The following is a 144,179-nucleotide window of genomic DNA, read 5'->3' as shown; positions in this document are numbered from 1 at the left end:
TGCTTCATAACGCATAACAATACCACAGTTTAGGACAGGAAGTGGAGGATATAATTTAAACTGTGGGTACTATTTGGGTATGCAGACTGTAATTATCCGTATCTGAATTTGGCCAAGGCATTGGAGTTAACATTTTTGTTCTAACAAAGAGTGTCATGAACTCCTTAACTGCCACAGGACCTTGGTACTGTCTCTTTGAACAAGAGCACTTTCAGAAGTATAGTGCCTCAACAAAAATAGCATTGATCAACACATCACTGTCATCTTATTCATGTAGAGCTTTTTCTTTCCTTTTTTTTTTAAAGGTAATTGTCATATGTGAGTATGAACCAACCTAGTAAAAGTTTACAACCCCTACTGTATTGTTGCTTTACCTTTAATCATAATTTGATATTTACAAGCAAGGTAAATCAATAAACTTGCAAGGAAGTGAATACAAATTAACCATGAGTCTTAGCTGAAACAGATAGGAACGTTGTGCAGAATTTAGAAACATGCAGTAAAGACAATAGGTACTCTCATGAACATACTGACATGTATTCCATTAGAATTTGAGGGATTCTCCGAAACTGCTGTTGTACAGATTATCAAATCCAGAGATAGGCAACCTATGGCACGCATGCCAAAGGCAGAACGCGAGCTCATTTTCAGTGGCACTCACACTGCCTGGGTCCTGGCCACCAGTCCGGGGGGCTCTGCATTTTAATTTAATTTTAAATGAAGCTTCTTAAACATTTTAAAAACCTTATTTACTTTACATACACCCAGGGGTGAGCTGCAGCCGGTTCGCACGGGTTCGCGCGAACCCGTTGTTAAATTTAGCAGCCATTTTAGAACCGGTTGTTAAGGGCTGCTAAATTTAGCAAAAGTTCCGGCCCAAACTCACTTCCCGCTCCTCTCCTGCTCCGCCCCCTTCTCCTCCCCCTCCCCTGCTTCCCGCGAATCAGATGTTCGCGGGAAGCCTGAACAAGCAGCATGGAGGCAGGTAAGCTGGGGCGCGGAGGGGGAGGGGAGGTGCGGCTGGCTCAGCAGCTCCCGGTCCCAGACCACGGCTCCCTCCAGCCCAGCACCGGCCCGGGGAGTCGGGCCCCGCGGCTGCCGCCGAGCGGCTCAGCCCCGGTGCCGGCCCGGGGAGTCGGGCCCCGCGGCTGCCGCCGAGCGGCTCGGCCCCGGTGCCGGCCCAGGGAGTCGGGCCCCGCGGCTGCCGCCGAGCGGCTGGGCCCCGGTGCCGGCCCGGGGAGTCGGGCCGAGCGGCTGCCGCCGAGCGGCTGGGCTCCGGTGCCGGCCCGGGGAGTCGGGCCGAGTGGCTGCCGCCGAGCGGCTGGGCCCCGGTGCCGGCCCGGGGAGTCGGGCCCCATGGCTGCCGCCGAGCGGCTGGGCCCCGGTGCCGGCCCGGGGAGTCGGGCCGAGCGGCTGCCGCTGAGCGGCGGCTGGGCCCGGTGCCGGCCCGCGGAGTCGGGCCGAGCGGCTGCCGCCGAGCGGCTGGGCCCCGGTGCCGGCCCGGGGAGTCGGGCCCCACGGCTGCCGCCGAGCGGCTCGGCCCCGGTGCCGGCCCGGGGAGTCGGGCCCCACGGCTGCCGCCGAGCGGCTCGGCCCCGGTGCCGGCCCGGGGAGTCGGGCCGAGCGGCTGTCGCCGAGCGGCTGGGCCCCGGTGCCGGCCCGGGGAGTCGGGCCGAGAGGCTGCCGCCGAGCGGCTCGGCCCCGGTGCCGGCCCGGGGAGTCGGGCCGAGAGGCTGCCGCCGAGCGGCTCGGCCCCGGTGCCGGCCCGGAGAGTCGGGCCGAGCGGCTGCCGCCGAGCGGTGCCTGCTCTGGTCCAGCCGGGCTCGGGGAGTTGGGCCCCGCGGCGCCGGTCGTGGTCCTGGCAGAGTGGACCCGGTCCCCAGGCAGTGTGGTAAGGGGGCAAGGAGGGGGTGGGTTGTGGGGGGGTGGATAGGGGTCAGGGCAGTCAGAGGGCAGGGAACAGGGGGATTGAATGGGGGCAAGGGTCCCGGGGAGCAGTCAGGAAAGAGCAGGGTTGGATGAGGTGGTGGGGGCACTCAGGGACAGAGAGAAGGGGTAGTTGTATGGGGTAGGGGTTCTGGGGGCCCATTGAGAATGAGAGGAGGGGTTGGGTGGCGGCAAGGGGCAGTCAGGGGACAGGGAAGGGGGGGATGGGTCAGGGGTCTCGGAGTGTGTGTGTCAAGGAACATGAGGGGTTGGATGGGGCACGACCCCCCCCGGAGGGGGGGGAAGGAGGGAACCCGTTGTTAAAATTTTGGAGGGAGGAGGGAACCGGTTGTTAAAAATTTGGCAGCTCATCACTGCATACACCAATAGTTTAGTTACATATTATAGACTTATAGAAAAAGACCTTCTAAAAACGTTAAAATGTATTAAATCAGAGTGAATAAATAAAGACTCGGCACACCACTTCTGAAAGGTTGCCAACCCTGATCAAATCAGTAGCCATAAGAAAATTCCCATATTTTAGCAGAATTACAGCTGACATTCAGGAACTCTGAAAACAATATATGACTATATGTGGTTTTGAATAAGCTGCAGTTAGAAATGTCATAAAGTATCATGGATTTAAAGAGCTAATTCAGAAGAGAGGTTTTTTTTATTTCTAAATACAAAGCCTGATAGCTTTTAATAGTGGAGAAAGTACTGACATTTACTGCCACCTGTTGGGAAATGTATAAAATTTCTCTCTCTCATAAATATGCAGCGGTGATATCCATACATACTGATCCCAGCATGCATCCAGTATATCTCTCTGTGTTATCACTTATTAGTGTGTAGGAGGATTGAAACATCCAGTTTGTCTATACAAACAGTCTTCTTACTTCCATTTGAAGGCAAATGAACAAAATGAAACCCCACGACTTAGCTTATAAATCAATAGCTAAGTCCGGAGCAGAATTAGTTTTTTGAAATACTTCAAAACCAGGAATCTTTGCATGTAATGTATCTGTTTGCAGGGACCTTTTTGACATTAAAGTATATGACTTTAAGTATAGTATAAAGTATATTTCAGAGGATCTTTGAGATTTCCCTTTGGAAAGCTACTATTATCACCCCAATTCAATAAATCATCAAATAATTTATTCCTATGATTTTCAAAAAAGAAAACCTATAGGTAGCAAATATTAATACTAGAAACATCATAGATGTGCTTTAATAATATAATGAACAGGAAATTATAATGTTTCTAAGTGGTGTGGCAGTTAATGATTCCATGGCACTTTTTATAAGGATAGGGGCATTACCCCAGGACAAATTGCTACATGAGTAATTACAATCCGCCCACTTTAAATTCCCTAATATCAATTGTGTGCTGTGGTGTTCTCTTCCGGTCCTGAATTGTTTTGTAGCTGTATGTTGCAAACAGCTGCCACAGTCCATATTGCAGTAGTGCGTTAATTGATTCCTATGCACATAGAGCCAAATCTTTCCTAAGCAAGCATGGAGTGGGCAGCAGTTCTTATACTCTCAAAGCTGCAGATAAATTCAGTGAATGAGACATTGTGCCATCACGGAGGAGGGATATCAGAATCAGGGCAGGGCTAGCTATTTGCTAGGCAAAACTGTATATTTGGTAGCCAGATTTTCCCTCCAACCATGCCTCTTTTACACTGGTCCATGCCCTCTGCTATGCGTAGTCTGGGTCTCGTTCATTGGCAGCACGGACCTGTTAATGCACCATGGCAGAGTCTCATCTTCACTCCCACACCTGCTGCAATGCAGCTTGCATGCGTACTTGGATCAAATGAGTCTAAATGAAGCCAAGGGCTCAGTAGTGGAACCCTAATATAGGTGAGCACTTACCAGCATAGTCTCATGGGCTTGAGTGGAGCTACTGTTATAAGCTCTTGGCAACATGAACGAGGGTTCCACAGCTGGGCCTTAATTGAGACTAACTGGGCCACATGCTAAGGTGAAAGTTAGATTCCCTTAGACCTTCTTACACCCCCTCTACCATGTGTAAGACAGGTATAATTTAATGTTTTTTGCACCTTCTTCCAGCTGATTCTTCTCTCACTTACCCTGGTTTTATACTAGTGGAACTCACTGATGTACTCTTGATTTGCACCAGCATAACCAAGAGGTGAATCAGTCCTATTTAAATTCACTTAGAAATATCTCCTTTCAAACATTGCATTCATACTCTCTCTCCGTCTAAATTGGGCCCACTTAACCCAAGGGAGTCAATGATGGTGTAACTCACATGTTGAAGGCCCAGAAGAAAACAAAGTAGCAGGACAGGAAAGTGTAAGAAGCTGCAAGTTAAATCATGTGAGATTTACTCTAACCTACATGTTCTTACATCTTCCTTCAGATCCTCATAGTGACGGCTACCCCAATCTAGCATCCCTTACACATGACTGAGCATAAGTTGGTTTAAGGGATTTTATATACAATTAGGGAACAGGATAATCTGAATTCAGCCTCTTGTCTTCGCTGTATGCCAGTGCATGTACAGTCAGAAATTAGCTTTAAAGTACTTTGAGATCCTTTGGAATGAATAGGTTTCAGAGAGGTAGCCGTGTTAGTCTGTGTCAGCAAAAACAATGAGGAGTCCTTGTGGCACCTTAGAGACTAACAAGTGTGTTAGTCTCTAAGGTGCCACAAGGACTCCTCATTGTTTTTGGAATGAATATAAATGCATAAATAAAAATATAAATTCATATAAGCAGCTTTTTAAACTAAATGTCCAGATTTTAATGATTGTATGCTGTGTTGCTGGGAACAGCAAACGGCGACCACTGAGGGGCTCTGTGCCTGCAAGTAAACGCTCCAAGTAAACAAAACATCCCAACCCGCCAGCAGCTTACCCTGACGGGCCGGGAGCCAAAATTTTCCGACCCCTGCTATATTTTAAACGTTGGCATCACAAGAAACACTCAAAAGTTTTGCTAGAATTATTTTAATGTAATCTAACAAAAAACCTGTTGTTATAACAATAATTGAACAAATATGTATTCACCTTCAAAATTACAGTCAATATTTAAAATCAGTAACTGGATATTTAAAACAAGTACCTTAGAACAACATGAGACTTTAAAAGTCTTAAAATCCTTCAAAGACTGAATCAGTCTCTGATTCACCAAACAGTTCATTAAACTCAGCTTCGGTCACAGCTGCATGTGCATTGTCATTGTAGATGTCGGCAGTGTCGTCTTCAGACTCAGATTCCTTCTAGTCATCAGCCTCTTTTGTGTCATTATCAAATATGGCATCATCTTCTGATCCATCGAGTGCATTGCTGATACAGCATTTCCAAAATGATTTTTCTATCATTTCCGAGGGAATGGACACCCACGCATCCTTGACCCACTGGGCGACCAAATTGATGTTGGGCTTCAGAAGATTCCCGCCTTTTGTCAACTTTGCCATGCTTGAGCACGTCCATTCAGACCACATTTTGTGTAGCCTGCCTTTAAAGGGTTTGTTCAGGCAGACATCAAGCGGCTATAGAACTGAAGTTAAGCCTCCAGGTATTACAGCCAAAGTAGTTTTTATATTTTTGGCCACAATTTTTCACCTCATCCATCTTGTGTGCCCTGAACGTGTCCCAAACGAGTATAGAGGTTTCTTGAAAAGTGATCCTGGTCTCTTATTCCACATTTTTTCCAGCCATTCAATAGTCCCACTTTCATCCATCCATCCCTTTTCGTGTGCATATACGATGACACCAGCAGGAAATCTCATGTTTTTAGGCAAGGTTTTTCTTTTAAAAATAACAACAGGAGGGAGCTTTGGTCCATTTGCCAAACACAATAAACCACCATAAAATGGATTTTGTCATGGCCAGTGGTTTTAATTAAAACTGTTTTTTCACCAACACCGGTTACCGTACTGTTGCTCAGGAGATCGAATGTCATCGGTATTTCGTCCATATTTCCTATTTGTGACAGTTCGTTTGATATTTTATAATGAACCTTTGGAAACATTTGATTTTTTTTCTTCCAGATCTCTTGGCAGCTTTTGCTCTATCTTTGTTCGCTGATGAAGACAGAGACCATGACGGTTCATGAAGCGAGTACACCAACCCACTGATGCGACAAACATTGATGGCTTTACTGACTTGTATTTGTCGTCTTTTGACATTTGCAGAGCACGCAGATGAATTCCACTTCTAGTGACAATGTACCCATTTTGTCGACATTCAACAACCCAATTATTGAGATCTTTCTCCAGCTCAGGAAATGAAGGGCACCTCGTTGGACATTTTTTCTTGCTTCTTGGCATGTCTTTTAGCGTTGTTTTATTTTTTCGCCATTCTCTTACTTGCATCTCATTGATACAGAATTCACAAGCAGCAGCGCAATTATTGTTTGCTTCTGCATATTCAATAACTTTAAGTTTGAACGCTGCATGATAAGGAGACCATTTTCTTTTGATTTCTCTGTTCATTTTAAATACTAGTAAGAAAATAGATTATTATTATTATTATTATAGTTATAGATTTTGTAGGACTTTATATAGGAATGTCACCTGCTTTATCACCGTCAAATTAGTATTGTTCTTTGTTTATTTCAAAGCAGCCCTGTAGACTGGCATGTCTGTGGCGATAACAGGCTATTTAAATTTTATTAGCAATTCCATCAACTCTGCACGTTATATTTTCATATGGGGTCAAGACTTACTAGATCCATTGGTAGAAATGCATGAAGAGATCAAATTACACAGTAGCAGACTGACACCAGTATATAGTTCATTGTATTTTTCTGATTGGCTTGTAAGGTGTAGCATTTTGTGAAATGCATGGGTCAAATGTCATGCAGCTCTGCAGCATTGGTCTTTTAGTATTCCTTTCAAGCCAATCTAGTCCACTAAACAAAGCCTTTGCAACTTTAAAAGGCTGCAGTATTGACATCAATAAATGGGGCAGCAAACTTTGGCTCCCAGCCCATCAGGGTAAGTAGCTGGCGGGTCGGGACGTTTTGTTTACCTGGAACGTCTGCAGGCATGGAGCCTCTCAGCTCCCTGTGGCTGCGGTTCGCTGTTCTCAGCCAATGGGAGCTGCGGGAAGTGGCGGCCTGGTGCTCCAGGTAAACAAAATGACAATGTATTAGATATTCAATTCAATAATCCCATAGAGTTTAAAATCATCAGATTCTGGTGTAGACCCATTTATAAGCCGACCCCCGCTCTTTGATGCTTCACTTTTTTACCAAAAATATTCGGCTTATGAACAAGTATATACGGTAATTCATCCCAACCAATCAACACTGCAGGACACCAGGGGAAAAATGAAGAGAGATTCAACAAGGAGGGATCAAGAATTGAAGCATTCTTCTTAGCATAGGGCCTTCTCTCCATCAGTTTTCTAACAGGGTGCCACATTGTGTGAAGAGGGTTCTGTGCAGACATGAGCCCAAGGCCTGAGGTTTGGATTGCAATATGAATTTAACATTTCCTCACAGTTGAGGGTGTTTAGTTTCAGTGTTCTGGTTTGGTCAAATACACAGCAACGGGACCAAGCTGTGAAGTACAGGTCTGGATCTGTATCCTGACATCCCCAAAGTCTGTGTGGGGTCACATCCAAACTTCTAGTTAGGGCCCATCTCTAGGTCTGCACTATGCTCCGTTCAGTTAGCTGCTCTCCAAATGACCTGGAAGTAAACTAGGAAACCCTAAACTTGATCCTGAAATCTAGTTTTTGCTTGCCAGTTTCACAGACAATTTCAAATTCTTGGGGACCATAACTAGAAAAAAAATAAAGGAACTTAAAATAAAGCTTAAAATATATATATAAATTATGGGCCAAATCCTCAGCCATGAAATGCCCCATTTGCAAAACCATTGAGCCATCCTAAACTGACAGGATTCCCATCCAGTCGGAGTCAGTCCTACACCACTTTCTTCTGACCCCACTGTCCTGTCAGGGGGGATGGGCTGGCTCTCTGGCAGTCCCATTACAAATTAACAGCATCAAGCAGCCTAAAACAAACCAGTTTAACTAAAGCATCCTTGAGGCTAGGGATCAAACTGTACTCCAGCTGGGAACATGGGAAGCACAGAAGTGGTTTAATGCCACACCCACCATAACCCATAACCTGCACCAATGCAGCCTGGCTGAACTTGAGGCTTGGGGACCACATATACATCGATATAGACACAGAGAGAGATTAGTGTATAAGTATAATTATATACTGAGGGATGGTGGTTTAAGTTTTATTTGCACTTGTTTGGGATGGCCACGTTACCCAGGAGTGTCAATGTCATGAGTCTATGCAACACATTTTACAGAAAAGCTCCTTTTGAAATGTTTGACAATTTAAATTCTCATTTCCTTCTGCTTATAAAACTAGATAGGCCCCACTTAATATCAAGAGTCCAGGTGCCTATGTGAAGGGAGAGAAAAAAATAGCCAACCATTTTTAAAGCCTCTAAAAATACTATAAATTTTATATTCTATAAATCAGGTTGTAAGTTGTAAAGTCCGATATTTCACAACTAACCAGGGCTAGCAATGGATGCTGCATAACAGGATCAATCCTGTAAATGGGAATTTTGTCAAAATATGGATTGCAGAACTCGGGTTATTACTGTGAACCTGTAATCTGTTTTCCAGGCAAAATAAAGCCAGTATTTCTAGCCATGACACGTCGTCAGACATTAGATGTGATGCAAGTTGAGAAATGGATACAGTATGTCCCAGACTTCAAGTCAGTGATCTCCTACCACATTTGGGACATATACAACATCTTATGAACAATGAGTTATATGAACCATTTTTATGCCATATAGTAATTTTTTTGGCCACTGAATGTAACTTCAATCCTTCACCCAACGTCCAAGCGGAAAGGCGTTTCTCTCAAACAAAATAAAATCAGGCACACTGCATACATCTGTTACTATTCATCCCTACTATAATTTGGGGATGTTACTTTTTTTTTTTATGAACACGATCCCCAATTAGTTTATTAAACAGGGGTTCTATTTTAATAAAATCTTTTTGTAGCAGTTTTTCTTATTGGAAATGGTGGCTGTTTGAAAGATCCAGAGATTTTCAGTGTTAGAAGCAGTCTGGGTGGAGGTGGATTAGTGGGTTACAGCAGAGATGAGAAGGTCCTAGGGGTATAGTAGATACAGTTAATTCCATGGTTCTGCCATGGCTAGAAGAATAAAGTCCTTTGCTCCATGGCCACCAGAACATATGCAGTGTCTCTTCGTGTGCTTATGCACATGTCCGTGTGTGTTTGTGTGACGTTGCACTCTACATTTTTATGGAAAGATGCTTATAAGTGTAAATATAACATAACTGGAATATGCTTTATGCTAGATATGTCATGTGACATATATCTGCAAAGGTTATGATCTACTGAATATATTCATCCTATTTGTATGCATGTATCATTTTTATATCTGAAGTTATAAGCGTTGGCTCTATGCTTGTATTTGAAGTGTTTGCTGTAGGAAACACATAAGGGAGGTTTGGCCAACATATTGTGACGTGTCTAGTCAAGTAATTGGCAGTACTTAACCACAGTGGATTTTGGGAGACACTAATCCACATCTGAGCTTTCCTGGGAACGTTCAAACTAACCTGTAAACAATGGCATCAACCTGCAAAAAGCTGAATCATTCATGGACATGTGACTTGCCCAGGAGGCTACAAACTCCATCTTGTTGCTGTAATTTTGCACAGAAGAACAAAATGGTTTCTGCTCACAAGAGAGAATATAAAAGGCCCTGGCAGCCTCTCCATTTTGTCTTCAGCTGGCTCAAGAGATGGCCTCTTCACCCCAAAGAGATGCCTGAAAGAAACTGGAACAAAGGACAGTAACTGTGGAGGTATGAGTGATTGCTGGACCCAGGCCATAAACTACAACATAGGTCTGAAAAGGATTGTACCTGAGATAACATCTAGGGTGAGAAGTTAGTATTTGTAACTAGATCCTTGGTGAATTAAGTTAGCCTTGCATATTTGGATTTATTTTACTTAGTAACTTACCTTATTCTGTCTGTTATTATTTGAAACCACTTAAATCCTACTTTTTATACTTAATAAAATCACTTTTGTTTATTAATTAACCCAGAGTAAGTGATTAATACCTGGGGGAGTAAACAGCTGTGCATATCTCTCTATCAGTGTTATAGAGGGCGGACAATTTATGAGTTTACCCTATATAAGCTTTATACAGAGTAAAATGGATTTATTTGGGGTTTGGATCCCATTGGAAGCTGTGTGTCTGGGTGCTGGAGACAGGAACACTTCTTAAGCTGTTTTCAGTTAAGTCTGCAGTTTTTGTGGGTGCGGTTCAGACCCCGGGTCTGTGTTGCAACAGGCTAGCATGTCTGGCTCAACAAGGCAGGGTTCTGGAGGCCCAAACTGGCAGAGAAAATAGGCTCAGAGGTAGTCTCAGCACATCAGGTGACAGCCCCAAGGGGGGTCTCTGTGACTCAACCCATATAGTATGTTATATATACTTTGGTGGGAGCAGAGTTATGCCAACACCAAGTGCTTTATAAAATCACATACAACCTTTGTAAGAAATGGCTGCCTAACTTTGGGCTTTGAAATTCATATTTAGGTGCCTAAATAAGTAATTCGATTTTCAAAACTGACAATAACCCAGAAGTTCCCATTGACTTCTTTAGGAGCTGCTGCTGGATGCTCAGTGTAGTTGAAAGTCATATTTAAGTGCCTAGATATGGACTTTGGGTACCTAAGGCACCCATGCTTGAGATTTTTGGCCTAAGATTATATGGTATCCTTAAGCCTCTGGGTTTTCAGTTTAAACCGATTTCTACTGAAAAAAATACTTTTTGTGAAAAACTAAGATTATTCGTTTTTTTTCCAATTTTCACCCTACTTTTGTATCATTCAAATATATGAAAAATAACTTGTTTTATTAGGAAAATACAATACATTGCATGAGATATATATATTATGATAATACATTAGCCTGTGTGTATATGCAAAACTGCCTGTTGAAGTACAGCTATGTATTAGGGCTAGTCTACACTTACCGTCCGGGTCGACGCGGTGAGTTCGACTTCTCTGAGTTCGAACTATCGCGTCTGATCTAGACGCGCTAGTTCGAACTCCGGAAGCGCCGTGGTCGACTCCGGTACTCCACCACTGCAAAAGGCGGTGGCGGAGTCGACCTTGGAGCCGCAGACTTCGATCCCGCGGTGTCTGGACGGGTAAGTAGTTCGAACTAGGGTACTTCGAGTTCAGCTACGCTATTCACGTAGCTGAACTTGCGTACCCTAGTTCGACCCCCGCCCTTAGTGTAGACCTGCCCTTAGTCTAGAAGATACATGCCTGTTTCTTTATTGTATGTATGCAAGCTCTGAAGCGCGTATGCATCTAAACATACTGGTGAATCTCACACCCACCATGTACACATTTCAAGCTGTTAGCAGAGAATGATTTAAAGATCTGACACACTAAAATGGGAAAACCTGGCTCAGAATACATTTCAGAACACAAGGAAGAATTCTAAGATTTAAAAAAAACAAAAACAGGAGAAAAGGATGAAGTGAGTGTATGCGCTGCAAGTGGTGTGGCCCAATTATTAGATGTAAATATTTATAGGCTAATAGTTCTAAGTCTACAACAGTAAACTGTTGATTCAAATGAAAAGTTTTATTTGGGGATTGGAGATGTATTGTTTTCTTAAACTCAGAGGTGGCATTGTGTTTTGAGTTCTGTTTTAGTTCTGCAGCAAACCACATTAATGAACAGAATTCAAAGCATGAATCTACTGAATACTTTTTTCCTCTGTCCTTCTGTCCACTAAAATAACCCCTAGTATTTACCTAGGAAAAATTATTAATAGTTTTTTGCACCGATTTTTACCTGTTTTTGTTGTTGGAGTAATAAACACTGATAAACTCCCAGGAAAAATTAAATACAATAAAAACTGAAAACAAAGGGCCCTAGATATCTTCTCTTTGAAATTGTTACTCAAGGTTGAACTGAAACCTGGTGTCTCATGGGCTGTTGTGTCATCAGCAGTTAGTTTTAAGGAACATGCTTTATATTTCATAGGACCTAATTCTGTCCCATTGAATTCAGTGGGAGTTTTGCTATTGACATCAGTGAGAGCAGAGTCAGGGCCATAGTCCATGTCTTTCATTTATGTGCTTCATCTGTTCCATCTGTCTCCCAAATATGAAGACTGAACACAAATTAAGTGGTCTAAAACACTGGTGCTGTGTCAATAACAAATAAAGATAATAAACACATTTGGGTGGATTTTATAATCCAATATATTTAATCATATATGCCAAACATTTCAACTACTGTCTATGTATAAATGAATAGAGTTGTATGAATAAATTATTAAATTAAAATCAAGTGAAGCAAAATATATGTGTGTAACAATGTGGCCAATTCTAGGATCCTGCATGGGGATGAAAAGCTTTTCAATGGACTCACCCTGATGTTAGCTGCTTGATCCCTGCAGACTGATGCAGAGGTAGTTTTGCTGACCTACTCTGAGGTTAAAATCAGACATGTCCAATTAACTCCAATCTAGGAGTATAAAAAAGACTGGCACGTCTCAGAGATGGTGAAACTAAGGGCTGAGATAGAGGTCCTGAAGGAAACCCTAGGAACATTCAAGCTTAGGGAGAAAGCTGAGGCTGCAGTTTATGTTGTACTATTGTTAATTGAGTCAATAAAGCCAAAACCCAGGAAGGGATAACTTGAACTATAGACTACATTTACAACAGGGTGAGAACTCTGCTGGTATACAGTCTATTAAAGAAACACTCTGTGTATATATAAAATTATAAAGAACCTGAGATGATTTTACTAATAAGCTCACAGGACTGGATAAACACCTTGATACAGCTGTATTATTGAATGTAATGAAAAATCTAGTGAGCTGTTCCATTTTCACTGGTTTTTATTTGTCAGTTGAAATATATATTCACATATAAATATATAATACTACTGTTTCTTTTTAACATATCTATACTAGTGCTTCTCTGCCTGTGTCTTTCTTATATGATAAAGTACTTTCTTTTGCTACCTGCATCATCCCACTTTCTTGTCTCTGGGTCATTCATTAAAATGTTTTGTAATGCCATAAAGAGAGTTTTAATGGGGAGCTTTAATGAGTGATGGAAATGATATGGGGAGGGCTATTCTGGCTTTGATTGGTTTGGACATTGATTGTTTAGCACTTATTCTTTGTGGCACCAGAAGTCTCACTATGGTTACATTCTTATTATGGGTAAGTCTAAAACAAAAATCCAGATCTGAAACCCACAAACTCTGGAAGTTAAGTATTTAAAATTCAAACCCAGACCCGTATGCTAATTTTGCAAATATCCCCATTGCAAGAATAGCCTAAAACCAAAACACTTGATCTTTTGGGGGGGGGGGGGGCTCAAAATATAGATCCAAATTTAACAGCTTCAGACCATCTCTAGACTGTAAAAGTAAGTTTTAAAGCAATACTTATGTACTGGGCCAGCTCCCTTCATAAAGAATAAACGTACTAAGAGATACAGAGCCTGATCCCACTCTCATTGAAGTCAATGGGAAAACAGCCATTGACTTCAGTGGGAACCAGATTAGACTGGTAAGTAGATACTATGTGACTTGGTCCCACAAGGTGCCGAGCACTTTGGCTCTGACCCAAGAATTACATAGGCACATGCTTAACTTTAGAGGTAGGACCAGTCCCCTGTAACTTAATGGACGCTGAAAGTGAAGCACATGTCCATCAGGACCATGATTAGAGTGCTCAGCACCTTGCAGGACCAAACCCATAGAAATTAAGTGCTATACTAGTTACTACGGTGATAGGTATTTTAGGAATATGTCATAATGTGAATGACTCTTTGAACTATGACAGTACAGCTGTGAATGTCAGGACCAGGCTTTCCTCCCTGCATTACTTGTTGGCTGTTTCCAATTTGAGACAGCAGCCTGAAAGCTTGGTAATGCTATCCATGTCAGGGGACTCTGAAAGGAAGACTCAGCAATCAAGATACCAGCCAATGTATTCAGCATTAAGAAAACCAGCAGTGGCTGCTATTAAAGGAACATTGATCAGCCTACGCAGCGTTTGATATTATTATTTCAAGGGACATTTCATTCTACATTTTCATTTTAATTAGGTTTGTTGCTAGCAAAGAAACTTATCATAACAGATTTTTCCAGACAGTAGATTGCCACAAAGACAAAAGTCTGAAAAAAGCGACTGATGAAGAAACTGAAGAAAGAAACCAATCACTATTAAAAGGGGGGAGGCAAGGAAAGCTCCCTCCCCTGTGAACCCTGGCTGTACATAGTCAATATCCTCTGGGGAATGGAATGCATATTTGCCCTCCTCTATATATATTTTTGGTGATTTGTGTTATTATTTGCTAAATAAATGGTGATGTTTTTTGACTCCTCCTCAACTTTGAGACTTTTGTGCAAATTCCCCCATTTAGGGATAAATTGTTAAATAACTCACAAATACTTTAATTTTAAATACAGGTATGGCACACACACCTCTGAAAGTTTGTTTATCTGAACATCAATGCCACCCTAGATACCTATCTCAGGAGCAGAATGTCAGATTAACCTGTCTCAGTACCATTTTGCTTTCTCACACTAGCCTCTATTTCTCGCTATCTTTTCCCCATTTAGGAACACATACCTGAGAGACTGGGTCTCACTCTGTATACTGCTATACAGTGGAGGTCATCTGTAGCCTTCCAGCTAACAGACCCCAGTGTTAAATGTTAAGGATTGTTGGACAGCCATTCATAGAGAAAGTCCCATGCTTCCAGAATTCACTTTCCCTGCTGGTCCAAAGAGCCTGAGTTTGTTGACCTTTAGACTATAGTAGAAGGCTTAGCTCTATCCTCAGATATACACCTGATAGGGGCAGGGGCTGGTAGGTTTTTTTGTTTGATTGGGGTTTTGTTGTCATGTTGGAAACAGGTGGTTTGAGAAAAAACCTCTTTGATAAAAGCAGCAGAGACTGAAGTTATGCTTATATCTGAAGGATCCTAACACATGTTGGTGCATTTTTATATCAAATACACCAAATAAATAGAGATGACTCATGAAGTCACTGATGCTCCATGCCCCAGATTTTCTTAATCTATGTTCATTCCTGTAGGAGTTTGAAGACAATGCTTAAACTTCTTCCTTCCTTTCCTGTCCTGCCCCCATTATGTGCTCCAACACGGAAAGAGAAAAAGTGTGTTTATTGAAACCCTTTTCTCTCTCTTTTATCTGGCTGTACAATCAATTTATTTTAAAAGCACTACTGTGTTTGCTTATATTTTAAAAATGTTTACTTCATCTCAGATTGAAAAATCTACCCACCAGCCTGTGTCTTTGCTTATAGTTGTTATTGGTTGTGTTATCTTTCCTGTATAAACACTGTCACAGTAGCTAATACATTAGTCTACGAGTCTGTGAAATAAACATATACCTAGTAAATACTTCATAGTTTAAAATAAAAACAGGCATCTGGCTGCATGGTGCACAGAGAAGAGTCAAAGCTGGGGCATGATAACGCAATGGTAAGATGTGGCCAATTACAGTCACTTGGACATACCCTGTTTTCCCAGCTGAAACCTGCCCCCTTGCCGCTCCGTTTATCTATTGATAACCTCCAATTGGTCATTTCATTGTCAAGGGGAAATGCTAAAGTGCTGTGCAGTTTACTGGAACAGTTATGTGCATATATATGATCTATAAATTCCCTCCAGAGGCAGCATGGTACCCAAGACTAAGCTATTATTTCTTATAGAGAAGAAAGTTTCTGTTGCTCCACTATGCCAGAGTTCTGCTGTGAATACACGTGGAATTAATTTTTTTCTGGAGGAATTAGAATGTCTAGGGAAAAAACAGCGCCTGTAATTTCTACACAACTTCCACAAGTCAGCTGGCCTAACGCCCATCTGCCTGGAAGAAGACAGTTCTTTGCCCAGGTAGTGTGACACTGAGGTGCCAACGCTTTACAGCAATGTGCCCCCTTGCTCCAGGTTACTGAAATCAGCTCATCAAGTCTTTCATCCCAGGAGACACAAACCCAGTATATAAACAGAGCCTCCTTTTGCACTCTGTCCTCGGAAGGTCCTGTCTAGAGCAGATCATGCTGATCCAACCTGACAACGTCCAGGGATAAAGAGGGAGGCTCACGCCAGACGCATTATAATGATATTGCTAGACAATATCACAGGAGGGCAACCAGCGATCAAAGAAACCTTTTGCGAGCAGATCTTCCTTTGAAAAACACACACACACACCCCAGAGAAGCCAGTAAGTGGCTGGTGCTCGCAGACATTTCGCAAGAGCTGCAGAGGGATTGTCCTATCATGAACACATTGTTTTTACTATGCCATAAATAATGCCTCTTGTGTAACATGCAGTACGCTCCAGCATTTCTTATCCCCTCTTACCGCATTTCACTGTAACTGGCACAGACCTTAAGGAGTTTTGCAATATAAAAATGGTTTTGGTTAGTTCCTCTGTTCCCTCCCTTTGTTAGTTAAAGCTGCATAATAGAGACTATACATATACACAGAGATCCATGTATGGTTCATTTTGACCATTGATCTGGGCACCTCTCCAGCTTTGAGGCAGGTGGTTTGATCACATTTGCCTTTGCATCTGCGGACGGCAGGCAAATGAATCCTTCCCAGCGGCTCATTTTTGAAATTCCGTTCTCTCTCCGCCCTGCCTTTGACTGTTTTCCGTCTCGCGCCCTGGTGGTTTCGTTTAGGGGGAGAGGCGTGAAGGATACAAGGAAACAGATGCAATGAAACTGTCACCCACAGCACAGCACAGCACTACACACACACACACACACACACACACACGCTCTTCCTCCCATCCCACCCTCCAAAACTGACAGTCCCCCTCACCCTTCTGGCGATGCCATGGTCCTGAAAGCCCCCCTGTCTTCTCAAGAATCCAAGGGAGGTGGGATGCAAAGGAAGCTCCGTCTTTTGGATGGGACCCCCCTTTAGCGTCTAAGTAGTAGCACAAAAATGCCTTGTATAATCCTCCAGGCTCCAAAAGGCAAGACTCCAGAAGCTCTGCTCTTCAGATTCCTCCACCCCCCTCCACTACCACCACCTCCTGTTGGATTGATATTCTCCACGTCTTTTAGGCTTTCATGTCTTGGAGGGGAAAGCACTGCCACCCCTAGTGGGAAAGGAGCAGCGGACGGCAGGGTTAGGCTATGGAGGACACCTTGGGCTTTGATCCCTTGCTTTCTCCTCCTGGAGTGGTGAGGAGGGGGGAGTGCATGTGAGTGAGTGAGTGTGTGTGTGTGTGTGAGGAAGAGGTGGTGGGTGACTTCACATTGACATGGTGTTGGCTGAGGCTGGATTGGAAGGCTTTAGCCTGCTAGCTGTGGATTTGCAGTCTATCCTTCTCTATTTTAGGCAAGGGCTGACATCACTAGCTGCTGTTACCCCTATAAATCCCCCCAGCCTCTTATTTAAAGAAGAAGAAAAATCCCACCGAGGGAATGCCTGGATCCAGAGGAATGACAGTGATTTCCGCTGCTGGGTTAGTGCAGGGATTCAGCCTTGCTCGGTTTTCATTACCTGCCCTGCCCCCCCTCTTTGCCAGGGGATTTTAAATCTACGGCGGTGAGGTTAAACCCAGGAGATTAAATTAGAACCATAAAGGACGCGTCCGAACAGTCGCAGAGACACACGCTCGTTTCCCTTTGCATTGTTCGTGCCGCTTTGCGAGCTCAGCGGCTGTAAATCTCAGTCGGTCCCTAAGGAGGACCCTTCCCAGTCTCGTCTTTAGCTTCTTCTCTTTGTTTCCGTGGCGTTGCCTTTGGGGGGTTGTTGATTGGATTTCCCGGTTAGGAACTGGCGGGGGGGGGGCAGCTCTTGAAGCATAACTGGAAGGCGATTCGAGCTCAGTAGAGCAAATTTTAGCCTTTTGGCAAACGGGGCGAGTGTAAGACACATTTCTGCAGCAGGTAAATCCCACCGAATTACAGTATAAGGAGAAAACAAGGGGGAGGGGAGAAAGAGATCGCACTGGGGAAAGGGATGAAGGCAAAGAGTTAATTTCCCCCGGTAGATAGACTACTGTCACGTTCATGTCCTTTAAACCTGATTAGCAATCGGATTGGGACTCCAAGGGAGGGGCGGGGAAGGGTCACGCTACGGTATAAATAGGGGGAGGGAGAGAGAAAGGAAAAACACACAACAGAGAAATTGGAAGCAAGTCAGCAGTTAGAGTTAATGCCAGAGAAGCCTTTTCCTGCATTTCTTCTTTTGATGCCAGAATAAATTACCTGGCTTTAAAAATTAATTTGCATTATTATTAATATAGAGCCTTACAGAGTGTAAATCAGAAGGCTGGGGGGGAATTCCTCATACGGGAGATCTACATGTGTCTCTCTCTGGGCCCCCAATAATAACGTGTCAGGTTTCTTCTACCTCTCTTCAACTGGAATGGCGTCCTTGACTTTTTAAGCAGCAAAGAGTCCTGTGGCACCTTATAGACTAACAGAAGTTTTGGAGCATGAGCTTTCGTGGGTGAATACCCACTTCGTCGGATGCATTCACCCACGAAAGCTCATGCTCCAAAACATCTGTTAGTCTATAAGGTGCCATAGGACTCTCTGTTGCTTTTTACAGATCCAGACTAACACGGCTACCCCTCTGATACTTGACTTTTTACTTAGTCAGGGCCTATTCTGCAGCCCTTCCTCCCTCCCCACCCCCCCCCACCCCCACCCCCGGACTCCTTATGCACAGGACTAGACCCTGTGGAAGTTAAGGGAAATATTCACTTGAGTAACCGATAGCAGAATCTACATTTCTTTCATTCCTGATTTGCCTCGCAAGCTGCCAGAACAAGAGGAAAGTGGCGCAGGTCAGGTCAATAGATAGATTAGATAAGCAGGGATCAGATCATATGCCTTCAACATATGAAGACTCACAAGAACCTGCTTAGCTTTTTAGAAACCAGTGATGAGAGGCGAATGTGTGCTTTGGTGATGGCTTTTGTATGTGGTGTGCTTTCAGATGCATACGAAGGGAATCTTTGCACTAATAAAGTATGAATACAGTGAATAGATCTCTCCAATGGGGCTCTGCTGACCTCTGTTGGAGATGTGGGTAAATCAGTACTTCTGGAAGGAGATAGTGAAGCTAGCAGAAAGGTAAATTGTCCCATGGTTAGTCAATTTTAAGTGGTTAGTTTCATTTAGTTAAATTAAAAAGAAATAGCTAAATATGCAGAATCCTAATGGAGCCTAATCCTGGGTTCGAGCTCCTAGAAACAAATGGGGAGAAGCAGCAAGAACACAGATTGCAACACCACAGCGACTAATTCTGCCAGTGACTATAGAGCCTCTGACTCTGCCCTCCTGCTGGAATTATAAAAATAAATAAACCTCTAATCATGATAAGTGTTCATAAAACCATAAGAATGGCCATACTGGGTTAGACCAATGGTCTGGTCCATCTAGCCCAGTAGCCTGTCTTCCAACAGTGGCAGGTGCCAGATACTTCAGAGGAAGTGAACAGAATAGGGCAAATCATATTTAATTAGTTCTCTATGAGGAAGAAAGAAAGCTGCCCACATACATGCACCAGTGCCATTGAATCAGAAAGCTGGTGTTTTTTGTTACCACAATACAACATAACGGGTCATTTTAAATGGTAGTAATGGTAGGTTGTTATCCTATGTGAGGACTAGGCACTTGAGGGGGTTGAGGCATACACTGTGTTAGTGTGTTTTGCCAATATTTGCTGTCAGCAAAGGATTGTAAAGATTCAAGACTCCTACATTCAATTCCAGGTTCTGGAGGGGAGTGTGCTATAGTTGTTATAGACACTTCTGTCTAGTCCGCCTCACTTATGTTCCCCCCTTTTTTCTCCTGTCTGTCCCCCATCCAGCTCCTGTGCTCCTCCCTTCTCTTTCAGTCCACCTCCTCTGCTTATATTGTACCCCAGCCTCCTGGCTCCAGTCCCCTGTCCTTCTATCCACTCACTAGTTCCTTCCTCCCTGCTCCTATCCACCACATCACCCCCAGTTCCTGCACCCCTCCCTCTCTGCTTCCATCTACCCCATCATGTCCCAACTCCTTTCCCTCTCCTCTTCTATCCATCCTCAACCCATGGCTTCTGCCCCAGGGCCCAGTCCAATCTCATCCATCCCCCCCAAAGCTCTTGCTCCCCTCCCTTTCTGCTCCTGTCCACCATTCCAACCTAGCTCCTCTCCCCTTCCTCCTCTGCTCCAATCCAACTCCTCCAACCTCTTTCTCCTGCCTGCCTCACCATTCTCCATGTCAGTCAGACATCCTATTCCTTCTCCTCCGTGTTGTGTGGGCATCACCAGGAGGACCACTGGAAATACAGGAGAGACAGTCCACCTATTCTTGGTTCCTGTGCCTGGCATCGCAGCAGCAGAGAGCAACTGCAAGAAAACTCCTGCTCAGTCCTGGGCTGGCACATGCTCGATGCAAATGGAATCTTTGGAGTTCTTAGCAGCAGGGCCGCCCAGAGGATTCCGGGGGCCCGGGGTCTTCGGCGGCGGGGGGCCCTTCCGTTCCGGGACCTGCCGCCGAAGTGCCCCGAAGACCCGCGGCGGGGACCCCCCGCCGCCGAATTACCGCTGAAGCGGGACCCGCCGCCGAAGTGCAGCCCGGTCTTCGGCGGTAATTCGGCAGGGGGGGGGGACCCCCCGCGGGTCTTCGGGGCACTTCGGCGGCGGGTCCCGGAACGGAAGGGGCCCCCCGCCGCCGAAGCGCAGCCCGGTCTTCGGCGGCGGGTCCCGCTTCCCCCCGGCCCCAGCCTCTTACCCCCGGCTCCCTCCTCACCCGGAGTCTCAGCGCCTCGCCGGAACAGCCGCAGCGTGTGGCCGGCGGGGCCTGAGCTCCGTCCCGCTCAGAGCCGCGTGGTGAGGGGCGGGGCTGCGAGCTCCACGCCGAGCGGAGGGAGCTGAGCTCAGCCCGGAGCTCCCAGCCCCGCCCCCTCACCACGCGGCTCGGAGCGGGGCGGGGCTCAGGGGCCCCGGCGGAGACTCGGTGCTTGATGCGCTGAGGCTCCAGGAGAGGGGCGGAGGCGGGAGCCTCCGCTGTTCTCTTGGAGGCCCCTGCGGAGCCCGGGGCAAATTGCCCCCTTTGCCCCCCCCTCTGGGCGGCCCTGCTTAGCAGTGACCCTGTAGGACATCTCTACTGAGCTTATGCAAACTGAGATTTTTTTCCCAGAGGTTTATAACTTGGCCAAATTAAGGAAAATTAACATTGGGACAACAAAAGGCACATCCCTGACAGCAGGATGACCGACTCCCTCCCTGCCAAATTTTAAGCCCCTGGTCTGAAGCATATTGATGCTAGAACTTCTCAACCAAACAGGTGTAAGAATTTTTTTAAAATAAGAAAAACAATGTATTTTTCCCTACTCTCATTCTTGGAAATGTCTGACCAGTTTTGCTGAAACTTTCCCAAAACATTCAGCCTGAGGCAGACACCAGGGGTAGAAAATTTCAACCTGAACTGAAAACTGCATGTTCTAATGGAAAGCACTGGGTAACCTTAACTATAGGCAGTGCTACCAGCTCCACCTATAATATATTGTGGTAGATGCTAAGCTGATGTCAATCAGAGTTGCTTCATTATGGAGTGACAAACAGCAGCTGAGGATCTGGCTGCTGATGTTCGCATTGCCCTCTTAATTCAGGGGTGTCCAACCTTTTTAGGCTGAAGGACCAACATAGTATTTCACTAAGATTAAGGAGCCACAATGTAATACTGTGGGTAGATTTTCTGCCCTGGTTCATTCCCCCTTTGCCCTGATTAGGCAGTACAAAGGGGCAGGCATCACCCACAAGTACCCTGCTGGAGATTACCCCAGAGTAGAAGAGTCCCCAGCAGCCATAGAGTCAGCATAGCTGGCTCTTATGCCTCCCACTCCACAGTCCATGGTGCAGAGGCAAAGGCGATGGGGAGGGAGTGCGATGTGCTTCATCTATCCCCAGCTGGTGTATGTTGCCATGGGGACCATAGCCAGCTGGCACAAGTTAGAGCAGACCTCAAGCATGGCAGGGAATCAGGGAATTGTATATGGCAGTTGGTTTTCCCACCTTTTCTGTGTCAAGGAGAGGAGCCATCACTTGCTAGGTGCTCCCATGGGCTCAGGCAGAGCAACCAGATGCCTACCTTGATTTCCCTTCCTGGATGGAACTGGTTCCAATCCCTCTGTTTAAAAATTGCAGGGTGCAGCTCAGAGAACACACTATCCTTGCAGATTCATATGCAAATTTCCTTCTTAACACAATCACCCTGGAAGGTCCTGCTTTAGCGCCTTGAGTGGTATTCTAAAATGGTAGGCATATGCCAACCTTTTGATCAGATTTTGCCCAAAAGACTAATGAATAGAAGCCAGAGAGATGAACCAGTCACTCCAGTGGAGGGAGAGAGAGAGGGTAGAGATTAGCTTTTAATAGGGATCTCTTCATGTACCTTTTAAAATGCATAGATGTTCTCCCTGGTGCAAATGCATTGCTATCCCTGTTGTGCTGTTTCACAGCCTTCCTTTAGCAGATGGCATAGATTCTCACCTGCTTAAAGAGGGATGTTTGAGCCAGTTTAATATTTTAAAAATAGGTCCTGGTGAAAAAAGGAGTTGTGATACCAGCTTGTTTTTCAGATTTTTTTTTTTGGTTAATTATGTGAGCTCTGTGTTTAATTAACACCATTGGGTTTGACTGTACATTAGGCCAGACTACCAGAGCTGTGACAGCTTGATCATTTCAGCTGCTAACTTCCTTTGACATCACAACCACAGGGTCAAGCAGAAGAGTCTCTCACGGGAACTCACAGTAGCCCCCTCCCTCAAGATATTTAAAACTAGACTTAGAAAGTACTGGTAAATGCTGAAGGGAACAGCCCTTCATTGGCCTTTGAGCTAGCTGACCTATCAGGGCTTTTCCATCTGTAATTTCTATGAATATAAATCAGAATGTGTGCATATGTGTGCACCTCTGTATGAGGGATTATACATGCACACATCTGAACACACAACCGTGTGGGTATATGAATATGACTCTGTATGTGTGGACCAAAATGTGTTACAATTCTTGACCTGGACTCTGACAAACTCTCAGCCTGGGTTGGAGTTTTCATGTCTGTGTCCTCTCAGAACAGATTCATGGACTTTGCAAAATGAAGGGAAATTGAGTTCTGATGTATTTAACAGGTGTAATTATTTTTACTTATTCTGAAGTTCATTTCTGTAATTCCTTCAGCTGAATCCCTCTACTTGCCATGATGGGGTACATACGCTCTTACCCATCTGACTCTTGGGTAGCCAGTGGAAAGCTGGGTTATGGTCACTCAGATATAGCTAAAGCCCAACCTTTCAGTTTTCCCTGTCTGGTCTGTGAGAGATTGGAACTAGTCAGGGAGAAGATAAGTGGTTTAGGAATGGATATGGCTGGGGATCATAATGCTACTAGGCCCAGCTAATAGGTATAAAAGGGAGAAGAGGAGAAGTTGAGGCTGGACTTAACTCACGATGAGATTTTGCGATGCTGCTTGGACTCCAGAGCACTGAGGCGGTTTTATCTGGGCATTGTTTATATCCAGAAAAAGGAGGAATTTGAGGTCTTATTCTCCTCTCACTCACATTGGTTTCAGTCCTCAATAACTGCTGAAGGCAATGCAGTTACATTGGTGTTACGCTGGTGTCAGTGAGAGGAAAATCAGGCCTGGCCCTTCTTTATTTCTGCTTTGGGAGTGAGCGACTCTAACTATTAAGGATAGAGAGATTCACCTTCCCCTTTCTTTCAGCCATGAAAAAGCTCTCACTGGATAGGATATGTTCCAATATACAAGTATTTTCCTTTGTCATGCTCTTAGTTCATTCTTTGTTAATAGCCTTAGGAAGAAACACACAATGCTAGCATTGACCTACTGCAAGACAGTCCTCTCCACAAAACTGTCACCTAATTACATCTAACCTCTACAGTAAGAGTAGGAAATCCCATACATTCACTGGCAAATAGTTCCTCCCACAGAAGGAATGAAATAGACCTGATTTTTCAAATTTAATTAAGACTTTTTTTCTTGCCATGCAGCATGTCAGCCAAGCATAGTCCGCTGGCAGATGGCTGACTGGGAATTGAACTGGAACGGAAAAATGCAACATGAGAAGTCAATTGCTATGGCCATATCCCTTAAACTTTTGAACTTTGGCAATGCATTTGTCTACTCATATTGCCAATAAAAATAACACTACCCAAAAGATAACACACTGAGTCCCTCTGCCACTGAAAGCAAAATAAACTACATATTGCTATCTGCAGCAATAATGTCCATCATTTTAATAATTTTCAAATCTGTAAATGCAGAGAAACCATTGAGTGCTAACCCTGTCTAACCAAGGTTTTCATGGAATCCTAGAAGTCAGAGCTGGAAATAGACTACTTAGTTTATCATGACCGTCACTCTAACTCTGCAGGATTCAGTGAAGGGCTTCACTGATCATAAATCGAATCAGAATGTGTTAAAGAGAGCCACTCCCTTAGGCCTTACTAGGTCTTGGATATGCCCCCGAGAAGGCATCTGAAAAATACCTTTAGTGTTTTTAATACGTGACGAGGACTTTACAACTGTGTTCAATCATAGTGTTTCTGTGTAGACCAATAACAGAGCTGAATGTATTCCAAAAAGTTGTCAATTGTTTACACCTTAAACCTGAGGCTTTGTGCCAATTTTTCCTTTCAATGTGCACGAACAGCACCCAGTGAAAGCAATGCACATGCAGCCACAGGCAGAAAATACCTCTTGGTAGGAGTGATGTGGTAGACAAACCCCCACACTAGAGAGTTAAGGCTGCAGGAACAATTCTGGGCTGCCCCATGGGCCTGCTCCAGTTGGAGGAGGGACGTGGAACGGAGTCTCTTCAGCACAGCAGGATGGTAGGTGGAGCGAGACAGACCTGTGCTTGCTGCTGCAAAGGGACAATGCCAGGAAGGCTTTCCCAAGGGAGGTCTGCTGCACAGGGCCAAGAATCCCTACCCTGCTGAGGAGGCTCATGGGAGGCATTAGCCAGACTGCCAGTAGTGGACTCCTGCCTTATGATGCTCAAGAGGGCTCTTGGGTTGGAACAGAGTGGAGGGGAAGGGACTGGGTTCCCCTACCACATAACCGCTAAGCGGAGAGGCCCATCCCACTGACAATAGGACATAAAAAAGGAGACAGGGACTTTGAATAAAAGTGATATCAGACATGGTTAAATAGGTTAAAAACAAACCTTCGTTTAATGTGTACAGCACTCAGGAGGGGGAAAGAATACATCATACTATGGCAATACAGAGAATACACCATAACAAGCTCATCCATAGTAATTACTTCAGGCTACTCTTTCCAACCTCCAAATTCTCTCAAACCTATGCTCCTTTGTGAAATGCACACAGATCCATTTATCCAGCTGACTATATACCACAGACTGAATTCAGCCATTCCAGTTGTCCTGCTTATGGGTGTCAGACTCAGGAGCCAAGCACCATCTTCCCACCCAGGGAGACAGGCAGGCTGAGATATGTTGAAACCCCTCACGCAGAGAGAGCCTGTATTGTAAGTAAAGTGGCCTCACTGAACAGCGGAGCCTATGACAAATTGTCAGGGCATCTGCCTTAACCAAATCCCAAATGTGGCTCATCTGTGGGAAGAGAAGCCTAAAGCAGTAGAGATTGTGAGAGAAACTACGAAACTTATAAAAGGCCATTTCCAGTCCCAGCTATTTATTTCATGTTCTTCTCAATCCAGTCCTTGAATGGGATTGCTTTGGTATAGCCAGTGTAGAGTTCTAGGCTGCAAGTTTTATCATAACCCCAGCTCACTAATCCCATCAGGTGCCATTTTAGCTCAGGAGACGCTTTTCCTGGCAAAGTTATGGCTGCAATGCCTCCAGTCTCAGCAGGGCAGATGTTAGAAAAGGCAGTGGGGTGCTGCCTGGCACAGAACATGCTGTCAGTGATGATGACCTGGATTCCATTATCCTCATATTGCTGCTCGCACAACAGCGAGTCCACCATCTGAACAGCTCCCATGCGGATTGTATCATTCTTGTAGCTGGGATCCTTAATGTCAGCCAGTATCTTCCAGCCAGTAATCACTATTTTTAAATCTTCTGTGGATGGGTCCAAATCATGAGCAGATGCCAGGCAAATGGGTTGAACGTGGCTGCTGATTTTGGCTTTGTCCAGAAGTTTTACAATGGCCATGTCGGAATCAAGCAATATGGGGTCATAGTTTGGATTCACTAGGATGGCAGAAATCTAGGAAGGAACCGGAGAAGGAAAATTTACAGGATTACTAATGATGGACAACAGAAGAATGGGAAATCAGTGACAATTTTTCCACGATAATTTCACATTTCATTTCAGATGGTTTCGCACCACTCAAAGGTTCCTTGTCCATGCAACTCGGTCAAATCCTCTTTCAAATCAAAAACATGCAAAACACTCAAATGCGGTGTTTCAAAGACAACTTTTGCTTGGGATCAAATCAATTTTTACTGACAGCAAAAAGAAAGAAATAATGAAAGGCAATCAATTTTTCAACAAAAATGGGCCCATTTTACAGTTGCAATGAAATTGGAAGAGGGAAATATATTTCAAGTAGCTTCACCTTTTATTGAGAAAACTTTGCCTAGTCCTTTAGTGGACAATAACTGACTGCATGTCTGTTTCAGTCTGCAGAAATGTAACAGTGTCCTACAGCTGAACTAAAATATATCTTACTGAGTTTCTTCCAATAACTCACTGCAAAAGAAAGAGTTAATGCATTATGCAATATATAACTTTAGAGCCTAATCTTTTATCCCTACTAGGCTGATAAGATGCTGTCAGAAGAAAACTCCAGGCAGCAGGAGCAGAATAGGGAAAGATATTCCTATCAAGAATAGTAAAATACTCTGGCGAGGCAGAGGAATGTGGGGTTAGGTACCAAAGTGAAGCAGAAAGTTTAATATAAAATAAAAAACAAAGCAATTCTATTTTATTGGAGAGAACATATTAATGAACTCAAAAATCAAAAAGAAAAACACATTGAAAACTGCTGAGTTTCTCCTGATTTTTATATGAAACCATTAGTTTGCCTAGATTAGCTTGGAAAATCAATTAACTCATCAAATTACTTTGATGCGAACTGGACCTGAACTGTTATCTATGGATCTGGAGTCAGATCCAAACTTCCCCATAGTTTGGAGTTATTCAGATCTGGGGCTGAAATGTATAATGAGTTGATGGCGACAGACCAGGATCAGTGGACATGTGTCTCCCTCTCCAAAAACATAATCACCGGTTGGCATCTCTTTTTTTTGGCAATCTCACCCAAGAGGCCAATGGTTTAATGGGCTCAACAAGCTGAACTAGTCTATTCATCCCTGTTTGTCAGAAGTGAGGGATGTTAGTGGGATGATGTGCAGGGAAGCCTGCAGTGCTGCTGAGCCCCTTCCTCCCGGCCCCCCAACAGTTCTGTCAATGAACATGGGACTTCAGGCTCCAGGAATGTCAAAACAAAAGTATGTAAATATATATAATACATATTCCTATGAATGGGCTTTTTTCTCTTCATTCAAGACGGACCACAGGGGTGGTCCGGGTCTGCATCTCTGTCAGCATTTCTCCACTCCCATCTGAATGCCTTACTCACCCGTAAGTTCTGGATGGTCTTCTCATTTCGGTCATCGTCCCTGTAGAATTTCCCCAAGACCACTTTGAGTTCCGCTGTCTTGAGGACAGTGATCTTCCCCAAGTCAGTGACACAGTGAGCTGCCACCACCACGGTGCGCTCGTTCACCAGGGCCCCACTGCAGATCAGGATCCACGCCCCCTTCCGGAGGCTGATATCCTTTACCCCATTGGCCTTCCGATAGATGGCTGCTTGCCAGGGCCATCTGATAGATGAAGTCTTTTGAAGAGTGATGTTTTCCGTTTTTCCACAGACTGTAAAAATACGAACCCAGGATGAGTTGATTCTTTTTCCTCAAGAGTCTGAATGTCTCCACTTTCTGATTCCAAACTATGGTGCGCCTTAGGGTACTAAACTTTATTGTTAGCACTAGGAAAATGTTTACCAATTCACCCCTGGATCAGCCTTGCAACATTCTACTCACTCACCTGATAATTTTTATTTTTAAAGGGCGAATAAAATTAGTTTTTTTTCATTCTCATTGGAATTTCTGGTAAAAGGTGGGAAGGTAAATTTTGCATCTGAACTAGTAATTTTCCATTACAATTTTGTAAGACTGCTCTATAACAATATAACTACATAAAGACATGAAAGAATCAGAATGACACCACAGCTATGTGAAAATTCCACCCTAAAATCCATCTTAAGCAACCACACAAGAATCGACTAGAAATGGGTCATCTCGTAGAAATGGGCTTTATGCAACTAAAGACTGAAAAAATATTTCTAGATACTTGAGATGAGCCCAAACCAAAGTCCCAGATCCAAAGCCCTCTGAACTTTTGTTTGGATCTGAATTTTACAGTTGCCCCTATGCCAATAATGGGCTCTCTCAAATCCCCAGATTTACATAGCCCCTAACTCTGAGCTAATTCATACCCAGTTCTGAACTTTGCAAAATAGGCCCATCCTATCGAGTAAAGGGATCGAGTAAAGAGAGTAGCCTCTTAAAAGTTCACTGGTTCCACTATATTGCTTTTGGTCTGATATATCTGTAAATTATCTGCCAAAGTGCAGAGACAAGTGAAAAACGGAATTTGCTCTAAGTGGGACAGGAAAATGTGAATAACAGGAAAATGTTTCCAAATCATAGGCAAACTTGGTTAAGTCTATTGCTTAGCTAGATGATTAGAAAGCCTGCTGGCAAATTACAAAACTGAAAGCTTGACTCTTTGCTTGGTGTCATAAACAGAAGTTCCACTGAGGAGTAGAAAGAGTCATCTGTCTTCCCAGTGTCATTGAGCCTTCTCGCCCAGCTGGGAGCACAGGCAGCCTACATTGTTAGGAATCTCCAATTATCTAAGATGAATATATGTCCCCCCAAGGAGATGTGCATTTCTTTTCTTCTTAACAACTCACTTGGAACGCATGAGGGAGCACGCCCGCTCCATTTTCCTGTCTTCAGACAGGTCCTCCTGCTGCTTCCCAGGCGGCGGTAGAAGGGAGAAATGCAGTCATACTGAAGCTGAGTGTGCAAATGCTGGTACCCTGGAGGCAGATCTCCAAAGGGCAGGGTTGGCTTCTTGGTTGGATATATTTCGAGCTTCTGTTTACTGAATGCGGAAGAGTAGAGTTGATGCAGAGGTGTCTCCCTGTTTCACCACACAAGAAACACGGGGAAATAATAATATGACAAAAAAGATCATGATCATTGCTTTATCACCAGCTGTGCTAAGTACCATTTAAAACACAAGGGCTTTGCTTATTTGCTGGAAGCACAAGGTAAAAAACTCTCCAACACAGTTTAGCAGAATTCCCATTTGCAGCTCAACCTTTTTATAGATGGGTTTGTTTTTTGTTTCTGTTTTTTTTAGTTTACTTTTTCTGGAATGTCTCCAGTCACATAGGAATATTTTGTGGATGATAGTTCATGTTATCACCATTTGCAAAAGACATGTGATGCTGCATTTTTAAATGGAAAAATTATACTAGAACTGGGTGTCGCTATAATTAATTTTCACTAGAGAGGAGTTTAGACTCATTCTTTTTCTCTAGTGCATTATAATAGGCAGTATTGGGAAAAGATTCAGACTAAACCATGTTGATAAAGTAGCTTGATTTTGCAATTAACAGAGATAATTACCATACCAGAGAGAATATATAATTGCACCAATCACTACATTTTAGTTTAGGAATTGCACTGATTTGATGAAATATGGGACCTATTTTTAAAGTTTAAATGTGCTCTCAAAATGAAATTAATCATTCTGAATGTGTACTATGAACTTTACAAAGCTAATATTTTAAATTCTTCATTCATGAGAATTACATGATCTTTGTGAGAAAGCACTTGGAAGTACATGAAGGTCTGATTGCTTGTGGGGAAACCTACTGAAATCTGCAAAAATGGACAGGAAATTAGTTTCCTGTGAGATTCCTGCTACCTGTTGCAGTCAGTCAAGCCAGAAATGCCTGGGGGATAGATTTTTCTCATGATACTTAAGCATATATCCCTTATGGTCCTAGAGAGACAGATTGTCTTATGTATGTGGATTACATGTGACACTCCTCAAAGCCAAGATACTAAGGCTGAGAGCAGTGGCAGTAAAGTCAATTTCTTTTCTTTAATCAAGAAGAAGTCTGAATAGGAATGATGGTCCAGTTGATAGGGCACTAGGTTAAGACTTCTGATGCCTATGTTCAGTTCCCTATTCAGCTGCTAACTTTCTGTGTAACAGCAGATAAATCACTTTCTCTGCTTCAGTTCCCCATCTGTACAAATGAGGATAATACTTTCCTACTGCATGGGGAGACAAATTCAATTAATGAGTGTGAGATGCCCAGATACTATAGTGATAAGGGCCAGATATGTTTCTTGGTGGCATGTGTGTTAAGCAGTGTGAATCTTTTAGAGGTGTGTGTGTGTGTAGGAGGGAGACTGAAGATATCGGTGATGTTTGCACCGCCTCTAAAAACATACAAGATCAGCACTGCAGAGTGGCACAAAACCAAAAAATAATGATGATTATAAAAGAGTTACTCTGAACATGGCAGAATCCCCAGACAGATTTGGGTTGGGTTCTTTTTGAGAAATGAGTAAAAGTTCATGGCAGACTCCGATTTTTTTCTAACCAAGCTTTCCCATCCCTATCCAACCCAGCTTCCTACCACATCATGTAGCATCTCTTTGAGTGATGATGCCTACTGCAATAGACCACCCTAGGATCCCTTCCCCCTTCACCTCCAGTTTCTTCAGTAAAACCCCACAGTCCCAAGTTGCAAAACACCATCACTAGCCCCAAGGAGTCTTTGGGGAATCCCTGTTAGCTGTTACAAAGCTCAGAACCCTAATTCTGGCTGCATCCGGTAGGGGGAATAAACTACAAACGTTCTTAAAATTGAGGCATTACAATCTCACCTTGACTGAACCTGCATTGGAAGCACTTTCTGTCTCACCAGGTCAGAGATCTTTGGCTCTCTGCAGGCTAGAAAAAATACAATGTTGCACAATCCTTTTCCATGTTCAGAGCTCAAATGTTATGGTTCAAATACCTGTCCACCTTTCCTGCCACTAGCAACAATGGACTGGATTAAGAGAAGAGGCAATAAATAGATATAGTTATATTCATTAAAATATATGCAGTAACACGCCTGTTGTTGGCCCTGTTATAGAGAGAGCTGATTATTATGTTACTGTATGTTTCTCTAAACAAATGCTCACTGTTGGAATTATAATTTGTTTTGTATCAGATATATACATGGCAAGGATTTGTAAACCTGTTAAACCTGCCTAGATAGATAGATGGATAAAGCTGGGATCCTCAGCTAGTCTCTTGTGGTATATTACATTCCCAGTACATTGAAAAGAGTTGAGCTCGAGCTCTCTCTCAATCTCTCTCAAACTCTTTTCAATGTCTACCAAGAATGTGATATACTACAAGAGACTAATTGAGGATCCCAGTTTTTTCTCTGCCCCTAAAAATACTTTTTCTGTTGCTCTAGCTATATCTATCTATCTATCTCTCATTTGCCAGGCACCCATCCTTGTAATATCTGAGTTTCTTCTGCCTTAGGCAGGTATAATAGTTTTAGCCAGAGAGAGAAATGACCACCAGTGCTTTTGCAGAGCAATAATTAAAAGACCACATCTGATTATTTGCAATCAGTAGGATATTACAGAGAGCTGCTGTTGTGTATTTGGTTGTCATGGTTTTTGGTCCCTATGGTAACTGAGTTCGATTATTAGGGGATAGCTCAGCCAGCTTCAGCCGGCTTGGTGAGTTCTCTGGGTCTGTTAAAAAAATGGTGGTTTTGTTAGCTGTCTGCTGTCTGGCCTCAAGTGATTTCTTCCTAAACCGGCTGCCCCCCAAGGATATAACAGCTGCCAACCTGTCAGCTTGTACACTCTCCTGGGAGAGGGGCCTAATTCGAACAAACATAACAAGTTGACTCAAATTTGCCTAAGATAACAGAAGGGGGAATCCCAGGACTTTAAATTATGTCTATTATAATTATTTGGGGGTGGGGGGAATAGATATTTGATGGGTCCTTAATAATGCAGCTGATTGTGCCAAGATCTCTTTCACTCCAGTACAGTGGATGGACTGTGGGATTCCTGTTGGATGTGGTTCATCTGCATGTTGGAGAAGTCATAGACTGTGGCATTCTACAATATTGAGTTGCATTTTTGATTAATAACATATGTTATTGTTAACATCAATCGAAAGGGTTAGAGGGAAAAGGTTCTTTCTATCAATGGAGCACTTAACACAATGTGCAGCGAGGGTATTTAAACCTTAAAATACAGAACAAAACCCCAAAAGGATAAATAATTGTCCTTATGATATTTCATTTTGTTTAACAAAAATCTGGTAATATGTATTACAAAATTCTCTCTCTCTGGGGAAAAGTTTAGACGGTTCCCAACACAAATTCCTTCCTCTTGTGGTGGTTCCCATCACACGTCTATTAGACCCTGAATCAGCAGAGCACTTAAACACATGCTTAAGTGCTTTGCTGAATGCAGATGGATTGCTGAACCAAGTCTTGAAAGGCTGCAGACTGTAAGCCTGATCTTGCAAACTCTTACTATTGTAAGGAGTCCTCTTGACTAAGCCTGATTGCAAACTGGACCTTGTGACAGCAAGGCTAATAATTCCTTATACACAATAGACCTTTCTTCATTTTCCAGTTCCTCGGTGGTCTTCTTTGATTCACTGACCCTGCCCATATCTGATCCCAATATGAGAGTAGGGAAAACAAAGGTATTGGGGGAAATGAGATACATTTCTATTCTTTCTTAAAGGAAGAAACTTCTGCTGGAATCACTAGCATCTTCCCTGGCTGAGTTCAGCAGCCAGAGAAAGTTGGCAGACTATCAGCTTCAGTATCGGGTGCCAATCTGATTGAGCCATTTCACACACACTTTTATTGAAGGCATTTAGAAAACAGATAGTTTAACCAGAAAATAATATACAAAACAAACTCCAGGTAAAACATATCACTTTTTATGAGCTGTAGCAAAGAGACTGAAAACTACCTTTTATGCAGATTGGTTGTTTCCCTGACCACTCTCCACTGTCTTGGCAGGTCCTCTGCTCATTACCACTAAGAACATATGAGTTGTTACAAAAGAAACCAATGACTGTGCCGATTTTTGCATAGCGTCCGGTCATTAGCCCAGTGTCTTCCACCACTCTTCTGTACCCATTGAATGGGCCACCAGGGTCTGAGCAGTTTTTTTCTTGTAGAACTAACAAGAAAAAAAAAGTAAACATTTTTCACAGAAAATTAATTGTGAGCCCCTGATCATTTGACATTTCATGCAGACAGTGCTATACAAATTATACTTAATTTACAATTATTTTTTTAAACTAAATGTGATGCCAGGACTAGTCAGCAACAAATATTAAAGGGACAATGTCAATGTAGAAGTCTTAGCCTAGACTTAATAGCCATACTGCTAACAGCGCTGTAGGTTATTTTAAAGCTGAAAGGCTTTAAACCGAAAACAATTTTAAAAATCTAATTTAGGCCTCAGTCCTATAAAACCTTAGGCATAAGCTTAACTTTACACAGTGAGTTGTTCCATTGGCTTCTACAGGACTACTTACAGTGCATAAAATTAAGCATATACATAATACAGGGTCTTTTGCACCATTTTTCCTATTTTATTTACTTTCCACGTTTCACTAGGTTTGGATAATGAAACTAGATTACTTAGGTTCACTTTTGTTTATAATTCAGTTTCTTTTCTTTTCTCTCTCTCTTTTTTTAGCATTAACATAGCGATCTTAATGCAAGGAAGTGCTGAAATATAAAGAACACTGATTTTCTCTGAAATAAAGAACAAACATGAAAACGTTCTTATTCACATTAGGTTCTGTCTATAAACATTTTTTTTCCTTTTTTTTCCTCAATCCCCTTCCCATTTTTCTTTTCCCTTTATTTGTTTTGTTTTTCTCCTACCCTTTACTGCTTTTTTGTGGCTTACAACTAGTTGAAAATGTTCCTTAAAGTGATATTTCCCCCTACTCTTTATTTTTTTCAGCTTTCTGTTGTTTGTGTTACCCATTTAGAAGCTCTGTAATAAAAATATTTCCCATTAATATTGTCCATTGGCAGTCATTGACTTTTTTCCCCCTGCTTTTCTTATGAGGCTGAAATTAATGTGTATTTTTTGCATCATAGATGGGGGGTCAATGCAATTCCCATCTGTTTTCCTGAACTGGGCATAAGTCTTCATTTTGCCAGATACTTTATGACTCAACAAAGCACTTAACCATATGACATGCTTAAATCCATCCCTATTCTGCACAGTGCTTAAGCATGTTCTTTTTACATTAACTTAAATGGGACTTAAGCACGTGATTAAAGTTAAGCATATGCCTGAGTGCCGTGCTGAATAGAGATGGACTTGATCACCTGCTTAAAGTTAGGCACATGCGTAAGTGCTTTGCCGAATCAGGACCATATTGAAGAGGCAGTGTAGATGGGTCGGACTCACCCCTGCCACGCCTCCTACTGGTCGTCCTTGGGAATTAGCTCGTTCCAGCGCTGGAGCGCCCTCTGCAGGCTGGTGATCTGCCTGTCCTCAGGCCCCCCGTGTCCCTCCCTGGACCCGGTGCCCTTTTACATGGGGTGCTGCCCCTGGCAGTAACCCCTTTCCCTCTGGGTCTCCCCTCTCAGGGAACCCCCACCCTCTATCCCCACCTTGCCTCAGTGTATGGCTACTGCCAGTCATTGTCTAGCCCCACATCCTGGGGCAGACTGCAGTATCAGCCTATTCATCACTGGCAAGGAGGGTTTGGACCTGCTGCCTTGGCCTACCCCTGGGCTGCCTCTGCAACCCCCAGTACCTGTTAGCCCTCTGCTAGGCCGCAGCCTGGGGCTTTCCAGGTTGGAGCTCCCCAGCTCCTCAGCCTTTCCCCAGCCCTGCTCCACTCAGGTACCCGGTCTAGCTCCCTGCAGCCAGGCCCATCTCCCTCTGAATGCAGAGAGAGACTGTCTGCTTGGGCTTCTGGCTCATAGCCTCTTATAGGGGCCAGCTGAGCCTGATTGGGGCATGGCCCAGCTGCAGCCACTTCCCAATCAGCCCAGCTTAAAAGCTGCTTTCTCAAGCCTCGGCCCCTTCCCAGGGCTGTTTTTAACCCCTTCAGGGCCGGAGCAGGGGTCCACCCTGCTACAGACAGGAAGAGGTGAAGCTGAGCTCCCTGACGCTCAGGAGAGGGAGAGGAAGGAAGCTCTATGCCTGCTTTTAGTTTAGTTCCATCATTCTCCCCCTTGCTTTACTCCTGTTCATGTATTAATTTCATTGCCTTCACAAGACCTTGTGGCTGGTACATTGCTAGTGGTCATGACTCACAATACAACTCCCATCACCATGTGATCTCACAGAAAGTCACAGAAATGGAGATGGGGAATTAAGATACCTGATGTGCCTATCTGTAGTTACCCTACAAATACTTAACCTGCCTACAGGCACTGACCCAGACTGCCATCTGGCCTGTCATTCTGGACAGGAGGAAACCACACTACGTCAGTCTATCCTTGTTGAGTAATGCAAAGAAATCACACCAAGGAGACCTTTTGTGTACACTATTTTCCGTAGTAGCATCCAGCATGGTTGCACCAAGTGGTTGGTAGAGCCCTTGTATTTCAGAAGTCCCTGAACTTCTCTGAACCAAGTAAGCTAACTGCCTCCACTTGAAAAGGGCCTTCTCCTATATGACCCTGCATATCACTGACTTTGTGACAGCACTATCATTTCTGTGGTGTCAGACTGTGACATAAGTTAAGTATAGGGCTATGATTTATCTGACAGATTAAACAGAAGGAGAAGCCAGTTGGGAAGAACACACTTCTTACAACCTAGATAGCTTTAATAATAGACAAGGCTAGAGGCAGACCAAGTTATAGACTAAAGAGGTACAGCCAATGTCATCGTAATGTTAGGGACACTGTCATAGACCCAACTCCAAAACATTTTATTTCAGTTGGAGAATTTCTATCCATCCCAAAGGATGTCCTTAATTGTGCTTGCTGACCTCCAAGAGCTCTTATTAAGGAGTTCCCAAATATTCCCCAGAATATTTTGCATTGTTTGCCTTAGCATCTTTCTGAAAGCCCTACTCCAAGCAGTGCAAAGGATTCTAGAATCTGGGAACAAAAGCTGTCCAGTGGGAAACAACTGAAACAGAAGCATCTTTCTGGAAGAAGAAATATATACATGACGCTGTTTGGCCAGAGGGGTGGAAAAGAAAGATTTGGATCTTCAATGGCAAATCTAAGGTTTGCCTTCATACTAGCAAGGCAACATTAACCAAAAGTATTTTTCTTTTTCTAGCACAACTGTCCTGTTGCTATGTTACTCTGTTCTCCCCACAATACGTCACTTAATCACTGCCACAGAGTGCAACAAACCTCTTCAGAAGAAACATCAGATGCACAGTCGTGCTGGAAATAGCTATTCATTAGTACACAAGACACATGGTCCTCTTTTGTATTTCAGGTTCTAGAAATTGTGCAATCATAGTCCAAGCCCAGCAGTCTTTGCTTAGGCATAGATGAAACAATGGGAGCTTAGCTTGAGTAAGGATTGCAGGCCTGGGCACCAAGATAGTAAATTAATATTCACTATGGTGTCTTAAAAATACAGAAATGAAAGAACATTGTGTTAAGTCATGAATATGCCCAATTCCAAGTGAGATTTGGACATTCCAATATTTAAATCCCAATAGCTTGTTTTAATGACAATACAATGGATTAGGCATGATAAGAATCAAAACTTAAAGCAACCTTACCACATTCAGGATGATGTGTTGACCAACTCCCATCAAGCTGACAGTAGGCAACACGGCTGCCTTTTAAGCTGTAACCTGCGTTGCACTTGAAGTAAACCTGGGCCCCGTATTTAAAGTCATCTCCTTCCACAATACCATGAGCAGGAGCACCTGGAGTCCTACACATCACCACTGACAGTTCAGATATTTCAAAAAAATCCACTTTATTACAAAAACAGGACTGTGTTAGGAAGATTCTTTATGTAGAACATTAAAAAAATAGCTTAAAAATGGGCACAGGAATCAAAATTACAAGACCAGGTACATGCAAGTTCTTTAAAAAATTCAGTGATCCTGATCCTACAAACGCTTATGCACATGCTTAACTTTCAGCACGAGTGGTACCATTCAGTTCAATGGGATTACTCATGTGTGCTAAGGTAAGCACATGCCTGAGTGTTTGCAGGACTGGGGCCTTAATTTGCTGAAACTGTCCCTTTTTGAAGCTCCCTCCATCTCAATAGGAGTTTTAAATGAAGTACTCTGTCGGTCAACAGAGAAATACTAGATATAATTTAGAAGCTGGAAACCCCAGTTTTGAAATTCTTTAAAATTCTTGTTTCAGCTTTCACATACTCTTTAATATTTCTCACTCACATCTAAAAGCACTTACAGCTGTGTTTTGTGGGACCCCAACAACAACCATTAAAAATGGACCTTGTCATTTACCATAATGTAATATTTACCATTGCCATAGTATTTTCTATATTGGGATATACTGAAAAATCCCAATAAATGTAACTATTGCAGATAGTAAATGTTCAAGTCACAGCACCCTTTGTACACTGGTTGGCTGGGTAGCTTAATCACACCGAGGAAGAATGTCTCTAAGGGCATAATAGAGAACACAAGATTCAGTGTCTCTCTCTTTCTGTGTATCTTGGGCCCTATTCCACAATTCGCTGAGAACAGATGCACCATTGAAGTCATTTGGGCTCCAGGCAGGTGTAGCCCTGCAGGATTAAGGTTTTACCTGTTTCAGTGGTGCCTGTTATCTTATTATATAAGAGCAGTTGTAGCCCAGAGAAGATGGTAGTATCAGTGCAGATGGGTGCCAGATATATCTTTCCTGTTTCACACTTCCTTCATAGGATTATGAATTTTTCTTTTACTGTGTTACTATTTCATTAACTAGAAGTGTAAAGAATATTGTTACTTATTAACTGATGGTCAAATCCTGTTCCTATCAATGTCAATGGCAAAGCCTCTCTCAGGGTCCAATCCTGTAATCCTTACTCATGACACATGCGAGTAGACTCACTGAAGTCTATGCAACTACTCACATAAATAAGGACTATTTATGTGAGTGAGTTTTGCAAGACCAGGTCTGAATGTCGCACCATTCACAAGCATCAAGGGTCCATAGAAATCTGACCATTTTGAGAAATATTACACACTTCAAGCAATCATTTGGCAACGTGGCTCTGTAAGCCTTGGGAGAGAAAACCGTTGGACATTTAGTAACTAGAAAAGACCCCAACTCCAAACACTCCCAAACGTGGGGGGTTCAGAGTTTAGACTTGAATACATCCTTATCCAGAATACTCCAAATGGTAATCCTAAAAACTGACCAAAGAATCTTTTATACAGTTATGGTTCCTAGTTGATAGCTTTACATATGTAAAGGAAAGAGAGCAGAGGGGAAATGTATTCATCATACTGTTCAAGCATTTTTTCTAGGTATTTTAAAATCTCTAAACATATTTTGCCTGCCCAGGTGTAGTCTTTCCATTCTCAGTCACTCTTCATATCTTTCTCAGAATGCTAATTTATTCCATCACGCTCCTAATTTTCGTCTCTAAATATAAAGTCACAACAGACTTGTCAACTGCCATACATTGAAAAAAGAGGGAAAGCACTATAAATATCTGCGAAACACACTCTGAATTAGTCTTCCTCTCCCATATAGGGCTTTCTGCATCTCAGTAGTCCTAACCAATATCCCATAACAGCTCTACAGTATATTTCAACCAGTTTAAATTGTGCTTCCCAATCTTTGGGATCCATTCTGATAGAATCTTTGTCCAGCTACTATAACATTTTTTCTGGGAGAATATCACAGACTCAGGGTATCTTTCTTGCTTGATATTCTACATGATGATCTTCAGTTTCTAGTCCTGTTCATTATATTGGTTTCCAGTCTGGTGACCTTCCTAGCTTTGTCCATCTCAAGGTTTTCTTTAACAGTTCAGTTCCATTATCTTGGTACAACACCCAACATCAAAATTATGAGCTAAATTGCATTTAAATTATGGGCTAATTTAATAAAGACACTGTCACTAAGAGGAATGAGCACACGGTTGGAAGGCCTGAGTTCTAATCCTAGCTTGACAACAGACTCATGGTGGGGTCTTGGTGAGTTACTTTGCTTTCTATATTCGCCAGATGAGGATAATAAAACTACCTACCTCACAGAAATGGTGTGAGGATTAGCTAATATCTCTACAGTGCTTTCATCATATAATGGCTAAGTATTATTAACAAAGACATTCCTTTTGTTACCTATATTTTTACCTGCTGTGTGTCTGTTCCCTTCTGACACCACAGTCTTTCAAACATTTATCTCACTTCTGTCCTGTTCTTCCACCTTTGCCACTGTAAGCGCAGAATTAGTCAATTATTTTGTTTTCTCCTTGGATCATTTTGTATGTTAGTTTTTGTTCTCATCAAAACTAATCAGATTTTATATCACAGTGCATTCATCAGATTGCGCTATTGTAGCTGAGTCCTGCATTGTCTTCTATAATAACTGGACTGGCAGTCCTAAGAAAGTTACCCTTATAGCATCCTTTACCCTTTTGAGTTTCTCTGTTGTTTTGTTCCTTTCAGCTTCTCTTCCTTTTCATCCTTGTCTCCTACTGTATTTTAAACAGCTCCACTGGGGCCTTATCCTTTTCACCTCATGGCCACTTTTTGCAATGAAATCTCCACTGATGATCCTGAAAGAAATCCTAGCACCTTGTGTGCTTCATATAATTCTTTCCTTTCATTGTCTGGATGGCTGCTTGTCTCATCTCCCTCAGATTGTATAGTGCATGCAACTGAATTTTAGGATGGTCTTCTTTGTCTGAGATATTTTGTTAAAGCCTTTCAACATTCTCAGCTCCTTTCAGGATACACCCAATCCCCCCAGTGGTCTGTGCAGCTATTTCTCAAAAGTTAAAAAAAAAATAGTGAACTACTTTGTGAAAGTAGATGTCATTTATACCTAACCCTGTGCCATGCAATCCAGCAAAACGTCCAGCCATCTGCGCCTGGTTCTATTTATAATTCTCTTTAGTGGCTGACCTCTGTTGGAGATCTGGTTTTAAGTCAAACTCTCACTCTGAAGTAAGATGAGCCTGAACCGGCCAGCTGCTGAGGATCAGGTCCTCTCTCTGAAATAAGTGATTCCTATTGTCCTGTGATTCTAGCTTCACACCTTTGGGGATTCTTAAGTAATTATGGATTTCAATGTTAATCAGATGTAGCATTAGATGGCTATAGTGGGCCAGAAGAAGGAAAAACCTGTCTTGATAAACTATAGGAGGAGGACTTTCTCTCTGAGTCAAGCACAGGCATCAATGGCTCTTATCCTACTTCTAAGACTAAGGGAGCAACTTGGTGTCAATGCAATGTCCCCTGTTCTGTCATATACCCTGGCAGTCATATACCCTGCCAAGCTTTTCAGATTATAACATCTCCTCCCACAGCACTTTTTCAAGCTATGTATATGCAGCACCAGTGTGATGGCCATACTAGTTGGGGGGGTAGAGGAAACTTTGACCAGACACAAGCAGAGTCTCTCTGAAAAGTACCATCAGACCTTTTATGCCCACCCAGAGCCAACAGAACCTTGATTTTTAAGGACTCAAACAGAAGAATAACCATAAAAAACTGAAATTTATTTACATTGAAGGAATGACAGATTGAGAAAACTCTGCAAGCATCTGAAGCAATAGCCCTAGGCTGCCTAGGACTTTCAGACTCTGCTGCATAGGGTATATGCCTTCCCCTCTGATAACAGAGGAGAATACCCACCTGCAACCCAGCAGATGGAGTAACTGAGAGAGGTTCTGGGAGGCAAATATGAATGCAAGATGATAATGGGCAGCAAATTAAACATGAGTTTTCAATGCAACCACACCACAAAAGTCAGTGCAATCTAGGGCTATCTAAACACAGATGCATCATGTCTTGGAGCTGAAAATAATCCCTCTCCACATGTCACAGGTGTGATCATGCCTTGGATACTGCATTTGTTCTGAGCACCTCACTGCTAGAAAAATATAGAGAAACTGGAGGGAGTTCAGAGAAAAGTGACATAAATGATGTGGAATTTGCCCATGAAGAAAGGTTCCGGGCTGAGCCTGTATACCTTAGCAATGCCTAATAGCCTACAATAATCTGAAGTCTGAAAACATCAAGGATGGCTAGAAATTATTAAGGGCAGCACAAAGGGGTGTGTCTAAGAGTGATAGGGTGAAATTAAGAATCAGAAAATTCTTAGTGAATATAAAGAAAACCTTCCTTTTAGACTGTAGAATAGACTCCCAATGGAAACAGTAGAATTCGCCATTTGAGAACTGAAAATTCAACCAGACAATGCACTAGAAAATGCCCTGGAGAGAACAATCCTGCACTGGTGGGCAAATGGACTGGACTATCCAACAGATCTTTCCCATCTTTAATTTTTCTTTGTTTTTCAACCTCCAGTCTTCCTTGGACATTTCACAGCCAGTCTGTCCTAGGTACTTGCAGACCCTCATCACTGCAGTATCTAAGGTAAGCATGCACCCAGCCTGACTTATGTAGCTTGTGAGAGCTGAAAGGGTAAAAGCACAAGGAGGGATGGCTGCAGGCCTTTCTAGCAGAAATGCTGACACAGCTGGGACTGCACTGTTGTTAAAGAGATGCTCTAACAAAAAAAAAACACGTCTCAATTGCTTCTGTAACATATTCATGGACTGTGTAATAAAATTTAATAGCACCCTCCTTTGTCTCCTACTGATACATCCTGGAAAAGGAAAAACATATCTGTCTCGTGAAATATATTAAAATTGTTCCCTGTTGGACAGATTTTTTTTTTGCATTCAGAAAAAACTAGAATAAACGAACAAATGTTTTTAAAGTCAGATGTTCCATTATAAATAATACAGTGCAGATTCCTCTTCCTTTTTCAATTGCTTTTGGGAGACATTCCTCAGTTCTGAATCATCTGTCATTTAGAAATGGTTTTCATGCTCATAATCTGCAATGGGAGAAACTAGATCAACTGCACTTTTTCTCCCTTCAGTGTCCTTCAACTCCCTGCTGGAGGTGCCATTTGTTCTTGTCCCATGGCCTCATTGTTGTTCAAACAAATGCCACTTTTCTGCTCTCCCACCCAGTTCCCCATATATATATATAACATAATACATCATATCTAAATAATGCATCCCCTATTCAATAATAGATTGCATGCCCAGATGATACCTGATTTATCATCACTGGTCCTAATGCAAGGCTTGCATTTCCAGTCCATCCTCCTAAAATCTGACACAGTAGGGCCTAGAAATGTTTTTTGTTTGTTTGTTCTTAAATTGCTTGTGTAGGCTTTTTAATGCCGCTGCTGCTAAAGAAGTTGATCTGGTCACACAGTCCCAAATCAGAGATTTTCTTCCAGTCTGACCTTTGTTCTAATGTGTATAACACGTTGTGCCTGTTCAATTGCTTTCAGGGAAGGTCTTTCTATTAACTTGCAGTATTGCTTTTGCATAAGGTGTGTTGGCAATCTCAGCTGAGAAGCCAAGGATTGAACTGAATGAGCCACGGAGACTGAGCTCTCTTCTCACCCCTGCTAAGTGCACTCCCTTAGGTCAAGATTGAGGTGCCTTGCCAGTAGGGAGTATGGAGGGGAAGCTGCTGCTTCTTCTGATGTACTTGTTCTGTAGCTGAAGAGAGGCTTACAGACGCCACCTGGAACATTGTTTGTTAGTGTCATATTGAATGAAGTTCATATACAGGAGTTAGAAGAGATGTGCACATGGATCTGGCAGGAAACCAGAATTCCCATTCCACAAGAAATTCCGAAATTAAAAAAAAATCGTTCTGAAATGCAATGAAACACTGGTTGTTGTTTTTTAAAATTTCCCACCATATGGGAATTCTGAAATTTCATTTGGATCCTTTTGAAATGTTTCTGAAGCTTCCTGAACTGCACAGAGCTCTGGCAGACCACTGGGTGGAGAGTCAGGCAGCTCAGGGAGCCTGGGAATTTGAAAGGGCTGGCTCTGGGGCAATCCACTTGACAGGCTGCTCTGGGAGCCTGGGAGGCCAGGCTAACTAGTGGCCTTTCGGGCAGGCTAGTGAGGAGTGAGGGAGCCATAGATCTGGGAACCATTTTCCAACTGAAAATAAAAAATTTCCTGCAAAACTGGGAAAATTTCAAATTTGCTGAAAGTGAATTTCCTGTCAGAAAATCATTCCAATGGAAAATTCCCACCCAGCTCTACCTGCATGAACTTCATGCAGCTTAATGCCCTTTACAGATACAGAGGCCCTGCATGCCCCCAACCCCGCTGAAATAAAGAGTGTTAAATCAAAATAGGTTTGAATTTTGCCTTTGGGGCATCTCATTTGATCACCTTTTATTTTTTCTGTTCCAATTTTTCTTTTGAGGGCAAGATTATTAAAATAACTGCCTGAAGAGAGTTAGTTAGAATAATAATATTTACCTCTAATCATCCATATATCTATATATATGCATAGCTATCATCATCCCCATTTTGTTGTTGGGGAAACCGAGGCACAGAGTGATTAAGTGACTTGCCCAAAGTCAGCCAGTGAGTCGGTGACAGAACAGAAACCAAGTTTCCTCATATCTTTATCCACCAGACCATGCTTCTTCCTCTGACGCTGGAGTAGCTTGGGACACTCCCTCTCTCAGAAAAATGAGAAACTTGATTCAATATAAAATAAATGTATCTTCACCTCAATCTCTGTGCTAGTCACAACTGCTACTGTTGCAGACTAGCTCTTCCAGGTGATAGCTCCCTGCAGGCACAGATGATCCAGCACCCCAGATTGATTAGCACATGCTTCGACAGTGCCTCCACTGGACTGCTCAGCAGCTATCCTAGAGCACTGGGATGCACGTCACAAAGCCCCATAATTAACTACATTTTCAGAGCTGATCCTTATGGTATTTATTGTCATCTATATTTTTCATAGAGTTTGTTCTCTATTCTTGCTCATTGGGTTCTGAAACTCCATGTGAACAACAAAGTTCTGATAACATTTATTCCAACCACATTTATTCCTTCTCTCCCTAATCTACACTCACCCCTGTCCCCCCAACACCTCCCCCCGTAAGTTCCTGGCTCTTGTTGGTGGGGAGTATTTAAGTGGCCTTCCTGAGTGATAATCATTGTGTGACTGGGTAAAACAGCCAGGAAAGGATTGAGGGCTACTTGCCTGTCACATGATCTGGTAGGGATTTAAAAGAGGGTGTAAAGCAACTAAGCCCTGGTCTACACACAGCCCCGGGGTCGAACTAGGGTACGCGAATTCAGCTACGTGAATAACGTAGCTGAATTCGAACTACCCTAGTTCGAATGACTTACCCGTCCAGACGCCGCGGAAGCGAACTCCGCGGCTCCAAGGTCGACTCCGGCAACTCCTCCTGCCGCGGTGGAGTACCGGAGTCGACCGCGGCGCTTCCGGAGTTCGAACTATCGCGTCTAGATCAGACGCGATAGTTCGAACTCCGAGAAGTCGAACTCGCCGCGTCGACCCGCGCGGTAATTATAAACGTACCCAAAGAGTCCCGTGGCACCTTGTAGACTAACAGACGTATTGGAGCATGAGCTTTCGTGGGTGAATACCCACTTTCAGACGCATGGGAGAGTGTGTCATCTATCTGCAGCTGAGACAGAGAAGGAGAAAGAGTTTCTGTAGGCTGCAGTACATACTGATCAAGAGAATTGCTTTGTTTGGTGCTACTCATGAGTTTTTGTGTTTGATCAATGCATTGTGTCTTGAAGCAAGGGCCTGCTGAAAGCTGAATTGCTTTGGAGGATATTATCCCTCTTCTCAACGGGTGGTTCTGTGTGTGCATATATATTTGTGTGTTTGGTGCTGTACAGAGAAGGAGGGGGAGGCCAGAGGACCAGGCCAGGTCTGAGACTGGCCTGAAAGAGGGGGTGGTGATGACCAGGGCCCAAAAGAGGGGATTGTCAGGGGCAGGGAGGCTCCAGACAAACCTGGGATCCCATCGGGGAGCTGGAAGGGCTACCGTGGGAACCCAAACTATGGAGGAAGGAAGCCGGCTGCGCCTTGCACTGGAGAGCATGCGCAAGGAGAGGGACTCCCTGGGCGGCCAGCTGAGAGGAATGCTGGGGAGATAGGACACACACACACACCGTGGGATCTTAAGGGGGAGGGTGTGTAGTGGGGCAGCTCCCCCCACTCCAGCAGAAAAAGGGTTAAAGTCAGCCCTGGGAGAAGGTTGTGGCTGAGAGCTGCTATGCTGGGCTGATTGGGGAAGTGCTGCAGCTGGGCTATGCCACAATCAGGCTGCAGCTGGCCTGTATTGAGCCAGAGGCCCCGAAGTCTCTCTCCAGGCTGGGAGAGAGCAGGGCCTGGCTGCCTACAGAAAGGGTACTGGGAGTGATAGGGTGACCAGATGTCCTGATTTTATAGGGACTCTCCCAATATTTGGGGCCTTTTTTTTATATAGCTACCTATTACCCGCCCCCCACCCCCCCCCATTCCCTGTCCCAATTTTTCACACTTGATGTCTGGTCACCCTAGGGAGTGAAGCAGGCCTGGGGAGAGCCAGAGGACCAGGGGAGCTCCAGACTGGCAACCCCCCAGGCTGCAGGGCCTGGTCCTAGGCCCATAGAGGTACTAGGAGGCAGAGGAAGACAGAAGGTCTGAACCCCCTTGCCTATGATGAGTGGCTTTTACACTGCAGTCTGCCCCAGTGAGCAGGGGCTAGATGGTGACTGGTGGTAGCCCAGACTGAAGCAAGGTGAGGATTAGAGGGTTGGGGGGTTCCCAGAGAGGGGAGACCCATAGAGACTGGTGTGGGTATTGCCGGGGGCAGTCCCAGGATAAAGGGACACCGGGGTCCGGAAGGGACACGGGGCCAGCTACAAGCAGGACACCGGCCCTGCAGAGGGTGTTCCGACGGCTGGAGAAATAATTCCTTGAGATGACCAGTAGGAGGTGCCGCAGGGGTGAGTCCCGCACCTTTACACTCACCCACATTGTCTCTCTAATATTCTGGGACACTACATGGATACACCAATGCATACAACAATGAACGATTTCGCCATATGCACACAAACCTATGCAAAAAATGTTTCCATCAATAGTTATCTACATTTACAAATAGGCAAAGTAAGAAAAATGACCTTGAGAAATGATTAGCAGTTGATTTAAGGCTATTTACTTTGCATATTTTGACATAGGCTGTTGATAATTTGTTTCTCATTGGTTATAAAGCTTTAACTTTTTGAATCTCTAGTTCTACTGTCAATAAATAATTATTGTAGCCTCCCCCACCATAAGATTCCCTAAACGTGAAAATTTAATTTGATAAAAATAAAAAAAATTAAAAATAGACATCAATATTATTCAGCAAAATTATAAAAAAAGAAAGAAATTGAATTCTGCCAAGCATAGATATAAATACGGCAGCAGACCTCCTGTCATTCTGTACAGAAGCTGCGGGGAAGGGCGGTTCTATTCTTAGAAAAATATTCATGTTAACTGTGGCACTTTTTATAATAAGCTGTATGACCGAATCTCCAAGAACTGGGGAACTCTACTACTGAACTATTATTGCCACATGAATACCAGCCCAAATCCTCTAGCTATATAGTGCCTGTCACCATAGTACAGTAGATTCCAGTTACTAGTAACCCCTCAGTTGCCAGCAAAATGTTGCTGTTATCTGGAAGTTGCTAATAAACGAAAGGCAGGTTTGTTAGGCTCCAGACAGGGAAGGAAGTTCTGGGATATGCCTTCCCTGGCTGCAGTCTTGCAAACCAGCCTCTGGGCAAGGCAGCAGTGGGGAGAGGTGCTGCAGCCCGGGCGCTAGGGCTTTCTATGGGGAGCAGAGGTGCTGGGGGCCTGTGGGGCTGCACTGTACCTCTCCCTGTGCTCTACAGGCATTTGGACTCATTACATCTCACTGCTTCCTTCCCGGATTGCAGCCCCGCAAACCTGCCTGCAGCTGGGGCACTTCTTCCAAAAAATGTTTTAATAAGTGGCAGCTGTTGCCAATATTAAACTCCCACTAACATTAAAGTCAATGGGACAGGACTGATTCCCAGCTAAATGCTGCTATTAGCCAGAAGTTGTCAATATCTAGGTTGCTATCAAGCAGAATCTACTGTATCTACATTCATGGTGAGAGAGGTTGGTGATTCCTGAATTCTAACCTCAGCTCCAGCACAGTCACTTTCAGAGGCCTCAGCCAATTAATGCAGGGTATGTCTACGCTGAAGCTGGAAATGTGCTTCCCAAAGTAAGTAGACAGACATGTGCTAGCTCTGCTTAAGCTATCATAAGAAAAATAACAGTGTAGCTGGGGGCTAAACAGATGATGGCTTGGGCTAGCCACCTTAGTACATACCCAGGGGGTCCTTTAGCTAGCATGTGTCTGTCCACCCACACTGGGAAGCATGCTCTCAGGCAGGGCCGCCCAGAGGATTCCGGGGGCCCGGGGTCTTCGGCGGCGGGGGGCCCTTCCGTTCCAGGACCCGCCTCCAAAGTGCCCTGAAGACCCGCGGCGGGGGCCCCCCTCCGCCGAATTACCACCGAAGCGGGACCCGCCGCCGAAGTGCAGCCCTGTCTTCGGCGGTAATGTGGCGGAGGGGGGCCCCCACCGCGGGTCTTCGGGGCACTTCGGCGGTGGGTCCCGGAACGGAAGGGCCCCCCGCCGCCGAATTACCGCCGAAGACCAAGCTGAACTTTGGCGGCGGGTCCCGCTCTGTCTTCGGCGGTAATTCGCCAGCGGGGGGTCCTTCCGCCCCGGATCGGAAGGACCCCCCGCCGGCGAAGACCGGGAGCAAAGAAGCTCCTGCACCCGGCCCCGCAAGAGTTTTCCGGGCCCCCCGGAGCGAGTGAGGGACCCCGCTCCAGGGGCCCTGAAAAACTCTCGTGGGGGCCCCTGTGGGGCTCAGGGCCTGGGGCAAATTGCCCCTCTTGCCCCCCCCCTCTGGGCGGCCCTGCTCTCAGGTGCAGAGTAGACATACCCTAAGTGGCAAATCCTGTCCTCCACTCCAAGGCCGAGCACAGGAGAACTCCCCAGAAGACTCCTTTCCTACAAGACCACAAAGAACCTCTGCAGATGATCATGTGGTCACCAGATTTCTGTAGCTTCCACTTTTGATTGTGTTGGAGAAATACCAACCAATAACGGTTATGGATCAACTGTCTCTACCCTCATTTCCCTTCTATCTCAGGCCCAGCACCTCGTGCAAACAAAGACCCAACAGAGATAGACTGTTCAGAATCCGTTGGGTGCACACCCTCTGGCAACCTCCCAGTGTCCAACTCCACCCTGTGTGATCAGTACTCTCATTATCTGCAGAAGTGGAGGGAGAGGCAAAGGGAACTAGATTGGCTCCTTAACCCTTTCAGTCTCAGTTTACCCATCTATAACATGTCTTTCAAGCTAAAAAGCTCTGTATAAACATTAAGAATTATCATTCCTTATATGAAGCCCAAAGGAAACCATAACAGTTGATCATCAATCCACAGGTACTCTACCCAGTGGATTTCCAGTCATGCTCTCTGTGCCTCTTCACAAATAATTTTCTTTTCTGCAACAGTTCCACCAGCTAGGAATAATTAGACAAATCTATGATGTAATCCCTACTGAAACCAAAATCTTCTCATTCCCTTCCAGCCAACTGGAGCACACCCCTGATGTTTTCCATCTCCCTGCTTCTGTGAATGAGAGAGTATCCATGTGAAAATATGCTTGGGTCACTCACTGTGATTTATTCATCAGGAGGCAATTTGGAAGCTGCTGCTTACAATTAGCCACTTGATCTTTATCAGCATTGTTCTTAGTCCTTAGAAAACTGTGTCTCTGGTTACAACCTTTCCGGTATTTGGATGGCCTATTTAATTATACAATTGGACCTATTTGTTCATAGGATGCTGAGCTAACTGAAATCCTAATGATCCCCACCATTCACCTTCTCTATGCACATTGAAAATTAATACATAGAACAAATTATAAAATATGTCCCTTCGTAAATGTTACATTCTCACGTCACAGAGAATACAGCCTTCATGCAGCTGAAAAGGAAAACCACGGTAGTTTAAAAGATTATATTCTCATCACTACATCCAATTATGAAATTGGCCCAAAGCCTTTCCACTTGTCAGATCTCAAATTAAGAAGGGACAAGCCTGGTCAGCAGGATGGGTGATCTGCAAGGAAAAACCAGGTGCTTCAAGAAAATATTTGTAAATGTGTCTTAAATGTAACAAAAAATAATGATCAAATAGAAAAACACCATCTTAATGCTCTAGACTAGGGTGACCAAATGTCCCGATTTTATAGAGACTGTCACGACTTTTGGGTCTTTTTCTTATACAGGCTCCTATTAGCCCCCAACCACTGTACCAATTTTTCACACTTGCTGTCTCGTCACCCTAATCTAGACCTGCGTTAGTTTGGGCTACAGAAAGGCCAGTTCATTCCTTGAATGCATAAGAGAAATAAGAGACATATGATGTTCTGTGCTGTTTGCCTGTTTAAGAAAATGAGATCAAAACTACCAAGTGATGGTATGAGGGTATTGGGAGGAAAAGAACTGAATGAAATAAAATGCAGAGACAACACCCTGCTGGAGAGTGCTAAGCAGCTAAGCAAGGTACTTTGATTGGCTGAAAAAAACAGTTGCTGAGCATGTGAACAAAACAAAGAGGAGCATGGGGGCAGCCTGAAAGAGAACAAGAAGTGAGTGTGATTTCCCTGCTGCCTTGTCGCTTATGTCATCATTCACACCTCTGCAAAGTGGGTATACAATGCTACCATTCTGATTTGGTAGTGTTTTATATCCACTTAGCCCAGAGGTAAGTGGTTCCATAAGGTGCAAGGCAGTGAAGGATTGGGTCCACAGTGTGTAGCAGAGAGGAGCACATAGGGCAGTCAGCTTCATAGATGGTTGAATCCCAGAGTAACAAAATCTCTGAGAAGAACCGTTGAAGAAAGGCAGAGCGAAACATTTCGTACTTGGGCATACCAGGAAAGTGTTCAATGTGATTCTCAGATGACCACAAACTTCAGTTTGTGCATTTGTACCCGAAGAGCTATGAATTGTATTAATTAGCAGCCACACTGGCAGTCTCCAGAGAAAGCAAGGAGTAAATGGCGGTAGAGTCCCAAATTCTTGGCTACATTCTGGCTCCTTTGCCCTCTTCCTGTGGCATAAAGGAGCCAAAAGCAACCAGGGCACCCCAACTAGGTGTTCCCCTGATCATAGATCTATTGTAATGACTTTATGCCAACCTTCCTCACAGCCACTAGCATAGGGACGTGATAGTGGTAGGCCCAGGTGTGCTGGCGATGGGAGTGGGTGTGGCTAGAGTGTTCTGCGCTTCAACTATTCTGGCTGAAGGTCTCTGTGAAAAGTTGCCATAAATTAGCTTTATAACGGGGACTGTGTTAGCCCAGACTTCAGAAAGTGCAAAGATGGTGAAAACTACCTTTACCGACCTCCTTGAGCTGTGCCTTCTATAAAATGCAGGACAGAATCTGGGCCAGAGATTGAACTGCTCTCACAGAAAGGCTTTGTCTTCACTAGGAAAAAGGTGAATGCTTTTAGCTAACACATGGTAACTAGCACAAGGTAAAATTCTAGTGAAGATGAGAAAGTTGGGTTAGCAGGTTGAAGTAAACCCCAGGCTCCCCCTCCTGTTTTACCACAAGGTACCTTAAAATCGGTTTAAAATATACATCTTTTCCTAATGACGCGAAAACTAGGAGAACTGAGACCTCTAATTGTCCCCAGTGGTAGCAGTGCTGGAGTCTGTGCTATAGACAAGGCTCAGGCATTTTTACCTCCATATCATTTAATCCTGTGGGGTGTCAAATGGGCATTGAAAAAACAACTGGTGACAGGACCAGGAGAAACAATTTTTAAAATGGTGCTGCTTCCTTCAGGCTTGCTCGAAACGTCACCTGTTTCCCAGTAACAATACTTAGCCCATTACAATTTCCAAGCACTGCAACCATATAAGCTGATTACTCCTCCTGACACTGCCACCAGGCAGCCAAAGGTTATCAACTTCTTCTCACAGATGGAAAAACCATTGCATGACTTGTCCCAGGCCATACAGTGAGTCAGTGGCAGAGCTGGGACTCAGACTGTAATTCTGTCCTCTGCCCCATGCTGTTTCACCAACCCCAAAACCAAGGCCTTGTCTACACTACAAGACTATTTCGAATCAACTTAGTTCGAATTTGTGGATTCCACCTTATGAAGTCGAATTTGTGTATCCATACTAAATACACTAATTCGAATTTCTGAGTCCACATTCACGGGGCCAGCGTTGACTTTGGAAGCTTGCACAGGAGAGCGGACAAGCGGGGAGAGACAGCATAATCTGTCTTGCAGACAGTCCTGGTAAGCCTTAAAGTAGATCATGCTTATCAGTTAGTGGATAGCTGTGCTCTCCTGCTAAAGGCAATCTGGAAAGCAGAAAGGCTGAGCCTTTTCCAGCCCCTCCCGCTAGTGCACGGGAAAGATCAATGTCTGCTTGTTCTCTGTGGCCTCCAGCATGTGGCTGTTAAGCGAGGGTCGTTGTTATGCAACCTAATTGTAAACCGTTAACAATAGTAACAATACACTAATTGCCCGACTTAGATGCAGCCTGTCCAGACCGACATCACCCTGAGGCGGGTCACTCGCAGTCAGAGAGAGCGGATGCTACTGGAAGCCCTGCACAGACCAGGACCATATGCAGCAATGCTGGTGGAGGCGATGATTCCTCTCTACATTAGGATCTCCTGGCGCGTGCTTCCATGGAGCACCGAATAAGGCACCTCTCCCCAGGAACCTCCTGCAGAGGCTTTTCGAGCTGCTCTCTGAGAGCTTTGTTGAACTGTCCCAAGAGGATTACTGTTCAATCCCTATATGTGTGGACCTACTATTTATATAGTTTGACATGTAAAATTTTGTATATAGTATTTCTATTTTTTCTATACCCGTTTTTTAAAACATAAAAGTTTCCATGTTTATAGCACTTACCGCCTGATCCTTCCCCTGATTCTGAGTCCGGGTTAACGGGCGGGGAGTGTTGGTAGGGGATCTCTGTGAGGGTGATGAAGAGATCCTGGCTGTCAGGGCAAGCGGTATTGTGTTCACTGTCGCCTGCGCCGTCCTCCACAAACCCTTCCTCATCTTCCCCATCGGCGAACATCGCCAGGGAACTGTCCAGGTACACTACGCCATCCTCAGAGTCCACGGTCACTGGTGGGGCAGTGGTGGCAGACCCACCGAGAATGGCATGCAGTGCCTCGTAGAAGCGGCATGTCTGGGGCTGTGCTCCGGAACGTCCGTTTGCCGCTCTGACTTTTTGGTAACCTTGTCTCAGGTCCTTGACTTCACGCGGCACTGCATCGCATCCCGGCTGTATCCTTTCTCTATCATGGCTTTGGAGACCTTCTCGAAGGTCTTTGCATTCCGCTTGCTGGAGCGCAGCTCCGAGAGCACAGACTCCTCGCCCCACACAGCAATCAGATCCAGGACTTCCCGGTCTGTCCATGCTGGGGACCTCTTTCTATTCTTGGATTGGCCGGACTCCTCTGCTGGAGAGCTCTGCATCGTTGCAGGTGCTGCGGAGCTCGCCCCAATGTCCAGCCAGGACGTCAGATTCAAAGTGCCCAGACAGGAAAAGGAATTCAAATTTTCCCGGGTCATTTCCTGTGTGGCTGGTCAGAGAATCCAAGCTCGGACTGCTGTCCAGAGCGTCAACAGAGTGGTGCACTGTGGGATAGCTCCCGGAGCTACTAAGTTCGATTAGCATCCACACCTAGCCTAATTCGAGCTAGCCATGTCAAATTTAGCGCTACTCCACCTGTCGAGGTGGAGTACCAAATTCAAACTAAAGAGCCCTCTAGTTCGAATTAAATGGCTTCCTGGTGTGGACGGTTGAGCGGTTAGTTCGAATTAACGCTGCTAAATTCGAATTAAAGTCCTAGTGTAGACCAGGCCCAAATGTCTCTCCTTACATCCATTACTATCAAGGAAAACAGGGTTTGCATGATAGTAATTCCAGGTGCATGTTTTCTGTAGTCTAAGCAACGCCATGCCTACCTCTTAAACATATCTATCTCAACAGTAGTGTAGTGAAGTAAGCAGTGTCCTTTATGGTAGATACACGAGCATGGGGGGGACAAAATCAGAAAGACTAAGGCACACAAAATGAGTTATACCTAGCAAGGGGCATAAAAGACAATAAGAGGTTCGATAAGTACAATAGGAGCAAGAGAAAGATGATGGACAGGGGCCTTGTTCCATCATAACTGGCCTTCTCCCAAAATATTAAAAAATACTAGCCACATCACTAAGGCCTATGGTATTACCATAGAATTGCATTGAGACCCCATCCTCTGAAGAGATGTACAGAACAGTAAAACCTGCTTGTGTAGTCACATTGGGTATGTCTTCACTGCAATTAAGAGTAAATAACCCAAGCTGAGTTACTCTTCTCAAGTTACCCTAGCTCAAGTGGGAGACCCCACAGTGTGCAATAACATTTGAGCTGCTGTGTCCGCACTGTCACTGCACTCGTGTGTGGCACTAAGACTTTTTGGAGCACATCCCATGGTTCTTGTGATGCAGTAAACTAAGATGCTCTATGAATTGTTCCCTCCCTTCCCCCGCCATCCCAGTGAATTGTGGACGGACTTGTCTGTCTTTTCTGGGCACATAGGAAGGAATTGGAGGACTACTGGCCCTCCAGTGGACCTCCAGTGGATCCAACTCTGTGGGTGATCCAGGGCTGGAGCACCCACCGGAGGGAAATGGTGGGTGCTGAGCACCCACTGGCAGTCCCCCTATCAGCACCTCTCCCTCCCCCCAGTGCCTCCTGCCCACCAGCAGGCCCTGCCAATCAGTGCTTCCTCCTCCCCGTGCTTCCCCCTGCGCTTTCATGGTGTGCAGGAGGCTGGTGGGGAGGAGCGAGGATGCGGCGTGCTCAGAGGAGGGGGCAGAATTGGGCAGGAAGAGGCAGGGTGGGGTGGAGTGGGGGTGGGAAGAAGTGGGGAAGGGGTGGAGTGGGAGTGGGACCTGGGGCAAAGCCAGGGGTCGAGCACCCCTTGGTACAACGGAAAGTCGGTGCCTGTGCCCACATACAGAGAGGTCATATTAAAAACACATGAGTTTTGCTAATTCAAGTTTTAGCCTATACCTCCAGACAGGCCAGCCAAACTAATTTAAAAGCACGGTCACATTCAAGTGAAGTGTTTGTGGGTGTGGATGGGACTCGAGTTAAGACAATGAAGACAAGCCCATTAGCACTCACTTTATTACACCTCCAAGTCTATCTATGTGGGAGGGAGCAGGGCTTGTATTCTTGCTAGTCCTCATCCCAAACAGGTTAGCAAGGACAGAGGATGGGCAGTGGGTGGAGTCTTGGTTTCACCTCCCCAACGCACCAACTAGCAGAGTTGAGCTGATGCAAGGGAAGAAGCAAGCTGCACCCACGTTAAAAAGCTGCAGTAAATTATTTCCTACTTGGAGAAATGGGTGTGGGGAGCAGGGAAGTAATTGTGACTGAAGAGTCACATTCTTTTTCAGTAAAAGGGTCAAAGAGTTCTGTGGCACCTTATAGACTAACAAACGTATTGGAGCATGAGCTTTCATGTGTGAATACCCACTTCGTCCAGGGATCCTCCTTCTGGCGTGGCACTGCTGCGTACTGCCCCTGGCTGTCTCAGAGCTGAGCCAAAGGGTTGATAGTGGGTTCCCATGACTCAGAGGCATTTTATTACCATTGAGCTACCAAAGTACAACTATGAGGCATGTACTTGGCCTTATGATGCACATACAGTACGATAATGCACCTGCTAATTGAAAAAACAGCAGTGGCTCTCTTTGGAGGTACTGAGTTACAATGATGATTTGCGTTGATCACATAAGGAGTCCAGTTTGCAAATGTGAACACCTATATTCTATCGGTAAAAAGCCCTCAATCCTGGCCTTATCTGGAGATTTGTCCCTTGAAACAAGGGATTAAAAAGCTGACTTGTATAACCTCCGCGCAAAACCCAGCACAGACAGCTGGGCTCCACTTCTCTGACAGCAGGTGGCTGGGGGAGGAAGGATAAAGTTTCCTCCTCTTTTTATACACAACAAGTCAGTTAAGAATGAGGGAATCTCAATGATTTTCTTTATTGACCCTCTCCAAATCCTCAAGCCAGGCCTGTGCGTATTAATTTGTATGATGACAGTGGATGGGGATCAATTATAGTTGCAGTGGGGAGGGGCCTGAAACAATTTTTCATAGGCCCACTCAAAACTGTTAAGGCAGGGTTTCTCAAACAGGGGTCGCAGCTTGTGTAGGGAAAGCCCCTGGCGGGCCGGGCCGGTGTGTTTACCTGCCCCGTCCACAGGTCCGGCCAATTGCGGCTCCCACTGGCTGCAGATCCAATGGGAGCTGCTGGAAGCAGGGGCAGGTAAACACACCAGCCCAGCCCGCCAGGGGCTTTCCCTACACAAGCTGTGACCCCTGTGTGCTAAGGAAAGCTCTGGTAGTAGTGAGGGAACAGCATGTTACAGCTGAGTCTGTTGGCTATGCCCTTCTCATTAGCATGTAGAACAAATCTCTTGCTCCTGGCAAACATGACTGAGAAACAGAAGAAAAATGGAAATCGGATCTGAGCAATGAATTCCCCATTCAGTCTCAGATCCTTGCATTTGCTCAAGAACTCAAGTTTGCTTGGTTTTGTTTTAAACAAAGATAACAGGACATTTCAGAGCAGAAAGAGGTCAGAGTCCCTTGCTTGTGGGGACAGCAGGCTCTGGGAGGGCTACTGAGTCAGAACGCTCAGTCCCAGGATGGAAGGAGTGGGGGAGGGAGCACCTCACTCGTTGCTCTCAAGTAGCGCTGCCATCATCTTTCTACAGTTTGTCCTCAGAGGACAAACTCAACTTTGTGATGTTAGGAAAGACTCCACCAATTCTGTCTGCAATTGCAGAACAAGCCATCACTTTGTAAAACATCAACAACATGATGACTCTGAGTGGCAGTTCCATGCATGAAGCGACAGGATCAGACCTCTACCCAGTTTACCGTTGCTCCAATTTATATCTCTCAAGGATTTATTACTATTCTGTCCCTGGCTATGGCAGGAAACAACCCAGCATTAACAAGAGAAATGAACAAGATGATCAGATCTTTGCTGTCTCTAATGTCTGACCGCATGATTACAGAGAGAGAGAGAGATACACACACACAAAAAGCTTGATTCTGATCTCACCTATACTAGCATAAATCACAGCTAACTCTGTTGAGGTCGATGGAGTTGCAATTAACTCAGTGTGAGGACAGAATGAGGCAAAAAGTATTGTTAATGTAGTGTTAGGTTTCTCTATTTACTTGATTATCATAACTTTCTTAAAGGTAAACAGTCTCTGGGAGTGGTGTTTATTGTATTTATGGGGGGGAAGTAATGAAGCCCTCACTTAAACTCCTCCACTGATTGACATTTTGTTATTTAAGGTCACGTGATATATATCATTTAATAGGGTCATCACAGAGGAATCAGAATTGTCTCAATTAGTAGTTTCTCATGCATTTTGTATGCAGTGTTGTGGTAGTCATGTTGGTCCCAGGATATTAGATAGACCTGAAGAAGAGCTCTGTCTCAGCTCAAAAGCTTATCTGTCTCACTAATAGAAGCTGGTCCAATAAAAGATAATACCTCACCCACCTTTTGTCCATTTAAACATGCTTGACTGAATCATTACCAGATGTTTTAACATGTGTCCTCAACTCAGTTCCCTCAGCTGACGCCTTTAAACCACCATATTAACACCTCTAATTGTAAATGATAAGACAATTTCCTGGCTGCCACTGTATGAGATAGAAGAGAGCACGAGCTGTGGCCTTTAATCACTTTATTAATACCAGAATAATTAGGCTGAATATTGTCCCAGTGAAGCAGCTTGAACATGGTGGCCATTTCATCACAGTGACAGAATTCAGTTTAGAGGAAAAAAATGGTTCAATGAAGTTTGTACCATTAAAGCAGCTCTCCTTATTGTCTGGAATGACCCTATATATTAGCGCATTTAAAACTAGACTTGACAGGGAATAATTCTGCATTGGCATGGTCAGAGTCTAGATGATCCAGTACCATACATCTTTTTAAATTCTAACTTCTGCTGAGTCTGTCTCAGTCCCCACAGCCAGGGCTGCCCAGAGGATTCAGGGGGCCTGGGGCAAAGCAATTTTGGGGGCCCCTTCCATTAAAAAAAAGTTGCAATACTACAGAATACTATATTCTCGTGGGGGCCCCTGTGGGGCCCGGGGCCTGGGGCAAATTGCCCCACTTGCCCCCTCCGCCCCTCGCCCCGCCCCCTGGCAGCCCTGCCCACAGCTTTCGCTGTGCCTCACTGAGATGCTCCCTCCATCTCTATTCCTCGAGAGAATGCAGTCTAGTTTCTCTAACTGTTTCCTATGAAAATCTTTGCAATGCTCTGACTGCCTTCTGTTGCAAATTTTGTTACATCAATTTAATATTCAAAGGCACTAATCTTCCTCTCACTTATACCCATTTTACACTGAGATAAATCCATTGACTTCAGTGGGATTACTGCCCATTAACTCCAATAAAATTGGAAGGAGACTCAGACCCAAGGTTTCCACAACTGCTTATTCAATGCTGCAAAGGTGACCTCACTTTAAATGTTCTATGTAAAACTAAAGCTGGCCTACACTTCCCCCTCAGCTCCATATCTGAAAGATCTGGTTGGTGAAAAGCTACATTGCATAATTCGGTCTCCATGTTATTCTTGGAACTACAACTATGTTAGGAAACTACTTGACTCCATTTTTACAGTATTACTGCCATGGATATTTTTCCAGTTTGTCCCTTTGCTCTGAAAAGTATAATTAAACTTGATTTTCTGCTTTTTTCCCCCATTACTTTCTTGGCAAATGTTTAGGATACATTTTGGCAACAATAAAGGAAAGATCTTTAAAAATGTTCCTCGGAAGCCAGTTTGAACAGAGACTTTATCATGATGCTTTCTCACTCAGATGTTTGGAATTCATGCATGGGGAAAAAATATCAAGCCTTCTGTATTTGACAGAAAAGGTGTGAGGTTTGTGCTGTAAAAATGTTCCTCCACAGAAGCCAAAGGACCACATGCTGCATCAGACATCATAAAATCCCCAGTATTTCATCCAATGGCACTGTTCCTTCTTAAATCAAATTAAAGGATTCATGTCAAGTTAAAAATCATTTTATAAAAGTATTTTAAATTACTTCTTCCCTGAACTCTATTACTAAGCACCACTTGGATTTCTAAAACCAAAATGGATGTTTGTATCTCTGTTTTTGCCACCATTTATTCTGTTTGCTCTGTGTATTGCCCTGTGAAACTAGACAAGTTAATACCATGTTTATGTATAGTCAGTTTCACTTTCTTGCCTCTGACTCTGGTGTTTGATGAGATGAAGCTAGTCATATGAATGAAATAGTTATGGATCTGTAAAAATCTTACTGTCCTTCACCTCCACTTACAGCCAGGGACATAAGGGGCTAACGCCATTGCAACAATGCAACTCCACTCAGGTTGCTACACCAGGGGGTGAACTTGGCCCTGAGGAATTTTGTGAAATCTTCATCATGAGCAAAGATGTGAAATCATGTAAGGACAGGTTTATAATGGCTTACGCAGACATAAAATGAAAATCTTGATGGGCAAACACAGCATGATTCTATGATTCATAGTGGGCTTTCATTTGGAGTAGTTTTCAGCACTACCATTGTAAGCTGTTTCAGTCATAAGCCAGATACCCCCAGAGTTCAATCATGAGTCAAATACTTGGAATTCCACCTGGCCTAATGACTTGAGATATTGCTGATACAGTTGACACAGCCGTTATCTTAGCATATATTGCACAGTTCTTATTCCTCCTCAGCCTTAAGTTCTTCATTAGGCAGAATAATTTACTCAGGCATCAAGGATAAAAATGGCAAGAACAGATGTTTGACTTGATCTCACCTGAATCCAGTTATTTTACCACGTGCTTGGCATGGTAGAAACAAAAGTTCCCCCGTATGAATAAAGAGCTAGAACTGGGACCATCCATCTGTACAGGATCAGAAGCTACCATTTGTTTGATCGGCCCTGCACCTAATCCCTGTGTCAGTGAAGATTGTTGCCTGTAAGGGCAGGTAGAATATCTCTGCCCAAAAGGTTGCCATTTGCTAAAGCAATAGCATAAAACCTGGGGCACTACTGAAATGGTTGGTGGTAGAAGAGAGGAACCCTGCCCATAGGATGGAAAATGGCTGCTTGGATACACGTCTCTCATAGTAAGCATGCTCCTTTATAAGTCTCTCTGTGTACTGTTTTTTCCAACACAAACTTTCCAAATACTCTCTTTATATGATGCACATAAAATCCTTGCAGTCTTCAATGGCAATCCTAATAGAAAGCAAGTGTTATGCCTTTAATGGAGCTATGGGGAGCTCACTATATCCTCCATTACTATAATCAACCTACACATACATAAATATATCAACAGTTACCAATTGGCTGAGTTCATGACAGCATTTGATCACACACAAACACACACACACAATGCCTATACTCACAGCTTTCACAGTGATTCCCGGTATAGCCTGCCAGACAAGCACATCTGTAGGCACCAACTTTATCAAGAATACATGTTCCATCATGATAACATGGAGATGAAGAACAAGCTGCAAAAGAAGAGGCAAGAATATTCAGTCTTTCATAAGGTTCTTATCTAACCAGCTAGCTACTGTTTTCTATATAACTCATCACAGTAGTTTCTAAAGTCTTCCCAGGTAAATTAGATATCTAGGGTTAAGTATTCAGTAGATTCAAGGAGCCCTCCAATCTTCTTACTTCCCTGCTAGAAGGAAGATCTTGGAATGTACAACCTTTTATTGGTGGTTGTTTTTCCTTTTTCTTTGTCCGTCGTGGCCCCCCATCTTTCTATCGCTGCTTTCGAGTTACAGTGGGTTTACCTGAGGGGTCACATTACCTCTGTCTCTTACATACCTCATCCTGGGCTTTGTGAGCAGTATTGCCCTAAAGGAGCATAGCTGTCTCCTTGGGTCATGGATGCAAATGCAACGATTGATGTTCCTGTGTCCTCTTAACCCCTATTATGAGCTTTTAAATCAGGATGATGATGACCTTGAACTGGCAAAGGAAGCAGGTTGGGAACCAGCTGATTGGGATGCATCCTGGCACAATTATCCAGGTGCAATTAGAGAAGTGGCACAAATAGATCAGAAATTTTAAGCATAAATGGATATCTACGTGCATAGCTAATTATTTGCACATGCACCAGGCTTACTAACAAGGGCAAAAGCCACTGTGCTGCACACACATTTGGGCACCAGGCCTGCTCTCCCTTTTTAAAGATGCACCCTTAAAGCTACAAATAAATACATTTTAAAACAAATTGCTTAAAGTCAGTTCCTCCTCCACTTATCTTCAGAGATCTGAGTTTAGGCCCTCAGGGTTCTGTATTTCCTCTATTATAGCAGAGGAAAATCACTAGCTCCTAATGGGATGTAACACAAGCACCACTTCAGGCGGTAGTGAAGGTCCCAACTTTTTCAGAAGAAAATCAACCTGAACTCAGGTCTTATCAGGTAGAAACTAGGGCCCAAATCATAAAATGTAGATCCAGATTCAAATAGGAACATCTCCAAAGTCTGTGAAGTTCTGAATCTGATGTTCTGGTTCAGATCCATCATACCAAGTTAGGCCAGAGCTGTAAAGTTCACATCTAGATCCAAATTGAAGAGTTCACCCCAATTTGCCATAAAAATGCTCTTGACACTTTTAGGGGACTTTCTAAAGGTTCCTCATAACTTTATTTGTTGAACTTCTAGTCCATCATTGCTACAAAAGTATAAAAAGAGTAAATTCTAATTCACTTAGAGATCACAGTTGTCTATCAACAATATACCAATTACCACTTTAACATAAGGGAGGAATGAACTCTACCACTAAACATCGCTGATGGAGCAAAGCAGGGTCGGTAGTGCCCTAGCTGCCCCCATAGACCACAATCTTAACCAGAACAATCAGTTTCAGAGATGGCACTAATATATTCAAACTCTCAGTGTGATGAAACCCAGAATGGCCCATGTCAAATCAGCAGATTCTTTTGCAAAGTTTTTTTATTGAAACAGGCATTTCAAGTCTCTTTGACCCAGCTGGTGAAAGAGAAACAGAACTCCACTCATAACATCAAAACCAGATTTCTGACAAGATTTCATGTGGAGATGTAAAGCTATTTGTATTTAGGTTGGGCAGGGAAAGCCACTGCTAAAACCTTGCACAATCTCTTTAAAGACTTGGATATGAGGATGGGGGTGGGGGGTTATCCAAAGTGTGACTGAGGAGGATAACAAATTCCTGAACAGCTTATAAACGATAATTTTGTTCTTTCCTGCTGTTCGAAAATGCATTTTTTAAAAAGAGAGAGAGAGAAGAGGCTGAAGAGCCAGGGAAGCACTGATATTTTACAACCAACAGGCCATATCTTCCTGTCAGTTGAAGTCAATGCAGTGGGACCAATGGTACGTTTATTTATTGCTTCTGTCTTGATAGCACAAGCCATTATTTGTCTGCCAGTTTATTCTGTGGAGCCACTTGTGTCAAATAAATGAGCATGGATGTGGGTTATTATGATGGAGGTGTGACACACAAAAGAGCTGATAAAAATGAGTCTTTATTGCCTGGCTTCAGTCATATGGCATGGAACAAGGTTACAAAAGTTCCCTCCCCATGTCATGTGGCAGGGATCAGTATCCACTGACCCTACTGGCTACTGGTGACTGTCGTGATTCTCATTAAGCCAGACCCAGCATTATTTCTAATCTGTCATAGTTCACTGTGCCCTTTAAAAATCTAAAACACAGAATCCACCAGAACACCCACACAGTGACTTAGACATCCAATTTTTGCTCACAATTGTCCACTTTTGTGTTCTGGTTTCACCTGAGGAATTGTAACTCCTTCCTGGCTGCATATGAAAACCATTAAGACAGCATCTATTAGGCCTGCAGTAAAAACAGACCTATGGACCAAATTTGAATCTCATTGGACTCAATGGGAGTTTTTCTCTGGTGGACTAGGATTTGGCCCTATCTCTCCAGTGTGATGGGTATCATGTAACTATCTATAACTAGTTAGGAGAGATGGTTGGAAAACATTTTTTTCACAATAGTTTTTGCAAGGAAAAAAAAAAGTCTTCTGCTTTCCAACTACATTTTGTTTCAATAGAATTTATAGAACAAACTCACATAACTAGGATATTCCCAGAACCTTTCTATTTCCATGGATACACATTCTATCAAGCCCACCCAGCTTGTCTCTATTATAAATATGAAGAGAAGTTAGCTCTTCTCCCTACTTATGGGATTTTGTATTGACATTTATAATGTTTCCTGAGTAATAGTTGCCAGCAAATCAGCTGGGAATCCCTCATCTTCCACAAGGGGATTATTAAAGAAGGACAACTACACACAGGAGCAGGGGGAATTATCCCGCTCACTTTATTTCAATCTTCCTCCCTCCTCCTGTCTTTCACATCTAAGGTCAGCTTAGTCACTTCTGGCCACTGTCGCCAAAGACTGGATTACCCTTTATCCCTGACAGTGTCTGTTGCTGCACTCGGATGGTTAACACCTGCTTCCAGTATAGGTCATTCAGCCGATTAAGCTGTTTCTTTTATTAACTAGCTGTCCACTGGTCTTTCCTCTAGGGACATACTTTTTGTAGATTATTTTGCATTTCCCTAAGTTTCTCTGACCATTTGGTCTTACTTCCCCATGTTTGATCAGTGTCATCGTTTCATGAAGAACACGACTTCTGAGACAACTTCTGCAAAATGTATCCCACATAGGGTCCCCAGAATAAAGGTGATCCAAGTACAAAGAGCCCCACAAAGGTGGACACATGTAAATGAAAAAACTCTGCTCTCGCTGCATGAGCCACTTTTCCTATCTTCTTCACTCCAGTGCTAAGCTACGACGGATACCATAGCATCCCTTTGGGCTATTGCTCAGCCTTGGAGTGTGTTTACCTGATCCTGTTCTCAACAATCATGCAAGTGATTGACCTAGTGAGCCCTGTTCAGCCTATTACATGGATGTCAGCTACCCCCTGGGGTTTTGCATTGAGAAGGATTTCAGAAGACTGAATGCTGAAGCTTGCTGTATGCTGCCAGAGCTTTCAGTCCCTCAGCTCCCCCCTGTACATTGTATTCTCCATAAACAGTACTGCTGGCCAGGTTAACATTTCACATAAAGAGAGACAGTGAGAGTTTCAAAAGCTTTTCACTTCAGCTACTCATCAGGCCAGGCCAGATTCATAATAAGGTGCACAATGAGGCCTCCTGACAAACTCTCACCCCTTTGCATCATGCTCTGCATGGATTACCCTGCTTGCACCATCCAGTCTCAAATAAATACCATTAATAATGGGGTGGAAATAAAGTGCAGAACAGTGTTAGAATACTAAGTGGTACATGCTGAGCAGAGAAAATGGAATCAATTCATCCTACTCCATATCAAAAATGTTAGGCCTAGGAGTGTAGGCAGCCGTATGCAACATACCCCACACCAGGTTTCATTTGGTGGAGGCAATGTTTGCTTTCCATCAGCCCTTTCATTAGCACAGTGCTAGCTCTCATTGTCTAATTGTTCCTGCTGTGATTGTGATTGTATTATAGGGACCAGCAAGTAGACAAGGGGGTTCAGTAAATGCAGACATGGGGCAGCCATTTCTCCTCTGTGTATGCACGTTTCAGATTGTTAACTGCACCTTGGGTTATTAGTAACAGCTGAACCCCAATAGGTTTGGAGCTCAGGTGTGCTTTAGCTGCAAAGATTACATGAACTAACTGAACTTCTTGAACTAGATTTACAGCTCATGTGATCCCATTAAATCTGGGACACTGATGTGTGTCTGGGGTCTCATATGTCTTACTTCAGGGAGGGATTGGGAAATCCTAATGTTAGCTGTTATAGATCCTGTAGGATTTTCCTATGGCAAACCAGCACACACTGGTTGGCCTCCTCTGCTAAGAACTCTATGGACAGGTTTTACAGACTTGCCCCATACAAGGAAGACACAAGGCATGTAGCCCACTTCAGATCAGAAGGCAAAACAGGAGCTATCAGCCTTCCCTTTGCAGACAGGCAGAAGGGACAGGGTGTAATGCAGAGGGGAAGGTGCTATCCCTGTGTAAATAAGATCAGACTCAAGCTTAATACGTTTAATAAATAGAGTGGAATTTTGGAACTCAACTTCTTTCATTAAAAATATTTAGCACATCGCATTATTCATTGAAGGAGAGAGAAAAATGTTTTTGTTTGTTTTTTATATGGGAAGAGCCTTCTGCATCTTCCCTGTACAAACAATTTTTTTTAAAAAAAGCCCTACTGATCTGAAATGTGAAGCAGCAGAAATAATTAAAGCATTTTCGCATGGGCAAAACACCAGAAATGCAACAGGTTTCTACCATTTTAAACTGCTTACTCTGCTTCCACGTACTACTTCAAGCAACTCCCTGACTGCAATGAGTTGTGCACAAAAATTCCATCTCATCACTCATTCCCAGTTCTTTGGTGCAAAAAGAAACATCACAAACCCATTAAACTTCAGCCCTAAACTGTTGCAATCAGTTGAGTCTTTGCACAAATAATGGGACTGGGGTCTACTTTAGAAGAGCTTCATTTTAGCAAGCCATATGGTGACTGTACCTTCACTGTACCTACCTGTATAAACTGCTGTTGGCAACACAGCATGAAAGTTTTTAATGAAGCAGAACAACGAGAAAGATTAGTGAGACTGAATTAATGAGAATAAAAGGCCATGCGTTTTTTTTTTTATTCCTTTACCTGTAATTTCTTCAAAGATAGCATGAAACCCATCGAAGTTCTTGGATCCATCGGACTGGAAGAGAACATGGAGTGAGGTCCCACTGCTTCGGATTGGAGGTGGCCTGTCATTGCCACAGAAACGCTTAATTATCCTGCTATCTATATTGTCCCCATCCCGGATCTCCACATAATCATACTGGCACATGTAGTCAAACTCCAGGCTCAGCATGGCAAACCTGAGGCAGAAGGACATCAAAATCAGACTGCCACTCTCACCTGGCTGGACTGTATTTCAAATTCAGTTCAGAGGCTACTGCCCCCCTACAGCATCCATCTAAAGGAGAGGATAACAGCTGGATACACTGGAGGGGGCAGAGAGCTAAACTCCATTTTGGACTTTATTAGTGTTACTTAAATTGTTGTGTTCTGCATTTAGAAACTATGATAGGTCCCTTAGAAATAAGATAGAAAGAGATAGAATGGGAACAAAAAGAAAACACAATTTATTTCAGATCAGAAGACAAAACAGAAATTGATTGTCAATAGCCAGTACTTACACCCTTTGTGTAAGGGGGAAGGGACAGGGTTAATGCAGAAGGGAGAGGGTAATTTCTGGAGGCTTTTACAGTAAATGCTATCTATCCTTTTGCATCAGCCATGGAGCAAGGCTCTCACTAGTTAACGGTATAACATGCTGCTGCTAGCAGAGCACAAAGCCAAAATATTCAAACGGAATGAATGAAAAACAGACAGAGATCCAATAAAAAAGAGCCTTTAGAGAATAAGCAATTGACTGAGGTGCTGTGCTCTACATCGCTGTGCAGGGTAAGGATTCCAAGCTCTGTGCCTGAGAGAACACCCCACACCACTAACCGCACAGTAGAATATTTTAAAAATGTAACTTTTAATCTTCCCAATCTCCCTGAAAACTCTCAACTCTGTAGACCACGTTTATTTAAGGGATATAATGGATCAGACCGAGTCTATCATGCTACCTCTTCAAAGGTGGGCTGAATGGTCTGGCAATCTAACATTTTCTAACTGAAGAGAAGGGGAAAATGCACAATCATTTTGGATGCTCAGCATACTCCTCCAGTCTACAGTTGATTTCCCCTGACTGTCCTCTTCTGGGGACTCGGTGGCTTCAGAGCATAAGGAAGCCTGTGTTATGTGAAATGGCTGATGCCCTTCTATCCCCTCCCATCAGACTAACATTAATACACACTCACTTGTCTTCACTCAGTCAGTACTTATTTTTGTGTTTGGAGTAACAGCTGAACCTCAGCTGGTGTAAATCTGCATAGCTCCATTGAATGAGCAGTTGAATGGAGCTGTACCAAGTTATACCAGAGGAAGATATGGCCCAGAGTTTTCCTAAGGATCTGTTGGAAGGTGGATGAGAAAAAAATGGCATCTGCTTTCAATAAACGTCAGGCATTAATTCATCTCAGTTTCACTTAAACTTCATGAGCAAGTTGGTGAGTCCAAATTCCAGTTCTGTCTGACTGACACTCTGTTACTTACCCATGAGATATCAAGTTACCAGCGTGACATCCTCAGAACAAACTCTCTTTGGCTGATCAAGCCCCGGGATCTGCTCTTACAGAAGCAATAGATTTGTACAAATGCACAAGGCCTCTTGGCTAAGGTGCAGGGATGGGAGCTGACAGACCTGGCACAGGATTTTCAGAAATCCTCAACATTGTCCTAACTCTGCTCTCAGTGGAGTCAACTGAACACTTTTGAAATCTTGGGGTCTATTGTTGACTAAAGCACAGTTATGGGCAAGTTATTTAACCTTAATTTCCTCACCTGTAAAACTGGGACTATTTTCCTAACTGTCCTGGATATGATAATACCAAATTCCCTGATGTTAATGAAATGCTTGGAGATCCTCAGGCTGAAAAGGAGCGCAAAGTACTGTTATGAAGTGATGTTATTAGTGAGTGCATTGAGAATACACCTCTGCAGGGGGGGAAGCTTCTCTCAAAAGGAAAAGAACAATTCCAAGATACAGCTCTGTCACAGCATAAAAGAAAATGTGAGTTGTGTGTTACCTAGAGTGCTGTATCTCATCTCCTGATGTGACATGGGCTGAGGGAGCATGATAAATCTCAAATTAAAGAAAAATGAGGCTAGAAAATGCACACACAAAACAAACTACTACAGCAACCATTTATCAAAGCAGGACTGGTCAGCCAAATCCCCTAGGACAGGATAGCACATCTCAAGTCAGAAGATGATTTATTTTCAGTCCTGTAAGATTCAGAGAGTTTGTATATATATTAAACCCACTGCAACAGGGAGATCTGCCCTTTTAAAGCCCTGGCTGGGGGGCAGGGAGAAGAGCGAGATAGGGAGCAGCTGACCCTAGGCCAGAGAGCAGCCCCGCAGACAGGTGCTGGGAATCAGCTGACACAGCTGATCAGCACTCCTGACTAGCCCACACTCTCAGCTGGAATATAAAGGAGAGCGTAACAATGTGGGGGAGGGGAGGGATATTTGTTGGTAAATAGGACCAGCTGGCAGATCTGAGTCCAAACCAGATTGTTGTCAGTGTTGGGGGTTTTTTTTGTATACCTTTCTTGCTTTGTTTAGGAAGATAACAAACAGAGGCCTGAAGAAAGGTACAGAAATCTGGCCTAGCTGGCTGGCTACTGCTGGTGACTTGTTTCCTTTCTGCTTCACACAGATAGGATCACCAGCATTGCCCTGCGGCAATCACACAGGGTTTGCTGGGGCTACATGGAGACCAGGAATCATGGAGTGCTATTGTCAGGAATCATGGTGACGCCACGAACCATTTGCTAACAATTACTATTCTGAGCGGAGAGTAACAATGGCAGAGGGACTCTGCTTGTTTATGTGGAAGTGGAGTAAGTCTAAAGAGCCAGGCACAGGCAGCAGGACCAGGATGGAAAGATTTGGCGGAGTTTAAACTACTGCCTCCCCTAAACCCAACAGTGGGAGCTCCCTCATCAGACTCTGCTTCTGGACACTTTCACCCTAACACTGGGACCCTGTGTCAAGGGAGGTAGAGGGTTAGTATTGAGTTTGCTGAACTGTGTGGGGAATGGCCACAATGGAAAGATGAGCAAATCAGCTAGAAGGAAGCTCTCACAAGGGTAATGCCACCTGTCCATTCAAATCAGATACCTTGCACCCTATGGCAGCAGTAGTGATAACAATTTCACAGTGCTTGAGTGGTAACACAAATTCCCAGGCACAGAACCATCACTCTTCCCCCTGGAAAGAGAGGGGACAGAGTGGTCTAGAGCTGCAGATTTAATTCCTAGCAGGCTTCCCATGCAGCATACCCTACAATGCTCTTGCAGATGACACCTTAAAAACAAATACCCTGTCTACTCTGCCTGGCAATTAAAGATCCCATTGCACTATTGGCAAGTGTAGAGGTTTGCCCTAATATCCTTCTCCTTTCTTTCTTGTACACTGCTGATCTGTGCCAGTTGGCTGCCATCCTCCCACCCCAGAGATAGCTGCATTCACTGGTGCTGTAAAACATAGGACCCAGTCCTGCCCCCACTGATATGATCGAAAGCAGGGTCAAGCCCACCTTTTGTGAAGCACTTTGGCATCCTTAGGAATGAAAGAGTCTCGTGCATAAATGTAAAGCAATATCATTTATAATCTTGTTGCTTTTTGCACAGAGTGAGCTACAGCCCAATCCAACAATGCACTTGTAAAAGCAAAGGAAATGTGTCTCAGTCCCATTAAGAGTAACACAGAGCAGCATCAGTGGTCTGAACACCAAACTCCCTGTACCATGTTATAGGCACTGCTATATCTAGCCACCCCTGAAGGTACCTACAGAATCTTGCACTTGCTCTGAGGAGGTTTCACCCTTGTTAGTGTTTGTAATTATTGTTGCTAATAACTACACAGTGGTGAGCATGATAAAGGGACTGGTGTTAATGTCAAAGGAATCCCCACATTTATTTTCTCCTTGAGTGATTTTCCTTCCTCTGATTTAATATTAAAGCTATCTTTAAATCTGTGGTTAGAAACGTGTTTGTGCACCTAACATTGCTTCTTTGCCTGGTCTCAAAGCTGGGGAAAGATTGATGTGAAGCCTTTAACTCATGTTCTTATTGTAATTGCTGGTGGGGGCTGAATCTGATCCCCTGCCAAGCTTCCTGCTGTATGTGTGAGCTCTTTGCCAAACGCATTCAAAAACAAAATTAATTGCACCAAATGAAGACTCTCAGGCACTGGAAAAGAAACCCTGATGAAGGGCTGAGGAGACTGAGCCACTGGGGAAGATTGAAAGGGCTAGATATGTAGATTGACTGAACAACTAACTATACAAATATAGGAAGCTTGTAGGCATCAGGGATGGAAAGGAATTATTTAGGGTAGTTCAAGAGGATGTCACTTGATGTAATTATATGAAATTTAGAAAGGGAAAATTTAGGCTGAGTATCAGGAAATACTTCCTGACCGTGAGATCTATTAAAGTCTACAAGAAGTGGTGGGCGCCCCCTCATGTGAGGCATTTTCCATCTCCGTCTGAGGGAGTTTCCCTCTCTAATGTCTGTGATTCTATGGGGGGGGGAGGTACATTAATGAAAATTAATTAATTGTTTTCACACAAATTCAGAGTAACCTGAGCCAGTTTCTCCCTGTCCCAAAACACTCCAGAGTTTTGTCTTCAGTGAATCCATTCTACACTAGTCTGGTGCTTCCCTGTTGGACCATTGGATGCTCGGACCATAATGGCACCTAGGGATATATAATGCCCTGGATGTCTCTAGAAACATCCGTTGGTATCAGCTGACGTTCCAAGCAGGAACTGAAGGCAGAACATGGCCAGGAGTGCAGCATTCCCAGATCTCCCGCTGGGCCAGATGCTAAATATGGAGTAGCTTCCTAAGATGGGGGCAGCACTTTCTTTGCCATAGAACCACCAGAGTCTGACCCACCTGGAGATCAAAATCTGATTCCCATCTGTTACACATGCCACCTTGCTTCATACAGAAGACAGAATTTGCTGAAATTCACCTCCCACTTACCTTAATTCGATGATAAACCCCGGTTTAACATGAATGGTCCATTCACAGTGTGCATTCAGTGGGTAGCTCTCCAGCAAAATCTGACCCTTGGAAGCCCGAAGAACCTGCCCACATCCTGAAGAGGAAAAGTAAAAACAGCAAGTCCATTAGAGACTATCAGTCAGCACCTCAGGGAGAAGGGGCCAGAATAGACAAGTTTGACATACTAACATCTGAGGCAACTTCCTGAATGACTAAAATGCCCTACTATATTATTAGTATTATTATACTACTATACTATTTCAACATTATCTAGAAATTCAACACCCTTCCTTTAAGCCTATATAGTATCACCTCTCCACATCCGCACCAGATTAATCATAGCTAAAGTCTGGACTCACCAATATTTGGTCTCCCCAAGTCCTACCCTAAAATGTGGGGCTCCCCTAATCCCATTTCCTTCCCACCCCTCCTCAGAAAGACTCCTCCCCTCAGTCCTTGTCCCTTTCATCCTCTTTTTTCACATGCCGACATGTGGATGTGGTTAAGAGGAAGACGTTTAACCTTTGCAGTCTCCCACTCAGCAACTAGTCAGAGTGAGGCCTGCAGAGCTGTGGCAAAGTAGGTGGGATACGGGAAAGTTTTGAGAGGGACTGCTGCATCTGGAGCACCACTGGATCCCTTCCCAATCCTGGACCTAAATTTCAATAATCCATACTTGATATGCTCCTCTTCCCCACAGCCTGGAGTTAATGGAACACTTTTAATGCAGAGGACTGAGAGTAAGGAATCCTGGGTTCTATTTTCAGCTCTGCCACCAAACACCTTGAGTGTGTCACTTAATTGCACCATACCTCAGTTTCCCCGCTTGTAGAATGGAAATCCTTGTCAAGGATCCTAAAGGACTTTATAAACATTACTTAAGTGAAGGTGCAGAGTTATGTCATCACATATCATGCAGATCACATCTTTTGATGCCTGATTTTTTGGCTACACCTTTCCTGGTGGAGTCTTACAGCTTATCAGGATTTTCATTAAGCATTCTGTTCATACACTGCTGGATGTTTCTGACCGCATCTTCTGTTCTAGAAATTGCCTTGTGGGTAATAACATGTCTGTGCTGGGGGATTATGGGTAGGCTGCAGACCAAGCATAGGAGAAGAACTGTTGGAAGAGGCCAAGAGACTGTAGTTAAGCTGTGGAGGAGGGGCCAAGAGACTTCCCAGAAGCTTTTCAGCCTCCTTAGTCCATTCACTGCTCCTTGACTGAGAATCAGTCAGTTTGGTCCATTCCCAAACAGGGACCCTGAGCTGCTCAGTGCACTCCCTTCTTGACTGACGGGACTGTCACTGTAAGTGGCATTTGCCATAAGCCACACTTCCCTTTGGAGGACAAGCGAGAGTGGAAGTGACCTGATTTTCACAAGTGCAGAGCATCCATAGCTTCCAATGAAGTCAGCTTCTGAAAATCAGGCCTTATGTGTCTGAACTATGGTGAGAGACATGGGAAAATTGAAGGTCAGTTGCTCCTGTTTCCTGTTGAGAATTGTCTGTCTAATAAAACACCCTTTGTTGGTTTACCCTCAGCTACCCGCAGTTAAGTGGAACCCGATGAAACAGCACTCCAGCTCAGAGGAGTTCGTCACAAGTGTTTCATCCTACACCGGGGCTTTGTTGGTTCTTCATGTAAAAGATGAAAATTAATTACTACACTCCTGTAGGCCCATTAGGATGCAGCTAAGATGCCAGAATCTGCTACAGCGCACATGATAATGTGCCTTCCCACAGCAAGGAAAGGGACCTTGCGTTGTTACTGGCTCCTGCCTCAAAAACAACCTGAGACAAAGCGGCGGGAAATCTTCAGATTGCGTGACAAGGTTCTTGGATCACCTCAAAGAAAGCTTCCCTTTTGTAACCAGGGGCTTTTGAGCTTCCTTTGCACTCCTGCCTTTCACAAAGGGAAGCAAAAGAATGCTTATGTGCGGGGCATACTAAATGCACTTTTCTATTTGGAACAGTACAGTCTGAACTTCTGAATGTCCATGCCAAGGAAGTAGGTTTGGCCAGCAAAGCAGGTGGTCTGAAAACTAAAGAGGAGCCATTCAGAGACTTCCTCCAAACGAATATTCTCAGATGTGCTTCTCTGCATGAAGCACATCCGAGATCAGATCAGATCTTCACCCTTTCTCCTGCTCATCTAGCAGACATTGTGCTGCCTCCCCCAGACAAACAGCAGGCAAACAACAGCTCCATCACCTTCTGATCAAATGGAATCTTTTTTCTTCCCCTTCTAAAGCTGTGGGAGACCTGGAAAATTCTCACGAATAATTTGTACCCCAGCCACTAATGCTGGCAAATCCGGCTTCTTTCAGAAAAAAATAATCCACTTTGGAAAAGTGTCAGCATCAGGGTTCCTTTCTTGTCTGGAAAAAAAAAGCTGATTTCAGCGGCACATAAAGATTCTTCTCTGAGGCCTGGAACAGAGAGAAAAAACAACTCAAGAGTCCTTTGAGTTCTATCCCATTATGAGAGTTCATACTGGGGGAGGAGACATCTGGTCACAGTTCAACACCTGTTGTTTGGGTTTCCCAGCATCAGTGTGGGGTTCCATCAGGAGCCAAGACCGGAGACAAAGCAACAATGATAGAAGTGTTACATCCACTGGCATTCAGAAATTTGCTGGAGGGGGTGGATGGAGCAAGAGAGACAGAACCTCAGTGGCTTAGGAGGAGTGGTAATGGTAGAGTCACAGGCCTTCACTTCTTGATCACCACCATTAAGTCTAAGTGAATAATGACCCAAAATTGTTCTCTCCCCACTTGGGCACACTTCACAGTGATGGGCTTAATTTAGCCCCACACATTTAAGCAATCAGCCATCTCATCAGTAATATTTTTACTCTAATGGAAGTGTGTGTGTGTGTGTGTGTATGAAAAATTCATATCCTTCTCCTTTATTTTCCCCAAATAAAGACTTTCTAAATCAGGGATTCTCAAACTGGGGGTTGGGACCCCTCAGGGGGTCACAAGGTTATTACATGGCGGGTCACGATCTGTCAGCCTCCATCCCAAACCCCACTTTGTCTCCAGCATTTATAATGGTGTTAAATATGTAAAAAAGTGTTTTTAATTTATAAAGGAAGCTTTAAAAGGGGTCACCAGTACAAAAGTTTGAGAACCACTGTCTAAAGGCTCATCAAAATAGCCCAGTGTTAAAATGTGGGCCTCCGAGGCTGAAGTGCAGCTGTGTATCCTTACGCACCATTTGAAGTGAATTTTGTCCTCATTTGTCTTATTCTTACTTAATATTGTGACTTCCCGCCCAGCAAACTATGACACAGGGAAAAGAAAAATCAGTTTGCCTCATTCAGCTTATAACCCATTGCAATGTCTGTTGTCTTACAGGTCAAAAGAAGCCATTTAAGAGCTTCTGGGCACCATCTGGTGAGTGGATTGTGGTACTGCAATGTATTTTACACCCAGAAAAGGGTGCGTCCGTCTCCCTTTAATCCAAGGTTTCTCAAACAGGGGTCTCCGCTTGTGTAGGGAAAGCCCCTGGCAGGCCAGGCCTGTGTGTTGACCTGCCCTGTCTGCAGGTTCGGCCGATCGCAGCTCCTACTGGCCGCGGATCGGTGCTCCGGGCCAATGGGAGCTGCTGGAAGTGGCAGCACATTAAGCTGAAAGCACATTAAACCTGACACCCACACTGTCAGGCTTAATGTGCTCCAGACTTTTTTATTCACAATGCTGATCTGCTTTGCAGAACTTGCCTGGGCACAGCTGCATCGAGACAGTTGGCTGGTTGTAGGGTGACCAGATGTCCCGATTTTATAGAGACAGTCCTGATTTTTGGGTCTTTTTCTTATATAGGCTCCTATTACCCCTCACCCCCTGTCCCAATGTTTCACACTTGCTGTCTGGTCACCCTAGCTGGTTGGTACCTGGGCAGGCATGGAAGGTAATTTAGAACTGTAGGATGAGCACTTTAGCTGCATATTTCTGCTAAGGTGATCAGCAGTGAAACTGCCCCAAATGTTGCCATTTTTGACCATCTGAGGATTTTGTACTGACACCCACCACTGCAGTATGTGTCATCTTTAAGATTCAGAGTCAACAATTTATTGAGATGAATGGGGCACTTCATGCCTCTCAAACTGTAGTGTCAAGATGTCTTCAGATTTAGGAGGACAACATTGGCTCTGCTTTGGTTGTGCTTATTCCCTCCTCTGTTTGCTGTCTCTGAACAGTCAATGAGTTAAACGTTCTCTAGCAGTCAGTTATACAGCCTCTGTTATCATACAGTCTCTGAGCACCTCCCAAGTATTTAAAAGCAAGAAATAGCGATAACTCACACATATGTTTGTTCACACCATGTATAAAGTTTGCACACTGAAACCTGATTACCTGGAGTGTTTGTACCTGAAACCTGATTACAAGCGTTACATTTATCCAGGGGAAATCTCCATGTGACTTGCATGACCAATCACAACTACATAACAAAGCTCATATTTCCACCATTTAAGCGTCAAACAGCAAGGCCATTTGCAAAAAATGTCAAATAATGAGTAATCTGAGATCAGCTCCTAGCCATTCCACCACCAGTAAAAAAGGGGAAAGTCTATTAAACAAGTAAATGATTCTATAAGTGATTATTTGCTCAACTTCTAATGGGAAATCACAGACTTCAAACGGAAGTGATGGACCAAAAAAATGCAGCTTTAGAATTTTTTTTATTTTATTTTTTGCCAACTACAAGAAAGTCTTTCTTTTCATATAGCAATCCACGCTCAGTATTTTTCAGACAGTGATTATGGACTTGATTCTGCTCAGGCCATCAGTAAGATTTGACTCTGGAACCTTTTGATCTAAAAGCAAGAGATTCTGTCCGTTAAACTAAAAGACTAACTCCTCTAGCAAGAAGCAGAAGCAGACTCATAAACTTCATATTTGGACCACCACTAGAGGGAGACAAAGGACCATACTCTCCTAGTGTAGGCTGCAATTGCTTTTGAAGACAATGCTTTTTGTCCTCTGACCAATGGAAATTGTTCTGGTTTTAAGTAACTATAGGGTCTTTTCACTCCAGAATGCAAACTCTAAAGCATCATGTTTGAGGTGTGTACCACACCCCAGCTGCCTGTGCATTTTAAATGTTCAATAATAGAATAAAATTAAGGTTATGTGGGAAAAAATGATGTGTCCCACATACAGAGGGTCGGCTCTCCTAGCTGAAAAGAAACGTTCAGATGTGAGCAGTGAATTTCAGCTGAGAAAACCTTAGAATGGCAGTTTCTGCCAGTTCAGCCACAAAGGCCCCACTTTTTTGGCTCACTTAGCAAAAGTATTCCCCACAGTGATGATCCTCATTCAAGGCTAAGCCATGTAAATGTGCAGAACATGGATAAGCAGCCATTCACGGTGCTGGAAAAAGGAGTGTGCTCACTAGCAAAGTGCACTCCAGTGTTTAGACACAGCACCGGGCTGACAGGTCACATTTATTGCTCTCCTTTGTATTCCCTCAGTCGATTGACTCCCTTCTGCTAGCGAAGGGCCCAGAATGAATGCAATATTCCGATGTGAACACAAGGGCCCAGTGATTTCCCTACACCCCCCCAGAGGGGGTGTACACCCCCCCTGAATTTCCCCAACACCCCCCACCCCCAATTTTGTGAGCTAGCTACATACCAATTTAGTAACTGTTTGGAAATCTGAATTTAAACTGAAACTTTAATACACCCTTTAAAAGCTTATACAGTGTATGATAAAATATGTGTATCTGAAAAAGTATAATAGATTTGAAAAGTATGAACATAGACTAGCTTCCTTGCTTCCTTATACAGCTGTTGTTTTTTATGATGTCAGTGCATTCATTTTGGTGATGTTGGCCAACCTAATCATTTCAAATGATGATTTGTAAGCAAAGTCTCAATGAGCTCTCCCTGACAGCCAGTGATGAGCTGGGGCTGCCGGGAAAGGCTTCAGGGCCAGATTATATTTACATTCACACCTAATCTACCTAGGTATCCAGCAAACAGAGCTGTGTTGTCCAAGTGATAGATTTTGGCTGGGGTTGGGTTACAAACCACTTGAATGTGGGGGGAATGGGGGATGAAATGTTGTTCTTATTGTATGAGTAAAGGGCAGTAGAACTGTACTTAGCCTGTGATGATTTGAAGGCATCAAGAGAGAGGGTGGGGACCTGTCCCTCTCCACGGTTTAAAGACAGAGCTGACTAGGCTCCATAGATAGTCTTTTGTTCTGTTAAGGGACCTCTGCAGCTGAAATCACTGACAATCAGGTCTAAGTGCTTAGTCCTGTTGTGGGGACAGTAGTGTTCCTGTGGGTACAATGTTTTTGTGTAAGAGACGGCCCAGACTGCACTAGCAGTGAGGTTCCCCCACTGAGAGCTCAGCTGAAATCACTGAGAGCTGGTGGAACCTCAAGAGACCAACTCGCAGAGGTCACAGTGGCAGGTGGCAGCAGAAGGTGACTGCGCAGGGCCATTGGCAACAGAGCAGTGGAGTGAACGGTGGCACAACGAACAGCTGTGGCCAGAGCGAACTGTGAGCAGCTGGAGGAACAAGCAAGGTGCCTTCTTGTCCCCCACCTGGAAGGTGAACTCATGTGAAAGCACCTCTGAACTCTGAGTCTACTCTTCACTGACCAAGGACAACACCGGTGAGTGGAGTGCAATGGAGGGGAAAGTGAGGGGCACGTTAAATAAACATTTGTTTGTTGGACTATATTTTAGTCACTTTGCTCCAGAATGCTAGATTTGTGACTGGGAATGGAAACTTATATAAATATGTTTTCTAGTAGGCCAAGATTTTTAAAATGCATTATTTGCCAAGGTTGTTATCTCACATTGTTGCTATCTTGAGAGGTCATTATGTTGGGGAGTTTCTGTACTAAACATTTTTATTATAATAATTAATTTTTACATAAGAATGGTCATACTGGGTCAGACCAATGGTCCATTTAGCCCAGTATCCTGTCTTCTGACAGTGGTCAAGGCCAGGTGCTTCAGAGGGAATGAACAGAACAAGTAACCATCAAGTGACCATCCCCTGTTGCCCATTCCCAGCTTCTGGCAAACAGGCTAGGGACACTCAGAGCATGGTGTTGCATCCCTCCCCATCCTGGCTAATAGCCACTGATGGACCTATTCTCCAGAAATTTATCTAGTTCTTTTTTTAATCCTGTTATAGTTTTGGTCTTCACATCATCCCCTGGCAAAGAGTTCCCTGGGTTGACTTTATATTGTGTGAAGAAATACTTCCTTTTGTTTTTTTAAAACCTGCTGCCTATTAATTTCATTGGGTGACTGCTAGTTCTTGTGTTATGTGAAGGATTAAATAACATTTCCTTATTCACTTTCTTCGCACCAGTCAAGATTTTATAGACCTCTATCATATCCCCCTTAGTCATCTCTTTTCTAAGCTGAAAATTCCCAGTCATTTTAATCTCTCCTCCTGTTTCATACCCCTGATCATTTTAGTTGTCCATCTCTGTACTTTTTCCAATTCCAATATATATATTTTTAGGATGGGTGACCAGATCTGCACACACTATTCAAGGTGTGCACGTACCATAGATTTATATAGAGGCAATATGATATTTTCTGTCTTATTATCTATCCCTTTCTTAATGATTCCCAACATTCTGTTTGCTTTTGTGACTGCTGCTGCACATTGAATGGATGATTTCAGAGAAATATCCACAATGACTCCAAGATCTCTTTATTGAGTGTTAACAGCTAATTCAGATGCCATCATTTTGTATGTATAATTGAGATTGTTTTCCAATGTGCATTGCTTTGCATTTATCAACATTGAATTTCATTTGCCCATTTTGTTGCCCCGTCACCCAGTTTTGTGAGATCCCTTTGTACCTCTTCGCAGTCTGCCTGGGACTTAACTATCTTGAATAGTTTTGTATCATCTGCAAATTTTGCCACCTCACTGTTTACCCATTTTTCCAGATGAATATGTTGAACAGTACTGGTCCCAGTACTGACCCCTCAAGGATACCACTATTTATCTCTCTCCATTCTGAAAACTGATAATTTATTCCTACTCTTTGTTTCCGATCTTTTAACCAGTTACTGATCCATGAGAAGACTTCCCTCTTATCCCATGATGGCTTACTTTTCAAAAGTCAATTTAAATTAAAAAAAATTTTAATTTATATTTTTTTAGAAATCTAGACCTGTTATGTGTTTTGGTGTAACTTGCATTATTCTTATGTTAAATTTGCATCATCTTAACAAAACATTTACTTTATTCATATCTCTTTGGTCCTGACACACACACCCCTGTAAATTCGAACACCCCCCCTAATTTCAATTCCTGGGGAAACCACTGCAAGGGCCGTAATGCTCCTTGATGCGATGCCTTGACATATGGTATGGGCTGGCTGGTGGATTGGGTGGCAGTGCCAAATTTTAGTCCAGGGAACCCATCCCATGCTCAGGGTGGCTAGTCTCTCCTGCCACTTGAGCCACAATAGCTACGCTTTATTTTTAGCATGATGGCTTGATCAGAGCTAGCATGGGTATGTCTCCTCAAGCTGGGAATTATGCCCGCAGCTCAAAGTGTAGCCAGACCCTGTGTCGGAAGAAGGAGGAAGGACTTGATGGACCCAATGGTTCTTTCCTATCTCTACTCTTATGGAAAGTCCAATGGGATCTTTAGTATCAACACAGAGCAGAATGGTCACTGGTTTTTAAAATGTCGTCAGCAAAAACTCACACTGCAAGCTGTGAGAAACTCAGCTTATCAGCTCAGAAGAATGGAGGCCTGAATGGACTCTGCTCAAGTTAGAACTTGCTGATCTAGAGAGTTTAGGTATTTAAAACCTGATACTTACACCATTAATTTTTATTTTTATCTACTGAAAGTCTATGGCCTATGTTATGCAAGCGTCAGACTAGATTATCACAATGGACTCTCCTGGCCTAGGAAGCTATGAATAAGAGGAGACATGATATATGTGTACAAAATAATGACTAGAACAGAGAAGGTACATGTGGGGATACTATTTATCCTTGTTCATAATACAAGGGCAAGGAGATAGGCAATGAAGATGAAAGGCAGCAGATTTAAAACTGAGAAAAGGAAATACCTTTTTATACCATTAGCCTTTGGAACTCACTAGCAGAAAAGAACATTGAGGCTAAGAGCTCAGCAGGACACAAACAAAAAAATTTCCATTATTTTATAATACTCTGGAACATGACCTGAAATAGCCCCATCCTGGTCTGAAATAGCCCCAGTCTTTTGACCATCAGAATAAGTTACAAGGCACTGTATTTCTGCTGTGGAAGGTGGTTAGATCTGTGCGAGGAGAGATTTGTGCTTTGTTGGGGCCTGAGTTTTGCTGGCTGTGAGGATAAGCTGCTATTTAATATAAATGTTTTTGTAAATCTTCATGCTTCCTCAAGTATCAGCGGGGTAGCCATGTTAGTCTGGATCTGTAAAAAGCGACAAAGAGTCCTATGGCACTTTGTAGACTAACAGACATATTGGAGCATAAGCTTTTGTGGGTGAATACCCACTTCGTCAGATGCTTACCTCCAATATGTCTGTTAGTCTATAAGGTGCCATAGGATTCTTTATGCTTCCTCAAGAGTCTCTGCAGGGTTTGGTTAGGCACCCTTTTTATTTTTGTCTAAATCCAAAGAAATAACATGGATAACAAGAACTTCCAGAGTTACAATAGTTAACGATTAAAAAACTACATCAGGAGTTTGGAAGGCTTATAAACACTCATGCTTCAGAGCCTAAGCCCACCTCTCACTGATGAGGGCAAGCAGGTAGTTATCCCTCTGAGCACTGCATATTATTACATAACTGCTCCTGGCAGGATTTCTTACGCTCTCCTCTGAAGCATCTGGTACTGGCCATTCTCAGAGTCAGGATGCTGGACTAACTGGACCACTGGTTTGGTATAGCATGGTGTCACAGAGTGTGGGGGAGTCAGGGCCCTGAACCCCCCATTTCCTGCGATTCACCATGACTCTCAGCCAGCCAGTAAAACAGAAGGTTTATTAGATGACAGGAACACAGTCCAAAACAGAGCTTGTAGGTTAGGACAACAGGACCCCTCAGTCAGATCCGTTTTGGGGGGCAGGGAGCTTAGATCCCAGCCCTGGGGCTCCCTCTATTCCCCCAGCCAGCTCCAAACTAAAACTCTCCAGCCCCTCCTCTGGCCTTTGTCTGTTTCCTAGGCCAGGAGGCCACCTGATCTCTTTGTTCTCCAACACCTTCAGTTGGCACCTTTGCAGGGGAGGGGCCCAGGCCATCAGTTGCCAGGAGACAGGGAGTCTGTCATTCTCTCTGCAGACATCATCACACTGGCCCTCTAGGGCCCTGCACCAATCACACCCCCTTATCCCACCACCTAGATACTTAAGAAAGGCATAGGGGAAACTGAGGCACCCACACAGTATTCAGAGAAAACATTAAGAACGTTCCCACTTCGTCACACAGGGCAATTCCTATGAACCGATTAAGTCACTCCCTCCACTATCCCCTCCACTATAGCCCCAGTGCCACCCTTTCCAGTTGTAGGGTATCTCACTGAGGGCACTTACTCATGCAGTCCCCTCCGTACCAGCCTGTTCTGCACTCCGCACAGTAGATCCCTTTGATGTAGAAGTCATCTAGCGTTCCACCCCAGGAGCCGTTGCGGCAGGACTTGCAGTTCTCAAAAATGGTGCAGCCTGAAAGCAGAGTCACTTTGTTGAATGACATCTAGACAGCTGGTGTTGGAGGGAGAGGATGGGGTGGGGAAAAAGCGGGGGAGGAATCCCTTTGTTTGCTTTTCACACTGCAAAAGAAGCTTGTGATCTTCGTGGTGCTGACTATTGTGGATCTCATCCATCCCCCACATTGGCAAGTTCAAGCTCTCGAATCTGGATCTGAGCTTGGTAGCTGCCCTGTATGTCTACATCCCATCCCCCCTGCTCTGAAAACCCTTCAGGGAAGCAGCAAAGAATCCTGTGGCACCTTATAGACTAACAGACGTTTTGCAGCATGAGCTTTCGTGGGTGAATACCCACTTCTTCGGATGTATTCACCCACGAAAGCTCATGCTGCAAAACGTCTGTTAGTCTATAAGGTGCCACAGGATTCTTTGCTGCTTCTACAGAACCAGACTAACACGGCTACCCCTCTGATACTTCAGGGAAGTGTGAGTTTGGATGTCAGTGCAGCGTGGCTCCGTCCCTGGTTGTAAGTAAATCTAATTTGTTCTCAGCTGGTTCTCCCTCTTTCTATTTTTAACTTTGCTTTCCCATCGCTTTCTGAAGAGTCCGAACTCCCCAGCCTCTCTCCCCTCTCATTTCGTAATGCAATGTACAAACCAGATCCGGAGGCTGAAGAAATCAAATCCCCAGCCAGAAATGACCTGTGTGAAACTAGTTATGACTTTACCTTGTGGAGAGCTCCCAGGCTTGCACAGAGAGCCCTGGAAACTCTCAGCCCACAGTGTGACCAGCAATGGTGCTACATGAGGCCACATGCTGAACGCATTAGCTCACACTGGTGCAGGAGCCGCTTGCACTGGCACAGATGGATCCCTGAGGAGACTAAAAGCAATCCATGAAGTCAGGCAGCCAAAATGGGCTGCGTGCCCCATCTGGTTCTGTGCACAATGACCGGCTGCACATGCTGGCACTTCACCACAAACCCTGCGTGAGAAAACAAGAGGTACAAGGGACAATGTTACAAACCAACACAACACACCTGGGTGGATTAAACAGGAGTCACACTCATTTTCCTCATTCCTGCAGCAGGGAATGGTGTAGCCCACTTTTTCTTTCCCGCCCGGGCAGACACACTGGATCTGGTCATATTCACAGCACTCCCGGCACATGATATTCCATTCAGCTCCAGGGCAGTTTTCATTGATCACCATGTATTCTGCAAACAGAAAGTAAGGTGGGGGAGAAATAATGCATAAAATGCAGAGAATTACCCAATTCACTGATTGTTATTCAGTTAATAGTCAGATCATACATGGCAAGAGGTTGGCCCAGGCCTGCAACATGGCAAATGCCAACCCACGTGGTAACATATCTGATCCTGCCAAAATATAAATTGAGTTTGAGTGGCTAAAACACAAAGAGGCAGATTTGCATTGCCAGCCAAAGAGGCACCGAGCCCAGAATTAAGGAAATATGTTCCTTCCTTTCTCTGTTAGACTTCCGTGCTTCTGCATTCAGAGGGGAAAAACCCCAGTTTGAAGGGACATTTTCACTTTAAAGCTCTTTTTTAAAATCCCAGGCCTTGTTCAATACCTCATCTCCAATTTAGATTATTTATTCCAAATGAATTTAAAATATCTGCTGGACTGTTTAACTTTCCGGCCATTTTGTGTATTATTTTGCTATTCATGCAGCTTGGAGAATGGGGAGTCCAAATGGAGAGGTCAGTTTCATTTCTGGCTTCTAGTCAAGTTTATTTCCTAGTTTCATTTCACTAGTACCTGCTGCTTTCATTGCAGGAGAAAACAGTTTGTTCCATTGATTTTTGTTTGTTTGAAATTTCATTTCATGAAAACATTTCTAATTAGATCAGGATTTTTAAATCATTTGTAATTACCTCCCACTGCTACATTTTGAGATTTAATCTATCCTGACAGTGCCCTTCTAGGAAACCTCAGCTTGAAATACCTTGGATAGTGACTGCAGACTAATACAGTAAATCTACAGATCCCATTTCTCTTCCTCCACCATACTGTCTAACTCTACAAATTGGAATCTAATGAGCTCATGATGCTGTCAGCGTGTCTCTTAACCAGTTGACAGACCTGATGGCTGTTTTCCTGGAGCCTGATAATAAGAAGTGAGAGAGCAGACTGGAGAGATGAGATGTGAAAGAAACATAATGAGAGCCTCTTTTTTCCTTTTTGGCCACAGAATATTCTTTCCCTTTTGTTCTGAGTGATAGAATTGCTTTGTTATTGCAACAAACCAGACATTGCTATTAAGGAGCGGAACTCCCATTCATGTTACCTGGCTTCCTTTTCACACAGTTCCTTTTTGATTCAGTGTGTCTCATAATTTAACAATGAGGTCTGAGTTAACTCTCTGTAGGATTCAGTGGTAGGTCTGCCTCACTCAATTCTCCATGGCCCGATGAAGCCTGAGTCTCACTCAGAAGCTTGCCTTTCTTCTTAATGATAGTTAGTCAGCCCAGCAAAAAGGGACCACCTACAGCTTCTTGATTTTTGTATTTAGCTGGAGAGCTAAATCGCTGTAGGCAAAAATTCATCCCTGGTGTAATTCCATAGCCTATTCCTAGCTCCGGCCTCACAAACTCCTGGGAACTGCGTTACAGTTTGGACTCCAGAGTTAGTCATAAGTCAGTTTGCATTCTAAGCCTGATTGTTGCCTGCCTTCTTCCCATCTACAACAAAAAAGCAACACCTGGCATTTGGGGAGGTGGTGGTTTGTTTGGTAATTATCCAATCTGATAATAAATGCTGGCATTAAAATCATAATAATACTTAATTCTTATATAGCAAAGATTCGTATCATTACCCTCATTTTACAAATGGGCAACTGACGAGGTGACGTGTCTTTTCCCGTGGTCCCAGAGCAAAAACAGTAGCCAAAAATTAAACTCAAGTCTCCTAACTCCCAGAACAGGAGACAAACAACTGGACCATATTGGGTCCACTAAACACATAACTATACCTCTTTCTTCTACAGAGATATAGATATGTGATGTATAGATGGTCTGTGAACTGTATTTCATGCAGATTCCTAAGCAAATTGATTACAAAGGTATAATTATCTGATTTTGCCTGTCCCTGTTCACCACTATTCACCTTAAGCCAAGACCATCCTCCTAATTAAAACTGCTCAACTTTTGACATTCCAATTCAACACGTCTCACCATCCACCATTAAAAAATAACAATGCAATTAGGTGTCCTAGAAAGCAGCTCCTTCCTAGTGAAAGCTGAGCCCCTGAACAAATACCCTGAAATTTGGAAGTTTTAACAAATTTTATGTAAATCTCTTCAGTTCCCAAAATCAAGCTGGAAATCTCATTTCCTTAAAGATTTCTAGTACATAGTGATAAATGGGATCTATATCAGTTTAGATTGTGCTGATAAATTTACCAATGCAAGTGATATAAGCCAGGTTTAAATCAATCTGAGTATCCACATACAAAATTGTTAGTGTTTTTAACTAAACTGATATCAAATCACAGCTTTAGTTACATTGGTACAACTAGACCAGACCCACAGGCCAGATTCTTCTCTCTTTTTACTCATGTTGAAATCAGCAGTTCTATTTGCAGAGTAAAGCAGCATAGGGAAGGGTTACCAGACTCTGGCCCTTAAAGAATTGTAAAGATGAGATTTCCTTTTCCCTGTGTCTGCTGTTTGCTCACTTCTTGCACTTAGCTGAGACACTGAAATGGGCTCTCCATTGATTTATAACCAATTTAATTCACTTTCAGGTTCTCATGCACTAACACAGGGCTGCAAAGTTTGGAGAGTACACATGGCAGGGAAATTCGTGGGTGTGGCATTTTTAACCTTTTCCTCTGGATTTAAAAAAAATGGAATCTATTGTTCATAGGTTTTGTACACTTTTTTTTTAAATCTACATAAAGACTTGACAGTGTGTCTTTAATAACTCTGGAATCCAGCTTACTTTACACAGATGTCTCCTCACCCTGTGTAATAAAAGGCGAAAGGGCTATTTTGCTTGGACACTTTAAAAGAACGACTAACATATATTAAAGACCATTTTTGTCTTGATGAAGGCTAGATTGAGCCTTTAGAAGAGCACACAGATACTCTGCCCCAGCAGGAGCTCCAGGAAGGAACTGTGACTCAGAGAGGCATAATTGCTCCCCTGCTGCTATCCTCTTGCTTTTGGGGGCAGTATGTCACTTCATCCCTTATGGGGACTCAGTTTACTCCCCCACTCACCCTTCACCATTACTTTCATAACTGACGGGAGGGAACAGAAGAGGGGAGGTGGGATTGATTGGTGGAGCTAAATGCAATAAATTAGAAGCTGGACCATTCTGAATCATGGCTAAAATATTTGTGGGGCAGTTAGTGGCTTGACTTTGCTAATAGAAGCACCCTTCAAAGGAGCAAGTCTGACTTGTAGCCAGCAGCTGTATTTCTGGAGAGTGAGAAACATGTCCAGGCAGAGACTTGAAGTGACTCTAAAAGAGGCTGAGTTGCAAATCTCCCCCATGCAAAATATTTATCTGAAACAAGAACAAGCAAACAAACAATGGGCTAATTTATAAGGTTTTCATGACGGAAGAAAAGACCATTAGATCCAGGCACAAACTGCACATAAGAAACTAGCTCCAGGTCATGGAAACTGTGAGCAAGAAAGAGCAATGTTATTAAAGAGTGCAAATGGCAGGGGGGAAGGTGTCAGAGAGTGGGTGGGAGTAACTGGTTGACTTAGGAGCATGTCAGTGTAGTGTGGAACTTTTCACCTCTCAGTCACTGGTTCGCGTCCAGTCCTGTTTGGCGGTAGTGAGCTAGGATCTGATTTTTAAGAGATCTTCAACCTAGCCGTTGCTATTGTGGGTACGTTTCCAGGTCTATCTACCTGGTCTGCAGGTTCAGTAAGGTACTTAGATGTGTGCATCCTTTTTATTTGCACTCACAGTTATTAGTAAGCACATAAATGCACCTGTAATGTTGGGGGCCATTATGGTTCATAAGGCCATTACCATCTGATGGTTGTTCAGTACCCAGCAGGAATGGAGGGATCCAGCCTGGCATCCACAGCTCACTATGTACTAATGACCCCTTTGTGAGCCGTCTCATCAGAGAGCCCAAAGACTCACTCGAGGATCTCACCCCTCGGGTGGTTAGCCCAAGCCTCCACAGGATCCACACAGCTATTTTCAGCACACTATCATGAGCCCCACTAATACAAGTCACTCCACCTACACTGTAGACGTGCCTATCAAGGCTATTGCAGAGTGGGGTTCAGTTTAGTTTGGCCTGGGAGCTGAATTGCTGAATAGGAGAGTCACAGTCTCTGCACTGACCCTAGGACTGGTCCTGTGGAAAATGCTTTGTTCTTAACCTCTTTTTGCCTCTATATAAATGATACTCATATTCCCACTTACAATAGCATATATCACACAGGGCTGTCCCAGGGATGAACCTGGGCCTTTGCACTGTAGCAACTCCATGGCTAATCTTCAGGGCTGTCAACCTTTCATTACCCAATGCACTCTGCAAATGAATCCACAACAAGTCAAGTGCTGAGGAATGCTCCCTGGCTGTCAGCCTCCAACATCATTTCTCTTTCCTTCCTGCCTAGGATTCTTTTCTTCCTTGTTTCAAATAGACTTATTTCATCTTCACCTTTCCAAAAAGGCGGCTGCCCCCTCCCGCCGAGTGACCTGCTTGTGCTGCCCAGCATGGAGTGTGGCAGAGGAACTGAAACAGTTTATTAATCACATCGCCTTGACAGAAGAGCATCTGTTTTTCCCATCACTGGGATGGTCGGGGCATACATATGACTCACCCAGCCACCTCCTTGCCAAACCTCAAATGCAATCCTATCCCAAACTGCAGGACCTCGGAGAACGAGGTGATAAAGTCCCACAAGAAATTATTTTATTACTACTCACGTCAGAGGGGTTGACAGAACTATTGTTTGCAATTCAATGAAAACACAAGCATCCAAAATGTAGCTTTCACTGCACGAGGGGTGCAGTCTCTCTTTCCACACTCTGCACCCCTCCCCCAAATAGTTCCATGGTATTTCTTTAATTTTTATTTTTTTTTTAAAAAGCTTAAAAGGGTTTGTACAGACAATAAGGTCTTACTGAAATAAGGGAGAGGTGGCTGGGAGAGAGAGAAACTCTAAATCACCAGCTTTACTCAGTCTGAGGGCTGGGAGAGCATGTAGCTCTTGGGGGCTGAGAATGGGATATGGGCCTGATTCCACTCTCGTCAAGTCTTGACACTGACTTCAGTGACAGTTGGAGTGAGCCAAAAAGCATCAGCATTTTGCCGCTAGATCACTGGTAACCCGGTCATAGATCAGGGGCAACCAGACTAGTTCCAGGGTGTAGGGGGAGGGAACTGGATGGTTCTAGGGCGTTGGGAGTGAGATACAAAACCTTCCACATAAACTTTCAGAAAGTGTTAAGCACCTAAATCCCATTGAAAATCAATGGGATTTAGGCTCCTAAGTGATCAAGGGCTTGTCTACATGGAAAGTTATACGGTATAAGCTAAGGTTAGTTATAGCACTACAATTCCCCATGGACACTCTCATCCCCATGTAAGAGTGTGTTTTTTCAGTAGTACCAGTATACTATACCAGCAAAGTGCTCTGAGGGCATCTGCTTATTCGACACCAACCCCCCATCAAACAAAACAAACTATACTTCTGGAAGTATAATTGCATCTGTGTTGGGGGCTTTTGCCAGCACAACTGTATCGGTAAGGGATCAAATCTCATCTCACCTCTGACCAACATAGCCATGCCAGTGGAATATTATAGTGTAGACCTAGCCGAAGGCACATTTGAAAATGTTACCCTACACCTTTAAGTTATTAGCTGTAATCAGATCCAGGTTAGCATGGACTGTATGACAGAAGAGAATGGAAAACTGGGATACAGAGACTTTCCCTTGTAGGTCAATGGCTCCATACTAGCCATGGTTTGTCAGGGATTGGATGACTCCGGGGGATTAGGAATGAGATATACAGTTTTTCATCTTGAACTAGTTAGTTCATTTAATCTTGATTTTCAAAATACACATCCACACTTTTCCCCCCAGTAACTAGAGAGAAAATTGTGCAGTGCCCCACTTCCCATACTCTTTATACAAAAATGATACATTAATGCTGTCCAAAACTCACAAAAAGAGAGAGAATCCTATGGCACTGCTGGATCCAACAGTCAGATGTCTTATTATTGTTTGAATTACTACAATTTCAAATCCTACAAGCTACTTCTGCTCTCTCATGGCTCACTTTCCCCGGCTGTAAAATCTAGATAGTGATATTTACCCTTCTCCCTAGTCTACGCTTTGAGATCTAGAGATGAAATTTGCTAGGTAACAGCTAATGCCTAGAGCCTGTTGAAATCAGTGGAGGTTATGAGACAAAATATATTTGTGGATCCAGGTCTAAACTGTTAAAATAATAATAATTAATAAGAAACATTCCTGCAAATATCTCCATGTCACTTTTCAGACAGCAACATCCTCAAATATACTGGACCTAAGGCGAAGTTGTCAAGGTAAAATAGTTAATTTATAAAAACCTAATGTCATGTTTTAAAAAAACTAAAATCCATTTTACTAATCACAGTTTGGGCACTACCAGTCTTAATAATTAAGCATTAATTAAAAATGAAATACTTCTACAGAAATAAATTATTTTGGACTTTTTTTGTATGCTGTAATTTTTTGACCTTTTTTGACCTTATTTTTGACCTTTTTTGACCTTTTTTTTGCCAATGATAAAAGACTGGTCAAGTTCCCTTTTGTTTACTGTCAGTTTCCTCAGTACATTGTTGCAAAATTTATGTTGCAAACACTCCAGGGGACAATAGAAATCCATTTGAAAAAAACAGTTTTCATTAATGTTGAACAAATCACAAGTTATTTCTATTTTAATAATGGGTTGCACCTAATCTGGAGGCCTAAATTACGTGACAGTTTTCCCTTTAAGTAATTATATCCAGAATTCTGACAATTGTGCTGTGCAAATTAAAAGCGTTTTATAATTAAGAGTAAGCTTGAACAGATATACTCCCTTTGCATCCCTTTGGATGTTTATATAACCAGTTTGTGTTAGACAGGAAAAATATGACCCTTTTTATTTTATTTTCTTCTTACTCTATGATACTCATTAACAACTGTTCTCTTGTATGGAGAAAGCTTGTGTCTGAATTTCAAGGAGCAATTTTTAAAAGCTTTTCATATTAAATAATGTTCCCTAGTGTAATACCTTTGAAATGAGTTTTTCTCATTAAAAAAAAAATAGCACTGACAGAGGTGAAACCCAACAAGTGGTGATACATTTTCTTTCCCTTTCAGGTCTGTGCTTATTGATTTTAAATTTCCTTTATTTTTTTAATTCCATTGTACTTTCATTCTTGAGAATATTGCAATTAGTCTCTAGTCCCCATCCTGTAGGTGTTGTGGGCTGAACTGACATTAAAGTCCATGAGAGCTCTGAGCACACGCAGCAGCTATATAATTTATCAGCTGTAAACAAGAGAGAATCCTGGCTCCGCTGAAGTGAATAGCAAAACTCTCCCACTGACTGTAATAGGCCCAGGATTTCAGTCATTGTCTAGTGATCTGAGCCAGGAGCGGCTCTACCTTTTTGGCCGCCCCAAGCAGTCATGCGCGGGAGGCGCCCCGGAGCCGCGGGAGCAGCGGACCTCCTGCGGGCATGACTGCGGAGGGTCCGCTGGTCGCGCGGCTCGGCTGGACCTCCCGCAGCTGCGGACGGTTCGCAGGTCCGGCGGCTCCGCTGGAGCTGCCGCAGTCATGCCTGCGGGAGGTCCACTGGAGCCGCGGGACGAGCGCCCCCTCCACAGTCATGCCTGCGGCAGGTCCGGTCGTCCCGGGACTCCGGTGGACCTCCCGCAGGCATGACTGCGGCAGGTCCGCCGGCCCAGCCTGCCGCCTCCCCGGGAAAGGGCCGCCCCACGCGCGTGCTTGCCGCGCTGGGGTCTGGAGCCGGCCCTGATCTGAGCACAAGCCTGGGAATCAGGAACAATAGCTTTCTAATCCCGCCCCTTAAACTAATTCTTATTGATTTGGGGTACATCACTGAAGCCCTCCTGGGACCCTGGGTATGTACTCAAGTGCCTAGTCCCTGCTGCTGCACTAGCTAGATCAAAGCTAGCTTGGGTATGTTTGTGTGTGTTCCAGTCACACTTCTGAATGCAATGTCAACATAGCCACAGAGCACTAATTTTGGATGCCTCGTATTTTGGGTGCCCCATTTGAGATATCTAGGGACCTGATTTTAAAGGTGCTGCACATCTGCAGCCCAAGTGGATTGCAGCCGTAGTAGTCAGTGCTCGGCACCTCTGAAAATCAAGCCCCTTCAAAATATCTGAAGTTGGGCACTCAGAAAGTGAAGCAACCAAAATCACGAATCGCTGCTGAAAATGAAGGTCTTTGTTCTACCCTCTTTTTGCCTCAGTTTCCACGTTGTACAAATGATGCTCCTAATACCCAGCTTCCTACAGATGTTGAAAGGATGAAGGCAATAATGTCAACTTGAAAAATCATACTCTCTCTGAAATGTTTGTACTTACAATTCTTGGAAACAACTAAGATAGCTGAAAGAGGGAAATATTTTCCTGTTCTATTCAGTTTGCTTACTTTATGCATTGGACAGCAACTTTGTGAGGACTCAGAGTCATTGTTTCCTCTGTTAGTATGTTTTCCCTGCTATTTGTGTGGCATTTCACATAGAAATAAGAGAGGGAAGGAAGGAAAACAAAGGGAAAGTGCTTGTATATGAACCACAAAAATTGGCAGGTGAATTCAGGGACAAGTGCTGACTCTGCTTTTAATTCTTTTTTATGCATTGCTTAGATTCCTGGTTAACATTGTCCCCTTAGTTATTGAATATTTATAAAGACAAAAAGTGCCGTAAGTGTTATTCAATGATATTTTTATCATTTTTTAAGCGCTGAAGCTATTTTTAGTTCCAGATGCAGAAGTATATTTGAAGTGGACTAAACTACCCACAAAAAATACTTTCCATTTAAGTATTGTATTTTTTAAAGTATTAAATATACTATTTAGTGTAAATACACCAGCCTGCTGCTGGATCAGGTCTGATCAACTGTGTTTTATAAGCCCTTCACCAGTGGTTCTTAACCTGTTTAACCATTGTGGGCCACATATGTAGCTCTCTGTGTTATGTGGGCCTCATCCACACAATATATATACTACCTACATGTCCCTGAGGATGTCACATGGGCCTCAACTATGTGCTGATTGGGCTGCAAACAGCCCACAGGCCGTGGTTGAGAACCACTGCTCTACACTCATAACAGTAATGGAGACTCTACTGTAGTTCAAGAGGTGGGGCCTGTTTTGATGCAAGAGGCTCTGAATATTGCAATGAAGTACTGAGTGGCCCAGATGTGCAGCAAAGTGACAACTGTGAAGTTCCTGGATGGCTGCAGAATTGTTACCGCATATTAAATACCAATACCAAGCACCAATCATACCCTATATAAACACAGGAACTTTGCTTCTTAGCAAGAATACAACAAAAACCTCCCATAAGCTTTTCCTTTGTAGAAAGGAAAAGAAAGATGGTTAGTGGGGGGAACAAATGACTTTTCAGGTCTTTGTCCTGTCATAAATAGGAATTTGAATATGGTTTTGAAGTTTGTTTCTCTATATGAATGGCCTTGCCTGACCCATCCTAAAAAGCAACTCTGAAAATACCTCCATGTAACTAAAAACAAGGCCAAGTAAAAGTCTGACAAAAGTGAGGCTGTTTGAAAAAGTCTGAGAGTAACTTGGTATGTGCTAGGGCTGGAAGTGGGCCATCCAGGTGGCATGATGGCAGGAACAGCACATAACAAGAATATTTCTGGGTTTTCTGGTGCTTGATCTTCATTGCCGACGTGACACCACGAGTGGTCAGCATAACGCCGAGCACAGTCTTCCAACACAAGAAAGTCAATGTTGTGTCCGTTCTAATTCCAACATAGCAACACCAGCCCTACAAATCCCCCTTGTACAATAAATACTGCAGTGTTCTACAGGCCACCTCATCCCAGCAGGTATTTCTACTGCCATTTTGGGGACTCTAATTTATAAGCAGTCATGACAGGCACTAGGGGGTTGATATTTGCCCCAGCAGCAGCTCTCAGTTCCTTGCTCCCCACATTTCAACAGCACCTTTTTTTCCCCAAAGGCAATTTTTATCACACCCACCATTGCCCCATATTGAGAACTTTCTCCCTTCCTCATTGCCTTATACTGAGCCCACCCAAATTCCCTCTTCCCCTTCAGGGCAGGCTGGTTGGGTCACTGGCCAGAATGCTATGCTACAAGTACAGACCACAGCAAACCTTGTTCAGATCCCAATCATCTCGAGCACCCTCCTCTTCAACCCATATCCTCCCCTAGCCCTGGAAACCTCAAACCCCACCTCTTCAGTGTAGGTTTTTGACCAGTCAGGCCAAAATACAGGCCATAAACCAAAATGAGCAGGATGCTTTCAGCCTCTAAAGCACTTTGGGCCAGTCTGCCCCAACCCTGCCCCCCTCTCAGCTTCCCCTGTGTAGTTTTGGCATTATTATCTTGCTGTAGTTAGTTTGCTATCATGGGTTTGTTTGAGACGGGCCTGTGACTGGGTAAAACAGCCAGGAAAGGGTTATGGGCTACCTGCCTGTCACATGAGCTAGCAAGGGACTTAAGGGAAAGGTGTGGTTTCCTTCCACCACTGAGAGGAAAGGTGAAAGGCCTCTGAGGACTACAGGCCACCCTGGGCAGGGGAATTGCTTTGTTTGGTGTTACTCCTGAGTTTTTGTGTTTGATCAATGAACGGTGCTGAGAGACAAGGGCCTGAAATGGACTTGGGCAGGACACTGTTTCTTTCCTGAGCTGGAAGGAGAGCCCACCAGCACACGAGCCCAAGCCCACAAAGCTCACATCTTTATTAGGATATCGAGCCAAACTTTCCCAAAGTGTGGAGGGTGTTGGTCCTTTCCATTCTACAAAGAAGGGCAAGCCCCAAAGTTCAAATCCATCTCCAAACAGCCCCAGCATCTGTGGGTGTTTGGAGAAAGGATTTTGGACTGAACTAGTCTCTAGTCTTTATTATGAATTCTTGTCCATCACCCTGAGCACCTCAGCTTACAAATAACATTCTTTGCAATTACGCACAGAGATATCAGGAAAAGCCATGAGGCTCACATCCCAGAATTTCCTTTGAATTGTTCCCATGGGGATGTGGGATTTACCCCCACTCTACACAACAGACATGGGGTTCTCTCACTAAACTAGAGCATCTATATTGCTTCTATGGCCCCTGACCCCATCCCCTTCTAATATATCCATATGGCAAGACCTCCCCTGGTGACTGCTGCCCCTGGAAGCTTGGAATGTTGGGATTCCATCTCGCATAGGAGACAGCACCCAAAGTAATACTGACACTGACAGTATTAAGGTGGGAGTCCTTGTAGGTTTGGTGGATGGACAATGTACAGGGCACTGATGAGCTGGTAGGGGATCCTGCAAGCCTCTTGTTACCAGGTCTGGCCCTTGTGGTCGTATAAAAGATAATCCCAGCTTTCATTTAGAATGAAAGTCTCTAGCCCTTGTCCTTGTGAAGACTCTAAAAATACGTAAACTGAGGTAACCCAGTGGCTAAGATTGAATGCATCTGGATGTATCTTGAATGCATTTGGGGTCCACTTCTGCAGCAAGAGACATGGGGACCTCAACATATGCACACCCTTTCTAGGAAATACGAATCAGCCATGCTTCAGGTTTATTCCAAAACCCAGCTCCTTAATTTTACCCCCACCCTGTCCCCAAATCCCCACAAACCTTGTATAGTAGGGTGTGATAATCATGGACAGAAATTGGTTACTTCCTTGGGTGGCAAACCATTGTTTCTGAACCTGTCCCAAAATGCGAAGGCTGCTCTGCTCTTTAAAATGGTCCATCTTTTCTGAGTGACCCTGCTGTATGGGGAACTCCCTTCTTGCATCCCCCACCAATTCCTCCAGGTATATGTGGGGAAAGCACCACATAGTCCCTGCACTCCTCCCTGCCACCAGCTATAGCAGTGCAAGAGGAGGAGCAGGAGAGGAGATAGGGCCAATGTGCTGCTACATTGAGAGGGAGTCCTACAATCACTGTAGCTCATCTCTTGCCATGCTGGTGTCTACTTTCCCAGCATCTGAAGAATTAGTACCAGCAGGGGACCTGGAGGCCCATTCCTCCAATCACCAGCCAAGGAAAACCCATTCCACCATCATCAGCCTGGTAAAGACCTCCTCCCACCTCTGAGGCCTTCAGCAGTCAGGAGACACCTGCCCACCTCCAGTTCCAAAAGGGCACTCATCCACCACTGACCACCCAGTCCAACAACTTAGGCCTGGTCTACACTAGGGTGGGGGGTCGAACTAAGGTACGTGACTTCAGCTACGCAAATAGCGTAGCTGAAGTCGAACTACCTTAGTTCGAACTTCTTACCTGTCCAGATGCCGCAGGATCAAAGTCCGCGGCTTCCCCGTCGACTCCACCACCGCCATTTGCGGTGGTGGAGTTCTGGAGTCGACGGGAGCACGTTCGGAGTTCGAACTATCGCGTCTAGATTAGACGTGATAGTTCGAACTCCGAGAAGTCGAACGCTACGCGTCAACCCAGCAGGTAAGTATAGACCTACCCTAAGGGGGATTTACTCCCCACTAGAACAACTACCCCATAACTAGAGACTGTGGGGTTATTCTTTTGCCACCAGCAGAGGCTGTGGGATGGATGGACCCACCTGCCATCACTGCTGCTAGGGTAAGGAACAGCTGCTGGGTAGCAGAGTCACATCAGGTAGAGGGGAGAGTGAAGCATGATAAATTATGGGCTGAGGATTATTAGAGCCAAAGGGTAGATGCATTTGGGAGGGAAAACAATGGAAAGTATTAATGGGTTTTGTGGAGTGGGAGGCAGAGTATTTTTCCCAGGGAATGTTCACTTGTATCACTGAGTCAGAACCTTTTGGAGGGAGCCCCTTGTTAACATTTTGGAAGCACATGACCTGCATAGAAAGTGCCCATCCTCCACCCAGGGCCTATCTGGGAGACAAGAAAAAAGCTGCGACAGAGGGAAGCCACTCTGTTTATGTCCCCTCTCCCCACGGAGACTGGGGAGGATTCTGAGCCATTATCATAAATACTATGTTATTTATAGCTATTGAAAGCTGCATTGTCTGGGTCACTGGAGTGTTTACTTGACATTTACTGTCATTATTTTTTTAAAGAGATACTTACCTTACTGGGAATTCCGATATCATGGGTCTCTCACAACTGAAATGTGAGCAGTGTTTCTCTATCTTTTTGATACCAGGGACCAGCATGCTGCCTTCCTAAACTATGTCAGGGATCTCTCAGGGACCGGCACTGGTCCACCGACGGTTCGCTGAGAAACACTGATTTAGAGGCGCCTTATCTCTGAGTCCTCTGCTGGTTTCTAACGGGTAACACTCCTCACAGAGCAGCACGAAGAGCTGACATTAGGAGCCAATGTATATAAGTAGCTAGAGCCACATTCATTTGTAAACAATGCACATTCTTAGGAATAATCATAGTAAATGTGTGTGCTTCTATTGAAATGCTCATTGTTAACCTTATCAAGAGGGAACTGAGTATGCTGGTTCAGCAGAAAGTGGAATAAGAATTTGCTATAAAAAGATCATTCAGCTTTAACAAGGTTCCCCCTTTGAAACACTAATACTGGCAGAACTAAAGCTCAGGTCGGAAACAATGTGTGGCTTTTGTTTTCCTTCTTTCCCTCTTGGGTTTTTTTTCCCCTCTTGGTGTTGGTCTCTCTTGCCAAGACAAACAAATTACTTTACAAATCATAGACTTAAGTGCCCCTTCTATCATTATTTCCTTAGTGCGGAGTGTTAAGAAAATAAAGCACTAAGTAGGTGAAGTGATTGCAGCCCCTTCTCTTGATGGCCATTGGCCAATAAATTCAGCCAGTTGTTTCCCTTTTAAGTCTGTTAAATGTCTCGGGAAATTATCCTGGATGTTTCTCCCTGGTGCCAGTAACAAATAAATAAATAATAAGCCCCTTCTATTATTAACATCCCTTCAGCTCTCTCCTCTTCTCGGGACAGCAGCAAGAGCTCAAAGCCCCCTGCCCACAGTAAAGGGAAGGGAAGCATTCAGCCATGTATAGAATGCACTCGCTTACTTACAGTACCTCTTGGCAAGCAGGAGATGAAAAGGAGCTGGAGCAGTGCGAGTCCTGTCTGAGTCCAGGGGGCTAGCTCCATGCTGCCCAGGCCAATGCAACGGAGTGACTGCTCAGGGAGAGGGATAGCAGGCGAGCTGCTTTTACTGGGACCTCACCAAGTCCAGGCTGCGAGGCATCTCGGATTTCAGACCTCTGCTCACTCCCATCATCACCAGAGGGGAACTACCTTCAAGAGACTCCTCAGGCGTCCAGAAGCGCGACGTCACCCCAAACCTCTCCACTGCTGCATTAACCCTTTCTGGGCTCCAGCAGGCAACCCACTTAATGGAGGATATATGGGGTGGGGATCAATAAAGGGCAATAATGCTCACATTTAGACAGCATTTTTCATCTTCAAAGGGAAGAAATTATAAAGGGGAAAAAATCCTTTGTACATCTTACCAGCTAGTGTAAATGAGCAGAAGGTGCCTGTATCCCCAGTAGGAGGTGCTCAGTGCAAGGTCCCTTTAACTGTGCAGGAGTTTGTGTGCTGGTGGAATGATGCATGTTAGTGAAAGGCTGGGCATGCTTTGTGCATGGGGAGAGCATTCCTACCACCCCCATCAGTGGCCAGGAATCCTCACCATGTGAAATGTGCTGCTCGAGGATGCCTCTGTCATAACATAACCTGAAGAAGAGCTCTGTGTAGGCTTGAAAGTTTGTCTCTTTCACCAACAGAAGCTGGTCCAATAAAAGATATTGGACCATGTACTTTGTCTCTCCAACATCCTGAGACCAAGGTGGCTACAACAACACCACTGTAACACACATTTTTATGCAGGGATCAAATAATGAATAAGGTTATTTAAAGATTTGTTCCACTATGGCTATAAAATGCAAAGTGCAAAAGGAATGGCTCGGAACACCTACCCTAGTAGGTGACAAACTTTTGACAGAATAGTTTTCTATTGGAAAATGTAGTTTTGTTGAAATCTAAATATTTCAAGGGAACACGTCAATTTCGAGGGAAGAAAGTCAAAACAATTCATTCTGACTTTATCGTTGCATTTTAATTTGGTTCAACTTTTATATTATATTTTAATATTAGATTTATGTTATATTTATAATGCTTTGTATTATAGCATAATGTTTCAACATTATCAAAATGAAGTGTTTTGATGGTTCCAAATTGAAAATTTCTACTTTTCGTTCCCATTTAGAACAAAAGCTAATTCAATGTTGGAATTTCCTGCTGCATGGAAATTCTCTTTTCTGACCAGCTCTACCATGCACTTATATCTCCCTATAAGGTCTCTAGGTAGGTTGGGCAACTTCAAGAATCTCAGAGCAGTAGCCAGTGGCATGAACAACATGCCTCCATGACCCACGCCCCCATCTATTTTCCTTGCTGTCACAGATCCTCCCCTACTGGTAGCTCCTCATCTGCCCCCAGCCCCTGGCAGGAAGAAGAGCAGCTGTAGACTTGTGATAAAATCTAAGGAGTTGGCAGCACAGTTTTTGATTTCACTTTGCAAGAGCACATGCAAATATTGTTTTCTCAGTTTCGATCCTCCTCAGTTTGAACTCCCAACACCTGTTGCTTCTTGTCTCACTTTGAACCCAAAATCTCCAAGAGCAGCCTGGTTGAAAACACAAAGCTTCACCTGCTCTCACAATAGAGAAGTAGAAAATCAGAAATCTGACATACTTTAGATGCAAAACTCTAAAAAGGCCCAGGTTCATGAGCCTTATAGGGACCATGTCACTGACCAGACCTGATTCCTGACAGCCAGCTCTGCAACTCCAGTCAGTAAACTAGTCATTCTCCTCTCTGTGTAATAAAAAGACAAAGGTCACTCAAAATAGCTGAAGGATCTTGGAAAGAATAGAAGCTGTAGGTTTTTATCGGCTTGCAGCACAAAACAGCTCTAGTGTCTGTGGAAACATGAATAACTTCTTTTACGTCCCTAGTTTATATGTTACTTGATGAAAGAATGTAACATAGGCAGTCTGGGTAAGAGAGAAACTGCAGGTTAGCTTACAGCTCCCTGAGGGGGTGTTCCACAAAGGTCTGAATAGAAACCTGCTCAGGCTACCGGGCAAGGGAACACTCCAGAGCACTAAAGGATGCTGGATACAGAGAAGTGTAGAGTTAGATACTGGACAAGGGCCAATAACAAATGGAAGAAATTGAGAGGGGCCCACTAGTGTTCCTGTATTTGAGCCAATTCCTGTGGCCCAAGTAAGAGCCGTGGCAGTCCTTGAACACAGCAGACCAGGGTGGTTCCATTTTAAGGGGCATAGAATGTGGAGAGCAACTCTGCAGGGGCTCCTTGTGTCCTAGCATGGAGGACTATTTTCTGGGTGAGGTGGGCCAGAGGAGAGCAGGGCCAGTGGATCTGACACTAGGATCCATCCTGCATATGCTGAATACTCCTCTGAGGGGCTGAGAACCATCTGCTCCCACTGACTCTAGTGGGAGGTGAAGATGCTCAACACTACTCAAGAGTGCTTAGCACCTTGCAGGAGGGACCCTCCATGTGAATCCATCACCATAACAGCCCTCCTCTATCCCCAGAGAGTGGGTGACGCAGCATCCAAAGAGTTGACTGCAGTCATGGACCCCAGAGACCTCCCAGCGCATGGCCCATTGACATGGGCCATATGTAAGATGAACCCTTGACCCAATGGCTCCAAACTGCTTACATAGTGTTCTTGAATACACTTCTTATGTCTCCACTGAGAGGCAGGGGATGAACTAGCAGATCACTCCAGCCAAATATTCCAGGCTGTATGTAACTCTTGCTGACAGAAAGCAAATAGCTGAAAGCTCTGAGCCCTGTGTGCTGTGCTGCTCAGGAATCTCACTGTAGCACTTGGCTACAAACTTTATATCTGTCCTGCTGCACATACAGTGTACGGGTTTGAAAATTGCATGCCAGTCTGCAACTGAATTGTAAAACAGAGCGTGCAGGCATGGTGGTGTGAAAACTGCAGGCAATGTGTTATGACAGAAATTAGAGAGTAGCTACCCATCAATAATCCATAATTTTGGTCTGTGTTTATATAGCACCTAGCACAGTGGTCCATGATGAGGACATCTAGGTGCTTTGGTACTACAAATAATAATAATTAATAAGTGACTAATTCATGATTAAGGGATAATTAAAATACAATTTGCATTTCCATAGTGCTCACCATCCAAAATTCTAAAAGTGCTTTACAAACATTGTGTGTGTCAATCTGTGAAGTGGATAAGGATTATCACTATTTTACAGCTGGGGAAACAGAGCACCAAAGTAACACCTTCCAAATATGACAGTGAGTGAGCGACAGCGACAGGAAGAGAACCCAGGAGTCCAGATTCTTCATCCTATAGTCTAACCACTAGACACTGACTGTTGGGTATGGGTGAACTGATTTGAACAAAGTCAGATCAAACCTGAAATTAAGCCCATTTCACAGACTGAACCAGAAGAACAAAGCTTTTTCCTTTTTTTAATGTTTAGTGAACTTTTTCTTTGTTCCCATTTCCAGGTACCTCTGCAATCACTTGTTCTGTGTCAGCCCTGGAGTGCTGAAATACCACAACAGGGTCTGTTCTTTTGTGACTTCCACCCCAGTCTTGCGACCCAAAGCAATTTAGATGATCAAGATTTGAACAGTTACCTAAACCAAGCATGTCAGTCTGAGATTTGCTAATCCCCAATACCACTGACCTAATGCCCTATCTCTTTCAGCAGTTCTGATTCAGCAGTTTTCTCTCAGGCAAGATGCCCATTAAAATCATTGGGAGTGTTTTCTGCTAAAGAAAGCATTCGAACACTTGCAGCCAAAACTTGAAGCCCATAAAGTTTTATTATGGGTGACAATGACAGCATGATCATGCCCACCTTGCCCTGGTCAACGCTGAAGAAACCATTCAAGGAAGAATGTAAAAGAAAATGAATAGTCGAGATGCTGGAGTGGGTTTATATCTCAGAGTGGAAATTACATTCAAATGAAAATCAAACCTGAGGCTTTAGGAGTAGCAGAAGCAATGGTTCAATGAAAGATTAACACTAATGTTTTATTCCACCCCTCAAAATTTTATTGCTGGATGAGGGAACCCTTTCAGTGGAGAGGTTACAAAGTGTGTGCCTTTAAAAGCCAGTCTTTAAAAGAAATCCCAGACCTTACTGTAACATCAGAGGTCTGTTTTATAAGTTACTCACTGTATTAAACTAAGGCCATGCTTTTCCCTTTGAGCTTCAAGTTCTACTATATGTGCCCATAATGCAATATCCAGCATTTATGAACCGCAATAGAATTTTATCAGCATTCCTCCAGAGGCAGCTAAAGGCGAGAGCTGTTTGCAGAGCTTTGTCTGGACTCAGTTGTACAATCTATTCCCATCTCTGAGCAGGACCCTTATCCTCAGCAACAGAAATATTCCTCTTCGCAATCCAGGAGAGCCCGTGAGCCAGAATGGAAGTAACCGAAAGAACTGGAGACCATAAAATTGGCATTAATTATTGACTTCAACCTGATGGGACTTTAATAATAGTGTTTTTATTTGTTAACATATTTCTTCAGAAAATGGAGTCAGTTTAAAGTTTATGATTGCAATTATATTTCTGGGCAGATGACCAGCAAAACAGGGCCAGACAAATGTAAATGCTTAATGGAATCTAACAAGCCATATGTTTCTTTCAGTGTTATTTCATGCCTTGATTTGATTTTACTCTTAGTGATTCCTTCTGTGTTCTTCCTTTGTATACAGTATATGGTGATCTTCACCATGGCAACCTGCAGTGAGAGAGAAGAAGGTGGGAGAAGTGATAGGCAGTTACAAGACTGATAGTTGGGGCTTGGATATTAATCAACCAACCACTGACAGCACCAAGAGTTGAGCAGGCAAAGGCGAACTAGGCAGCTGCATATGGCAATAGATTTCTGGGCAGCTGCCTAGGGCAACAGATTTGGCCAAGCCACCCCACTGTCATGAGTTGTGCTGTGACCCAGTACAGCAGGTTGCAACACCACTCAATAAAATTTGGCCCGGTCACCCCTCTGTCATGACTCAAATTTCACCCAAGTCAATGGGAGTCTTTCTATTGGCTTCTGTGGGCTCAAGTTCAAGTTCATAAATTAAATTATCCATCTATGTAGTTATACTTATCACTGATATTTTAGGCTCTGATCCAGCAAAGACTTAAGCGTGTGCTTATCTTTCAGCATGTGAATAGTCCCACTGAGTTATCACAGATATGCACGTTAGTAAGTCTTTGAAAATTTAGGGCCTTAGCACCGAACTAAAATGCAGACAAATAACAGAACTCATCTTGCGATCCAGTTGAAAGTTTCCTGCTTGTTTCATGCTTTCATGGGCTGAACTACATTCCTTCAGTCTCAAATGATATTGATGATCATTATTGTTATTGTTATTTATTTCATTAGCACCCAGTGACAATAATCAGAGATCAGGCCCCCTTATTGGAGGGCACTATACAGAGTAAAAAAAAAAAGAAAAAAGATATTCCAGCAGACTGGACTTCCAGCTGGGAAAAAGCAGTAAAATGGCACCACCATCCCTTGCTGCTGTGGGGAGTGACAGGAATTTCTAAACAAGACAGCTGTGAACATTCACTGTTAATAGATATATGTATATCTTCTTTTTTAGTAAATATTTATGTAGCTGTCTGAAGGATCAGAAGTCATCACTGCAACTTCCTTTTAAAGGTTTGAAAACCCATGTGAAACAAAGTGAAAAACTTTGTCAGTGAGGTGCAGCTCCCCAAGCTAGTCAGCGGTGTGCAACTTGACAGAGAGGTTATTGATTTGTATTATTTTCAACATATCTGTGCAGAAATAAGCATACAAAGAGTATCCAAGATCCCTGTTTTGTCCAGCTGGACTTCAGTTTTACAAGTGGAGGGAGTACAGTAAAATAAATAGTCTATTTCCCATCATTCCATCTTGCCAGGTGTGGCAGGCCTGTCACCGCAGCGCCCCCTTGTGGCAGGGGTAGGATAGGGTGTCCACACCTCACCACTCTCCCATCCTTGTGGCCGCCCCTCTGTGGGCAGCCTGTTATGACCTCTCAGCCTTCTTCTCTACTATCCCCGTGTCTGGAGCAGTATCGCGGCCTAGTGGCCAGAGTCCATATAAACCCCCTTTCGAGTGGGGTAGTGCAGCCTAGTGGCCAGAGTCCATATAAACCCCCTTTCGGGTGGGGTAGCGTGGCCTAGCAGCCAGAACCCATATAAACCCTCACAGTTTGGGGGTGAGGGGGTAAGGGGGCTCAGGCCCGCCCTCTCCACCGAGCCTCAACCCAGGGCCCTGGTAGCAGTAAGCTTTCCTTGCCACTCACTCGGCAGGGATCCACCCACAACACGCCGATCATCAATACAGCTTTAACGCCATTTATCTCTATAGTTCCCCTGGGTCACTTCCTACCGTGAATACTGGTTCCTCTGCGGCAGGGGGTCTTCTGGTGTGTTCCTGCCCTGTGACGCCCTCCGTCTGGGTCTCAGGTAGTGCCTCGGCTTGGCTGCCTCCCGGATCCTGGCTTGCAGGCCCTCCCTCTGCAGGAGCTAGCGGCGTGTGTCCTTCTCCTCCAGCGGTCAGCCCAGACTAAGCTGATCTGCAGGCTTTTATATCTGATCTCCAGTTGGAGCATGCCCAGCAGAGCTTCCGGGGCGTGGCTTCCTCTGCCAGGAGAGAAGGGTTAAACCCTGCTGTACCGGTGCGGGGCCACTCTGCCCCGTCACACCAAGGTTCCCACTTTTTTTTCCCCAATGTCTTCTAGTTATTTCTCCATCTTTAAACCAGTTCCTCAGTGGTGGCACGGTGCGAAACTTCTGAAATCTATTCATATACCACTGATTTCCACTGCATTGTGACATACAACATTGCCTAAGAAAAAAGTCTGTCTGTGACAAGTAAATTCATTCTCAGGAAGAATCCCCAAGAAACCATCCTTGGATCCAATGGAGTGTTTCCAGTCTCTCCTACCGGTTCATTCACTATTTGTTGTCATTGTCTCTAGTGGTTTTTGTAGCTGTACACAACTTCATAGTGCCTGTATGTTTTCTTTATCACAACTCCAAAATTTGTTAGTTGCTGATACATGTTTCTATTTCAGTTTTTGTTCACTTTTTTAATCCAGTACAGCCTGATCCAAAGTGCATTGGAGTCAGTGGAAAGACTATCATCAACTTCAAAGGGCTTTGGATCAGGCCCATGAAAATTATGATTTGCAGCTGGTGTAAATCAGCATAGCCTCAACTGAAGTCAATGGGGCTATGTCAATTTGCACCAGCTGAGTATCTGGGTCCATGATACTAGAAATAATAATGTAAATTACATTTTGTAGTTATTGTAGGTATTTTGTGCTAATGCACTAGAATTCTCACAATATTCCATCCATTAAGTGTCAATGGTTAGGAACAAATTTCCCAGGTGGGGCAGTTTTTCCATAACTGCCCAGTATGGATTTTCTTATATCTTTATATGAAGCATGTGATGCTGGCCACAGGATGCTGGATTGGATTGAATGGTTTGATCCATTATTGTAATTCCTGTGTTATGGGAGTCTCCAGATAGGTTTCCCATGCAACTTTTCTAATTTGTTTATTTGAACAGAATAAAACAGATATCTTTCCTCTGAGACAACTAGTTAGTGCCATCATTTTATTTATGTATTTATTTATTACAGTAACACTTAGAGGCCCAGACACATATTAGCACCTGGATGTGGATAATGCATACTAAATTGTGATGTAACTACCTGCTACAGTCACACAAATAGTAAAACAAATCATGGCAAATAATATGCACACACTGTATCCTCAATATTGGGATCTTTGAGCAAATAACCCAGGCAATGAGAGAGTGATAATTTCCCTCTTACTGAAAATAATTGTCCACTTATGGGAGGACCTTCTCTAATAGGAAGACCCAGCTATTAGTCAGTCCTAATTGGCAACCTCACCTGTTCTTCCATTCCTGGTTTCCCCATGCAGTTCTACCACTACACCTCAATCTTAACCTGCCACAGACCCTAATATTCAAGTCCTGGCTCTTCCATCTTCAAATACCAGCTGTCTTATCAAATTGTGTGGGTTTGCATGGGTAGAAAAAAGTTCTATCCTAGTCAATGAAACAGATTTAAGATCTGAACACTCACATCCACGGCACAAAAGCCCAGTTGCACTAATCTAATTTGCCACTGACAATTAGGTGAAACTTTTGTGTGAGTAAAGCACACAGAGGGTCACATTGTCAGCTGGTCTAAAACGGCATAAGATTATTGGCGCCAATAATGCTATGCTGATTTACACCAACTGAGGATCTGGCCCTCAGTGTTTGGGGCTTGCCAATAAACTTCTGCTATTTACACCTCATTTGTTAACCTGCTGCAACTCCTCCAAATGAAATGCTCTACAGTCTGCTAGAAAATACCATCATCCAAACTGAGCTGCATGTGCCACAGAGTAAATGGGTCAGAGGGAATGTTAATGTCCAGGGCATAGAGTTCTGCATATTCGTATGTTGTGCTATAGCATCACCTTCCTTCATGCGATCCATGGTTAAGACTGAGGGTACATCCATACTTACGGCCTGGTCAACGGGAGCGCGTTCGACTTCTCAGAGTTCGAACTATCGCGTCTAATCTAGACGCGATAGTTCGAACTCCGAACGCGCTCCCGTCGACTCCGGAACTCCACCACTGCGAACGGCAGTGGCGGAGTCGACGGGGGAGCCGCGGACTTCGATCCCACGGCGTCTGGACAGGTAAGAAGTTCGAACTAAGGTAGTTCGACTTCAGCTACGCTATTCGCGTAGCTGAACTCGCGTACCTTAGTTCGACCCCCCACCCTAGTGTAGACCAGGCCTGAGACAGCACTCCCTTTTAAAACCTCTCCTTCCAATCTTTGATAAAACAGCTGTAAAAAAAGCAACCAGAAAGAATTGGCTCTAGCTACTGCATTAGCCTCCAAACAATTGGTGGGGGGGAGTTTTCCCCATTAGACGGATGTAAAACAAACAGGTTTATCAGTTTAAGATTCTTGTATAAGGTCAACCATGCTCAGTATGTGTGAAAACATGAAATTTGGCAGGCAATAAGTTCATAACATGATCTAATCGTACTTGGTATTTAAAGGGGGGGCGGGAATAAGGAAACTGGCTGAAAGATGATGGTTTCCAAATTGACGACCGAGCAAACACTTTAACTTTCTCTATGGAAATCTCATTAGAAGAACAATTTTTCAGAACCCTTCCAGATTTTCTCCTTTCAAAATATTTTTGTATTAATGAAAGTGTTGACTGATAATCCTGGATAAATCTCCCAGCGCACCTCAGTCCTGACCCAGTATCCCCTGCTATTCCAGCACTGGATTCCCACACAATTCTGCCAATAAGCCTCAGTCCTGACTTGTAATTCCCCCTACTCTTCTGAACCTACAGCTCATAGTTCTGATGATGCACATAGGAGCATAAGAACAGTTGACTGGATCTGACTGCAGGTCCATCTAGTCCAGTATCCCATCTCCTACAGTGCAGCACGAGGTACTTCAGAGGAAAGGGTAAGAATCCTGCAGGTGGCAGAGGCCACCATCCATGCCATCTCAGCCACAGTGCTATTTTTAGTTCAGGAAGAACTAGCCTGTGTCTGTCTACTCACGCTGTGAAGCAGTCTCCCAGCTGCTGTGTAACTATACCCTATGTGACAGACCCAGACCAGGGGTACAGGAGTCTGGTAGAGGGCAAATATACTGGTCACTGGATGAGTAGTTTTCTGTTCCCTGAGTGACCAGAGCAGAGGCTGCACTAGAGTAATCAGGAACCTGCTAGAACCAATTAAGGCAGACAGGCTGATTAGAACACCTGCAGCCAATCAAGGCAGGCTAATCAGGGCACCTGGGTTTAAAAAGAAGCTCGCTCCAGTCAGGTGAGAAGGAGCCAGAGGAGAGGAAGTGCGTGTGAGGAGCTGGGAGCAAGAGGCGCAAGGAGCTGAGAGGGTGTGCTGCTGGAGGACTGAGGCCTGGTCTCCACTAAGGGGGAGGGGGTCGAACTAAGGTACGCAAGTTCAGCTACGCGAATAGCGTAGCTGAACTCGAACTACCTTAGTTCTAAGTACTCACCTGTCCAGACGCCACGGGATCGAAGTCCGCAGCTCCCCCGTCGACTCCACCACCGCTGTTCGCGGTGGTGGAGTTCTGGAGTCGACGGGAGCGCGTTTGGAGTTCGATATATCGCATCTAGATTAGACGCGATATATCGAACTCCGAGAAGTCGAACGCTAGCCGCCGACCCGGACGGTAAGTATAGACGTACCCTAAGGAGTACAAGTGTTATCAGACACCAGGAGGAAGGTCCTGTGGTGAGGATAAAGAAGGTGTTTGGAGGAGACCATGGGGAAGTAGTCCAGGGAGTTGTAGCTGTCATGCAGCTGTTACAGGAGGCACTATAGACAGCTGCAATCCACAGGGCCCTGGAACCCGGAGTAGAGGGTGGGCCCGGTTCCCCCCAAACCTCCCAACTCCTGATCCGACACAGGAGGAGTTGATCCAGACTGTGGGGAAGATCACTGAGGTGAGCAAATCTGCCAATAAGCGCAGGACCCACCAAGGTAGAGGAGGAACTTTGTCACACCTAATAGTTAAGAGATTGGCATAAGCCCTGAAGCATGAGGGTTAATATCCCTTCCAAAAATTGTTAGCATTAACTATTATAACTATGGATATTCTTATTATCCGGATAAAATATAAATGTCCAATTGCTTTTTTTGGTACTTGCTAAATTCTAGGCCGCAGTGACAGCAATGGTGAGGCTTCATCTGACAATCAGTTCCATAGTCTGATAACACACTGTGTGGAAACATATTTGCTTTTATCAGGTTTGAATTTGGCACCTTTAATATCCAATAATGCCCCCTTGTTCTTATGGTTCAAGGCAGAGAGAACAGAAACTCCCGATCTGCCTTCTAGACCATTTATTATTTGATATACTTGTATTATGCCCTCTCTAAGTCATCTCCTTTCTTACGCAATTTTAATCTTTTCAATCACATTTCATATGAGAGGGTTTTAATGCCCTTAATCATTCTCATGGCCCTTTTTTGTTCTGCAATAGCCGTCTGAGATGGGATGACTCGTACTGCACACAGCATTCCAAGTGAGCTATTGTTTTATATAAAGGCATTTTAATATTTTCCATGTTGTTCTCTATCTCATTCCTTATGCATCCTAACATCATCTTTGCTCTTTTCCACTGCAGCTACACCCTGAGCAGAGTTCTTCATTGAGTTGTCCACAGTGAGACCCAGGTCCCTTTCCTGAGTTGATATAGTTAATTCAGAGAAGTAGTAGTTTAATTTTTTTCCTCCAGTGTTGACATTGAACTTCATCTGCCTTGTACTGACCAGTCACCTCTCTGAACTTCCTCACAGTCCTCTCTGGACTCAACTAATCTAAATAATGTTGTGTCATCTGCACGTTTTGCTACCTCACAGCTCACTCCTCTTTCCAAATCATTAACAAATACACCTCTACCCTGATATAACGCGACCCGATATAACACGAATTCGGATATAACACGGTAAAGCAGTGCTCCAGGGGGGGCAGGGCTGCACACTCCAGCAGATCAAAGCAAGTGCGATATAACACAGTTTCACCTATAATGCGGTAAGATTTTTTTGGCTCCCGAGGACAGCGTTATATCGGGGTATATTAAATTTCACTAGGCCTCGTATGCAATCTTCAGGCACCTTACTGTGCCCACAGCATCGCCTGTGAGGAAAATTGTCATTTAGTCCTATTCTTTCTTTTCTGTGTTTTAGCCGGTTTTTGATCCATGACAATACTTTGCCTTTTACCCTGTGACTACTTAGATTCCTTAATAGCCTCTTATGAGGGACTTTGTCAGAGGAATTTTGAAAGTATAAATAAATTATATCTCCTTTACCCACTGCTTTAATTCTATGTTCACTTCAGTTCTGATCTGTGATAGCCATTGCAATTCTAAACCTAGGGCTCCTCACAACTCTCCGAATGTACTTCCGTTCTGACCAGCAACAGGCCCTGCTATTCTAATTATGGACACTGCGCAAACACTCACACATGCACAGCTCTGCCAGTGTACCTCCATCTTGAGCTGTATTATCACCTGCTATTGCAGTACTGGGCTCATTTATTCAGACTGTAAACCCTTCAGGGCGGAACCATCTTTTATTCTAAATGTACAGTGCATAGCACAATGGAAACCATGTTACCATAATACAAATAATAATGTAACGCTCAGCTTCACTGGTGTACCTCAATCCTGACCCCTCTTATACCCTGCTCTTCTAATCCTGGGCTCCCTTGCAGCTCTCCTGATGCACTTAAATTTTGACAGCACTTCCTCTTCTACTTCTGATACCAGTTCAAATAACTCTCCCAATGTCTGCTATGACACAAATGTCACTGCAAAGTCCTTGCAGCCACAGGTGGACTCACAACTCTTTTCTGATACATTCATGCAGTCTTTTTGTAAATGTCCAAGCACTGTGCATGGATCCCAATTCAAGATCATTATAAAATGGCAGCATTTTTCTATCGAAAGATAATTCACACAACAAACACAAATTAGCCGTTTCACTGTCATTTGATAGTGACTCATCTTCCCGAAAAGCTTTGGCAACCTGACAAAGAGCAAACGTTTAGGAAAAAGGAATATTTTTCCAGTGTGAGTAAAATGCTCAATAATATAAATATGAACTCCCTAGAGGCCACTGGCCACCAGTATCTAATTTCATCCGCCAAGAAAATACACTGTTGTTTCTTTTATTACTCTGAAGCTCCTCAGGAAAAAGAATGTACTGTGGAAGTTTAGTCTGTAGACAGTGGATTTCCCCTTGTATAGCACTCACCTTTCCTATATTTTCTCTTTAACCCTTATGCAACTGACTAACACTTAGGTATTCAATGTTTTCTGGTTTGAGGCTGGGTCATTGGGTGTACACAATGGGCAGGTTTCCTTTAGCTTTTATAAACTGTCTCTATTCTATCCCTCTTACTTGCAGTGAGATCTTGTAGGAGTTCCTTGCGATAACAGAACTAAAGATACCATGAGACAGCTAGCCCCACAGAACATTCTCATGAATATTTCTGCTCTAGACCCCCATCCCGTGAAGCATAAGTATTTAAAAAGCACTTACGCATGTGCTTAACTTCAACTGGACTTAAGCACATGCTTTCCTGAATAGAGATGGATTTAAGCATTGCTTAAGTGCCTTAGCCTTCCAGAATTGTCTCACTGTCCAATAGGGAATTCCATAGGGATCCTTCATGAGCAAGATTTGCTTTTAATAGGTTTGTTGAATGTAAGGTTTACATAAATTCAGATGTCTTAAGAATTGTAATTGGCATATATTTTTAAGAACAAACCTTGGTATAAGGCAGGGGTGGGCGTCTCTGCATGCTCCTGGCAAGGGGGAGGTGGCTCTGCGCGCTGACCCCGCCCCCAGCACATGCTCATGGCTCCCACTGGCCAGAAACTGGCCAATGGGAGCTGTGGGGGCGGTGCTTGCAGGCACAGGCAGCGCATGGAGACCCGCTGCCCCCCCCCCACTAAGGGGCACACAGAGACATGCCAGCAGAAGCCGGCCGCAGCCGCTTCTGGGACCAGCATGGGGCCATGGCATGCAGGCAGCCTGTCTGAGCCCCGCTGCGCCACCAGCCTAAGGAAAAAATCCTGATTAACATCATGTTAGTTATAACTGTTAGAGCAATATTGTCTTTAATTAAATGATCACATGCTATTTTTCCACTGCACACTATTCAAACCTTTCTCAGAAGACAGAATTATTAATTTCCTCGTGGGCTTTTTATGGCACTCATCACCACAATACCTGAGTGCTTCAAAAATATTAGTGAATTAATTTTCACAACACCCTTATGAGATGAGGAAGTATTATTATTGTCTCCATTGGGTAGTTCAGGCACAGAGACACTAAGGGCAAAAGTCTCCATTAATTTTGGATACCCAATCTGAGACTCCTCAGGACTTTTTTTTTCCCCAAGAGTATTTAGACACTGTATAGCACTTTGATCCCTTTATATGTTCAAAGTTCAGCTCCCATTGACTTTAGTTGTAGCTGTAACTGGTCAGCACTTCTGCAAATCAAGACCCCGGGGTCTCAGGTCAGGCACCCAGAAACTGAAGAAGACAATTAGTCACCACCTGTGAAGTTTGGCTTAGTGACTTGCTTGGATTCACAGAAGAACTCTGTGGTAGAGGCAGGGATAGAACCCAATTCTCCAGGGCAGCATTCAACTGCCTTAATCATGAGACCATCCTTTCTCTCCTGAAAGCCTGTCTTTAATTCGCTACACACCTCCCATCTTCTTCAAAAAATGAAGCCAGGAGCCTACAGACAACAGCTTCCTTCATTACATAACCCTAACCAGGGGCGGCTCTAGACATTTCACTGCCCCAAGCACAGCGTCATGTTGCGGGGGGCGCTCTGCCAGTCACCGGTCCCACGGCTTCGGTGGAGCCGCGGGACCAGCAGACCCTCCGCAGGCATGCCACCGAAGGCACCCTGCCTGCCGCCCGACCGGCAGAGCGCCCCCCGCGGCATGCCGCCCCAAGCACGCGCTTGGCGTGCTGGGGCCTGTAGCCGCCCCTGACCCTAACTCATCCCTGCAGAAGGTCCATCCTATGCACCTAGTGAGGCAAGGGTCCTGTAGAAAAAATAGTATGTGATCATGTAATTAAAGACTATATCATGCTACAGATGCACACAAGGAGCAAATTAAGATTGCATGGGCAACTTTAATTTTGGCATTTCCTAACTTTTGATCACTTGACTTTGCAACCTTAACTTTCTTTTAATACAGTTTTTTGTGTGTGGTGTACACACACACACACACACACACACACACTTCTGTGTGGGCATCATTTAAGCCATTTGGTACCCTGCATTGGCCCTCTTAATGAGTTACATCCGGTAAAAGATTTTCTTTTGTATCTTTTTTTTTAACTGGAAATGCAAAGCATTTGATAGGAAATTGTTGTTTTAATGGGTTGTTTTGGTGTTGATTTAATTCCAGTGTGACCTTTCAGTCCATCCCTGAGCCACTTCCACAAATTTTTGCTCTCTGCATAATTTGTTTATTTTGTTTTGTTACATTAAGCAATGTTGATATATTAAAAACTGCAATCATTAAAAATGCAGCCATGAAGAGTCAAGGCTAAGAGAGTACATTTTGAAAACACAGCTGGCCTCACTTTTGACCTGGGATATCTCAAATGATGTCTCAGTTACACCAGAACTGACTTGGGCCCAGCCTGTTCACAGAGTGACTTGCAAAGGAAAAAGAAAAATAAATGTGTGTCCTTCTTTGTTTCTTTTTGGTGCATAAAGGAGGCCTGAAATGCTGGCATTTTCATCCCCTAAAATCTACTTTCTCTGCTTGATGCTTAACCTTTGAAGTATCAGGAATGTATAAGATTCTGTGGATGTCTCCGGTGTAGTTCTCAGCCCTGATGAGTGAGATTAATTGAATCTTTAACAAGCTCATGTTTTCTTCCAAATGTTTACAAGGTTTTTGATTTAAATGGGTGTTAACAAAAACTGAGTTTTACAGTCTGAAAAAAAATACTTCACTTCTCAATAAATCCAGTTATACTTTCATTATAATCCTATCCATTCACTCGTTTTCCATAGAGTCTACCAAGAAAAACAGGAGATAAGAGCTAAATTTCTAATATAAAAAGTATGCAGGGAAAAAAAACTTTAAAATCTATAAAATGAAACCTTTTCAGGCCTTCTTTGTACATAGTAAAAAGAAAAGAGCATAAACCCATTTTTCCCCTTTTCAGCTCACCTCTAGAATGTGAAACAGCAGCTTCCAGCTAAGACAAGCTCAACACAAGTCCTACCAGATTGTCTTTGGGAAGATTCCCTTTTGGCTCATCTGGCACAACTGCTGCCTAGAGTCCACAGTAATCCTAATCCAGGCACTGTTGTCACAGTTCAGGGCAACTGCACTTGTATTCTGCCCTCCAAAGTTCCTTGAGGGCACCCACACTAGTCTCCTGGCTCCTCAGCCATCACCATCCTGTGAGGAAAACTCATGTCTCTCCCCATCCTGACTGAGGTTTTTCCAGGCTTACAGTTCCCTGCCAACACTGTGCTATTCCCAGCAAACCAGACTGTCTAAACAGGGCAGTGTCTGCACTTTGCTTTCTCTTCAAAGGCTATGAACAGTGTAGTTGCCCAGAGTTATAAGGTACCACACAGCTTTTTCTGTGCAAGCACATTTGTTCTTAAGGTAACAGCATTACAAAGAAAACATATTAAAAACAATAAAAAAAAACCACATGCTAATAAGATTACAAGAGATCACACCACAACTCCAGCAAAGGCTCTGGTAGGAGTCGGTCCTTCAAACCCCACAAAGGGTTTTTTTCTGTTGTCCCAAGCTCAGAACAGCCTCAGCTCAGGAAAAGCACACTCATGAGTTGGTTAATCTTTCCTCTACACCAGTGGTTCTCAAAGCCGGTCCGACGCTTGTTCAGGGAAAGCCCCTGGCAGGCCGGGCCGGTTTGTTTATCTGCTGCCTCCGCAGGTTCTGCCGATCGCGGCTCCCACTGGCCGCGGTTGGCCGCTCCAGGCCAATGGGGGCTGCGGGAAGCAGCGGGGGCTGAGTGATGTGCTGGCTGCCCTTCCCGCAGACCCCATTGGCCTGGAGTGGCCAACCGCGGCCAGTGGGAGCCACGATCAGCCGAACCTGCGGATGCAGCAGGTAAACAAACTGGCCCGGCCCACCAGGGGCTTTCCCTGAACAAGCGGCGGCCCGACTTTGAGAACCACTGCGCTATACAGCTTGGACCTTTGATCCTGAGACTCTGGGAACGGGTGATCAGTAGACAGTGGTTCCCTCCTCAGGGCATAGCTTCAGCGGGTTGGGTTTTTGGATAACTGGAGGTGGGGAATTTGCAGCATTCACATCTCCCTAGAGAGTCCCCAGGCAAACCACTTGACGCTGTTTGTCTCAAAAGTCAATTTTTGTCTGGCCCATTGTTCAATACATTCTTCTGAAGTTCATAACACGTCCCAGGGTTCACATAACATCACTCTCCTAGAGAGATCACAGTGACCCTAGGCATGCACAGTGCAAACTGGCAAAGGGTTCACTGTTCTGTAACAGCAACATCTGACAGGCCTGACAAACTCACTACACCCAACACATTACTTTCAAAATATTTATCCAAATATGGTCAAGTGAGATATCTAATAAAAGCTTATGTCTTACTGGTCTTCATAACCATTGTGAGATGTATGTACTGATGAGATTTAGGGAGTTGTGTATATGTACTGAAAATATGTTTTTAAAAATCATAACAAGGCAGACTTGACAAACAGGTTTCCTGCCAGACCAGAGGTGTTTATTCCTCTCTCTGCCAAATGTAAATTAAGCATTATAAACTGACACAATGGGTGCTCATCTACATACAAAGTCAACAGAGACGTGAAGTCAACATGAAAAACAAGCAATGGGGGAGAAGAGCCTTATCTGGAGGTGCGCTTCAAAGAACTATAACTGGTTTCAGAGTGATAACTATGTCAGTCTGTATCAGCAAAAACAAAGAGGAGTCCCTGTGGCACCTTAGAGACTAACAAATTTATTTGGGCATAAGCTTTTGTGGGCTAAAACCCACTTCATCAGATGCATGGAGTGAAAAAAACAGTAGGCAGTATATATAACTTCAAAAACAGACTTCAACGAGAAATTGCAGAACTAGAATTAATTTGCAAACTGGACACCATCAAATTAGGCCTGAATAAAAACTGGGAGTGGCTGGGTCACAATAAAAAGTAATTTTTCCTCTGTTGATACTCACACCTTCTTGTCAACTGTTGAGAATAGGCCACTTCCACCTTGATTGAATTGGCCTCATTAGCACTGATCCCCCAACACACACTTGGTAAGGCAACTCCCATCTTTTCATGTGCTGTAATGTATATACTGCGTACTGTTTTTTCACTCCATGCATCTGATGAAGTGGATTTTAGGCCACGAAATCTGGGAATCAAGTAAGGCACCCTGTTATCTAGTCACTGAGGAAAACCCCTGGAGGAAAGGGGTGATTCATGAATGTTTGAAGTCATAATATCAAAAACCAGCTAGCTCTGCAAGGGACTGAGTCTGTGGGGGGAAATCTACTTTATTATACTGACACCCCCTGACTTACGCAATCATTCCATTCTGGAAAGCATTGCATAATTCGAATTTTGCATAAGTCGGAAATGTATACCCATACATCATGCAAAAATTTCCACAACTCGAAAATCCTATTTCTGGCTTATGGAACATTTTCCGTAAGTGTGAATTTGCATAAGTCAGTTCTTGCGTAACCCGGGGAGCATCTATATAGGAAAGGTAACCATTGATAAGTGTAGATCCAGGTTTGGGTTTTGTCTTTTTGTTTTATATGTAACCATTCTGTTTTCATTATCTTTAATCACGCTCTCTTGGGGCATGGATCAGTGTTCACGTCACACTCCCTGTCAGTACCTGGCCTAGACTGGGAAAGTTAATGATCTGACTTGCAGACCAAATTCAGACCTGGTCACATGCCACCTGAGGCATGTCGCCCACACACTAAGAAGAAGAATAAACATATTATTGTTTGCACTATAAATCTAGCTCACTGCTGTGATGTTATATTGGAGCTGACCCTCAGGTGAACAAACACATTTGTGTGCACACTGTTCCTTTGGAGACAGGTTACCTGGTAATTTCAGTGAGTGCCCAGGGGTTATTATGTCTGGATACTGCAGGATGTGCTCGTGGGATGGGTGTGTGCCTATCAATAGCCTGCACAAAGAGGATGAAGTCTGTGGAAACCTGGACACAGTGCTTGTGTGGCCAGAGGCTGGTGGTTTCAGGGAGCTGAGCTATAGCAGGCACAGACAAGACTGCTTCCTGCTAAGGGCAAGTAGTGGTGAGGTGTCTCACAATCTTGGGTAGCTCTGAGGAGCATCACAGTAGCATACAATCTTGGCCTTCAATAACACATACTCTTTGCATTAAATACCCTGGACCCCAAAGATACTTAAACTTAATTTAGTAAGGTTCTTCAAGGATGTTGCAGGAAATTGCTGTATCTGTCACAGCTATTCCACGAGTCTTTGCTGATTTCACCTGTTCTGGTGTCTGTCTGGCTACTGATTGTCAGATAAAACAGAGCTACACAGTCATCACAATCAGAAAAAAGAAACCTTTCAATCCTCAAACAAAGAAATCCAGTGGAAGGACAAAGACTCCTATCAAATGTAATATTTCCTAGTTCCATGCAAAGTTTAGCTGTGTTGTACCAGGTGGCAAATTGCCCCCAAATAACAAAGGCAATAGATGTCTGTATTGACACTGGGTCAGTATGTAGCTATTGTTTAGTTCAGGCTGTATTTCAGCATCAAGCTTTTCATCACTGTGACATAGAGATGGCATATATGCCCTTACTGGACAGGATTACAGGAGTGTGAGATTTAATGCACTGGCTGTGGACATGTATCATTGCCCACTAGTGGTTGTCATACAGAAGACATAAGTCCTACTACTAGTCCAGGCCAGAGCTGTGCAAAATGTTCCCAGTCAAAAGATGAAACCACATATAACCAATGTCACAAAATTGAAACTCAGATTGGGTTGGTCAGAAAGGATCCCCTGGTTTGGAGTGTGTTGGGCCCCATTCTGAGGAAACTTGAGTGAATTTATAGAAACAATAAACTCTCCATTTTTTACTTTATTATTACTATTATTATTTATGTGTATTTCCACAGCAAAGGCTGGTGAGGAGCTATGAAAAGTCGAGGGGGGAACTGCCCCCCTCACCCTTGGCAAATGACATCCCTAATTTTATCACTGTAACAGGCGGGTCCGGGGCTCAACCCTCTGAGGGGAGGAGGGGAGCCACACCGGCCCGCTTGTCTCACGGGGGTTCTGTCCTGTCTCTTTAAGGCTAGGACAGGCCCAGGCCCCCTGGTGCAGGGGCTGGGCGACAAACAGTCTAGATAGGTCTCAGGCCTTTGGTAGCAGGCTGAGCCAGTAACAACAGTACAGGGGCTCAGGCCTTTTGTGGCAGGCTGAGCCAGTAGCAAACAGTACAGGGGCTCAGGCCTTTTGTGGCAGGCTGAGCCAGTAACAAACAGTACAGGGGCTCAGGCCTCTTGTGGCAGGCTGAGCCAGTAACAAACAGTACAGGGGCTCAGGCCTCTTGTGGCAGGCTGAGCCAGTAACAAACAGTACAGGGGCTCAGGCCTCTTGTGGCAGGCTGAGCCAGTAGCAAGCAGTACAGGGGCTCAGGCCTCTTGTGGCAGGCTGAGCCAGTAGCAAGCAGTACAGGGGCTCAGGCCTCTTGTGGCAGGCTGAGCCAGTAGCAAGCAGTACAGGGGCTCAGGCCTCTTGTGGCAGGCTGAGCCAGTAGCAAGCAGTACAGGGGCTCAGGCCTCTTGTGGCAGGCTGAGCCAGTAGCAAGCAGTACAGGGGCTCAGGCCTCTTGTGGCAGGCTGAGCCAGTAGCAAGCAGTACAGGGGCTCAGGCCTTTTGCGGCAGGCTGAGCCAGTAGGTAGAGGGGGACGACTGCCACCCGTGAGTGGGGTGGCAGGGGGGGACACAGGCCCACCCACTCCACTGTGTCCCGGCCCGGGGCCCTAAGCAGCGGTCCTCACCGCTGCCGGTCAGTGGGGATCCTGACCGCAACACACTGACATGGGTTCAGTCTGGTCAGCAGCCTGACTGAGGTCAGCTGCCCCCGGGCCACTTCCACTATCCCCCTCTTGTCCTACCTGGTCCATGGCGTCTCGCCCCGGGAAGTCCCACTGCATGGGCTCGTCCCAACCCGGGCTGGGGGGTAGGTCTGGTAGGTCCTTAGGGAAGTCCAGCCAATCCTGCCCCGGGGGCTCCTCGGGGTAACAGCATGGCAGCTGGGGCATTCCCCCGGGCTCCTCGTCGTAGGTGGCGCGGGGGAGTTCCGGCTGGTCTTCCCAGGAGCGAGGTAGGGTGCTCTCCGTCCAGTCCAGGCAGTCGCTCGGGGCTCCAGTGGTTCCTCCGGTAGGAGCTCCCTCAGGCAGGTCTGCTCTCCCCAGTGGCTGAGAGCTGACTGAGCTGGGAGGCCCGGCTTTTATTCTTCCGGGTCGCCGCCTGACCCTCTGAGGGGCGGGCTCACCATGCTGTAGCCCCGCCCCTTCCTGTGTCCGGGGCTCAACCCTCTCCGGGGAGGAGGGGAGCCACACCGGCCCGCTACATTCCCCCCCCCTCAAGCCTGGCTCCCATACCTTGGGGCCAGGTCCTTCCATCTCCTCAAGGCGGGACAGGAAGTCGGCATTTGCGTGGTCCTTGCCCGCCCGATGCCGGATGGTAAAGGCATAGGGCTGCAGGGCTAGGTACCACCGCATGATCCGGGGGTTGTTATCCTTCATCCTCATCAACCATTGGAGGGGTGCATGGTCCGTGACGAGGGTGAAGGGGGCACCCAGGAGGAAGAATCGGAGGGCGTCACAGGCCCACTTCACCGCTAGGGCTTCTTTCTCGATCACGGAATAGTTGCGCTCGCGGGGGAATAGCTTCCGGCTGAGGTATATCACGGGATGATCCCCCCCCTCCATACTGCGACAGGACCGCCCCGACGCCGGTCTTAGACGCGTCTGTCTGTAGAATAAACGGCTTGTCGAAGTCCGGGCTGTACAGGACTGGTTCCTGGCAAAGGCGGTCCTTCAGGGTCTGGAAGGCCACCTCGCACTCGGCCGTCCAGCGCACCTGTCGGGGACTATTTTTCTTGAGGAGCTCAGTTAGGGGTGCGGCAATTGAGGCAAACTGCGGAATAAACCGCCGGTAATACCCGGCGAGCCCCAGGAACTGCCGCACTTGACGCTTCGTCGTGGGCGTGGGACAGTCCGCAAGGGCCTGTACCTTGCCTACCAGGGGTCTGATTCGTCCTCCTCCCACCGTGTAGCCCAGATAGGTGGTCTCCTGCCATGCGATCCTACATTTCTTAGGGTTGGCGGTCAACCCCGCCTCCCGCAAGGTTCGTAGGACCGCGGCGACCCGGTTGAGGTGATCTTCCCAGTGGCGGCTGTAGATTACCACATCATCCAAGTAGGCGGCCGCATACTCCTGGTGAGGCCGCAAGAGGTGGTCCATCAACCGCTGGAAGGTCGCAGGGGCCCCATGGAGGCCGAACGGCATCCGATTAAATTGATAAAGGCCTGAGGGGGTAGCAAAGGCCGTTTTTTCTTTGGACGCTTCGTCGAGGGGGATCTGCCAATACCCTTTGCTCAGGTCCAGGGTGGTGATAAATTGGGCTTCCCCCAGGCGGCCCAGGAGCTCATCCACCCTGGGCATCGGATAGGCGTCAAACCGCGAGATGGCGTTTACCCGACGGAAGTCTATACAGAATCGACGCGTACCGTCCGGTTTGGGGACCAGCACCACCGGGCTGCGCCATTCACTGCAGGAGGGCTCGATGACCCCCAAGGCTAACATGGTTCGGACTTCTTCTTCTACCTCCTGTCGCATCCGGTACGGCAAAGGCCGGGTGGTTTCTCTGATCGTTTTCCCTGGCTCGGTCAGAATTGTGTGACAGGCCCGGGTTGTATAACCTGGGGCGGCCGTGAAGGTTTTTTGGAAAGCCTGCAGGAGACATGTAGCCTGCTTACGCTGCTCTGCCGTGAGCGAGGGGCCTATCGGGGGTTCCTCCACGCCCTTCGTCTCAGCCGTGTCCGGACCCAGCTCGGGCTCGGGCGGGCAAGGGTCGATCAGTAGGCCCTCTCGGTCACACCATGGCTTTAGCAGATTAACGTGGTAGATCTGGAGCTTCTTCCGTCGGTCGGGTTGGCGGATTTCGTATGTCACGGGTCCCACTTGCCGCACCACCTCATAGGGCCCCTGCCAACGGGCCAACAGCTTCGACTCGCTGGAGGGAAGGAGCAGTAGGACCCGGTCCCCAGGAGCGAACGTCCGGGCCCTGACCTCCTGGTTATAGTTCCGCTCCTGCTTCGCCTGGGCGGCCCGCAAATTCTCCCGGGCTACTGTCCCGGCCTGTCCACCAATTCCCGTAATTGGTGGACGTACTGGAGGAGGCCCTGGGTTGGGGAGGCCGACTCCTCCCAGGTCTCCCGCATCAAATCTAAAAGTCCGCGGGGCCTCCGCCCGTACAACAGTTCAAAGGGGGAGAACTTAGTTGAGGCTTGCGGAACCTCCCGGATGGCCAGAAGCAGGGGTGGTAGGAACTGGTCCCAGTGCCGCAATTCCTCAGGGGGAAATTTTTTTAGCATGTCCTTAAGGGTGCGGTTGAACCGCTCTACCAGCCCATCGGTCTGTGGGTGGTACACTGACGTACGCAGCTGTTTCACCCCCAGGAGCTTGCAGACCTGTTGGAGCAGCCGGGACGTGAAGTTAGTGCCCTGGTCTGTTAGGATCTCCCTAGGCAACCCTACTCGGGAAAATATCTTCATCAGTTCCCCCGCAATGGTCCGGGCGGTGATGCTCCGCAGGGGGACGGCCTCGGGGAAGCGGGAGGCGTAGTCCACAAGGACGAGGACATACTGGAAGCCGGCCGCGCTTCGGGGAAGCGGACCTATCAGGTCCATGGCGACCCGCTCAAAGGGGGTCTCGATGACTGGCATGGGGACCAAGGGGGCCTTGGATACCCGAGGCGGTGCGGCCAGCTGACACTCAGGACAGGAGGTACAATATTGCTTCACCTCTTGATGAATACCAGGCCAAAAGAACCGCGTCAGGATTCGGGCGAGGGTCTTCTCTTGCCCCAGATGCCCGGCGGCGGGCACATCGTGGGCCAACTGCATCACGGCCCTGCGGTGACAGCGGGGTACCAACAATTGCGTCAAGGGTTCACGGGTGCGTGGGTCTCGATCGATGCGGTAGAGCCTATCTCGCCGGAGCTCGAAATGAGGCCACTGCGTGGCCCGATGAGAATCTACCACGGAGCCGTCGACGGCCGCAAGTTGTTGATAGGCCCGGCTAAGCGTCGGGTCTGATCGCTGGTCGCGGCAAAAGTCCGTATCGAAGCGAGGTGCTGAGGGAGTTTGTTCCAGCGGCCTCTGACCTCCTTGGTCCTCTCCCTCACTCTCCGCACCGGCCTGCCCCGCCGCTGGCGGGGGTTCCCGGGGTTCAGCGGCCAAGCCCGGCGTTGCCCGGAGGACCTCTTCGAATAAGGGCCAGTCTCGCCCCAGAATCACAGGATAGGCCAGTCCGGGCGCCAGGCCGACGACTAGCCTCCGGGTAGTGCCTCCCACCGTTAGCTGGGCCCAGGCACTCGGGTAAGGTCGGACATCTCCGTGGATGCATTGTAACTGTATCGGCGTCAGACGGGGGTCGGCCGGTGGTCCCAGAGATTGGCGGACCAAGGTCTGGCCGCACCCTGAATCGATCAGGGCCTGTGTGGTCTGGTTCTCAACCATTACCGGGATTATCAGCTGGGGGGGCCCCGCCCGGCGGGCCCGGCCGGCCCCTACGTAAACCTGCCCGAAACTGCAGTCCATCTCGGGACAGTCTCGTTGTACATGTCCGGCTTTCCCACATCTAAAGCAGGGACCGAGCTCAGGGCGTCCACTCCGGGGAAGGCTTGTTCTGGCACTTCGGGGGGGGCTCCGCCGGACCTTAGGCGCTCCCTGGGTGAAGGCCGGGGTAGTCCGCTGGGGGGTTGCTTCCCAGCGTGGAGTTGCGGTTCCCTGTCGGGGTCCCGGCCCGGGGTCCGGGCCTCGTGGGTGGGGCACGTTCGACGCCCTCTTCTCGTCTCGGGGTCGTTCGGGCCCCGAGGTAGGTGGCCGGAAGGCGGGCCCTATCGAGGCTTCAGCAGCCAGGAAGCCTTCCAGGAGCGCGACGGCCTCTGCTAAGGTCGTCGGTCGGTGGCGGAGTACCCAGGCCCTACCTTTGGCCGGTATGGTGTGAATAAACTGCTCCAACACCACCTGCTCGGTGACCTCCTCCGCCGTCCGGACGTCTGGCTGCAGCCACCGACGGCAGGCTTCCTTCAGGGTCTGGGCCACCATCCGGGGACGGGCTCCCGCCGGGTAGGTATGGCGCCTGAATCGCTGCCGAAACGTCTCCGGGCTAATGTCCAAAGCGTCTAGGACTGCGGCCTTCACGCGGTCGTAGTCGCGGGCTTCTTCGGTCGCCAGCCCCCGGTAGGCTGCTTGGGCCGGCCCAGTCAAATAGGGGGCGAGCAAGGTGGCCCACTGGTCTCTTGCCCATCCCGCCACGAGGGCCACCCGCTCAAAAGTGACCAAGAAGGCCTCCGGGTCATCATCTGGGCCCATCTTGGTCAGACGCAGGGGGGTCGCCAGACGCGGACCCCCTCCCGTGACCTCCCCCGCAGGCCATTCAGCGGGGCAGGGGGCGGGCCCGAGGAGGTGCTGCAGCTGGGTCCCAAGCTGCTGCACCAGCTGCTGTTGCTGCTCCAGCTGAGCTACCTGCTGCTGTTGCTGCTGCTGGAGCTGGGCCGCGTCTTGCTGCCGCTGCTGTTCCAGCTGGGCGGCATGCTGTTGCTGCTGCTGTAGGAGTTGAGCTGTCTGTTGCCGCTCCTGGCTTTCCACCAGCAGCTGGAACAGCCGGTCTGCCTCCATCGTCCTGGCTAAGAGGGCGCTCCGCCGCCCTCTCACCGGCCCCTTCTCACAGGGGCAAGGGATCAGGTCCCTGGTCAGGTGCCACTTGTAACAGGCGGGTCCGGGGCTCAACCCTCTGAGGGGAGGAGGGGAGCCACACCGGCCCGCTTGTCTCACGGGGGTTCTGTCCTGTCTCTTTAAGGCTAGGACAGGCCCAGGCCCCCTGGTGCAGGGGCTGGGCGACAAACAGTCTAGATAGGTCTCAGGCCTTTGGTAGCAGGCTGAGCCAGTAACAACAGTACAGGGGCTCAGGCCTTTTGTGGCAGGCTGAGCCAGTAGCAAACAGTACAGGGGCTCAGGCCTTTTGTGGCAGGCTGAGCCAGTAACAAACAGTACAGGGGCTCAGGCCTCTTGTGGCAGGCTGAGCCAGTAGCAAGCAGTACAGGGGCTCAGGCCTCTTGTGGCAGGCTGAGCCAGTAGCAAGCAGTACAGGGGCTCAGGCCTCTTGTGGCAGGCTGAGCCAGTAGCAAGCAGTACAGGGGCTCAGGCCTCTTGTGGCAGGCTGAGCCAGTAGCAAGCAGTACAGGGGCTCAGGCCTCTTGTGGCAGGCTGAGCCAGTAGCAAGCAGTACAGGGGCTCAGGCCTCTTGTGGCAGGCTGAGCCAGTAGCAAGCAGTACAGGGGCTCAGGCCTCTTGTGGCAGGCTGAGCCAGTAGCAAGCAGTACAGGGGCTCAGGCCTCTTGTGGCAGGCTGAGCCAGTAGCAAGCAGTACAGGGGCTCAGGCCTCTTGTGGCAGGCTGAGCCAGTAGCAAGCAGTACAGGGGCTCAGGCCTCTTGTGGCAGGCTGAGCTAGTAGCAAACAGTACAGGGGCTCAGGCCTCTTGTGGCAGGCTGAGCCAGTAGCAAGCAGTACAGGGGCTCAGGCCTCTTGTGGCAGGCTGAGCCAGTAGCAAGCAGTACAGGGGCTCAGGCCTCTTGTGGCAGGCTGAGCCAGTAGCAAGCAGTACAGGGGCTCAGGCCTCTTGTGGCAGGCTGAGCCAGTAGCAAGCAGTACAGGGGCTCAGGCCTTTTGCGGCAGGCTGAGCCAGTAGGTAGAGGGGGACGACTGCCACCCGTGAGTGGGGTGGCAGGGGGGGACACAGGCCCACCCACTCCACTGTGTCCCGGCCCGGGGCCCTAAGCAGCGGTCCTCACCGCTGCCGGTCAGTGGGGATCCTGACCGCAACACACTGACATGGGTTCAGTCTGGTCAGCAGCCTGACTGAGGTCAGCTGCCCCCGGGCCACTTCCACTATCCCCCTCTTGTCCTACCTGGTCCATGGCGTCTCGCCCCGGGAAGTCCCACTGCATGGGCTCGTCCCAACCCGGGCTGGGGGGTAGGTCTGGTAGGTCCTTAGGGAAGTCCAGCCAATCCTGCCCCGGGGGCTCCTCGGGGTAACAGCATGGCAGCTGGGGCATTCCCCCGGGCTCCTCGTCGTAGGTGGCGCGGGGGAGTTCCGGCTGGTCTTCCCAGGAGCGAGGTAGGGTGCTCTCCGTCCAGTCCAGGCAGTCGCTCGGGGCTCCAGTGGTTCCTCCGGTAGGAGCTCCCTCAGGCAGGTCTGCTCTCCCCAGTGGCTGAGAGCTGACTGAGCTGGGAGGCCCGGCTTTTATTCTTCCGGGTCGCCGCCTGACCCTCTGAGGGGCGGGCTCACCATGCTGTAGCCCCGCCCCTTCCTGTGTCCGGGGCTCAACCCTCTCCGGGGAGGAGGGGAGCCACACCGGCCCGCTACAATCACGCAGAAACATGAGCAGTTGGACGTGAAGACAGCATCTTGAAGAGAGAAGGCAGATTTATTGTGGCTGTAGCTGCTCTGGTCAAAGCTGTGTGTGCCTTTCTTTTTCTTATAATTTTGTGAAGAAGATTTACAGTGTGTGTGCACTGAAACCTGAAGCAAAGTCTGCGTATTCCAGTAGCCCATTAAGTCCCTGGAGCAGCAGACATTCCAATCCACATACCTCATGTTTGCTGCGCTTTCTAATTCCTCGCAGCCTGGGTAAAGAGTGAGGGCAACAGCACTGGAAAAAATGTCCCCATAAGATGAGAAGACCCCAGGAATGGCCCCTCAAAGGCTTAAGGAAGGCAGAAGAGAAAGAGGCATATAGTGCTATGCATTTATGAAGGTCCTTTTGGGTTGCTAACAAATAATCCAGATGTTAATCCTGGTGGGTTTCAAGGAGTAGAATCTTGTAGAGGAGTTTGAATAAAACAGGGAAACAACCTTAGAAGCCTATTTCTTTTCTTTTTCTTTTTTTTCAAAGGGAGCATGAGACGGACAAGATTACTGCACCTTCCACATTTCTATACAGAGGTCACTAGGTAGCAGTTCAAGAAGCTCAGAAACAGCGAGCAGCATAGTATAAGAACCTGCATGCAATACAGTAGGAAATCTGGGAGCTCCTGTAAATCTAGTCAATGTACTTTTTAAAATATTTTTTGGTATGAAAGCCACACTTTCAGATTTTAGCTGAAGTTGAGGTCCCATTGTGATAAGTGCTGTATATACATATTGTAAGAAAGAGTCCCTGCCCCAAAGATCTTACGATCTAAATTAGATGGACAAAGGATGAGAGAAAGGAAGTATTAATATTCCCATTTTATAGATGGTGATCTGAGGTGCAGAGAGATTAAGTGACTCACTCAAGGTCACACAGGAGGCCTATGGCGATAGCACAAATTCAACCCAGATCTCCTGAGTCCCAGTTCAGTGCCTACAAGACCAACCTTCCTCAGCTGAGCCCTATTCTCAGCGATAAAGCCTAGGATTTAGTGTTTGCCCATATCTACCTCCACACACATCTGTCCCAAACTCTTCTGCCTTGCCCACAAGGGGCAGTTCAGACCTCCTAGGGAAACTGAGAAACCCAAAAGAAATTATGTTCAGAATTGCATATGCGAAGGAAGTTAGATGACATGTATTGAGATCTCCTATTAGCCAGGGAGCCTTGGGGTGGAAGGAAACCTGTGATATACCACTACTAGATAAATAGGGATGCGTCCAGAATCTCCATGGAACTTAAGTAATTATTACCAGAGGGTTCTCAGTCAGCATGTAACCACTCACTGGAAAAAGCTCATGCTAGCATTGAGACCGGCCTTTGGGAGGGTGTGGGACTCTGCCATCAGGGGTGGCAAGTTGTATGGGCCCATGGTGCCCAGAATTCATGAATATTCAGGGCCTGGAGGCCCAGCTCCACCAATGTTCAGGGCTGGGTCTCTCCCCCCGCCTCACCTGCCACCCCTGCATGCCTCCGGCCCCTCCTGCTGCCCCCTGGCTGATTTAAAAGGGCCCAGGGGCCCCCAAATGCCACTGCCTGCACCCAAACTCCAGCCCAGAGCCCCTCCTGCACCCCAACCCTCTGCCCCAGCCCTGAGCCCGCACCCAGCACCTAAACTCCCTCCCCGAGCCCAAACCCACTCCCAGAGCCTTGGGCGGGCGGGGGGATTTGGATCCATTCTGGGCACCACCAAAAATTATCCAAACCTGCCGCCTCTGTCTGCCACGACTCCAGAGAACTGTGCAGCAGAGGTTTGGCAGCATCTCAACCAGCCCTATCTGTGGGTTAACAAATTACAATGCTCCCTACTGTTGTATCTACAGGACATGAATGGAAAGAAGGAAGAATGAGCAATGTCCGTGAGAGTAATTAACCATTGGAACAACTTCATACATACATAAATTCCTAGGCCAGAAGGGACCATTGTGATCATCTGGTCTGACCTCCTGTATAACACAGGCCATAGAATTTCCCCCAAAATAATTCCTACAGCAGATCTTTTAGAGAAGCATCCAATACTGATTTTAAAATTGTCAGTGATGGAGATTCCACCACGACCCTTGGTAGACTGTTCCAATGGTTAATTACTCTCACAGTTAAAAATGTACAACTTATTTCCAATCTGAATTTGTCTAACTTCAAACTCCAGCCACTGGATCATGTTATACCTTTCTCTGCTAGACTGGGAAGCCCTTTATTAAATATTTTCCCCCACTTTCAGACTGTAATCAAGTCACCCCTTAAACTTCTCTCTTTGTTAATATAAATAGATTAAGCTCTTTGAGTCTATCACTAAAAGTCATCTTTCCGAATCCTTGCATCATTCTCACGGCTCTTCTCTTAACCCCCTCCAATTTATCAACATCCTTCGTGAACTGTGGACATTTTTGTCAAAAGGGATAATGTGAGAAAAGAAGTTCAGTTTCCAAATGTCACATGTCACTTTAATGGACTTCAGATGAAAGCCACCACACTAGATGCAATCTATCTATCTACCTATCTTCATGCATCTGATTTATATCATTTTAATAGCGAAGTGAAAAGCTACTCCATCTCTTTGGCCCAGCGCAAAAAAACCTCAATAGTTCTGTTGTATGTATGTTTCCCTCCTGTAGGCTCCAAAAGTCTGAGCTTTGAGCCTGTCTCTTTAAGCCTTGTTTGTTATGTCCCTTGTTTCCATAGCACTTGTGTTTCCATGTTGTAGGCTTCTTTTATTTTTTTCCAGACATTACCCCACCAGCACATGTTCCAGATCTGGGATTCCACCCACTTTCAGCCAAAAGGAAACTAATTTTTTGTGGTTGTAAAAATACCAGGCCATGTAAATACCTGTGGCTGGGATCTAGGTCTCTCTGGCTAGGAATAGCAACACAGCTGAGAGAGAGCAGAGGGTGAAGAAGAGAGGCCTGGAGAAGAGCCAAACAAGCCTTTGTGCTTCTCATCTCGCTAATCTGAGCCAGCCTCTCCTGTCAAGAAGAGGATGGAAAACAGGAACTGTAATTTCTCTGCCACAATAGCACAGCCCAAAGCTTTCCATGTACAAAGGCTTTGTGCCTTTGCACACATGAGAAAGGTCCACCAGAGATGGACCATGCTGCAAAATCTGGATCCCGATACCAACTCATCCCAAAGCTGAGCAGTTCCGATCCAAGGACTTGGTCTGAGCCCGGGGCTGATCCAAAGGACTGGCAGGCCAGGGAGAAGCCAGTAAGACTCCAAGTGATTTTAATGGGGAGCTGGATCAAGCCCTTAGCCTCAGTTGTGCCTAGTCATTAGGCAGGTGGGCAGTCAGAGTAGGGGCAGGGGTGACAAAAGGAGCCACTCCCCCTACATCCCACTACCATAGCCTGCATAAGGGCCATGCAGGAGAACATCTGAGAGGGTGGGAAGGAGGGAAGCGGGGGTGGGGGGGAATCTCCTTCAGAAAACAGGACTGGTCCAGTGTAGGAGGAGAGGCATGGTACAGCTCTGCACTGCTGCTTATGCTGGGCTGTGCACCAGACAAGCCCTTAGAAAACATCTCTGTGGAAAATATGACAGCACTCTCCACAGTACTGGTCCCAGAAACTCATGCTGCACTGGCAGACACTGCACTGCTCTGGGCCTCAGGTTCCCCATCTGGAAAACAGAGGTAATGATAGTTATCCATGGATGGAAAACACTATATAAGAGCTAATTAGGAATAAATACTGGCTATTTTCTTACAGCATGATTAAATTGGCTTCTCACAAACTTTGTTTTGCAGGGCTTCTGACTGACCCATTTAAGCCACTGAAATTCTTTGTTAAAATTGCCCCATTTAGTGTGCTGTGCATGCTCTGCTCATCTGTTGGTTTATGCATCTCTCATCAGGACAGCTGTCTTGTGAAATACCCAGAGTGTCCTTTCACAGATGTCCTCAGAACTGAGAGAGGTATCAGTGACCCTGACCCCAACTCCCAGCCATCAGTCTCCAGGCTCCACAGATTTCCCTTTAGAGATGGATCTGGAGATGGCAGGACATAGAGGTCTGAAAAATCCCCAACATTATGATATAGCTAAATGAATTTAATGCCAGACACTGACGTTCTCTGCTCATCCCCAGAATAGATATGGCACAGGCGACAGCAATATATACACTGTATCTATATCACACTTCCAGTATGTTTCACCCCTGAAAGATAATAGGTAAGTTCAGATGCCACCGTCCTTTCAATCTACAACCTCTCTGAGATTGCCAAGGAGAGTGGCAGACAGTGTCAGTAATATGGACCATTGTCCAGTAGGAACTGGATTGAGGTTCTTTTGCTCATTTTAATCTGAACCACTAAACATCAGCTGACAGAAACAACTTTCCCTTATTAACAACCTGGCTAGATTGCAACTGGTGACATAGAGGTGGGAAACTCTATATCTGATTCCCACCAAACAGCCAGTCCCCCAGCCAATGTATCACTCATTTCTCTAAACAGTGTGAGTGTCTACATTTAGTCATAAGGCTTCACTGAATGGACTGGGTGAATGAGTTTCGGACAACTGATCGTTCATAAACTTTCTTTTTGACTATTCACTATTTGTCTTGTGTGATTGGTCTCCTAAATCACACACACTATTGTTTTTGCTCTCAGACTGAGTGACTGGAGCTTCATAAGAATGACTAAACACTGCATGTTCTCTCTTCTACAAATTTTCTGTCAATCTTAGGTACTTATATGGCTACCTATATTGTAATATCTGAGCCCCTCACAATCTTTAATGTATATATTCTCACAATCCCCCTATCAGATAGGGAAGTGCTATTATCCCCATTGTACAGATGACAACTGAGGCACAGAGAAACTAAGGGTACATCTGCACAGCCTTCAGTAGCAAGTCTCAGAGCCCAGGTCAACAGACTTGGGATCACAGGGCTTTCACTACAGAGGTAAAATAGCCATGTAGATGTTTGGACTGGGCTCTGAAGTTCACCCTCTCCCTAGGCTTCAGAGCTTCAGCTCCAGCCTGAACCAGAACATCTACACAGTTTTAGCATTCTAATGTAAGCCTGAGTCTGTTGACCAGGACTCTGAGACTCACTGCCATGGGCCACCAGTCACTATTGTAGCCATATGCAGAGTGACTTGCTCAAGACCACACAGGAAGTCTGTGGCAGAACAGGGAATTGAAAATTGGTCTCTCAAGTTCCTGGCTAGCACCCTATCCTATCTCCTAGAACTGGAAGGGACCTTGAAAGGTCATCAAGTCCAGCCCCCTGCCTTCACTAGCAGGACCAAGTATTGATTTTTGCCCCAGATCCCAAAGTGGCCACCTCAAGGATTGAACTCACAACCCTGGGTTTAGCAGGCCAATGCTCAAACCACTGAGCTATCCCTCCCCCTCCCAAATTGCAGTAAAACCCTAATTGCAGTAAAACCATCTTTCTCATTTTTTCAGTTGAATTTTCAAATGAATAATCATTCATGCTAATATCCATGCCACTTTCAGGATTCACCAGCATTTTGAAGAATATCCAGCAGTTGTTGAAACCCTCATGATGCTATTATCCCCATTGTACAGATGACAACTGAGGCACAGAGAGACTAAGGGTACATCTGCACAGCCTGCAAATTAGAGTGGCACTTTGATTTATCCACATATTTACAAATGAGTTTTGATTGTTTACTATTCAAGCAACTCAACAAGTCAGAGCCAGAAACTTGTGAGCCCCAGGAACTTTGAAATGAAACAAAACCAAAGTCATTCCCAGCATATGTCACATGATTAGGGGAATAGCCCTGATGTTATAGCTAAATTTGACATTTTTTTCTACATTCTGCCTATTTGGGTTCTCCCTATGGTTACACATGGATGTCTTCTTTACTTCCTGTCTTAAACTCTTGGGTAGAATTTCTGTACAGTATTAAACAGATTTGGCATTCATCCCCAAAAGCAGAACATTTCACTGATGGATCTTTCTGGCTGAGCCAGTGTAAAATACTATTATTTTATTGTCTTGATTATTAAAATAAAAAGAATTAACTCTAGCAAGGGAGAAAGAGTTGATAAAAAATGTTATGTGACAGTCTCCTGTTGAACTTTTCCTGAATGTCAAGGAAAAGGAGAGGGACAGTGATAGTAGGAATGAAAGAGTAGGCTAACTCATGATTAAGAAGTCTGAGAACACTGAAATGCCACACTGTTCATCAGGGAAATTAAATTACTAATCCTTATTCCATATGGGGCATTCTCCAACTATGTAGGAGCTTTCAAAAGCTGGCTGTGAATGGCCAGTGCAATGGAAAAGGGCTGTAGATCCGCTGGGTTCTCTATGAATGCTTTCAAATAGGAGTTGATCACTTAACATAATGGAAGGCAGGGGTGCAGAAGAATGTGAGTTATGTGTATGTTTGTAGGGGAATCAAGAATAGTGAAATCTCTGGTATATTCCACTGTTTCTGGCTGTAGAAGATAGGGGGCAGCAGACGTCCTGATTGAGACCTTTGTAACTGTATTGTCTATGGCAGGGGTCAGCAACCTTTCAGAAGGGGTGTGCCAAGTCTTCATTTATACACTCTAATTTAAGGTTTTGCGTGCCAGTAATACATTTTAACGTTTTTAGAAGGTCTCTTTCTATAAGTCTATAATATATAACTAAACTATTGTTGTATGTAAAGTAAATAAGGTTTTTAAAATGTTTAAGAAGCTTCATTTAAAATTAAATTAAAATGCAGAGCCCTCTGGACCAGTGGCCAGGACCTAGGCAGTGTGAGTGCCACTGAGAATCAGCTCCTGTGCTGCCTTTGGCACATAGGTTGTCTACCTTTGGTCTATGGTATTATGTCCAATTGACTTTCGGCCTTGCCAGTCGTACTATAGAGTCTGTTATATAGGCTAACAAGACACATGTCTTGGAGCTAATGAAGACTGAGCCACACAGCAAACATTCTGTGTCTAATCCTTCTCCTGCAGTAAAAACCAAAAGAATGTAAATAGGTTTGGAAAGGGGAAATATGCAGTCAAGAAACCAGAATTTCCAGTCTGAAAATCAAACTGAGACTCTTCAAGGACAGAGACTTCAGACACAGCTGCTAACGTGCCAAAGAGTCAGTACTGAGTATCACCAACACAGAGAGCTTTGTAGAGATTTTTTAGAGACATACATATGGCCCCAATATAGTACCTAAACTGCAGATCTGAGATCCCTGGCAGAAATGTGCTATAAGACATTATTTTTGTAAGGCGACACTTGTTCTGACTTACACCCCATGTAAATATATTGTAGTCATAGTCAAGGCAGCATTTAACCTATCCTGAGTACGCATAACAATTGTTATGGTACACCTGCCATTTGTTCTAGGACTCATGTCATTTCTGTCACACTCCCAAATTCCTAACTCTATGCACTTCCCCAAGCTGATTTTAACTCTCTTTTTTCCAGCCATTGGAGCCATCTGCATTTTGAATAATAAAACTCCTCTCCTGCCAACCCTACATGAAGGAAAATGCCACAGGCAACCACCTTTCCTGAAGCAAAGGTTTGATTTTATTTGTAGTTGTTGTTTTAAAGCTGGCATATGTACCAGCTCATGGCATATTCTCTCCAATTATGCTCTTATCATCGCATTCAGCTATATCCAAGAATATACAGTGTCAAAGGAGCAGAGCTCCAAGAAATGTCTTTACTGGCTCTTTGCTTCTCTTGTCTTTTGTACTCAATTTTCACACAGAGAGAAGCCAACCACTGTCTCGTGTCTAGCTGATATCCAGATCTGCAGGGCTCTACTCCCAAGGATTGCTTTTTATTGCTTTGTTTCTCGCACAGACAGGAACAAACCCATGTGCTGCAGATGTAGTTAAAATATAAATTGCACACAACAGAGCTGAGATCAGAACCCTCGTCTTTTATATCTAAACATACAGTTATCTAATACATGAACTAAATAAAAACATGTGTAACTGTTGGGAGTAGTAGGTCATTTACCCCAGCATTAAGCCAGCCACTAGAGGGCAACATCACTCACTCACTCTTACATAGTTCACTCACCCACTACCAGTACATTACAGCACTGCTGTTTGCTTGGCTCTCAATGGATGCTTTTCTTTTAGAATCTAGGTGATATGATGATTGTTTGTTTGTTTTTGGTTCTGTCTTTTGCTTTCCTGGTTCCATTTGAAGCAATTGTGGGAAATGTAAGGGAAAGAAGGTTAGCATAGACAAGGTTTTAGAGAAATGAGCTGTTTGTTTCAGTGCTGATATTCCTGCCCCAAGCCCTACCAAAAAACAATAAATCACAGAGCAAAAAACCACACTTACATTTAACTACTGGCTCTTAATGGCTCATTGGCAGCATTTTAAACACTCCTGGATATCACAAAGCATTTGACCTTAAGCAGAAATGGTTAGATTCAACCTTGACATTTTATCATAATAAAACAATTAAGGTGGGTGTTGCACATTAAATATTATTTCGTTTCCTGACCAGAATCCATAATGCAATCCCAGTTTGGCATGCTGTGTCTCCTGACTCTAGGTCTCTGATAAAAATGTTTAATATTTTAGGACCAACAACAGATCCCTGTAGAACCCCACTAGAAACACACCCTCTCAAAGAAGATTTCCCATATCAGTTAGTCATCTTTTAATCCATTAATGTGCGTGTGCCATGTTAATTTCATATTGTTTTAGTTGTTTAACCAAAATATTGTGTGGTTCCAAGTCAACGTTCATCAGAGGGGTAGCCGTGTTAGTCTGGATCTGTAAAAGCAGCAAAGAGTCCTGTGGCACCTTATAGACTAACAGACATATAGGAGCATGAGCTTTCGAGGGTGCATGCATCTGATGAAGTGGGTATTCACCCACGAAAACTCATGTTCCTATATGTCTGTTAGTCTATAAGGTGCCACAAGACTCTTTGTTGCTATATCAACATTATTACTTTTATCAACAAAACTTGTAATCTCATCCAAAAAAAGATATCAAGCTAGTTTAACAGGATCTGTTTCCATAAACCCATATTCATTGGCATTAATTATATTATTCTCCTTTAATTCTTTATTAATCAAGTGCTATATTAACTGCTCCCTTATCTTGCCCTGGTATTGATGTTAGGCCGACAGGCCTATAATTTCCTGGGTTGTCCCATTTGCCCTTTTAAAAAATTGGCACAACATTAGCTTTCTTCCAGTTTTCTAGAATTTCCCCAGTGTTCAAAGTGTTATTAAAAAGTAATGAGGTCCAGTGAGCTCCCCAGTCAGCTCTTTTAAAACTCTTGGATGCAAGTTATCTGGACCTGCTGATTTTAAAATGTCTAACTTTAGTAGATGCTGTTTAACAACCTCCTGACATACTAGTGGAATGGAAAGAATTTTATCATAATGACGAGACTGTTTTTTCCCCAAATACAGAACAGAAATATGTATTGAACACTTCTGCTTTTGAGGGATTATTATTGACAATTCTACCATTTCCATCTAGTAATGGACCGATACCATTGTCAGGATTCTTTTTGTTCCTAATATAATTTTAAAAACTCAATTATTATTATTATTATTTATTATTATCTTTAACTCTGCTGGCCCTAGATTTCTTATTTTATGCCTGTTGCTTGCTTTCTCAGTTTTCTACAGTTCCTAAATACTGATTTATATTTATTACTATCAACTTCCCCCTTTCTTCCACGTGTTTTTATTTATTATAGCTTCCTTCATTCCCCCTCTAAATCAGGTTATTTTTTTAACCAATATAGACTTCTTCCTCGACTGTGGCATTTTGGGAATCTAGCAAAGTGTTCTTAAACAATTTTTCTGATTAAATTCTTCATCTCAGCTGATTTGGCTCATAATTGATTTCAGCTTTGTGAATCTGACCCTTTTAAATCACCAAGTATATATATATATTACTGCTCTGGACTTTATTCTGTTTGCACATTATAAATGTGATCAAGTTATGATCACTTGCACCTAAGCTACCATTAATTTTTAGTTCTGTGAGCAGTTCCTCTTTATCTGTCAAGAGCAGGTCTAACATAGAATTCCCTTGAGCTGATTGCAACACTCTTTGAGTTACAAAACTGTCATCTATGCCTGCCTGATGCTCCGGGGCTGGGGCTGCGGGCACATCACCCGCCCGGCACACTGGGGTTGGGGACACGCAGGGGGGCCGGCTGCCACAGGTGGAGGGGTACTCTGGACTCCGGTGGGGAACAGGGGGCAGAGTGGGAGGGGCCAGGGTCTAGCCTCCCCCCACCGCTTGTTCACCTGCCGCCCATGCATCAAGGTCACCAAGAAGCAATACTGGTAGCTCCTTCTCTTTAACACATTTTTATACACAAAGGAAAAGACTGGGACCTTCATGTTTCCTTTATCTTCATTGCTGGGCTGGTTAGAAAGAGATGAAAACTGATGATAGTGAGGGTTAAACAGAAAGGGAGCCTAGGAGATAAGTGTGGGCTAAAGGTCTGTGTATACTCTAGGCACAAGTGCATTGTGAGAAGAGGACTGACAGCCCAGGGAGTCCCGAGTTTGGATCCCAGCCCTGATACTGAATCCCTCTCTGGTCTTGAGCAAGTCACTGTTACCCCATCAGTAAAAGAGAATCATATTACACAGAGGTCCTGGGAGGATTTCTTAATGTGAAAGTATAAAGTTGAATCATACCATATTATTTATTATTATTTGAATTACCCTAGTGTGTCTAAGAGCCCTAGTCATGGACCAGAACCCCAGCGTGAGGTGCTGTACAAAGACAGAACACATGACAGCTCTACAAACACTTGCATAGAAGAATAATTATCAAAGTTCAATGTATAATTTCTTGAAACGCCCTTAGTCCTGACCCAGAATACAAAGGGTCTGGTCCCCTTGGAATGGAATCTACAAGGACTGCCTCTACTTCAGTGACTCCAAAATCTTGGTCTGAACCTGGAGGTCTTTCTTCTAGAGAAAATTTTCTTGCACTTGGAAGAAAGTGGGGTTCCAGTGCTCTCAAACGGGAGCCTGATGTGGCACAGTTCCCACTGCATGGTTTGCCCAGGATAGAAGATAAAACATCGTACCATTTCCAGTCCATCTGAACAGCTACATAAAATTTCTTGCCTGGCAGACTATATTGAGTCATTTATTCTCTAATACTGTTCTGTGTCTGGAGAAGTCCAATGCTTGCTGTGATGATAACATGCTGGATTTTTTTTAATACCGCAATGATGTCTCTTCTAATGCATGTCAAAGCTCAAAAAATAAACATCTCTATTTTCTGAGTTGCTCCATGATTCCACTGCTTGTTTATACTGCCTTATGTTATCTCTATATGACTCAGAGGAAAATCAGCTTCTGTGATGGTTAACAAAGAGCAGGGAGAATTGGCTCCAGTAACTCATGTGTGTGTTTGGGGTGTTTTTCTTCTTCGGATGATTTATTTTATGGCTCTCACTACACTGTTTACAGAAAGTTCAATGGCTCAGCACAAAGTCATTTGCAAAGAAACTGAGATGAAATCAAAACAGATATGTTGGTTAATTTCCCAGAGGAAAGGGAACTCTTTGTGTAGTCTCCATATCGCCCTGACTCTCCACCCATGGACTGTAGCATCTTAAATAAAGCAAAAAGGGGAAAGAGATCTTTTTCCAGAGCAGGGCTGGAGATTAAGATTAATCTGGATCTGAGGGCCCAGGTGGTGGTGGGGGACTGAAGAAGGAGCAGTCATTCTCAAAAAGGTTTTGTTTTGAATTTTGGTATCACTAAGGAGGACACAGGCACTGACAAATTCATGAATAATAAAATCCATTAACCTGGTATAGCACTTTCCAACTGGGACTCTCAAAGCCCTTCACAAACATTAATAATGAATGCATCCTCCCATCCTCGCATGTATCATTATCCCCATTTCACAAATGGGGGAACTGAGGCACAAGCAAGCTAAGTGATTTGCCTGGGGTCACATGATAAATCTGTAGAAGATGCAGCAATAGAAACCAGAGCCCAGATTATTTACCGTGACCAAACTGCACTTGGTGCAGGACGGGGTGGATGAGCTAAGATGGCTTTATGCAACCTTTGTGCTCCCCAGTGCTGGGACTGGCTGGGAGCTGATAAGGCACCGGTATAAATTAGTGCAGTACGAGGGCTACTGTAATTGACCCTCAACTGCCAACAACCCTGTCAGGGTTCCCTCCCCACTCTGAACTGTGGGGTACAGATGTGGGGACCCACATGAAAGACCCCCAACACTTATTTCTACCAGCTTAGGTTAAAAACTTCCCAAGGCACAAATTCTCCCTTGCACCTTGGATTAGGTAACACTACCACCACCAAGTGATTAGACAAAACTCAGGGAAAGGACCACTTGGAGTTCCTACTCCCCCTAGTATCCCCCCAAGCCCTACACCCCCTTTCCTGGGGAGGCTTGAGAATAAACAAAATGAGCACAGACCAACGTTGGGTTTTTTTAGGACACTAAAAAAACCAATCAGATTCTTAAAAAGCAGAACTTTATTAGAAAGGAAAAAGGTAAAAGAAGCACCTCTGTAAAATTAGAATGGAAGATAATCTCACAGGGCAATCAGATTCAAAACACAGAGGATTTCCCTCTAGGCAAAACTTTAAAGTTACAAAAAGAAAAGTAGGAATACACCTCCCTCTCAGCACAGAGAAAATCACAAGCCAAAATAAAAGTAAACTAACTCATTCCCTTGCTAGTACTTACTAAATCTAATGGAGTTGGATTGCTTGCTTTCTGGATCTGTCTCCGGCAAGCACACAGGATAGACAGACAAACGAACAGACAAACAAAGCCATCCCACTCCCCACCACCACCAGATTTGAAAGTATCTTGTCCCCTTATTGGTCTTTCTGGTCAGGTGCCAGCTAGGTTACCTGAGCTTCTTAACCCTTTATAGGTAAAAGGATTTTTTGCCTCTGGCCAGGAGGGATTTTATAGTACTGTATACAGGAAGGTTGTTACCCTTCTCTTTATGTTTATGACAAACCTCAAGGCAGCCAGGAATTGCTAGGGGAAGGGGATGAGGAGGCCCTAGTCACACTTCTTTCCTCCCAAAATGTTGAGTAGGCGATATCTCAGAAGAGCACCACAGTGCACCTGAGAATAGCGCCTGTATCCCCTGACTCCAGGTCCTGAGCTTTAGCTTCTAGACCCACCTCTGGTTGCTTAAAACTGCATTGTGTAGCATCCAGGCATAGGCTTCATAGTCCAAGGGACTAATAGTTGTTCTGGATCAGTTACACTGAACAGTTCTCAGAGGAAACACCTACATTTAATTTTGATTTTAAATAGATTTTGATCCAATAAGACTGCTATAATAAATGCCTATTGACAATAAAAATGCAGTGGGCATTTTAGATACAGTGCACAGTGCTAACCCTTTGATGAGTGCTTTAATAATGAATTTCAGTCATATGCAATAACTGCCTTTTGCATCTGACTCTTTACATGTATTAAAAGGATGCTAGGTAAATAAAATCGTAATCAATGGGGCATTTGTTGAATATTAATGGCCTGGTTACTAAGGCTTAGAAATTTGGAAAGTATCAAAGTAAACTGTAGAGTGAGCAGCAGGAAACATTCCCAGTGTTGCCAACCCCAAGCAATCAGAAATCATGAGTCAAGCCCTTTAAAATAATGACATTTTTTAAAATAAATAAATACAAGGTTCTTTTGATTTGCCTTTATTTGGTGTTGGTGCATGTTTTCAAGCTTTCCTCCGTACCCAGAAGGGCAAGAAACCTCTCTCTTCTTCTTTATGACAGCTGAGCTTTTCAAGCAATTTTCTGATTCTGATAGCTGGTACTTCAAAAAAAAATCAAATATCACAAAAATCATGATTAGGGCCCTACCAAATTCACAGTTCATTTTGGTCAATTTCACGGTCATAGGATTTTTAAAATTGTAAATTTCATTATTTCCGCTATTTAAAGCTGAAATTTCACAGTATTGTAATTGTAGGGGTTCTGACCCAAAAAGAAGTTGTGGGGAGGGTCACAAGGTTATTGTAGGGGGGTTGAGGTACTGCCACCCTTACTTCTGCACTGCTGCTGGCGGGGGCGCTGCCTTCAGAGGTGGGTGCCGGCTAGCAGCTGCAACCCTCCGGCCACCAGCCGCCATTCTCCAGCCACCCAGCTCTGAAGGCAGCACACAAGTAAGGGTGGCAATTCCGTGGGCCCCCTAAATTAACCTTGCAACCCCCTGCAACTCTCTTTTGGGTCAGGACCCCCAGTTTGAGAAACACTGGTCTCCCTTGAGAAATCTGTATAGTATATAGTAAAAACACACAAAAGGCCAGATTTCACGGTCCGTGAAGCATTTTTCATGGCCATGAATTTGGTAAGGCCCTAATCATGATGAAATCATGAGAATTGGCAACATTTTCAACATTGGTTTTGTGATGGGTTTGGTCACAGAAACTCCCTCAAGACTGTCACTATATGTGTTGGAATACCACTGAGAACAAACCCACCTGCCAGAGAAGGTTTCCCTCCACTCCTGTCTTGCTGAGCTAGATATTCCAGTCGGCTACAGCACAGACCAAGAGGTTGGGCCACGCCTCCTGCAGTTCACAAAAACTAAGATCCACTTAGTCCAGAGGTTTCTCAGTTAACAGGTATTTTCCCAGCACCCAGTATTCAGTCTTTCTGGGAGCCTAAACCCCAAATGAATTTGTTTTACTCTGTATAAAGCTTATACAGGATAAACTCATAAATTGTCCACCCTCTATAACGCTGATAGAGAGATACTCACAGCTCTTTGCTCCCCCAAGTATTAATTACTTACTCTGGGTTAATTAATAAGCAAAAGTGGTTTTATTAAGTATAAAAAGTAGGATTTAAGTGGTTCCAAGTAATAACAGACAGAACAAAGTAAGTTACCAAGCAAAATAGAACAAAACATGCAAGTCTAAGCCTAATACAGTAGTAAACTGAATACAGGTAAATCTCACCCTCAGAGATGTTCCAATAAGCTTCTTTCACAGACTAGACACCTTCCTCATCTGGGCCCAATCCTTTTCAGACCAACCTTGTGTTTTATGGCCTGGGACCAGCAATCACTCACACCCCCATAGTTACAGTCCTTTGTTCCAGTTTCTTTCAGGCATCTCTTTGGAGAGGAGAGGCCATCTCTTGAGCCAGCTGAAGACAAAAATGAGGGGCTTCCAGGGCCTTTTATATTCTCTCTCTTCTGGGCGGAAACCCCATTTTTCTTCTGCGCAAAATCACAGCAACAAGATGACGTTTGTAGCCACCTGGGCAAGTCACATGTCCATAAATGATTCAGCTTTTTGCAAGCCGACACCATTGTTTACATGTTAGTTTGAACATTCCCAGAAAAGCTCAGATGTTGATTGGCATCTCCCAAAGTCCATTGTCAGTTAAGTGTTTCTGGATTGGGCACTTACTCAGAATAGTCCTTTCTCAAGAAGCTTATCAAGTGCTTCACTGATGCTACTTAGAAACAAACTCATTGAGATACAAGTACATAGCCAATATTCATAACTTCAAATACAAAACAATACATACAGACAGACAGCATATTCATAACCAGCAAATTACAACCTTTCCATACACACGTTACTTGACCTCCTTTGTACAAGATTTGGTGCAACTATAGGACCTTGATTGCAACAATGATCTATATCAGGGGTCGGCAACCTTTCAGACGTGGTGTGCCGAGTCTTTATTTATTCATTCTGATTTAAGGTTTTGCATGCCAGTAATACATTTTAACATTTTTAGAAGGTCTCTTTCTATAAGTCTATAATATATAACTCAGCTATTGTTGTATGTAAAGTAAATAAGGTTTTTTAAATATTTAAGAAGCTTCATTTAAGATTAAATTAAAATGCAGAGCCCCCCGGACCAGTGGCCAGGACCCGGGCAGAGTGAGTGCCACTGAGAATCAGCTCACATGCCGCCTTTGGCACACGTGCCATAGGTTGCCTACCCCTGATCTATATGGTCACAGTTCATGTCAATAATTAATGTCACAGGTTTCTACTAGACTAAAATGAGGAGGGTGGAAACCCCAACACTGTAATCATTCTGGTTCTCAGTGGTAACAGATGACAGAACAAGGAGTAATGGTCTCAAGTTGCAGTGGGGGAGGTTTAGGTTGGATATTAGGAAAAACTTTTTCACTGGGAGGGTGACGAAGCACTGGAATGGGTTGCCTGGGGAGGTGGTGGAATTTCCTTCCTTAGAGGTTTTTAAAGTCAGGCTTGCCAAAGCCTTGGCAGCGATGATTTAGTTGGGAATTGGTCCTGCTTTGAGCAGGGGGTTGGACTAGATGACCTCCTAAGGTCCCTTCCAACCCTGATATTCTATGATTCTATGATTTAAGATTGGACAGATAAAGCACTGGAGAATATAGCATAGGGAACAATCCTGCACTGCGGCGGGAGGAGGGGAATGACTGAGATGTGACCTAATAGGTTTTGTCATCTCTAATTTCTAAAGTGGGGAAACAGAAGTTCCTTTACAATTCATGCAGGGGGAATCTGCTACTCATAGGCAGAAAAGACTGGTGTCAGATGCCAGGACAGCACTGTCCTTCATCCCCCGCCCCCCCCCCCTTCACCCCGATCTCATGAAGAGTCAGGGAATCTTCAATAGGGAGGAGGAAAATCATAGGTGGAAAGACAAGGGCAAGAGACCAATACATTACGCTGTGCCTTTCCTGTCCATTCCTGCAAGCTTTTCTGTGGGAGGGGATGTTGTGCCTCTGGAAAGAATCTGTGACCCGATACTCCCTTAATGCCTGCTGGCAAGGGGGTTACAAGAGTATTTTGATTCTGGGATGTACATTCTTGTTTACCAAAGAATATCTTGTGAAGTCTTAAATTAAAGCCAGGGTCACACTGATCGATATTGCAGTGAAATGTATGTACGGATACTATGTAAGGGGTTACTTATACTGAAAATACGTTCTTAGCGTCTGTATCAATGTATGAGTCTTCTGCAGAGGTGACAATACAGGTTTTCTATCAGACAAAAGATGTTTATTTGCCTGTCTCTCTGTCGCGATGTAAATTAAGCATTGTAAGCTAACATCAAGGCTGCCTGTTTACACACAAAGTCAGGTGTTAACAAAGAGATGGGAAGTCAACAAGGAAGCAGTACACAGGGAAAAACAAGCCACTGATGGTTATCCTGTGTCTGAGGATGGCCAATGAACTCTGTGGGTATATGTAGGGGGCAGAGAAGATACCTCCTCATCCTGCACCTAGGAAGTAAATAGGCAGTGTGTTTGCATTCATGAAAACAGGATCTCAGCCAAGCTTGGTTGAAATCACTGAAGAAAACTTTAGGTGAGGTAAAGTTTCTTTAGGTGGGAGATTAACCTGATAGTTTAGTCTCTAGAAAGTGTGTTATGAATTTGTTTTGTATGTAACCATTTATTTCCAATAGCCTAGCTCACTATCTCCTGACTCTTTGATAATAAATTTATATTTATTACCACTATACATATATCTCAGTGCTATGGTGTTAAGCAAAGTGCTGGTCCTGAGCGGAATCTTGCAATCTGGTGTATATGCTGTTCCTTTGGGAATGGCAGACCCAATATTTTCTTTGAGTAGCCAGTGTCTGAGGCTGAACACTTCTGGGGAAAGCTTCAAAGGGACTTGGGGACTGGCATGCAGCTATTGTTAACCTGCAAGGCAAGTAAGGGTTGGCATAGCCTAGAGGAGAGTGCCTGAGTGGCTACAAGGCTGGTGGTATTAAGAAGCTGACATCCAGCTAAGCACAAGTAAGACTCCCTCACGCTGAAAACAGGGGTTAGTAGGGAGGCTCACAGTCCTGGGTACCCTGAGAAGTGTCACAGAAATTGATTGCCTCTCTAGGTTCCACAAAACAGAGCAGCAATATGAAGGGTTTGAAAGTTATGCATTGCTGTTTAAGCCAGTCCTTTTCTGTTTCAGTTAGAAACAACCAAACAGCTGGCTTTTCACTAGCACAGCTGGTGTTTTTACCTTAAGATTAATTAGAAAATTTTACCAGCAATGCAGAAGCTGCACTTTTTTTAGCATTTGCTGAAAAGTTTCAGATTTATCCTGGGTATATTTTTGCAGGTTAGGATAAAATTGTGCCAGCACTTTTTGTTTTCTTTTGTTTTAAAAAATGGACATTCTATTTTCAGTCTGGCCTCATTTTTCTAGTCTAGTCTAGCCTGTATAGGTTCTTACACTGGGACCCTCACAGAGGTAATTGAGTACCTAGCAAGAACATCTAAATAAAGCATGTATTTTTAACAGTGAGAATGATTAACCGTTGGTGCCCTTACCAAGGGATGTTGTAGACTCTTCATCACTTGTAGTCTTTAAATCAATAGGAAATGTCTTTCTCAGAGATATATTCTACAGTCACAAGTTATAAGGCCTGATACAAGAGTGAGTGGATGCGTTATCTATGAGATCAGATTGGAATATCATAATGGTCCTTTATGACATTAAAATCTATGAATCTTGAGATGTTTAAAGGTGAATGAATCAAGATCAGCCTATTCACGTCTATTTGCTTAGGTATCTAGCCAGCCTTGATTCTTTCTCTGTTTCAGTAACAGAGTGAGGTGGCCATTTCAAGAGTGAATCCAGACATTGGTTGGGGTTAGGTGGCCAAAAAGGTGGGACAAGTGATCAACCCGGACTACATAGAAGAAACCTAGGGGTTCATTATCAGGGAGGAGTTCTGGATGAAGACAGTGTCAGGGAATGGCTTTCTAGGCCGGTATACAGCCTGGCAGGAAAGCCACTGAAGGTAAAAGAGAATCTAATAGAAATGTAGACCTGGAAGGGACCTCAAGAAGTAATCAAATCCAGTCCCCTGCACTGAGGCAGGACCAAATAAACCTAGGCCATGCTTGACAGGTGTTTGTCCAATCTATTCTTAAAACCCCCCAATGACGGGGATTCCACAACCTGCCTTGCAGGCCTATTCCAGAATTTAACTATCCTTATGGTTAGAAAGTTTTTCCTAATATCTAACCTAACTCCCTCTTGCAGCAGATTAAGCCCATTACTTCTTGTCCTACCTTCAGTGGACATGGAGAACAATTAATCACAGTCCTCTTTTTAACAGCCCTTAACATACTGGAAGACTGTTATCAAGTCCCCCCTCAGTCTTCTATTCAAAAGACTAAACATGCCCAGTTTTTTTAACCTTTCCTCATAGGTCAGGTTTTCTAAACCTTTATTTGTTTTTGTTGCCCTCTTCTGGACTCTCGCCATTTTGCCCACATGTTTCCTAAAGTGTGGTGCCCAGAATTGGTCACAGTACTGACCCAGGCTGAGGCCTCTACAGTGCCAAGTACAGCAGGAGAATTACCTCCCATGTCTTACATAAACCACTCCTGTTAACACACTCCTTACCTGAGGAGGTTGTGAAGGCTAGGACTATAACAATGTTTAAAAGGGGACTGGATAAATTCATGGTGGCTAAGTCCATAAATGGCTATTAGCTAGGATGGGTAAGAATGGTGTCCCTAGCCTCTGTTCGTCAGAGGATGGAGATGGATGGCAGGAGAGCGATCACTTGATCATTACCTGTTAGGTTCACTCCCTCTGGGGCACCTGGCATTGGCCACTGTCGGTAGACAGATTCTGGGCTAGATGGACCTTTGGTCTGACCCGGTACGGCCATTCTTATGTTCTTATGTTTATGTTCTTATTAGCCTTTTTCACAACTGCATCACATTATTGACTCATATTCAATTTGTGATCCATGATAACCCCCAGATCCTTTTCAGCAGTACCACCACCTAGCCAGTTATTCCCCATTTTGTAATTGTCCATTTGATTTTTCCAAAGTGAATTACTTTGCACTTGTCTTCATTGAATTTCATCTGGCTGATTTCAGACCAATTCTCCAATTTGTCAAGGTAGTTTTGAAATCCAATCCTGTCCTCCAAAATGCCTGCAACCCCTCCCAGCCTGGTGACATCTGCAAATATTATAAGCATACTCTCCATTTCATTATCCAAGTCATTAATGAAAATATTGAATATTGACTAGTACTAGACCCAGGTACTAACACTATTCTGTGTCTACACTGCAGAAACTATAGTGGCACAGCTAGCTCACCATGGCTGTGCTGGCATAACCCCATAGTGTAGACATAGCCCACACCAATAGAAGGGTTTTTTCGCTCAGTATCAGAACACGACCTCCCTGAATGCCCGTAGCTATGATGACAGAAGCATTCTTCCATCTATACAGATGCATCTATACTGGGGGCTAGGTCAACACAGATATGTCAGTCAGGGAGTGTTTTTCACACGTGGGACTGACGTCGCTATAGCGCTATAATTTTTAAATGTAGACCAAGCCTGAGACCTGATGTGATATGCTGTTTCTTCTAAGGGATCTGGGGAGGACAGGACAGGACTGTGCAAAATTCCTAGAGATAGGCCTAGACAGGAAGTGATCTAGAGAAATGAAATAGGGTTGGAATGAAGTGGTCCAATCACTACTCACAACAGCATTCCTGGATCAGAACCCAGAGTAAAGAAAGGACCTATGTTCTCCTACTGTGCCACTGGAAGATGGTGGTGGAGAAATCCTTGAGCTACAGTAGTAGCACCAGAACAGGGTGATTTTACAACCCTGCTTTGTGACATAACTAGAGGGCTAAGATATCTCAATGTTAGCAAAGTTCAGAAAACTTCTTCATAAAAGCACCACAATAGCCTGTAAGTCTGGCGAAGCTGATTGGAGAGGGGAAACTGATGCAACGATACCAGCACCTATTGCACTCCCATATGTATGGGTCTGTCCCTATGGCTTCTGGAGCTTTAAAGGGGGCTGGATTAAGGCCTCAAGGTGCCAAGATGCTACTTCAGGCTGGAACT

The 144,179-nt window shown here is 44.7% G+C and overlaps 1 protein-coding gene across 2 annotated transcripts; it reads right to left on the bottom strand.

Annotated features, from left to right (window-relative positions):
• Nucleotides 1-25,176: 25,176 nt before the first annotated feature.
• PAMR1 (peptidase domain containing associated with muscle regeneration 1) lies at nucleotides 25,177-96,187 on the bottom strand. Of its 2 annotated transcripts, XM_045012374.1 has the most exons (12): nucleotides 95,983-96,187; nucleotides 81,782-81,958; nucleotides 80,629-80,757; nucleotides 70,058-70,172; nucleotides 65,046-65,263; nucleotides 59,748-59,855; nucleotides 36,884-37,054; nucleotides 33,121-33,333; nucleotides 31,000-31,066; nucleotides 29,001-29,233; nucleotides 27,603-27,895; nucleotides 25,177-26,224 (listed from the first exon to the last, which is right to left on the bottom strand). In XM_045012374.1, the coding sequence occupies exons 1-12, from the start codon at nucleotides 96,053-96,055 to the stop codon at nucleotides 25,688-25,690; spliced, it is 2,334 nt and encodes a 777-aa protein (XP_044868309.1). In that variant the 5' UTR covers nucleotides 96,056-96,187; the 3' UTR covers nucleotides 25,177-25,687. The 2 variants fall into 2 exon arrangements, with proteins under 2 accessions (XP_044868309.1, XP_044868310.1); XM_045012375.1 differs by lacking the exon at nucleotides 36,884-37,054.
• Nucleotides 96,188-144,179: the final 47,992 nt, after the last annotated feature.

Source organism: Mauremys mutica, chromosome 4 (assembly GCF_020497125.1).
Source record: "Mauremys mutica isolate MM-2020 ecotype Southern chromosome 4, ASM2049712v1, whole genome shotgun sequence".
NCBI lineage: Eukaryota > Metazoa > Chordata > Testudines > Geoemydidae > Mauremys > Mauremys mutica.
The sequence above is the reverse complement of the archived record's forward strand: the minus strand, read 5'-3'. Positions and strand labels throughout refer to the sequence as shown.

What these genes read in the sequence shown, in the direction of transcription:
- PAMR1 (XM_045012374.1), bottom strand. Translation starts at nt 96,055, where the DNA reads ATGGAGCTAGCCCCCTGGACTCAGACAGGACTCGCACTGCTCCAGCTC. An exon ending in CATCTCCTGCTTGCCAAGAG is followed by an intron (nt 81,959 to 95,982) that starts GTACTGTAAGTA and finishes TTCTGTTTGCAG; the next exon opens with AATACATGGTGATCAATGAA. An exon ending in TATCTTTGAAGAAATTACAG is followed by an intron (nt 59,856 to 65,045) that starts GTAAAGGAATAA and finishes CTTCTTTTGCAG; the next exon opens with CTTGTTCTTCATCTCCATGT.